The sequence below is a fragment of the Apostichopus japonicus genome, chromosome 12, assembly GCF_037975245.1.
Source record: "Apostichopus japonicus isolate 1M-3 chromosome 12, ASM3797524v1, whole genome shotgun sequence".
Classification (NCBI taxonomy): domain Eukaryota; kingdom Metazoa; phylum Echinodermata; class Holothuroidea; order Aspidochirotida; family Stichopodidae; genus Apostichopus; species Apostichopus japonicus.
The window spans coordinates 33,789,742-33,901,907 of NC_092572.1; the positions used below are offsets into that span (position 1 = coordinate 33,789,742).

Here is a 112,166-nt window from a genome sequence, read left to right on the forward strand (position 1 = left end):
CGTTGCTGCCTCACCCTCGAAATGGATCAGCTAACTTTTTGTGTTACAATTTCTTCTTGTTAAACAATGTTTCCCGCCAACTCACAAAAGAGGGGTACAAATATACTTCACATAGGTCAACATTGTTTTATTTTTGTTTATAGTAAGACATTGAACCGAACGTAGCCCACTACTACAGGTAAATAATGCAACTTATAACCACACCAATACATTCATCCCTCCCCCTTCCATTCCCCTTCCTTCCACTTTACTCTTCCCGTGAATTATATGTGGTGCTACATATCTTAAATTACACACCAATAGTTGATCGTGACGTCATATATGCTAATGATTCCAAATTCCCAACACCCACCCACTTCCCAACCAATCAACTAAATTTCACTTGTGCTTAACTTGAACTTAAGTTCGTGTTTTTCATTTACGTGTTGATTATCAGTGGGTGGTCTTATTAAACACTGACGTAAAAATAAGATCAGCCAGTTTTCCAGTCAAATTTTATCGTTATTCAACCAAAAACTCCTAACGTCGTGCAAATAGACAGAGCCTTTCGTTTTGTCAATCTTGAACTTTGATGTGTGTTCTGTTTTATTTGTTAATTAATTTAATGATCATTATCAGTACTTTGACTAATAAAACACATACAAACTTAACTAGTAACAATCATTACCCTATCACTGAACTTTGTATCAATCTGATACTATCGTTTGCTTATAGAATGGACCGCTGCCATATGTCAGCTTGCGGTATACTATGAACTTCGATGCTAACGAGAAAGATATATACATATATCTCTTGCACTGCAGACCACAAAGTCGCACCATGAAGGATACAATAAGCCAATTACTCAGTCATAGAAATGAAACGATACATACATTAAGTTGTGAGACACTAAATATTCTGCTTGAATTACAGATAAAAACAAGTCTTTGGAGCAGCTAAACAGTTCTAAACAGATTCTAGTTTGGTTTGAATGACATCAAATGATATTCGAACTTACGAAACTGTAGGTTATAGATATAGTTTATACATACTATCTACCGGTTTCACTTAATTTATGTCGAAGGTCATCTGAGGTCAGGCGGGACCAACACATGTTTCTAGACAAGATTGGGATTAACTTGAAGAGAAAGTTTAAATTTAAGGCTCGCAGAACGATAGCGACACTTTTTTCTTAATCTCAACCGCAACTTTACCTGCCTCACCTGTTTTACCGGAGAGTTACTGTATAGCCATAACCTTCTGTGTGACAGGAAAAGAGTCAGAGGTTGACATAACAAGTTAGTACATAGACTACATGTTACACAGAGATAACACTATTGACAATATTTATCTGATTAGTTTTCTTTTATTGCTTCCATTGACATTACAATATCAATAATTTCATTATACGATTCTCCGATATGAACTTATGATATATTAACATATAGATGGGATAAATTGATTGTAAATGTATCACAATGATAGACTAGGATCGCCTCAAAGGGAACAAGTGTGTTTGGTTGCAAAATTTATATATTTGTACAAACATGCAGAATAAGGAAGATACCAAGTACAATAAAAAGGAAAGGAATAATTATTTCTTTGGGAATATCTAATATCATAAACAGATACTGCAACGCAATGATTTCTTCCATATTTATCTGTTAGTCGGTGTTGGTATAGTAAATGTACCTATATTCAGTTATGCGGGACGGGGGTTGAGTAATATTGGTAAACTTTATGGCTTCATAACATCTAATTTCGTTAATGCAAATACGACAAAAAAACTGAATTACAATGAATAGATCATGGATATTCATTAATCATCAACCAGTCCCATTAATAAGAAGAAGCAAAATAATGATACAAGAAGAATGAAAGATATGTATGGAGAGCCGATCATCGCATTTAAGGTTAATGTTAAATATACAGGACATTATCTTCGTTACTATTATGTTAAAGTCTTACTATAATACGTCAAAGTCACATGTTCCTATTGTCTTTAAAGCAACATCATTAGAGAACAAAATAATGGAACAAAAACTGGATTAAAAACAAAACATGTCATTGTTATCAATTAGTGTCGTCTCTAAGACAATGTTTTAATATGATTTTGAGTAACACAATCAATGGTTTAACGGTAGACAGCCAGTCATTGTTATTATGATAACATTTAACAATAAGGGGTTAATCAACGGTCTAGCGTGCGTTACTCACAGGATTTATGCACGATCGGGGAATAATGCAAGCGATGCACGAGGGCGGAGCCCGAGTGCATCCAGCGATAGCATTAACACCCGGAGTTCATTCATACACTACCATTTGTGTGGGGGAAAAATCATAAAACAAAACATTTTTGGTTACATATAACCAAAGATTTATTAAAGTGATGCCCCGTAATTTAACCGTGCGTTACTCACAGGATTAACCACGGTCAGCTGACCTGAATGGACCAATAGGATTTAGGAATCTTTACTAAGTATGAATGAATATTCTTTTAATATTCACTATATTACGCGTGAGTAATATCAAAGATTGAATCATAAAATAGAAATAGGAGTAACGAAAGGAAGCAACTAAATCTTAAAAGAAAGTAAAATTAATAAATGGATGAAGTAGAATGCAATCTTATAATGAATTACTAAATATAACAATAATTAGAGTAAGTATTAGATGCAGTCTTAGAAATGTTATAAATCGAAGGAAAATATTGGCATCAAAAGAAATAAAAAGAACATCTGAAATAAAAGGAAGCCAGTAGAATCATTTATCAATGAAAGAATAACATGAAGAGTATATACAATACAATACAGAGCCGATCTTTGTATTTAAGGATTACTTGATATATACATAATATTATCAGCTTCACTACGACGAAATTATGTAATGCTAAAAGAATAACTTGTTAAAGTTCTGCTCATATACCTTATTAAAGTAGACTGTTAATGAAGCAATTAATGAAGACAAATGTAAAATTTCAAAACTTATTCAAATCTACGAGTTTTGTATCTTTACAAATATGCAAGAAAATCTTCAAACTTAAAATAATTTTTTGTCAAATGCGTACGTGACCTAATGTGACTTGCTCATCGATAGCTTACCTATCACATAATATTCAAATGATCAATAGCTTACCTATCACATAATATTAATATGATTGATAGCTTACCTATCATATCATATTCAAATGATCGATAGTTTACCTATCACATCATATTAAAATGATCGATAGCTTACCTATCATATAATATTAAAATGATCAATAGCTTACCTATCATGTAATATTAAAATGATCAATAGCTTACCTATCACATAATATTAAAATGATCAATAGCTTACCTATCACATAATATCACAATGAGCGATAGTTTACCTATCATGTAATATTAAAATGAGCGATAGTTTACCTATCACATAGTATTAAAATGATCGATATCTTACCTATCACATAATATTAAAATAATCGTTGCTTTGATTCCCCTTTAGTCTCACAAACAAGTTGAAACTTTAAAAGATGCAGTAAACTAAAACACTTTAAGGAAAAATTGAAATGAAAAGTGAAACACAGAGAGCATACCATTGCATATAAGGCTTACTTAATGTACAGAACATTATCAGCATTTATTATCATAATCAATCTTGTTAAATTATGTAAGCTCACGTGATCATATTGTCTTAAAAAGCTGAGGCTTTACTTAGGACTATAATAACAATGTAGGGTAAATGAAGCCGATAAAATATTAACAAGAGCCCAACGGTCATTATGGTTCCTTGGTATGTGAATATTAAAGTGTTTTATGCCATGACTCATATCATAATATTTATGCCTACATGTACCAGCTACTAACCAACAACTGTATTCCAAGTTTGGATACAATCAGATATACTTAAAGGTTGTAGAGTTCTTGCAATAAAAAATGTTGGCCCTTCCCGAAAATTGGGCCCAATAAAAGTTTGCCCTCAAATGGTCCCAAAAATATTGCGCCCACAAATTCGGGCCCAAAGAACTTGTCCCAAAATGCATTTGAGTTGAAAATGAAAGTTAAACCATGCCGGCAAAAAAATGGGCCCGGAATTATTGGGATCCAGATGGCCTACATGTAGCAGATATTAACCAACGTTTACCAAGTTTAGCTTCAACCCGACTGACGGTTGCGGTGTTGTTGCAATGGAGAAAAAAATGTGGGCTCAGATGGTCCCAAAATATTGGGCCCCAAAAATTCAGGCCCAGAGAAGTTGCCTCAAAATGCATTTTAGTTGGAAATAAAATTTGGTTCCACCAGCTCAAAAATGGGTCCGGAATTTTTGGGGGCACAGACATTAACCAGCAACTGTATACCAAGTTTGGCTGCAATCCGACTTCGGGTTGCGGAGTTATTGCAATGTAAAACTTTGTACGTTTGACCCCATAACCTTATTAATATTCATAAGGTCAGCGCTACAAAAATTGGGCACACCTTCTTACTATAATACATCTACATAACAAGTATGACAAATATGCATCACTCCGTTGTTGAGTTATCACGGACTCAAGCAAGTGTCACAGACGCACACTTACACTTACACGCCATCACCATCGTATATTCCTTTGTCTTCGATAAGGAATCAAACTTGGTATGCACTAAACTATGTGTATTTACAATTAATGGGTATTGTCATCATCACATACCCTAAAGCAAAGTTGGGATCCTTTCTAATCCAAAGTCAAACTAAGGAAGTAAAAACATAAGAAAAATGGAACATTTTGCCGTCAGTGTGCAACTAAGACATCACACTTGTTTGCTTCAAGTTCACTTTTGGTACAATCTGTTACAATCTCAGCTATCGATATCTCCAAAACGTAGCAAAATTTAAGAGTAAGCAAAAATGAAAAATAAGGATATGATATCCATTAAAAGCCCTAAAAATAATAGGAACCTCTATCTCATTAATTTCTTGTTATCTTACCTGGAGAGATTAAACTAATTGCGCATGATCAAAGCATCCTTAACTTGACTGTTACTAATGAAATGTTAGTGTTAACAACTAATAGAAACTTTATTATGTTTCTTTGTCTGTGAACTATTTTGAGCGTTCATGTTATATTCTTCGTGCGCTGATGTGACCAGTCAATACATCAAATAGGATATGACGTAAAGTTGATAACAATAAACTTAATTATTAAGATGATGATTTGAAACGGACAGATTATAAATCAATAAAAAAAAATTATAACGCAAAAATTAAAATAATAATTAAAGAATACAATGAAAAGTATTGATCGATTAAGTTAAGTCTCAGTTACTTACCATACAGAATATACATTTGTTATTTCAATCATATGATATGACGTCACAGTCATGTCATCTAATTGTCTTCAAGTTAAGAACGATCATACATTGGAACCGACAAACATGAAGAAATGCTGACTTAGAAAAAAAAAAACATATCACAGATATTAAATTAATATCACCTCTAAGTTCTTGTAGTTCAATTAAATAACACAAAGGTATTGTAGATAACCAGTGAATGTCATTTAGTCTTTGCATTGACACAATTAAGGTGACTCAACTCTTGTTAGACATTACGTAACCGAAACGTCACAGTTTAAATCAAAATGTAGTAAAAGGATGAACAAAGATAACGTGTAATCATTCACTCCTAGTTACCGAGTGTATGTGGATACATACATTATGTACAGATTTAAACCAAAGCATTCCAAACACGCTGCGTCAAAATAGTATAGAAATATTAACAGAATCAGGCTTGTAATTAATTTTCTGAGTAGTAAGGTGTTTGTCGGGGGGGGGGTGTTGGAAGGTGGAGACAGGGGTCTGGAATTGGGATGAATCATAACATTACATAAAATTGGACCAATAAAGGATGTTATACCCTGCATACGAGAAGTGCATGGAACAACCTTTTCTCTTTACTTCCGCAATTAACGAAGACTTTGTAACATATTGGGGTGTAAAATACTGTACATAACCATTTAATTCCCATTCTACAGATTAGCGTTTTGGTGTTGGTGCAAATGAATACAATAACATCTACTTGATCACCAATGTGGTGGATCAGTCATCTAACACTTCCAACACCCCTGCCCCCCCCCCCCCGCCCGCCCGCCCCTCCACATACACACAGAGAGTAAGATAGGAATTGGGCTCTCTTTCTTCCCTTTCTCAATAGTTGACATCCAAGAGATAAATAGTCTCCTATACTGAGTGTATGTGGATACATTATGTACAGATTTAAACCAAAGCATTCCAAACACGCTGCGTCAAAATAGTATAGAAATATTAACAGAATCAGGCTTGTAATTAATTTTCTGAGTAGTAAGGTGTTTGTCGGGGGGGGGGGGTGTTGGAAGGTGGAGACAGGGGTCTGGAATTGGGAGGAATCATAACATTACATAAAATTGGACCAATAAAGGATGTTATACCCTGCACACGAGAAGTGCGTGGAACAACCTTTTCTCTTTACTTCCGCAATTAACGAAGACTTTGTAACATATTGGGGTGTAAAATACTGTACATAACCATTTAATTCCCATTCTACAGATTAGCGTTTTGGTGGTGGTGCAAATGAATACAAGAACATCTACTTGATCACCAATGTGGTGGGTCAGTCATCTAACACCTCTAACACCCCCCCCCCCCCGCCCCTCCACAAACACACAAAGAGTAAGATAGGGAGTGTGCTCTCTTTCTTCCCTTTCTCAATAGTTGACATCCACGAGATAAATAGTTTCCTATACTAATGACGTAGTAGGTGATGGATGACGTCATTAGTCGTTTATTTGGCTCTTAGTAATTTGAATTTGACCTGAAGAGCAAATGAATTGAGAGTTAGAAAAGAAAGTATATTTGGACAGTAATGTGGGTAATAAAACGTAAGATCTACCTGTTGTACACTTTACAATAAAATACTAAGTAGCCTGTATGACCATGTAAAGATATCGAATCTTTGTTTGGAGTTCTTTGTAGTATTTGGAGTTATTTACAGTTTACAACGTTAACTCAGTCTCTTGATAGGATGGAGAAAATGTACTAGACACCCCATCCCCTTCTTCGAAAAAGAAAGAAAATGCTTGCAATAAATTCAAATTTATGCATATTATCTGAGGTTAAACCCGCCTAATAGGTGGGTAATATATCTTAATTAATAGTGGACGAGTCTTTCATAATTACTCATTCTTTCTAACATGTAGGCTACTTCCCTGTCATCGTTTAGTTTTAAACTTCATAAAGCTGAATTCAAGAGAGAAAAATAGTAAATTTGTTAATTGTATCTTAAACTTAGTTATCGGTGTGCACCATACTGTATCAGTTGGTGGTGTAGATGAGTCGCTGCCTCTCAATAGGAGATAGATAGTGGACAGTGTACTCATAACAATCTTTAGCAGCACATACATCAGATTCAGAAATGGTCACAGGGTAACATTTATCTCCCCATTACCCACCCATCTAGTCTCCCGAACGACAGCAATGTGACTAACAAAACCCAACAAATGACATTTTAACACTTTAGCGAACAAAACTGAGTAGTTGAATATATAGCATATTAAAGTATGACTTTAAGCACAACATTAATGTTGTTATGTTGTAGACCACTGGCTTTCAATCTAGGCTGCTTTTACTATAACATTTTGTTTAATTTTGAGACATGTTACTTTAAACAGCTGAGTTCATCAGTAAAGTTAACTGGACTACATAACATAATACGGAGACAGTTATATCAGTTCATCAAATACAACACAACACTCAATGGGATGAGAAGACTTGTATGGCCTCAAATAACATGTTAACATTGAAGTACACATTCGACATGGACAAATGTAGTTGAAAATCATCTAACTATGCTATGGTTTAAGAACGAAGTTACAAAACTTGATTTTGTTGAGCTATTCAAATGTATAAATCACATTTTTAACATGAATAGTTAGGCCTGTACTAAGGGGCTGACGTCATCAGCAATGTAACATGAAAGGAGTATTCCAGACATTTATCTTACCAAACCAGAAAAGTTGAAAAAAATATTAACAACACGCCTTTTTAGATAATAACATTTAAAGACTGAAATTCCGCTTAAAGTAAGCCTTTAAAACGAAATGTAAATTGAACAGTTATCTTTCAAATTTCACTTCTTTATTGGATAAGTGTTTATTAATATTATTGTACAACCTTATCTCTCTACAATGAATGTAAAAGTTACAGTCTTCATCAAGTCACCATTCCATTGTCTTGAGAATATAGGCATTTGATGACGTTACAATCATACTAGACTAGTTGCATGTGTATTATACTGAAGCTTTATCTGGAACTGTTTGTAGTATTTGGGAGATATTAACAGTTTACAACCGAATCTCTTTATTAGATCCTTAATCACTGAAATTACTGCTATCAATTTGATGATTGAGTTAATGACGTCACAGTCCTGCTGATGAACATGCATTTTGCATTGAGCTGTAATATAAAGATAATAAAATGATAAATATTAGGTTATATTGTATCATAATTAACGGGTCGAACAACGTGTACTACTTATTAGTAAAATAATGGGGAAGTGATATCTATAAGCAACCTCCTACTCCGGCAAAAGCGCCAGCAGTACCATGAGCCAACCAGTAATTTAACCAACCAGCTAAACAAAACACCTCGACACGGGACACAAGCCAACGATGTTTCTGTTATTGGAAGGAACTTATCAATCATTTCCATACATTAATCAGGAATTTGCTATGTGAAGGAAAAATATGATAAAACCAATTATAGTTGAAGCAAATGATATTAGTGACCAGATAAAATTAGATAATCACAGATATAGGAATACAAATTCGGGTGTTCGATGGAGATAAATTTTAATATATTAAGATTTTACAACTAAAACTAGCAGACAATCACTGTTAACAAATACAATGTTAAATAATAAGGTAGAGAGTATTCAGCTGTATTGACTTACAGTTAGTTGCGCCTTGCTCAGTTGAAATTCGTCAAGCTCGACTGATAACTCCTCTGATTGAACAAAAGGAAAAATATAAGTAATGAATATGAATAAGATAATACAGAAACAAAGATGATGCAGTTTATAGTTAAATGTTGTAAATATTCATCATATGCATCCATGTTAAAAGTGTTATTTCAGATAAATCGATTCATGTCACATTAAACTTTGCATGTTTTCAAATACCTTGAAAATTGTTGTCCTGTTTATTATTATTAATTCTGTTTTTATTTTAGGACATCTAACGAGTTCGTCCTGCGAATATTTTAGTACTGAACATGATATACACATGAATGCTAAATCCAAGAAACCATGGTCACTAATGATGTGGTCGCTTTGATTCCATGTTTGAAAGAACTGATTTGTAAAAGGTTGAATTCTATAGAAAAGTTTGACTGTTTGCTTGAAATATTTAAAATAAGTATATAAGTAACAAAATTGAAAAGTTTATGCCAACAATTATTGACTCAAGGATCTAATCCTCTTTTAATCTGTAAAAGTGATTGCTGTGTAAAACAGTATTACTGTACAAGAATCAGTTTACTTATCTCCACACCCCATCCTCTTCCCTGCTGGTAACCATCAAATGACATATTCAGGGGATTTCCCCTTGATACCACAATGACTCAATCAATGCAACCCAATGTACTATCACACATTGGATGTTCCGTCCTGTTTATAAGCTGATCCTGTCAAGTTGAGTAACCATTTTCAATTGAGCTACAGGGTTTAACATTCTCATCATTATGAAAGTTCGACAATTCCTTCAAACATTAATTTAATCGTTACAGAAACATATCCAGGTCATTCATCTCTCATTATGTGCTTTTCCAAAGAATTCACAAATGTAGGAGACAAATCAAACTGGACATTGACTCACGTGATTATGCATTACAAAGATCAATAGTTGGTGAAGGGTGCAGCATTCTTAGGGTGTTAAAATGACCAGTATACTTCATTCTGAAGGTAAACTGAGTTTGATTCATAAATGTGGTTTATTTATTTCCAGCTGGACCCACCCCTCTCCCTTCTTCCTCTAGAACTTTGAAACCAATTTGATTAAACTTTGTTTAAAGGTTAAGTACAATGTTGGGTAGGCCGTGTCACTATCTGACGTTTATACTGTTGTTCCTGGAAATTTAATGACGTCACCATTCGTGACATATAACGGGATCGTTATTTTAGTTGGTTCTCTTGACCATTCTAGATCGGGTTGCTCTTATGTTTTGTTATGGCGAAACTTGTGTTATTTGTTAGCAACATTTGTTTTCAGTGGAGGAATATTAACAGTTTAGGCGTTAATTTTATATGCGCATTATAGTGCGCAAGACAGAGTCTTGTTTGCTAGTGTTACCTTGTTCACGAAAACTATATAATTTAATTAACGATAAATCATTCAGATTTTAGGTCTACGGTGATTTATAAACTATTCCCAATAACACAGGTTAGAAATGAACAGGGGGACGGGGGGGGGGTTGGCAGGCGGACTCAGACCATTGTTCAGTGGGTCTGAAGCGTTGCCCTGTGAATGTTCCAACGGTCAAGTGCCCGCTTAATACCCATGGTCAGTGGTCTAGTTGGACCCGGAGGCATAGTGCCTACGAAGTCTAAACAACTCCTGATATCATGTTTTTTTTAATGTATTTTGTATGGCGTCCCGTGACCCCAATGCGAAAATATACACAACTATGGTTGGAAATCACTGTTCCTCTCAAAATTATTCGCGATCATAATACACTGCCATCCCATTCCCACAGCATCCGGGCATCTGTGGTTACCATAGTACCAATGTCTGGGAACTTGTTAGTTTGCAGCTACAAGGCATATAGTAACATCCAAAATAAGAAATTGTGAGCCAGATTACTTTTCTAAAAGTTTCTTTCTAGATTGTTAGTTTCTCTGTACAGTATCAGTATAGCGATTCTAAATTAAAAAACGAAGGCAATGCGGACGTTCAAAGGGAAATATGGCAGCTGTATATGAAAATATTGTTACATTTGTTAGCGGTTTAAAGACGTTTAATATGCGTTCATGGTGGTGGTGGTGGGGATGGGGGGGGGATGATATACATCTTCATCAAAGTTTGGATAACAAATAACGGATGAATCCTTCCTCCATCGGCCTTCAAACAATTGAACTACAAGCCGCTATTTTTCTGCCTTTCAACAGGAATACTTCATCACATCAACTCATCCATCTTCTGCATGGTGACTATACAACCAAATATTCGTTATTACCACTACGCCCAAACAATCATAGCTGTACGTGTAAGCTAACTAAACATTAATAGGGCCTCAGTCATTTAGATATAACATGCCATGAAAACAGCTCTTGTGTTAATTCTAGAAAAGGAAGACATAGTTCGATGCAAAAAAAAAATAAGAACATTGTTTGTTAGCTGGACTAGTCAGGTGTCTTTACATATAATGAAACAAATTTAAATAAAAAGAAAGAAACAATAACCTTCTGATTTGGTGCTTGCGGAAGGAAGATTATTTAGGCCGCATCTAAACTTGGCACGGAGAACAGTGCTATCATCATTACGTGTTATAAACTTGTAACTGGCCTACCTAAATTCCCTGTTCCAGTTCCATACACGACAATTATAAATGATTCCCCCTGATGAGACACAAAGTATAATACTCCTTTGTCTTATTCTTTGTTCAACATTAATTAATACCTCTTTTTGTCTGTTATTAACATTATCGTTACTAATTAACAGGAACATGAATCTATGTTTCTCTTACCTCTTCTCCTGGTAGATTGCCCCTTTTGTCACAGGCCTGAAAGAAAGAAAAATATAATATTCATGAGATTTTGAAAATGACTTTCAGGAAAATATAACATGGCGAAGCAAAAAATGTATAAGATAGAATGATATATCTTCACAAATATCACAATAAACTATTCCTGGCAGGTAAACCATATCTGTATTGAGCACACTAAAGTCAATGTAGGAGACAGACTCTTCACTGTAAGATGCACGGACTAAATAACAAGAATATAAACATTAGTTTTACTGGGAAGACATACTTAGTTTTAAACCCGTCATCAAACACTGAGTGACGTCATCAAACACTGAGTGACGTCATCAAACACTGAGTGACGTCACCAAACACTGAGTGACGTCATCAAACACTGAGTGACGTCATCAAACACTGAGTGACGTCATCAAACACTGAGGACGTCATCAAACACTGAGTGACGTCATCAAACACTGAGTGACGTCAAATGATGAACTTCTCACTGAGATGATCAGAAGGGTACAATGGACGACAAAGAAGATGACGAGAGTAGGGAAAGAGGGCAGTATTCAAAGATAGAAACTCAGAAGATTGTTGTTGGATCGATGTAATGGCAAAAATAAAGCAAATTATTGAGTAGCCCCTCCCCTTCGTCTTAGATGTTTTGTTTCTATGGTATTGATGATCGTGAAGAGATATCCATGAAAGTTTGGGAAATGTAGTTGTATGATGAACACATAAAATAAGAGACAAAAAGGCAGTGGTGTAGCTAGGGGGGGGCGTGGGGGCGCCAGCCCCTCCCCCCAATGAAAGCTTGTCGCCCCCCAGTCGCCCCCCACTGGGATTTTGGGTGTCGATAAAAAATTACATGTGCGAAAAATATATCATTGATCTCAATGGTTTCGAATCTCCATGATGACCACTCATGAACGACCCTTCGACTGCAGACCGGCGGTAGGCTATAGTTGCTGAAAAACCGGACGTGACATAGCGCATAGGCCGGGTTTTCACTTCTTGGACGTACCCTGATGCTCTTAAAACCGCTAAAACCAAATTTTCAAGAAAAGAGACAATACTATCGCTGAGAATCAGTCTATCACCTAATAATGTTTCAGACGCAATCTTTGATCATGTCAGTTTGACATAAAGTTCGGTCATTCAGTATGTTACTTGACTGATAGCCCAGTCAATCTTGCCTTATTTTCCACGCGCAATTTGCAGATTGTCGAAAAATGTCAATGCCGGTGTCAAAACTCACAATTTTGTGGTATGACTCCCAGGACGGCAAGTCGAGAAACTCACCTGCAGTCGCGGCGGATAGCTTCCTTCGCATGTAGTATGTCCGGAGACATTTTGGGGCATCGTTCCTATAGGCCTATATCTGAGGTCCTGGGGTCATTCCTTGACTGACTTGGTGCAATATAATGTGCTCATTTCGACGTTAATGTATTCACAGATTGTTAGTTGCCACGAGTTTGGACAAATGAGGGGTATTCTATCCTGAAACATAGGGCAAAATGGGGCTGGGGTTTCCAGTTCGCCGCATCATTTGTCAACTTGTACTGGGTTCTAATGTTCATGTCAATTGGAATCACTAATAACAGAAATAATCCACCAAAATTAAGGCCGCATGAACTTTATTGCAGATTTCCTGAGAGACGAATTTGTAATATTCTCTCGAAATCACGCAACTAGATGGCTGCTATCCAGCCTGGCAAGTGCCATCTCCAGCGATCTGGCAGATATTGAAATCTGAAATTTTCGTGGTACGCTGCGCGCCAACCGATGTTGGCGCTCCGCTTAGATAGTACTTGCGGCCGGAATACTCGAATCGCATACGCCCACCCCCCCCCCCCGTTTCAAATCGGATTGACGTCCCTGCTTACGAGGCTTGGAAAGTATCATTTCCGACGATCTAGGAGGCCTCTTTAGCTAAAAATTTCGGTACGCTGCGCGCCAACCCATGGTGGCGCTCCGCTTAGATAGTAACAAGACGCCCTCCCATGAAATGGTCAAGCCCCCAGCGCCCCCACCACTGAAAAAATCCTGGCTACGCCACTGCACAAAGGGAGAATAAATTAATAGACTAGTCTGGGTCTTTGATCATTGAAAAACATCATGAAGTATAATCAAACTTGTACAGATTTTGTCTTTCTAAATTTACCCTGTGTGTGTATGTTTAAAGGAAGTGTGTACATGCGCACATAATCAGTTTTCCAATAGTTGACTCTCTCTCCGTTCAACGTTAGGCAAGGTACATTAAGACCAGGAAGACCAGGACTTGGTTTGGGTTGCTCACATACTCTATAGAACGCTGTTCGGACTCGAGAGTACCATACTCCAACCAAGTAGTCTCGGACTCGGCTCGGAATCAGGACGTAAAAAGAGTACTAAAAACAATACGGACCATGTGAAGATCCGAGGCCCGGATGTTGCATTATATAATCGTCAGCAATTGAATATAATTATAAAGATACAATAGTTAATATGCCACATTACCAGATTCTTTACACAACCCCCTCCTCCCACTCGGGCCCAAGCTCCTCCGAGATAATATGTTTAAAATTTTATTCAGCCGTTATTCAAAAGACGAAAGATATAATACGAATATTTTAAACCACTATTAGTTCAGATTCACCGTTGCATTTTTTTTGTATCATAGTGCTTCTGCTTATTCATAGTACTGTACATACAGAGGATGGTACAAAAAGACGTTTCTTGAAAATGACATAAAAACCTTACATTGAATCTTTTAGTTTAACTTTGAAGTAGTCACCTCTCCTTTAAGTTTCCTACTATGTTTGAGTACATAAAGTTTAAGAGACCTACCTAAATATTCATTTGTTTCTTAGTTTCAAGTTAAACTCAGATCCGTTCTTTCATATATAAGCCTGCTTGGACCCACATATTCATATCAGTCATGTATATATATATATACATTTATCTAAATAAATAATAAAATATAATCAATAGGGATCCCTCAAATCCCATTACAACTCAAACTATTAGAACCGAGTAACATTTACTGACAGCTGTATTACTGCGTACAGTGAAGTCACAACGTAAAGATTCTAGAGATGAAAAGTACAGTATGCATCGATATTTTAACCAATAAAACATATTTGACTGAGACGGTGTGAAAGCGAGAGACATTGAAAGCACGATATATTCATTTTGTTTTATAAGGATTTATCTGTCTGGCAAGTACTTCTATAAGGAGAGCACATAGGGATCTACATGCGGAGAAAGAAGGACAAGAATAATTAGGAAATAGGACGAAAGGACTGGAGAACGAGCGTGGAAGGGAGACTTCATTTATTGTTGTTTAATGCAACCCCCCCCCCCCCTTTTTACCTAATCTCATCACAGGGGTTTCTGACGTACGTGTTGTATTGGACTATATACATCCTGGAGAAATACCTCCTCGTCGTTGGACAAATATTTTTTTTTGTAAATATATAATTACTTAGTTACTTCAGTATGGGGACCTAGCCCGCCCCTCCCCCTCCCCAGTAAGAATATATAATAAAGTTGTTTCCATTTTTGACATGTTAACTTAAAAATAAAGAATCAAACCAGAGAAAGTATGCTATACGATAATTAGGCGATACATATATTTTTATAACTTATTGTCTTTAATTGGGTTGACGTTTTTTTTTTCTCCATTTATTCAGCATATTTTCTTTTAGAACAATATAGCATATACATATTGTTATAATCATAATCACCTTTTACAATTCTTGCATAGAACATGTTTTTTTTTTTATGAAATTTCAAGAACGGAACAACTCTGGGCATTCAGAGAATGCATGTTGTAATTGAATATAACTTACTTTATCTTTCTTATACTTACTTGATTTTGAACGGATATAACGTTCAACATCAATTGGGTTGAAGTTTACTGAATTAGTATGTCCTACAGTGCGACATGTGATTACATGTATTAACACTTAATTAATGCGCACACATCTATATATTCATTTATGGTTGTATAAGGTTTCTTTTCATGTTAAATGAATAATATAACACAACAACGGATATGTCTGCTTTAGGAACACATGAATATGGTTCCATGTTAGTTGACAGGGAGTTGAAAGAGAGGAGAAGGGACAGTTAATAGTCAATGATGAAATAGTGATGAAACTTTGTAATATCGTCACAGGGGGTTATCAGGCGCGTATCCAGGGGGGCGTTGGGGCGCGCGCCCCCCGGGTAAGAAAAAGAGGAGAGAAAAAAAGAGAAGAAAAAAGGGAAAAAAGAGGGGGAAATGAAAAGAGAGAGGAATGAAGGGAAAAGAAAAAGAAGAAACAGAGAAAAAAGGAGAAAAGGAGGGAGTAAATGAAAAAAAAAACGTCAAGGGAAGAGAAAGGGGAACAGTGACATAATTACAACGCTGATCCCTATTATATACACATGGCCGGGTAGCCAGTGACGGATCGAGGATTTCGGAGTGCGCCTCACCCTACCCTAACTCCATTTTTGACGTTTCCATTTTTCCTCTCTCACTAATGTATCTATATATGTACATGGTCTATCATAACGCGTGTGCTGTGAAACCAACTGTGGCTGGTCTCGAACTCGACCGAGTCGTCGGGGAACATGACGCATTTTTTATGATATCGCTAGTAATTTCAAAATAGAAAATGCTTAGATGCAACTGAGAAGGCATGGGAAGTGTCATTTCCAGCGATCTGGGAGGCATTTTCGGCCAAAATTTTCTTGTACGCTTCGCGCCAACCCATGGTCCTGGGAAGTGCCATTTCGCGCGGTCTGGGAGGCAGTTTCGGCCAAAATTTTCTTGTACGCTTCACGCCAACTCGTGGTGGCGCTACGCCGAGATAGTTTGCCTACAGGCTTCGCCCGTACCTTGGCAAATTATTCGCTACGCGCCTGTTCGAATTTGTAAAGCAAACAGCAGATATGACATCATATCAGTGAGCATGAAAATGGCGGTTCCAGGTTGAACAGCCTCAAAACTGTCGATGTGTGTAGTCATAGGAACCCAATTTGATTTGGGGGGCTGTAACGACTTGCCCGAAAAATATAACCTAAATTTTTCGCGCGCGTTCAACATGTTAAAGTCAATATCATATAAGCAAGCATCGGTTATTATCGCAAGCCATCGTGTACCGTACGGTCCGTGGAAATTGCGCAGTATACCGCGGGATGCTAATGTAAACAACGAAATGTCTTATGTAGATGTAGTAAAAGCATGGAGGTCCAATTATGTCAAATTCTCTTTTACATTAGTAATGGCGAATAAGTCGGCCAAGCTTATAGAACTTTATTTTAATTATCAAGGAAATTCATTTCCTTTAGCTACATCATTGCAATTGATTTTCTTTCAGTAGCCCCCCCCCCCCACCTCGCATCCTACGCCTATGTGTGTTGTGTTCGGTTTCGGAAATATCTGCTATTTTTTCATTTCCTTCAACCAAGTTTTATAATAGCCGTTATAAGAAGGTTTAATATTTGTACACCAATAAATTATTTTCGAAAATTTCCTGACCAACATTCTTAATCATACTTCCCACTACTGGTGTAATTTTGACCGGTCTGTTAGGGTTGAAGGAGGTTTTTCTATATTGGTTGTCCATAGATGACATTTTTTGCAACATTATGGGTATGTTTTGAAGTGAATTTATTCACGAGAAATGTTAATTTTCAAATTCTGAACAAATAATTGGCTGAAAACCTTAAAAAGTGGGGCTGTCGGGTATTGTGGGCCGCGACGTAGAATCACCTACAAAAGCAATGATCCACAGGACATGCGATGAGGTCGAAAATGATGTGTAACTGGTGACAATCTTCAAAAAGTTTATGGATGGGGGAAAAACTATTGGGAAATACTTGGTTCTCAGGCAAAAGTGTACATCTGGTTGGTCATTTTCAAGCCCGAGAAGTGCCATTTCCGGTGATCTAGGGGGTATCAAAACCAGAAATTTTCTTGTACGCTGCGCGCCAACTGATGGTGGCGCTCCGCTTAGATAGAAATTCGCGCCCCCGGGTTAGAAAATCCTGGATACGCCCCTGGTTATGGCATATCAGGCGCCTATCCAGGGGGGCGTTGGGGCCGCGCGCCCCCCGGGTAAGAAAAAGAGGAGAGAAAAAAGAGAAGAAAAAAGAGAAGAAAAAAAGGGGAAAAAAGGGGGGGGGGAAGAGGAGGACGGAGAGGAAGGGAGGGAAAAGAAAAAGAAGAAAGAGAAAAAAGGAGAAAAGGAGAGAGAACAAGATAAACGCCAAGACACAGGGAAGAGAAAGAGGGACAGTTATAATAACATCGCTAATCACTATTATATACACAGGGTAGCCAGTGACGAATCGAGGATTAAAGAAGGGGTGTGCGCCTCACCCTACACCTTACACAGACAACTCCATTTTTGACGTTTACATTTTTCCTCTCTCACTAATATATATATATATATATATATATATATATATATATATATATATATATATATATATATATATATATATATACTATATATGGTCTATCATAACGCGTGTGTGTGTACGCCTTAAATTGTACAATTGTGCTATGAAACCAACTGTGGCTGGTCTCGAACTCAACCGAGTCGTCGGGGAACATGACGCACCCATCACTTCTTCAGATTGTTCATATATCTGTATGAAAACGCGCTCCCACAACCTTACGCCCCACCCAGCTAATCGCTTCCCGACGAGTTACGAAACTTAAATAATCATGACCTTCGCCCGTAGTACCAAGACCCCGGAAACACACCACTTCATCGATAACAAGTGATCGGGTAGTGTATTAGTGACGTCTAGAGGTCGTGCACTGACCTACATGGAGTGTGACCACTCCCGACTTTGCAATTTCCCAAGATCAGGCCCCGAAAAATCCAAGAAATCCCAAGGGCACTGTACTGTATGGATATCAGGCTTGGGGTAATCGTAATCAGTAATCGTAATCGATTACAATCGATTACATTTTTTGAAGTAATCGTAATCGTAATCGATTACTTTTGTGAAAATTACAAAGTAATCGTAATCGTAATCGATTACAAGGGCAAAGTAATCGTAATCGTATTACATTTATGATTACAGTGAAATTTGAATGAGAAGGGCAAAATTAGTAGAAATGATTAAAACTAATTCTTACTATTGGCTTTAAGTGTGACCAAAGAAGTGTTCCTGCTTCTAGAATTCTCTAGCACAATAAACTTATTCAGAAATTTGCCTACATTCCATTGTCCAATAACCCATCCAACTTTGCACCATTTACACCTCTTTAATTAATGTAATTAACCTTGTTGCTGAAAAAATCACTGCAAATTAAGTATTTTGGTGGATCAGAATTTGCTTTACCAGAGTTGACCACTTTTTGATGAAAATAATTTACTTTTACTTTGGCCTTCCATGTCCCATGTACTGTGGAATGCCCCATTTCAAAGCTGTTTAGTTTTATTTTGGTGTTATAATGTAAAAGAGTTTTTAGTTTTGCTGCTGTGCAGAAATTATTAGTTTACAAAATATAGTGTTGCATGAAAATCTTCATTTGTTTTACTTTAGTATTTGTCTGTTTACTCTTTGTCTGTTTAAATTGTATTTTTTACTGGACTTATGGGTTACACATCTTAAACGTGTTAAGGCATATTTTATGTGTAATGCCTGGTAGGAATTGTAGATATACTTCCACAATTTTGTCCGTATATACTGTAAATGCCCTTCCTTTGCCCTATTTCATTGCCCTATTTCCCGGCAGAGAGTTATATTAAACAGATATGCAGAGGATTGTGCAAGTAACCACAATGTAATCATGATTGTAATCACGATTACATTACAATGTAATCGTAATCGATTACTTCAACTTAAGGCTGTAATCGTAATCGTAATCGTACATTCTCAAGTAATCGTAATCGATTACATTCAGATGTAATCGCCCCAAGCCTGATGGATATTAGCAATATCTAGCGATATGTAGGGATGGAAATCTCAAGATCTTCCCTAAACTGAAGGCAGATAGAGAATCGAAGCCTTCAGTAAACAATGAACTTGAAACTGTGCGTCTTGAAAAGTTAAGAGAATGTGGGGCAAAGTAGCGTAACTCCTATGGGCTCGGACCGTGCTGACCACCTGGCCCGACCAAAAGGGGCGCCCGCTATACGGATGCACAGAAAAAAGGTATACCTCTTTGGGTAGAGAGGGCCCGTTTTACTGGGAAGAAAAACTCGTGCAAAGACTAAACAAGACAATATACATATTTTTATGTGATACGGAATACGGACATCATGATCATGGGCCCATTGGGTATTAATGTCATTATCGAGCTAGTTGTGTTATTTATTATTATATTCGAAAACGAAGTATATAACTTGAAACCCAACTCCAGCCAATGTTGTAATGAGTACAACATCGGGACATATGATATTTCGAAAAATTCTAAAACAATAACCCAACAAACTTGAAACTGCGTTCATTTAAAAAAGAAGGCACGGCTTTCATATAAATATAATCATAAAAGGTAAGAATAAAGATGCCTTCGGTGTATCTGGTAAATAAAAAAACACAGAAAATAAGGCTTAGATGGAGACAAAGTTTCAGCCGAAATTAGGCCTATGCTAAGGTTTGGTTACTGTATTTGTACAGTAGTCCCCATTATACTCCATACAGTAGGGGGGGGGGGACACTTGCCCACTCCCCACTGGAAAATCAAAAACTAAAAAAAAAAGTTAAGCATTTGACATTTCAATGATTTCCCCCAACCAACAGTTCTCTAGTTATGTTTTTTGCATACTGACCCATAATGCATTACTGAAATTATTGAAAGTCAAAATTCTAAGACTTGAGATCTCAAAATAGCCGATGTGTAAATGCAACTTGAACGGGAAGTGTCTTTTCCGACGATCTAGGAGTATTTTGTGGCAAAAAAATCGTCGTACGCTCCGCGCCAACTGATGGTGGCGCTCCGCTTACTGTAGATAGTATCAAGTAGTGTGTTACACCTATATGACCTACTGATCATAACTGATCACTCCCCCTTTGTAAACATTCCACACTGATAGGGGGCCCCTTTGGGCCAGGAGCCTCCAGGCTCATCGTTACGCCACTGGTGGAGCATTCCACACACAGCAGATAGTAGTTACTTATTTCAATCTCATTTCAATTATTCGAATTTTAAAGCAAACAGCAGATATCACATCATATCAGTGAGTATGAAAATGGCGTTCCGGGATGAACAGCCTCCAAACTGTAGATGTATGTAGCGTTCGGTTTCAGAAATATCTGGTATTTTTTTCATTTCCTTCAACAAAGTTTTATAGTAGCCGTTATAAGAGGTTTTAATATTTGTACACCAATAAATTAACTGTGTCTGAATTTTCGAAAATTGCATGACCACCATTCTTCATCATACTTCCCTCTACTTGTGTAATTTTGACCGCTCTGTTAAGGGTTGAAGGAGGTTTTTCTGTATTGGTTGTCCATAGATGAAATTTTGTGCAACATTATGGGTATGTTTTAGTCAATTTTTTTCACGAGAATTGTAAATTTTCAAATTCTGAACAAATAATGGGCTGAAAACCTGGAAAAGTGGGGCTTACGGGTATTGTGGGCCGCGACGTAGAATCACCTACAAAAAGCAATGATCCACAGGAGATGCGATGAGGTCGAACATGATGTGTGACTGGTGACAATCTTCAAAAGGTTATGGATGAAAAGAAAAAAAAAACTATTGGGAAATACTTGGTTCTCAGGCAAAAGTGTACATCTGGTTGGTCATTCCAAGCCCGAGAAGTGCCATTTCCGGTGATCTGGGGGTATCAAAACCAGAATTTTTCTTGTACGCTGCGCGCCAACCGATGGTGGCGCTCCACTTAGACAGTAATTCGCGCCCCCGGGTTAGAAAATCCTGGATACGCCACTGCATATACTGTAAGCCTGACAGGAAGTATAGTCACTTGACAACATGTAACATTGCGCTCATTTCAAGAGAGTCGCCGACGGGTAAAATGAACATCCTACGTTAACGCTCTGTCCTACCGTGACTTGTATCACCTTCTAATGTCCCATAGCCAAGGGCGGCGGAAGCACTTTTAATCTGGGGGGGCACCGACATCAAAGGGCACTTTGCAGAAATTCGATTGGACTGATGCAGACTTATATTTAGTACCCTTTATAACTCTTATTGTATTATCTTATTTGCGTATACACATCACTCCATCAGCGCCCCCCCCCCCCCCCTCAAGGAAAATATGCATACTACTGTAGCACTGCAATATCCAATGTGCAAATTGGGAAACAAGGAACAAGTTTTCTTATGAGACAAAATGAGGTGAAATCATGCTAGTTGCTAATGTAGGAATCTTCCGAATTAGAGTTTATTTCTTGTCAATATCTTACAATTTTTTTCCATTCGAAATAGCTTTGAGTTTGACCCACAGAAATTCATTAAAAGTCATAGGCGTAACCAGGATTTGCAAAGTTGTATGCACGACTATCTGAGCGGAGCGCCACCATCAGTTGGCGCGGAGCGTACAATAAAATTTTTGGTTTTACAAACCCCTCAGATGGCTGGAAACGGCCCTTCCCGAGTGTTCATTCTGGTTCCCTGGCCTCTTGCTAACTTGAGACACCTCAATTTTTATGTAGAAAAAGGGCACATTTTTAACCTGAGGAAAAGTGGGTGGGGCACGTGCCCCCTGTGCCCCGGTTCCGCCGCCCTTGCGTAGTGACGAATGTGCAAAATGTGAGTTTTGAGAAAATGCGCTCTAAAGATTTTCACAGATGACTTAAGTATATGGTAATTAAAAAAGGATCTTTTGTACCGAAAGTTTACTGTCAATATATATTAAATATAAGAAATAGAAATATGAGTTCTCATATTTGTTGCTGATCGAAAAAAAAAAATCTTACAAAGTAGTAAGTTTTGTGTAAACAACGTTGTTATGTTATGTCATTTTCCAGTTAATTTTAGATATTCGTCAATATGCTAGAACTCACCAAGGGCGGTGGAAGCACTTTTATTCTGGGGGGGGGGGGGCACCAACGTCGAATGGCACTTTGCAGAAATTCGATTGGACTGATGCAGCCTGATATTTAGTACCCTTTATAACTGTAGTTGTATTATCTTATTTGCGTATACACATCACTCCATCAACGCCCCCCCCCCCCCCCAATGAAAATATGCATACTAGCACTGTAATATCCAATGTGCAAATTGAGAAAGTTTTCTTTCGAGACAAAATGAGGTGAAATCACTATAAAGTCCAAGTCCCTGCACACGTACGCGATCGATGCATGCATGAAAGCAAATGAAATATGTCAAAAAACGAAAGGATGGGGTAGGTTATGGGATATTAAAACTATACTCATTATTCATAGTAGGCTGTAAATGGTTTCTGCTTATTACAAAGTCACAATGTAATATAGCAATGCATTTTTGGAAATGCATTAGGATTTTTTTGGCAAATTGAATATGCATAATGGCACTCATCAGAATGTTAGAAGCCTTGTAGTAGTAAACATAGGCGTAGGAGGTGGGGGGGGGGGCTGCAGCCCCCAACCCAATTTTTTTGGTGAAAATTCGGGCAATCTGCTGAGAATTTTTTGGGCACCTACTGAAAGAAAAATAATTTGCTATGTGTTTTTCAATGGTTAAACTGATATTATTATGATCATTATTATTGTAACGACTTCCCCAATAATTCTAACCAATATGGAAAGGTAATAACACGGTAAATGATTGTATGTTATTTGCATTCGATGTAATAACCGACGCATGCCCATATGATATGCACATGTAACATGTTGAAGCGCGCGGAGCGGGCGAAAAAATTTAGTAATATTTTTCGGGCAAGTCGTTACAGCCCCCCAAATCAAATTGGGCTCCTACGCCTATGGTAGTAAACATTTAAAACTTCCCGCAATATTTCATTTGACGTGGGTTTCGCTTTGTAAACCCTTTTTTTATTTAGAAATTTTTATGTAGAAAAAGGGCAAATTTTTAACCTGAGGAAAAGTGGGGGGGCACGTGCCCCCTGTGCCCCCCGGTTCCGCCGCCCTTGCCCATAGCTCACTGACTTAGGAAAAATAAAAAATAATATTAATATTTATGTAAATGTCTTAAAGTTAGAATATCAATTAGTTAAGTCTACATAGCTATGCTAACTGTAGCACTTTCATACATGTTACAAAACATGGCTTAGTCCGTAGCGACTGCAATAGAATACCTATAGCAATAAACATACTGTAATATTGTGACGAGCCCGGCTCCTCCGATAGTAAAACTATATCGGGACTCGCGATAGAAAGGTACTGGGATATCTTGATGCCGTATTTATGCTTCTTCAGGAGATGTCTCGAACGGAAGAAAACAATGACTTCACACAAAAAACAATTTGACGAGATAGGATTTGATTTGATGATTCGGTATAATTTCTTCTCTGTCGATTCTCTTTACAAATAAAACTAAATTACAATGATTTGACTTGACTTGACTCCGTCAATTAAACAATTAGAAAGAGTGATGAAATGGTGACGAAGCAACGAACTGATCACGGAGCGCTGACGGAGTGATAAATTTTCTGATCAAGTGATAAACTTTGCTGACGGAGTGATAAATTTCTGACCTCCTTTTTCTTTTATACCTTACTTCCATAAAATCTCACTGCGCACAATCAGAAGGCAGCCAATGAACTGACCATCCTGTATTAACTTAACGATATAAAAATAAGTGCACTGGCACTGATCTGCCCTGATTGGTTGGGAGTTTGGAAGTCCATCCCCTTTCTATGGAAACTTCCATACCACGTGAGAGAACCTTCTCGAATGTTCCACAGACATAATGGAATCTATTTTGGGAAAAGGCCCTGTACCAAGATTCAATAAGATAGTTAAAAACTTCTCGTGGGAAAACTGAATCCATGACCTAGATAAATACATAAGAGGCCTGTAAGGTATCTCGATGGAGCTTTTCGGTAACATCAAAGAGATGGTATCACTATTTCATAACATCCCCCTCAATCTTTTAAAATTTTTGGATACTCCAAAATTTTAACATCATACTGCTTTAACTTATCATTATCTCAAGAATGTAGTGTACTGTAAGCACATTCACCAATATTCATTGACTTCAATAAAAGGTCTTCATGTATCTCAAAGGTTAACATCTTGGTTACGAATTATTAAAAATGATCATATGGTATATACATTGACACTATCTCCATGAAATTTTTGTGTACCTCTTCAAAATTGATGACATCATATGATGTAATCTAAAAAAAAATATCATTAAGATATCTTAAAGTTACATGACAAAGCAAAATATGCAGTATCTCTTACAAAATACATTTATGCATTTCATACATCAATAATACATTTATATCAAAAGTGAAATCATGCCGTGATTTGGGGAGAGATCAGAGAAAACTTGACTTAGTTATCTTTTAACTGAACAGAACACCTTGACGTTCCATGCAAAATTCGTACACAAAAAAAAGAACCTTAAAATATTACAAACTCATTTACAAAGTACCTCCTCTTTAATGAAGGCATAGTTTCAAAACTGCTTTGAAACCTTGTGAATCATATACATCCACTTCAAGAAAATCAAGAAAATGTGACTCGATAGCATGGTGACCCTAGGTATGCACTCCGAAATGATAGTCTAGTAAAGTACCAAAGTACTAGATATTCGATACCATAAAAGAGACTCCATAGACTATGACATCAACAAATCTTTCTTCAAATTTACATAATACTTAACATCTTGTCTTTTAAACTTCATGAAGAAATTTACTTTTGCATGAATAATTGAGGAAAAGAAAATATATACATAACTTCCTCAAAAGATCTATACTTTCATTTGCTTCGATAACTGTTGCTGTAAGCAAAAGTTGCACATCTTCAATGCTGTCTCTAAATAGCCTTCAATATATAACATAAATGATGCAATGTAAATATCCTTAAAATATTTCTCAATATATGAAAACCCATGTTGCTAATATTCCGGATATGTTCTAATTGCCGGGTAAACGTTTGAACGAATCCATAAGGAGAAATAAGGTATACTCATTACACATTTGTTATAAAAGATGAAACTAGGTCACTTAGTGGCGTTTTTAACAATAAAGCTTACAGTATATTGTTACACCATATAGTAAAATGACTTCCACTTAATAGGTATGCAGGTAAATGCCATGACGCATTCCATTCATACAATCGTGGGTAAAACACCTGTTCATCTGAACTTAAAGCACTATGCAGTTACACATACTAACCATATAATGTTTGCAACATCCTGCCTGGACTGCCTGTAATGTTCAATCCCTTTTCATGGAGAAAATTCATTATTTCCCCTGTGTTGGAATATTTTCCTACATTCCACCAAAAATCATGACTCTTAAAGCCTGTTGGAAAACATGGTGTCTGATAGGTGACCAGAACCTGTAATTCACCCAATTTGTATCTAGCACGTTGGACTTTCATGTCTCCTTGTGGAGCATTTGCAAAAACTTTCTTTTGCCTTAATATGCTATCTTTCATGGAAGGATATGGAAGTGCTAATCCTTCATTATGTGCTCTATTCTCTAAAAAGGATGCAACATTCATTGGCTTAGTGGTCACAAGACACATGATGTGATCTGAAGTTACCCCTGGCAAAATGTTACCAAACTCATCATGAAACTCAATATGTGCATCTTGCATGACATTAACATTTTCTGCATTAGAAGTGTTACTACTCAAAACATTTCGCATTCGTGCAACCTTTTCACTTGATGAACCCTTTGTTTTCAAGACATTTCGCAATTTCTGAATGTTAGTGATATTCTTAGTTTCAGAAGATGCTCTTACAAAACATGGTTTAAGCCTGTTATAATTGAATACATCACTAAGAATTTCTCCTTTGAGAGTGGCCAACAAATAATGAGTCCTATCCAAAACTTGATGGATCACTAATGGTCCACACCATTCAGCAGCAATTTTGCGAGAGTTCGCAGTCAAGGAAGAAGACGTTGGCTTATACAGATACACTAATTGACCCGTTGAATAAATTGCACCTTTGTCCAGTTTTGCACTTATCTTAACATTTTGAGCATCTTGTTGCTTCTTTTGTAAGACTAACATTACCCTTGACAAATGATCAAATCGTTTCTTTAACAATGCAGCATATTCTCCATGAGATTGTGATAATCCTGCCATTGGATTGAACGATAAATTTGTAAGATTTGGCGGCTTACGTCCAAATGCAAGTTCAAATGGGCTATAGCTACCTAACTGAGGAGAGGAAAATGTGTTATATGCATAGGCTGATGTTGGGACAAATCGTACCCAATCCGTACCAAACTGATTTAAGTTCACTTTGAGGAAATTTGAAAGAGTCTGAATGTGTCTTTCAACCTGTAAGCTTCCATGATTGCTTACACTGATGAACTTTTGTTCAATGCCTAAAGCTTTACTTAAGAGCTGCACTAATTTTCCTGTAAGAGAAGCTGCCGCATCACTTATAATACAAGACGGTGGACCAAAAGTTGTGACTACCCTCTGCAATAATGCTTCACATATCGTTTCAGCATCAAGAGTCTTAAGAGAAACACATACAACAAATCTAGTGATCTCATCACAAACAACCATCAAATGTTTAAATCCTGTAGCCGTTGTGGGCATAGTCTTGAAATCCAGACTAAGTCTGTCAAAAGGACGATAAGAATCAGGAATGCGAGCATGATATTGTCTCAATTTGTCCGGTTTCTTACGGAATTCTTGACAACGGAGACATGCCTGAATATAATTACTGATGCGTTGAAACATATTGCGCAGATAGAAATGCTGTCTAATGGTCAAATATGTACGCATTACACCCTGATGATTACTTAACAAGTCATCGTGATATCGAGATATTATCTGTTCTACCATAGTCTCAGGTACGACTAACTGAAGAGTCATCTTAGCATCATTAGTCTCATGCAAAAATATCCTGAATAACAAACTATTACATAACAAATAATCCTCTGCTTGAGAACGAACAGTTCTAGCATGCTTAACATTACTTGGAATAATGTCGTGTGCAAGAAAATCATAAATTGGTTTGTAGTAAGGACAAGTTTGTTGTTGAATTTGCAACTCTTTTACATCAAATGGCAGATCATAGTTTTTGATCAGCTTTCCTTGAATTGCCTTCATGACTTTATTCAATTCCTTTTGTTTTGGAATGTGCCCTGTAACCAAATGATCAATGTTTGTTATGACTGGCTTCGGCTGAACAAATAGTTCTGGAGGTGGTTCTCTGATTACCTCTTGCACTCTATGTCTACTCTGATCCACTAATCTTGGCTCTGTAGGTTGAGAAACACTTGTAAAATTTGGCACAACTAATATGTCAGGACTAAATGTATGTCTATTTTCACTCGGCATAGTAATAGTAGGCCTTTGACTATATGTTTCTCTCTTATCAGTAGAAATTACTGGTGTAGTCCTCTTTTGTGACTCAGATTGTGGTCTCTGTGTAACATGATCACTAGAATGTGTTGCCTTAGGACTGAATGTCCTTTCAACTCTATTTGTTGATTCTTTGGCTGGGGAATCCTGCTTGGACTCCTTTGTGACTTTATTCGGAAATAAATCTGGAACTTTGACTCCCATTGACCTTGCCATTGACCTTGTCATGATTGGATTAAATGTCTCCTTAGGTGGAGTTGAAAAATCCTCATAAGAACTGACCTCTTGAGCAACCTGATCTATTTCAGAGTGAAATTCCTGTGGTGCTCTAGACAAATAATCTGCCAAAACCAATTCTGAGCCCTTTTTGTAACCAACCTGAAATGTATATTCTGACAATTTGAACAGAAGTTTACGTAAGCGTGAAGTTGCTGGTTCTTGTTTTGACTTAAACAATTCAACAATGGCTGAGTGATCAACATATGCCTCAAATTCTACATTTTGCAATAAATGTTTGAATGCTGTCACATTAATAAATAGACCCATCATTTCTAATTCAGTTACACTATACCTCTGACATGCTGGTGGTAATATCTTAGAGTAATATGCAATAATATTCTCTTTGCCATTAACTCTTTGTGTCAAGTATGATCCTGTTGCTACTCGTGATGTGTCGCTATATAATACAAAACGACCATATTTCTGTGGCATATGCAATATAGGTGGATTACACAACAACTCTTTAATACTTTGAAATGCACACTGATGTTCCTCTGTCCATTTAAATACCTTTCTCTTACGACTCAAATGATGTAATGGTCTCAATAGTGCTTGAATATTTGGGAAAAACGAAGCCACATAATTAACTGCACCTACAAATCGTCTTACTGACTTAACATTGTGTGGTTTCGGTGTGTTCCTAATCGCTGCACATCTATCATGCAAAGGTTGGATACAAGCCTCACCTTCTGGGGTTATTGAGAGCAAATGTCCCATATATCGGACTGAATTTTGAAAAATGCTACACTTTTTCGGAGAGATTTTCAATCCGTTGTCCATTAAAACCTTAAAAATTGCCTTTAGGTGTTGTTTGTGCGATTGTTTGTCTGCACTGTACACAATTATATCGTCATGATGAGCAATACAGAACTTATTTGAATTTGGGATCGTTGCCAAAATATCATTAATTTGCGACTGAAAGATCGCTGGAGATAAATTCAATCCCTGTGGTAAGCGTTTATAATAATAATGCTTTCCTCCATGAAATGAAGCAATACCTGTATATTGTTGTGCACGAACACTGAGTGGCAGACAGAAGAATGCAGACTTTAAATCAAGAACACCCAAAATTTTGGCTCCAGAGTACCCTATGGTACGGATAGTCTCATTCAGCAATGGAAATGGGTGATTGAGACGTTTTATTCTACTGTTCAAGTAGCGAAAATCTGTGACAACCCTTTTGTCTTTTGTTCCCTTCTTTGGAATGAGGAAAACCGGTGAAGTATAAGACTGATGTCCTACTGCTAAGATGCCTAATCGCACTAATTTGTCAAGCTCACTGGCGACAATGACTTTGTCCTCATCTGAAAGTCTATAGGGACGTATGTAAAATGGCTCATCATTAGTAAGCGTAATATCAGCCTCATAATTTGGACAGTGAGATAATTCACCATAAAGAGAAAATGCATCTCTATGTGAGTCTAGAAATTCATAAATGCTTTCTGTTTCTGAAGCATTTAGAATACTTTGTTCCAAATTAATGTTATCTCTCATGATTTCCTGTTCGGATTTGGAAACCAGGGGATCATCGACTGTCAAATGTGGATATCGATGTAAATTATATCGTGTAATTTCATCACGATTCTCTTTGGAGTCAGAATTGGTTCGAAAAAGAGACGGTTTTTCGATGTCTCTCATGACATTGAGAAAATCTAGAGAATCAGTAGGTATGTCTTCTGTGACCGTAATGATATCTGCTAAATCTAAATGAGCCACTGTGCGAGAAGGATGCAGACAAAATTTCTGATTACCCATGTTCCTTAGTAGAATCTTTGTTCTACCTTTATGCATTTTCACTAGCATTCGTGAAGGACACATACGAGATATCAGAGGGAACGGTTTAATAACCACATCTGCATTTCGTGCATATAGTGGAAGACGTCCCTGTACAGTAATGTATCTTTGCTGACCTGGGTAAATAACAAATCTCTGCACTGGCCTAAGGAAAACTTTGGCTTGTTTAATTCTAAAACAGTTTGTGGTAAAGTCCAAAGAACCATTCAATTCCTTCAGAGTTTGACTACCTAATATTAAGTCAATACCTGTCAGGTTTGCAGCAATTAAAGCAGAAAGCTGAAATTCATGACCTTGAATTTTGACCTGAAATGTTATCGTGCTATACGCATGAATAAACTGACCATTACCCAACTTTAGGTTTACTACATCAACTGAGACTGGTTGTATAGAGGATAAATACTTTGAATTTTGCACTGTAGAAGAAGAAATGATAGAGCGTGTCGCTCCACTATCAAACAACAATGAAATTCCTTTACCATCATGTAAAGTACCTCTTACAAAATTACGTGTGTCCAGTTGAATATCCACATTACGGTCGTTCCCTGTATATTTAGAACTAGGAATATTACTATTCTTCCAAATATTATTTGCTTTACGTTTCGATCTTCCTTTACTTGGTACTTTGTCTGGAGTCACTGTATGATGAGTGCAATCATAAGTGCTCCCTAATGAAAATTCTGTGTTGGTACTTTCTTTACATTAGCCTCCATTTCATGGCTTAGGCGAATTTGGCAATATTGTGCAAAATGACCTCGATTTTGGCAGTAGTAACATGTAATTGAAGGATTAAAATACGGTAACCTTCTCCTGTTATTATTCTGACCTGTCCTAGGACCACGAGAATCACGAGAACTATATCTTTGCCTCATATCTTTTGGAATGTCTTGCGATTCTGACCTACGTGACTGATCAAACTTGGTTTCTAACTCCTGAATTTTAATACACAACTCGTGTATCTCAGAAGATGCAGAAATAGTAGGAGTCTGAACAGAAGACGCTTTGTCGTGCATTGCCATAAATGGTTCGGAAGAAACTGGGGGTTGACTTTGGATTTGCAAATCAAAATAGCATTGTACTTTCATGACCAAATCTGCAATTGTTGCTTCTGGTGATGCAGACATCAACACTGCTGAGCGACATTGCAAAGGCAGGGTCGAGATGAATTTATCTCTAATTTGGTCATCGCCATAACGTAATTGTGCTGCAGCTTTGGAAATTTTGGCCAAATGAGCTTGAGCTGTATCACCTGGTTTATAGCTCAATGCGTGAAATGCCTGTGATTTTGCATAGGAAGAGGTGCCTGGACTGAAACGAGCAAGGAATTGCTTGCGCAGATCAGCAATAGTTGAAAAATTTTTGTTTTCAATCCAGAGTCTGGCTTGGCCTTTAAGTGTTCGCTTAAATATGCGACATATTTCATTAAATTCTTCCGCTACAGCCTCAGGGGTGGTTTGGGACGGCAATTTTTGCACCTCTAAATAATCTTCAAATCCCAAATAATGAGCTTCGGCTAAATCTGCATCAATTACATCGCCCTGAAATTGTGATGGCAAAAAATCAGTGGGCCTATGTTTCTGCATAACATTAACAGAGGTAGAAGTTTCCTGTTCACTGACGGACATTATGCCGCATACAATTAGGCTAGTTACGAGTATACAACATGAGCATATACTTAATTGAACACACTATCGACCGCAATTAAATACAAATAACAAATATGCAATACATGGACACGATTAAAATAACTTATCGTTACACTCTGATCTCAAATAGGGGTTTGGGATACAAACTGGCATGATTTCACTCACCCTTAAGTTTAACTAAGAACTGGTACTGGAACTGCAAACGATGATTGAAGTCCCTCGGTTAGTAGTAGTAGTAGCGGCAGGTAGTAGCAGTAGCAGGTGGGCCTACATCTCGTATGCTGCAGATTCGTTCGCCGTTAACATCGGGTAGAGTCTAGGCTTAGATCGCGAAAATGTTCAGTTCTGATGTTTAGAGCTGTAGTATGACTAACTACGTACTAGTTGCGCGAATGTTCAAACGCGAACTGCATGCTGGGTTGATTAACGTTCGTGTACAGATCAGTGGTTCCGGTGTACAGGCTTAGGCTAGTATAGGCTGACTTCCATCGCAGAGTGTTTCCGTTAGGCTAGGTCGTGAACATGCGCTGTGTTCCTCGTTAGGTCTTCTGGCCAAAAAAATCCTCCTGTTCGTTGTTGATCGTAACGAACGAAAGTGTGAACAGTTCCGTTACCGTTTTGTTCCTGAAGAATGCCCCGCTCCTCCACCATGTAATATTGTGACGAGCCCGGCTCCTCCGATAGTAAAACTATATCGGGACTCGCGATAGAAAGGTACTGGGATATCTTGATGCCGTATTTATGCTTCTTCAGGAGATGTCTCGAACGGAAGAAAACAATGACTTCACACAAAAAACAATTTGACGAGATAGGATTTGATTTGATGATTCGGTATAATTTCTTCTCTGTCGATTCTCTTTACAAATAAAACTAAATTACAATGATTTGACTTGACTTGACTCCGTCAATTAAACAATTAGAAAGAGTGATGAAATGGTGACGAAGCAACGAACTGATCACGGAGCGCTGACGGAGTGATAAATTTTCTGATCAAGTGATAAACTTTGCTGACGGAGTGATAAATTTCTGACCTCCTTTTTCTTTTATACCTTACTTCCATAAAATCTCACTGCGCACAATCAGAAGGCAGCCAATGAACTGACCATCCTGTATTAACTTAACGATATAAAAATAAGTGCACTGGCACTGATCTGCCCTGATTGGTTGGGAGTTTGGAAGTCCATCCCCTTTCTATGGAAACTTCCATACCACGTGAGAGAACCTTCTCGAATGTTCCACAGACATAATGGAATCTATTTTGGGAAAAGGCCCTGTACCAAGATTCAATAAGATAGTTAAAAACTTCTCGTGGGAAAACTGAATCCATGACCTAGATAAATACATAAGAGGCCTGTAAGGTATCTCGATGGAGCTTTTCGGTAACATCAAAGAGATGGTATCACTATTTCATAACAATACGTGTAGGAGCCGAATTTGCTTGGGGGGGGGGGGGGGGTTGTAACGACTTGCCCGAAAAATATAATCAATTTTTTCAATATGTTATTGTACATATCATATAGGCATACATCGGTTCTTACATCGCATGCCAATTACATACAATCATTTGCTGTGTTATATCCTTCATATTAGGTATAATTTTGGGGGAATTCGTTACAATAACAATGATAATAATAATAATAATATAAGTTTAACCATTGAAAAACACATTGCAATTTATTTTTCTTTCAGTGGGTGCCAGAACAATTTCTCAGCGTGTTGCCCGAATTTTCACAAGCATCAAGCAGTAAGGTATATAATCCAGATTCTCTTTATTCTATACTACACTGGCTGCCAGTCAAGTATGGAATCCTTATTTAGATACCTGTATTGGTCCACAGTTGTTTGTCCGGGAACGCCCCGCGTGTACCTGAGTAAATGCACTGTTCGCTATGCCCATACCCGATTTATCGCCTTAACTTGGTGAACTTGCTTTGTATCCCTAGATGTAAAACTGAAATGAGTAGGCGCTTTGAATATTGCTGCCCCTTATATACTCGCTATTCCCTTATATAGACACTCGTGGTATCACAGATCTAGCTAATTTGAAATCTAGCCTAAAAGACTGTCTATTTAACTTAGCTTTTGTTGATTACTTGCGCAGTTGAGTATTTTTTTTTTACTGGCGGTTTATAAGTGGTCTTCTATAATATACTATACTACAGGGCCGGCTAAACGGACTTTTTACGACTGTTGTATGTGCCATGATGAACATTTGCCCCGAAATTAAATGAACATAAACAGGAACGGTGCAACATGATTGACAACATTCTACGGTTTCATATTTAATGTACATCGAGACGATGAAGTTAAAACGGGACATGTTCAGTGCATTCCTTCAGGTGAACACATTTAAGATATTTGATTTCTACTACAGCTAAGTTTTGTTTCAGAATAATAATAGGATGTATAGTGGTATGCTGGGAACGTTAACCAACGTCGGTTATGTTAATTATGTTGTTAATGTTTCAAAGTCATACACGCTACTATAGTGTTCTACTAAATATTGAAATGATATTCTCGGTTGTTAATTATCATACCGATGCTTGTGAATTACTTACAGACTTTATCTCAAACATTTATTTTAAAGATATGTATTTCTGTTCACTTCCAGAATTGTGTAAGTTTGTTTTTACGTTTGGAATAAACTTGATACAAAAGTTAACGTGAGTTGTTCCTCTATTATTTGTCGCCCTCAACCCTCCACCCAATCCTAGACAATAATGATAAGTAATGAATGAGGCTGTAAAGTCCAGGTGTGGCAATATAATTTATCCTTAACAATTGAAGATAATTATCAAGATACAATAAACAATTAGCCGATGATAAGTTATGAATATTAAAATCAGATTTTAGTTACTGACTACACCGTAGTTGGATCAAATCCACTCCACCCCCCCCCCCCCTTCGGATCCTGACAACTTCAAAATCGTCTAATGTATGTATGTCTGTTCAAAACACGCTGGAAATAATACGAATATTTGTCTAATATTCATATTTTATCGGGTGATTGCATACGTTTGGTTACCATGGTATCCGTACAACAGAACAACGAAGCGGGTTAGTAGAGCTACTGTACATATATTACTATACAGAGTTTCTTCCTATTTTCTAATTTATTCTCATTTTACACGAATACAATAATCACCACCATCCCCTACCCCAAACAAGAGAGTATTAGATCAGAACACTTGCAATGTCATTAATGAAAATAGCTTCTCTTCCCTTCATATATACAAATGACCAAGATCATGACAAGCATTACCATTCAGAAGAATATACCAGAGTTTATTAGTTTCAAATAAAAACAGACCCGTCCTTTCATTATATCTAAGCCTGATTGGACCCACACACTTATGCCAGACACGTATACACTAATATGGATCAATTATAATCTAAGCAAGTGATCCTTCAAATGCCCTGAAGAATTTTAAGCTACAAAGTTAATTCATTAGCAAGATTTAATTCCAAAGGAAGTATACCATAATGGATTTCTCTAGTCTCTATACTTTGTGCTGTTTTTGCTACAATCTGCCGTAAGCAAAATTGGTCATAAAATGAAAGATAAGGACCTTGAAAACATAACGTAATACTTTATTTCACCAAACATCTAATATTCTTATATAGAAAGACCTTGTTACCTTTGCTCAAAGTTGATTTAACAGTGGTAGAAGAAACTAAAGAAAATATTCCAATTATTTTAGGCTTTCTTAAAAGATTATATTTCACTTCTTTGAGGGTGAAATGGACACCACGTTACTAACGTTTAAACTGTGCTATTCTTCAGCAATCGAGTTCTATAGTCTGAAAATCATTTCATTATATGCTATCTGATCAATAGATATATAGTACATATACATATACATTCATTATTTTCTGATGAAGAAGATTCCTTTCTTAAATGTTATCAAACAATTGATACAACCCTGATTTAATTAAAACTAAGCATGTGTGTCCCGTTTCTGCAAGCCAGTATTGTGCCTTTATATATATACTTTGGGAGAATATCTTGAATAATAAACACATTTATCTTTGGGTAATAAGAGACACGGGGTGATATTCAGGTAGAAAAGGCAACAATCATAAAAGAAATTTGACCAACGCTTGGGTGCAGGAGCAAGAAGATGTCTGTAAATTTCTGTTGTTTTAAGTTCTTTTCTGTTCATCACAATCTAATTCTAATGCTACCAGCAATTAAGTACACTTGGCCGGTTATGTTATCATTATAATCATTGTATATTTACTGGTAAAGTAAAACAGAGGGCAGCTAAGCTAAAAATTGCTGACCAGATTTTACATTATAAGCAATAGCTGAAAGAAATGTGCACAATATCTTACCTGCCATCGACCGGTCTGTAGATTCAGGCGACAATGTTTTCCATATATACTGTTCCATACTGAAGAATAGAAAGAACGAAATTGATGAAAATTTTAACCGCAAGGTTATTTTTTTTTGGGGGGGGGGAGGAGGGGAGGGGTCTGGAATGAAATCATTAACATTTAATGTACCGGATTTATGTTGGCTCTCGATGATAACTTCACATCAGCTGAGTAATCAATTTAGTTGATTCCTTAATTTTGATCTTATCAGTTTACTATCATGATCATATCAGTAATATAGCTGATCAGTTTACATCATGATATCTCAGTAAGATTAGCGATCAGTTTACTATCATTATCATCTCGGTAGTGTAGCTGATCAGTTTACATCATGATATCTCAGTAAGCTTACCGATCAGTTTACTATCATTATCATCTCGGTAGTGTACCTGATTAGTTTACATCATGATATCTCAGTAAGATTAGCGATCAGTTTACTATCATTATCATCTCGGTAGTGTACCTGATCAGTTTAAAGTTAAAGTTAAAGTTGAAGGTTTACAGTCTTGTATGAGGCTAATGCCTCCTCACACGACTTTACAACTTAACCCCTGGTCATTGGTAACTTGTCACACCCACACACCAAAGTGTGCACAATTCAATCAATCTCTCCTGGGGCACCACAGTACACCACAACCACGTGTCCCCCGGGGGACTTCCCATAGGGTGCAGCCACAACTATATTTACAAGTTACCTCGCAGGTCCCCATTTACACACCTGGGTGAAGAGAGGCAATGGAGATAAAGCGCCTTGCCCATGGACACAACGCAATGATCTGGCCAGGGCTCGAACCTGTAATCCTTAGATCACAAGTCCACTACCTTAACCACTTGACCACAACGCCCTCCGTTTGCATCATGATATGAGTGTACCTGATCAGTTTACATCATGATATCTCAGTAAGATTAGCGATCACTTTACTATCATTATCATCTCGGTAGTGTACCTGATCAGTTTACATCATGATATCTCAGTAAGATTAGCGATCAGTTTACTATCATTATCATCTCGGTAGTGTAGCTGATCAGTTTACATCATGATATCTCAGTAAGATTACCGATCAGTTTACTATCAATAATCCTTCATGAAACATGTGAAACAACTAAAATAGGAACGAATATTGGACTAAATTAAGAAATCAATTCATGATAGTTGAGTATTCGATGCTCAGATCAAGAATAATAATCAATGAGATGATGAACTGATCAGAGAACACCCAACATCAGTGACGTCATCACACATCACGAGAGACATAATAAAACACTGCTTAAAAAAAATGGAAAAAGAAGAAAAAAGGATTTTTGTTTGAATAGCAAATTAAGTTAAATTATATATTTAAAAAAATAAGCAAAACATTTTCATAACCATGAAGCGTCGTAGCCATTCTCCATGTAAGAGGACTGCTGGATCTGGGAGCATTCCAGTTCGGTAAAGGAAGGTTTATTGTTTTACACACAGGGTTCCTTTGTTTAATGTTATTTTAACTCTACTAAGAATAACTCATAGTTGTAGGAACACGGTACAGGTGACAACTGATACCTCGCTTTGCTAAGTAGAGAGTGATGGGGTTGTGGTGAGGGGGTGGGGAGGAGGAATAAGTTATGAGAGTGCCCGAAAATGAAATTATAAATTCAAGTTTTATACACTTAGTTACTCGTCCAAATATCAACGTTTTCGAAAATAAATAATGCACGGCTAATGTGACTTTGACTACTTCTTCTCTGAATCTTTCGCTAAGCTGTTCCTCACGAGATAATTTAGTAAACACACATCTGTCAACAGTAGTCAAATATTTACTGGTTCGGGCAAATGTGTTGTTTACACTAACTACTTATGTCTTTGAGATTGAGCAATGATGACATCATCAGCAGTGACGTCACTCCACCATTAACAATGGGAATCTCGATGTGTCCTTTAAATACAGAACAATGAAAGAGGGTACAATGTGTACGAGTATGAGCAATAATGTGGAGAGGTGGAGGTAGAGAGGTTTGTATATATTTACATTACACTTAATTAATTTAGACAACGAATTTAGGTAGAATATTAGTATATAGATATGTTATTGTACAGGGAAATGAAACATTTGATTGCTCGTGATGTTTGTGAAACTATCCCGGTTATCTAGATATTCAGTTTAACAATATGAATATATAAATCTATGCTTTTTTCGCGTACAAAGAAACGTCTCATGCCGGTAATCTGACCTAGTTTCGAATGAGGTGTAAAAGTAGTGTTATAGACACCACCATCGATCCCAGAAAATACACACACAGCTTGCTACCGTCGTCAATTAGACACTAGTGTACAGTCAATTACATACAGCTACGGTTAATACCCACAACACAGTGTACATAACAGCGTGGACATCTCAGGTCTAGATCAAAGATAACTGTGTATCACGTTTCATTACTGTCTGTATTGGGTAGCGAAAAGAAGAAAACGTCATTTGCAAGCAACGGAAACTTAACTTTTCAGAGCGCGGCACGCGGTTTAGGGCGAGTCTTCAATGCCTTTAAGGTAAATTAAATGATGACGTAGGCTTCTCAGTGCAGTCTTTAATGTTAAATGTTATCCACAGTTTTAAAAATTATTATGACTCAACTTTAATATGAATATTTTTAATAGCTGACATACAATATCTAAATTTGTCAATGACAACTTTTTAATAGTTTGATATGTCATTCGACGTCATAGGTATTGTTTATTTATTATTGTATATTCTGTGGTGCATCTGTAGTAGCTGACCTATTAACCTGTGTGTCAGACTAAGAAGTCCAGTTAGTTTACGAGCCTCCAGTAATTAAATGAGAATTTATTGAATTTAACATTGTATAAAATTTATCGATCTAATAAAATATATCAAAATTAAACTTCTACTTTTATTTACACAAACAATCGAGCTATTTGTGACATGTGTGAAACTACTTGACAACCTATCTTATAGTAAATAATCAGAGATAAAATATGCATGAACAATTAAGTGACGTACTTAGTGAAATATTTTAGGAATCTGATATCAGAAGATAACCCTCAAGAAAGTTTCCACAGATCTCTGTTTAAAGTACATTGATAATAAGGTAGCACTTATATGATGACTCGAAATAATCATACAAAGATTGACATACATCCAAACTGTCCTGAGAATTTGTGTTTTAAAAGGTTTGCAGACTTTCACCTCTGCTGATCTCAAATGACAGTTAACCTTGAAATATTTTTTTAAAGAATATCTTCGGTGCTCAGTTTCCCTACTGATTTATTTCTAGTCAGATGTAAGATTTACCCCAAGTTCCATGAATTAATCTACAACAGCAGTATTACAAACCAATCTGAGAGTTGATGTGGATGTGTCCCTATATAGGCTACCTCAGTATGAATATATATTTACCTTGGTGGTACAGCTTGTTGTGCGCATGTCTGCTCGAGTACTTACTGCGACGCTTATTATGCGTTTATTTCTTCCTGAGGTATTGGTGACGCAAGACATGAACCAATAAAATGTCACTATATCGATTAATTTGAAATTAATGAAAACCTGCGATATATGTAGCTTAATTAGCATATCAGCACATACTTAATTTGTTGTTGAATAATCATGGTAAGACTTCCAACTAGTATTGTACCTTTGATGTAAGCAGACGTACTTTATAGCATTCATATACAAATCATTGCACCAGTTACTTGATCCTATTTTGCTGGTAATACATAAACCACAAACATGGATGCCTTAACTATCCCTAGCATGTTACGTTAATTAAATGCGATATATACAAATGGAATATGCTTAGAATATTTGAAGGTTTTCTTAAATAACTTGTTTAATTCTTCAACACGTGTTATGTATACACTGTCATATACAGTATCTGGAATATTATTATGTTCATTAACTCTTACACACCACATACGGAGTAATTTCCAGTCCTGATTGCTTACATACTTTGTGATATTTTATGATAGCTCTTAATGCATTATTCGGAAATGTAGGACTATAATAATTTGAATAATTTAAAAGAGAGAATATTCCAGATATGCTCCACATAATGTACATCTATTTTATTGATAACAACCTACTCTCAAAGCGTCCATGTATTAATTAATATTATATGACCATACTTTTAACGTACTGACGTCATTTCTTTTACCTTTGACATTTCTTGTTTTCAATGATGACGGGATCGATGTGACCGGAATAGTCTCTGGTAGAATATATCCTCCTACAGCAAAGACAACTGAACCAAACCTGTGAATATTAGTAATGATAAGAATCACATCATGGTAACGATTCTAAGGAGACTGGTGTGTTATTCATCTAATATAATGAAGAATTTAAAATGCCTCATATGTTCAAAATAAGATATGAACGATATTGTGGATCATATTAAGACAGATAAACGAAATTGAAAGTCAAATTTTAGTAAACATAGACACATGGAAACAAACTAACAAATTTAATTTGAAGTGTAACAAAATTGCTGCTTACGAAGCACTGGAATATATCAAATATAACAATTACATTTTCATCGGAACCTCAATCCTTGATCTCCAGGTCTGTAAAAATACAGTTCAGTTCAAACACAGTTACCCTACTTCATGTTATAAGTACATGAAAGGAAAATTTAATTATAATTTGGGAAGAGGGAGTCAAAAGCATTGGACTTTTTACTTAGCTTAACGACAATAGGTAAAGGTAAAATAAAAAAAAAGCGTTAACGCTTGAAGTCAGGTTGATTAACAGTAAAGTGTTTACACTTGCTTAAATTTACAGACCAAACACTCTTCACCTTGGTTATATTTATAAAACTTTTCAACAAGTATCACCGAGTTTGTCGTCCTGTATAACGTGTTTTACGTCATTTGGCTGGGGTGTGAGTGTATATATTGTGCGTGTATATATTTATATATAAAATGGATCAACAAAGTTGAGAGAAGATAGTGACTTTCCTTAATTATGTATGCAAAATTTGGGTCTATCATCAGTTCTTCATCAGTTCAAACCTTAGATCATATCTCACGTAATCGTTGATTCATTGAGAGGAAACAACATAAAGCGTTAAAAACTTGACTGCGCGATATGTAAATGCTGATTTACCTATAGCCCACCCGTCACGAAGTGTACACAACTGAATCTTGCATTCTTATAATGCCTAGCGGTCAATGCGAAGAACATTCGTCTTTCTCTTTATGTGTTCTGAAAGCGTAGATTCGCGATATTTAGGCTCAATTACTTGACATGTTTTCACTCTATTCGCTGCGAATTGACGTAACGAAAACCCCGGATATGCGACCGATGGAATACAATAACCCACAGATCTCTAACTGTATTTCCAGGAACATAACACCTCTCCTTTGGTTTCTTTTCTGTTTTATTTACCTTTACTTTTCTTGTTACTTGACGAACATGTTACCATCACAGTATATATAGTTTCAATCAGCATATATACCACCATGATTCATGTAAAACATCGCAAATCATGACACAATGAGTTAATTTAAACTAGTTAATAACTGTCTTGTTTTTATTTCAGCAACAAATACACCAAAACTCACTGGTTTGGGTATTTACGAACGACGATACTTACCTGTCTCCTACAACACTTACGCACATTTCCTAGTCTACCTAGACGCCACTGGTATAATTTTAGCACTGCGCCCCCGGTGACCTCTCCCATAGGTCACCGCGCACCCTCTCTCCCTTCCGGATTGCCCCATTCCGCTGTGGCCGTGAAACCGCAGCGGGGAGGCCCGAGTCGGGTGGGAGAACCCACCCGAGAGGGATGCGAAAAAACACGCCGAAGCGATCGTAATCTGCTTAAAGGATGAATGATAGTGTGAACCAAAGCAATAATACGATGCACAAGGCACTCACCTGGTGAAGTTTAGGCTGAGAGCGTAGATGTCGTGTTTCGTTCGGCGTCCGGACTGAATGGATATGTCCTCAGTGGATATGTCCGGATGAGTATGTCCGGCTCGATATGTCCGGGTGGATATGTCCGCATGGATATGTCCGGTAGAATATGTCCGGGTGGATATGCCCGGTTGGAGGTGTCCGGTATATCCGGGTCCATCCGGTTGTGATGCAGCACATACTATAGATAACTTATGAGAGAAATATGATCTATATTGAATGACAAGTTTGATTGTTTTACTGTTGGCGTTGTGTCGGGCTCCTGAGTTCCGCACGTGGCGGAGGGAGGTGGGTGAGACAGGTAAGTATCGTCGTTCGTAAATACCCAAACCAGTGAGTTTTGGTGTATTTACTTCACTCCTCTCTTACCTGTCTCCTACAACACTTACGCACAGAGTGGCACTGCTACGATGGAGGGAGGCCCAACGGGCGGGACCTGCCAGCGGGAACGCCCAACACCGTACGGCCAAACGTCGACTCCGAAGCGACCGTGTCCGTTAGGTAGGACGCGACGAAAGTCGAGGGAGTTTTCCACGAGGCCGCCCGGAGGATGTCATCCACCGGGACCCCTTGGAACAGGGTCTTCGATGCCGCCTGGCCTCGAATGTCGTGGGCCCTGACCGGCTGTTCTGTCTCCGCGTGGAGACGAATTGCCTGCACCAGCCATCTGCTGATTGTTTCTTTAGAGGCAGCCGAGTGAGGGCTTGTAGGTAAAATAAATAGGGCCTGTGATGATCTGAGGTCCTTTGTCCTATGTAGGTACCATTTAAGTGCCCTCACCGGGCACCATAGTTTGTCCTCCGCAGTGTCGGAGGTCAGGGACAGTTTCGGGAGGAAGATGTTCCCCGGTATGAAGGTAAGCGTCTGTTTCTTAGCAAGGAACCTGGGGTCCGGAACCAGACGCACGCCTCGGCTGTCAAAACGGATATGTCCTTCTGCTGTGGACAATGCGTGCAGGCAACTCCTCCTCCTGGCGGAGGCAGAGGCCACCAAGAATAGTGTCTTGATGGTGAGGTCCCTGAGTAGGGATGAGCCCATTGGCTCAAAAGGTGGACGGGCTAACTGATATAGCACGCCGTTGATGCTCCAAGCCGGTGGGAGTTTACGACACATGGGCCTGCGGTTGGCCATACCCTTGAGGAGGGCCGATAGCCGCGGGCAGGTGCCTACCAATGACCCATCTGGGAATCTCGAGTGGATTGCTGCGATAGCCGATTTGTAGTTGCGAATGGTGTTCGGTTGTTTACCCTCTTCGAAGAGGAGCATGAAAAAGTCCGCTAGTTGTGCCGGACGGACCTGTCAACGGGAACACCATTCGAAGAATCTTGCCAGTCGGGAATCGTAAGTGTGGACGGTGCTAGGCCGCCTGGCTGACGCTGCCATGGCGGCAGCGTCTGGAGAAAAGCCGCTCGCTCTGAACCGAGCCCGGACAACGGCCACGCAGTCAGGTTCAAGGACCGTAGATGAGGTAGGCTGACTCGGGCCCGGCCCAAGCTCACTAGGTGGGGTGAGTCTGGAAGACTGCGTGGGGTTCCTACTATTAGGTCTAGTAGCATTGGAAACCACGGTCGTCTCGGCCAGTAGGGCGCGATTAGTAGTAGCCGTGTCCGAGATAGCTTCAGTTTGAGTAGCACTTTCTGTATGAGGCAGAGGGGGGGGGGAGGCATACGCCTCCATCCCCTCCAAGCTGATTGAGAACGCGTCCGACGCCCACGCCCTGGGGTGGAAGGTCCGAGTGCAAAATACTGGGAGCTTGGCATTGGTCGCCGACGCAAACAAGTCGATTTTCGGAGTCCCGAACAGGCGGAACAGGTTCCGGCAGGTGATTTCTGTAGGGACCACTCCGTTGGGGTTTGGGCCCCCCTGGACAGGGCGTCCGCTGTTAGGTTTTCTCTCCTTGCAATGTGCGAGGCTCTTAGCGAGATGTTGTTGTCTCCGCACCAGAGCAGGAGGTCCCATGTCGCGGCACACAGTGATAGGGACTTCGTCCCCCCTTGTCTGTTGACGTAGGCCACTACCGTGGTGTTGTCGAAGAAGGCTGTCACGGCGTGGTCCCGAAGGTGGCACTCGAAGTGGTGGAGGGCTCTGGATAGTGCCTCCAACTCAAGTACGTCGATGTGGGCCTGTTGCCAGGTTGGCTCCCATTCCCCTGAAATTGTCAAATCGTCCAGACACGCTCCCCAGCCCTGCAAGGAAGCGTCTGAGGAGATAGATATTAGAGGCTTTTGTTCTCGGAAGGGGCGTCCCTGGGCCCAGTTCTCCTTCGTGAGCCACCACAAAAGGTGGGCCGTGTCGAACCCGTTCAGGGGTACTCGCTTGTCGAGTACGTCCCGCTCCGGGTCGTAGTGTTCTAGCAGGTGTATTTGGAGAGGTCGCATTCTGAGACGGCAGAATGGAACGACGTCCACCAGACTGGTCATGAGGCCGAGGGCTCTCATCCAAAGTCTGGCCGGGGAGGACCGCCTGTTGAGTAGGCGGCGAACTGCTTGTTGGGTGCTGGTGACCCGTTCTGAGGACGGTCTCACCCAACCAGTGTGAAAATCTAGAATTGCGCCCAGAAATTGAATGGTCTGGGTCGGGATGAGATGTGATTTTTCCCTGTTGACTACCCAACCGAGCTGTTCGAGGCGATCTGTTGTGCGATCTAGGTTGAAGAGTGCCTCTTGGTGCGACCTCCCCGTGACGAGCCAGTCGTCGAGGTAAGCATATAAGGCCACTCCGCTTCGGCGTAGGTCTGCGACCACCGCGCCCGCTATTCGCGTGAAGACTCGCGGTGAGGTCGATAGGCCGAAGGGTAGTGCCACGAATTTGTATGTTTTTCCTTTGTATGAAAACGCTAGGAAGTTTTGAGACCTGGTTTCGATGGGAATGTGGAGGTATGCGTCTTTGAGGTCGACGGACGACGCCCACATTCCCTTCGTGAGGTTTGGTACAACTATTGCGAGCGTCTCCATGCGAAAATGAGTCGGCCGGACGAAGCCCTTGTTCAAAGGTTTAAAGTTGAGGATTGGTCGCCATGACCCGTCCTTTTTTGGCGTTAGAAAGAAGGACGATCGGAAGAGTGGTCCCTCCCCTTCCGTCGCCTCCACTATTGCCCTCTTCGTCATTAACGCATGGAGCTCGCTTTCGAGGGCGATTCTTTGGCCCGGGTCGGTGGGTACTGGGGTGTCCTTTCCGCCCCCCCCTCTGGGGGAGTCCGAGAGAACTCGATGGGGTATCCCCTCGTAATCACCCCCAGGACCCACGGACCCTGGTCCATCTCTTTCCAGACGTTCCGGAATAACTGGAGTCTCCCCCCTACCGCCGGGTACGCTGTAACCGTGGTAGGGTGGGCACCCCTAGGGCCTCGGGGCCCCGAACGACGATTTCGGTGGCTGATCGTCTCGACGCGGACGCGGTCTCTCGTCCCGGGAGAGTCGGCTGTATCTATGCCCCCGAGGGGAGCGTCTTGGAGATCTGTCTGGTCTCCCACCCCTGAAGGATTTGGCGGCGTTGCCGCTGCCCCGCTTCCAGTAAGCGGGGCGTTGTGCCCTACCCCTTGGGGGTCTCGACTGATCTGGGCGTCTGTAAGGGCGTGACTGTCTCTCACCCCTACGAGTGTCCGGGCGGGAGAAGCCCGACTTTGACAGAGTCTCTCGCCGTTCTAATTCGTGTTTGACGGTTTCACCGAACTGACCGTCAAAGAGATCCTCTCCCAGGATGGGAAGGTTTGCCAGTTTCTCTTTGGAATCTCCCGCTGGCCAGTTTACCGCTGCCAGTACGTTTCGTCGGCGGGTTTCTACCGAGCGGATTGATATTCTAGCAAATTGGTCATAGACCAGCCTGGCTAGTGGTCCCAGGAGCCACAGTATTTGCGCGGCCACACGGTCTGGGATTTGTTCCGCGTCCTCTGGCAGCTGCTGGTGATGTCGCATAAGGACTTCAGCTGCCAGAAGGAAGGTCGACGCGAATTTCATCCCGACTGGGGACGACTGGTCGAGCTCGAATAGCGTATTCTCGAGTCGCTTACGGTGTGGATCCTTAAAATTTCCACCCGTTAAACCTTGCTCCGCCTGAAGGCGGTCAGTAGCGTCCCGCGGGATCGAAGGCGGGTGGAAGAGGTTCTTCCATGTATCCTCCGGCACACGGAGTGCTTTGTCCTGCTTTGCAGGAAAGGCTGTCCACCTCCGCTGTTTCTGTAGAACTTCGACCCGTTCGAAGCAGAGCGGGTCTACAGGGATGGAGGTGGAATCGTCTTCCGGCGCCTCGTTAGTCGAGCGCAGTTTCGACGATGACTTTGGGGCCGAGGGACCCGCTGGGGAGTCCTCGAACCCCAACCGTTGTTTAAAGATGTTCGCAACTTTCGCGATGAGGTCGGGTGGCAGGGTAGTGCCCAGCGGTTCCACCTCCTCTTCCGATTCTGACTCGGGGTACCGGTCGCCCTCGAAGTCTTCGAGGCGGTCCCCGAGTTCCGAAAATGTTTCGGAGGCTTGAACCTCCAAAGCATCTGGGTCCGGTGCGATAGAGGATAGATTCCTCGGGACCCGTGGAGGCTCGGTGCCTTATTGGGTGGGATATTCCCGAACTGCCGGAGGAATATCGGCTACCGATTCCGCCCGGTCTGGGACCGGTTGTATCGTCGCGGAGGTCAAATGTTGGACTAGCAGCGATAGGACTGAGGTGAGCTGCGAAAGTAGCCACACACAGTCGGCGGAGGGAGGTCCTGTGGGCGGAGGCGGTGCCTCCCTAGACCTACGACGTCTCTTTCTTCTAAAACCCGTGTCCGAGTCCGGTGAAGACTCATCGGGGACTGACGACGGACGACGCACCGGCGAGCGGCTACGTGTCCCCGGCTCCTTAGAAACTGACGCAGACCTGACTGTCTGGTCTTGAGGGTCGAAGGGCACAACAGAGGCTCCCGCAGTGGGAGCGGCCCTACCCTTAGCAACCGAATTAGCTTTCGGTGCCTTCCCCTTGGCTCTGTTATAGGTCTTAGGTTTGACCTTAGCCTTAGGGTTCGAGAGATTCTCTGATCTCGGGGTTGTCTCCGGATCGGTGGTCCGCGGGGTTCGCGGTGTAATCTCCGGAGGTTTATCAAGGACCGTGGACTGCGGAGCAGCCTGGTCGGGAGTCGGAGTTGGTGACGAGGGCGGAAGGTGGTCCAGCTGGAGCTGCAGGCGTTGACACTTAGCTTCCAGCCAGGCTTCCGTCTCTTTCCAGTTCGCCTGCGTGAAGGTCACGCAGATCGAACAGGGGTCCCGCCGAGAGCAAGATCTGCACTGCGGGCATAATGCGTGCTCGTCCCAGGCACGCCCGGGACGAAAAAGTGAGCACATTGCACATTTGATAGAAGTCCTCCCGTCCTTAGACATCCTGAAATCCTACTGTAGGAGGAGAATAAGTCGGGAGAAAAAATAATACGAAAACCGCGAAAAGAGCGGTTTAAAAACGAGACCTAAACACAGAGTTTTTGAAAAAAAACAAGAATGTGAAGGTCGAAACTCCCCAAAGGGAGCTCCCGGGAGGCTGTAAAAAAAAAAAAATACTTTCCGTGGAACTCCAAGAGTAAAGAGAACACAGGAAAAGAGAACCTAGACAAGTAAAAATCAACGAAAGTTACGTGAATAGGACTTAACGGTACCACACGTAAGTGCAGTGTACAGGTGTCTCGCACAACCCGTACACGTGTGAGGTATCGTAATGCAAAAATGAGGCGAGATCCTAATTGTTAAAGAGGCAGAAAAACTGTCGAAAACAAGAGGATACTTAGCAAAACTTGGGGAATCTTGTAGAGAACTTTGTCAGGAACCTTCGTTGTTCAAGAGAAGTCGGATTCCAGCAAGTAAGACTCAGTTTGGCGTTAGAGAAAACGGAGCTCGGAAGACACGCGTTTTCCTTCGGAATGGTAAATTCGGAAGGGAGAGAGGGTGCGCGGTGACCTATGGGAGAGGTCACCGGGGGCGCAGTGCTAAAATTATACCAGTGGCGTCTAGGTAGACTAGGAAATGTGCGTAAGTGTTGTAGGAGACAGGTAAGAGAGGAGTGAAGTAAATAATATATGTACAGGGCGATCATGAACCTTATCATACTTACTTTTGAGGGGGCAGGGATGAGGGGGGGGGAGGATCGACTTCGATATCAAGTAGCTTTGGTAGGTATTCCTGGTTACTTTTATTTGATGGGTCATGCAGTCACCAAGAGCCCGCTTGTTTCCTTATTTATTTTCTTAGTATGGTTGTGAAGAGAAAGTGGGGAGGGGAGGGGATTGACTGTTTTTTATACCTTCTTGTTCTATCATTCTTACGTCAGTAGGTGAACCAGGCTAATCTCGGTTCTGATTTGATACTGACTTGATATAGACTTCTGACCTTAACTTACACTAGCAATATGTACGACCTAGATATAACCCTGGCAGTTGTATTAGTGTTTCTACCGATAGTTAACTTGTTTGGTTCATTCATTGTGCACCGGGGATAGAAGTCTGTACTTCATTTTGTTAGCATATGTTATTACAATAAGGTAAACCAATTGGAAGAAAGTCAGAAGGTTATGATGAAAGCCTTCTAAGCCTCTCTATTTCCGCTAAAAACAGTTAAGTTGCAAATTTGAAATCGATTTCTATTTTTCGTTATTTATGATTCATTTTAATCTTCGAGGGAATAATTTCATCCACTTTCACCTGTTCTGTGCAGCTTAAAACAACTAGTGCAGTGTAAAAATTGATATATAAAGGGATATAAGATCTCATAAAACGAATCTTAAAGTATCTCCTATGCTTTGCTTTCTTGTTCGTGTTGTTGTTTGCTTGTTAATGGTTTATGGCTCAGAAATGTTTCGAAATATATTAACTTGGTAGATTTCTTGGTTATTATGACTATAATTCAGATTTGGCAAGGCGGCATGAACCTTCGAATTACTTATTCTTTGCTAAACACGAACAATATCTCATCTCGCATATTCAGTGCGATTTAACCAAACTATTATTGGTTGTAATGGCAAGCACTATCAATGAATATTTGATTATAAAGATGCCAATTTAAACACCTGCAGGGTGCTTACACTTTTCATCATAAGTGTCGAAGCCGTTTAACAGTCACTTGATATTATTTGATAAGAACAAAACAGTAGGCAAGGCTGGCTAACTTTAAAGAAATCGAAACGTTCGATTTTCATATTAATAAATGGTTTATCAATTAAAAGAGTAACCTCCCCCCTTTTCACAGCTTAAATGAAAGACAAATTATATGGATTATAGTTAATTAATGTTTTTATGTAATTAATGTTAGCTTGATAAGTCGTAATGGGATTATGAACATATCAACTTTACAGAAAAAAAATGGTCTCCATAAAACTCGGCGATTAAGAACCCGCAATGTTCGTAGTCACATATTAGATATATGTGAGTGACATTAAGGCTATTCAATTATGTGTTAAATAGGCAGACTTCCAGAATACCAACGAGAAGTACATACAGAACCAAAACGAAGAAAGGGAAATAAAACATTCCTTCTATCAAATTAGGGAGAGGAGCAAGTGAGGGATGTATTAAATAACCAAGGATATCAAGTTTACTCATTTAAAATATATAAACAGAGAATAATAATGAGAACACGTTGTAATATCATGGCATATGACATACAGTATCAATGGCTGTTTGATATATACCTAACCCGTATTGAATAAAATGATGTAGTATTCCCAGCCACGGCTAGACACGGACTGACCTACTTAGCGTCGGTTTCCATGGTTACGTTGTATGACAGAACTTACAACATTCCTGTGTAGAATAGACACGTGGCTCGTTTATTTTTCTATTCATAGCTTTACCTGGCTCGTGTCATCTATTATTATGCTAATTAGGTATTTACGGGAGTTCCAGGTGTGTCATCTTACTTTAGAAATAAATTGTTTGAATCAATCGTCTTTGCAGAAAACTATTGTATAAGCAGAGTAGGAATACTGTGTGTACTAAAACGTTGATGATGTTATCGGGTAGAAACATGGAATGGATTTAAAGGGCCCTAAAAATCTATTATGTACGACGGGGAGGAGAGGGGTGGCAAAGGGAGAGTGGTGGCGGGTCCAGGTAAGGCGTGTGAAGGGGAGTGGGGCAGTCTAAACTTACTGAAGAGCACACTGGGATTGGGGTAAGGTATTTAGTCTAGATAGGGAATAAACATTCTGTGTTCTTAATTTTTCTTATAGCCAGACCAAATAGTAACAGTGTATTATTTCCAGTGACATTTTTCTCCGCTGTTATACAGTTATTCCCGGAATGGCGGTATTTTACATATAACATAATTAAGCAGCATTTTTTCACATGTATAATATTTATGTAACTACTAAATAGATTTGCTTATTTTCTTTCGATATTTGGGGGAGGCGTGTTTGGGGAGGGGGGAGCGGGTGCCGCTTTCTTATTTTAGTAACACGTCAGCTGTAAGTTGAAGATGTCACTGATTATTTTGTGAATGGTAAGGACGGAAAGGAACATTTTTTACATTTTGATCTGTGGGACCAATGAAGGCTAGATGAGGCGAGAGGTTGGGTTGGGTGGGGGGGGGTGGTCTTGGAAGATTAATTTACACTAAATTGTAAAGGACCAAGCAGTGACGTCATGATCGAATCAAGTATGAAGTAACAATAATACGAGGAATATTAAAATAGTAAACAGTGTTTGTTTAAAGTTATGAATTATACAAAGCTGAAGCTCTCGGTTAAATATTTAATTATTGTTAAAAATTATGTTAAAATATAAGCATAAATATTAATTTAGCCTATTTTGTATAACATCGTATTTAAAACTATAAAGAAGAAATTGATCTAGTTTTAAATGGATTAAATTTGAACCTCTGAAAATACAGATTTGCCTTGAATGATATTTACGGCAATAATCTTATTTTGTGTTAACTTGATAGGTAACTCAATTGCAATTATTTATATCCTTTTTGTTAACTTTTATATTCTTTTAATTTGTTAACCTATATTGAGTAGCTATTTTTGGAATTTCGACAACTAAAACTGTTTAATTGGTTGCTTGTTTGATATTTGCCAGAGTATCATAATCTGATCACAATTTTGGGGACTTTATAACAACAAAGTTATTAGTTTTTGATATTTTTATTGCCATCATTTTACTATTTTAATACTAATAACGATTTTCAATCTCTTTCGTTGAGAAATTCTCAAATTAATTGTTCATAATTGAAAATCAAATATTTTGGAGGTTTCAGTCAAAAATAACAGTTATTCCCTATAAAACAGTACATTAGAATAATTATTGTACTCGCTAGAATTATTCACATCCAACTGCTTTGTGTATATATCTCTTATTTTATCATAATAAAGGTTCCTGACATTCTAAAACCTAATTCTTAGTTAAATTTTACCATTAAACTAAACAAAGAACATTTTTAACAACCCGCACCCACCCTTCCACCCCTCTCTTACCAACACTCTCTTAAAATATTCCCTATTAATCCATGATTATATTTTGTTTTATTTATCAAAACATCCTACAGAATTCTTTCGTCGATGACCTAATTATTAAAATAAATCCAACTAAACTTATTAAATCCAATCCTTGACATTAAAATACAGCAGACTTTACATTCTCTATTGTTAGTTTAATATAGATTACTTTTATTAATTAAATTAATTCCCTGTTTAACTTTTATGATGATTCTAACATCTACACCGGAATACTTACTGCAGCACCTTCAAGCTTGTACACTGTGAGGAGTAAGACAAGATGGCCGCCAACTCTTCATTAGTTAGTCTCCTGTTGTTGTCCCAGATCCACAGCTTCTGGAGAGAACTCAGGATAGAGAGAGAGAGACCAGACTGAAGGATAAGGTTCAGACCAGACTCATCAACTCTAGGAGAGCAGTCCCATAGACGCACACAGGAGATAGGAATCTAGAATGAAAGAATAAAGTTACTGATAATAGAGTAAATAGAGATAAATAGATTGGATTTGGTTAGGATTAGAATAATTATAATGATATTATAAATAAATAAAATAACGAAATAAAAATAAAGGAAAGTAAAGCGATAAACTAGGACATTTAGGTCGTCTTTATTTGTTAAAAGGAATAAATTAATGGAAAGGAAATAAGGGATTGATTTTACGGGGAGACAAATATTAAGAGGAATAATTAGATTAGATAAGAGGAAAATAAAGTGGTAATGTAGGATTAGAGGGTTAGTTTTATTGTTTTACAATTAAATGATTAACTAACGGTTTTATAGCTAGTAAGGCTTAATAAAGCAGAATGTGAGGCTACATATTTTAATTGATTAGGTAATAGAAAACAAATTTCAATGGCGGGTTGAGAATTTGATAAAAGCTTGGTAATCAAGAACTGAGATTATTCTATCTTTTGAAGAAAAATATTGATGAAATTTATTTGGGTTTTAATTTAGAACTTTCAGAAGGAAAATGCAATTTAAATGTAACTATTAGTCACTAGTGTAATAGGAATCATGAAAAGGAAACTTCTACTTCAACTAATACAATATTTTTATAAAGTTTAAGGAGATTTAAAAGAATTATGTTTAATAAATAGATTGTTTCTTATAATTAACATGCAATTTAGAGAAGCAGATTTAGATCAAATTCAAGTTTCAAGAGAGAAAGGTTATGAGGCTTAATCTCAAATTTTAATATTCAAATTATTTAATTATTGATCCAAATCCTACTATTCTGCTTAAATTATAATTATTTCCAATTAATTCGATTTGTTTAAAAGATTATGTTTATCTGTGTTTAGTTATCAAATTAATTCCTAAGTTACGGTTGTGTGTGACGTAACTTCTAGTGGATTTTTTTTTTTGAAATGTTGCATTTTTCTTTCTTTGTGTTTGTAGATATTCCTAAATTGGGTATTGCTTATGATCTTAACTTTCTAAACTTTATCATATCTTCCAATTAAATAGTACCATGCGCTTGTTTTACAAATAATATTGTTATCTGGAAACACTTCATATCCTTAAGGGTTTAATTATACTAATTAAGTATTACTACTTTTCAGTTTAATCAGATCGATAAGGTCTTCGTTGTAATATTTTCTGTTATTATGTAGTTCAGAGGGTGTGAACAGTTAGCGGTCAAATGTAAATTAACAAACACGAGAGATTAATCAGTTAATTATAAGTTAAATGAGAGGATGGCGCCCTTTTAAAACTAACGTTAGAGCTACGGCTCTGCCTAACGTCTGCTGTGGAGTGTTGCAGCGTAAAAGAAATGGCGCCTAGGCCTATTCAATTTCAAAACCATTTTTATTTCTTATATCATGCGCCATAAGTCTGTTGGCCGGCTTGAAAATGACGTGCGTTTTTTTATAATTAAGTGGGCAAAATTAATACAAAAACAGCTGTGAGTGGAACACCACGATCTAGTTGCTGCTAGAAAAACATGGACGAAAGAATTTTTTTTTTTTAATAACTATTTATTGCATTTTATTATTATTATACTTAAATTGGAAAACTGTTTTATAGAGGCTCAAAGCAGTAGGCCCTATACAAACTATATTTCCCATAAGTGTCAGGTATATCGGCAGGAGTTAGGTCATTCAACTAATAATCAGTTATAATAACATTATTTCAGTTAGCCTGCTCGGTAAAAAGCTGCAGGTTTCTTACACAATTTGCTCAAATGTCTGAACTGGTAGATTAATAGTAAGTTAGGTGATTGCAATAATAATTGTGGGATGTCATAGATTGACTTGTATTAATGCCTAGTATAAGGTTTTGTTATGTACGATTAAAATCGAGTTAAAAATTTTTCTGTGATATAAGATTTTTGAAGGGATAACAAAGTTTCTACAGTTTGTCTATGGATACTTTTTCTTAGCTAGAATGGAGTTATTGTTTTCGAAGTAAAGGATAGGCATCAGCTCACCTAGAATGTTAATCGCTGGTTTTATTCTTCGCTTAATTTAAGATCCTTAAAGAAAACTCAGTGGCTCGATTGCATTTTATTCAATTCCTTTATATTTAAGATATGCTTTAAATTGGAATTTTTTGATAATCAGTCAACAACTAGGCAAAGATTTTATTTTTTTATGAGTTAGATTTGCTAAGCATGTCCTCTGGCTAAAAGTAGTAATTCTAACTTTTCGCGGGTGATGTTTGAGATTTCTAACATAACCTAACTGTATTAGGCTACTAGTCTAGCATATAGCCTACCTAAGTTTGGCCTGGCCTTTGTACATATCCTAGCATGCCTTCATATCTTACCGTCAAATTATCTCTCTGATCAATAATTACTGTTTTAACTATATTAACAGCGATTCCTCTCCATTAAACAATCCATCTTAATAACCACTCAACAAGTCAATGGCAACAAACAACGTCCACGATTATACTACGTACTCTGCAACTCCAATAATATAACACTAAACCATACAGTGATACATACTATCAGTATTACTATAGATATGAACAGGTATTCAATAGCATGAGTCACCGATATTCATATACAGGTGTTTTCCAGCTGTTCGCGGGTGATTTTTGAAATTTGTAACAGACATTTTGGCGCCAATAGAAGTAAATGTACGACGGACGTAACGTTATACATACCACTCGGTGCAAACAGACAGTTTGAAACCTGACGTCGATTGGGAATGTAGTAAGGAAGGGGTCGAGGAAGTAAATAATACAACACAACTTATATCAAGTAGATCAAGCAATCACTGACATTTCTCCCTTAGCGGTAGGGTGTTAGTCCCCCACCCCCTCCTCCCCCACCAACGGTTAAAATTTGGGCAAAAAGCATTTGATGTACACATTCCTCCACCCCATTATCTGCTAGTGGATGCATAAACAATCAATAAACACAAAACAAAAGTTTGAATACCGTCTCTTTCAAGTGGTTTAAGGAGTACACGTTTAATGAATATTAAAACCTACATGGAATAACATAAATTGAACATCTTTCGGTTCAGTCATACACATCTTGCAGACACATCGTGCAGACAAAACGTGTCTGTGTCAAGTTACATTTTTTTACAAATAATCACTTGATCATCATGAAATTATTGGAATAAATGTAACTACACAACTTTTTCTTCATCCCCCCCCCCCCACCCAACCACCTTTGTAATTAATTCCACTCCATGTCAGTGTTGGATTATTCAGCTGAATCATTGCACCAGCAAAGAGAGTGTCAAGCAAGCAAACGATGTTTTGTCTTTTCACGTACCTCGTTATTGCTCAAATCAAAATACTATGTCGACATTTCACCAATAATGTTAATAGTCAATTCATGTAGCCCCCCCCCTTTTTTTTTTGTGTCCCTTTTTGCTTAGTACCATCCTCGGCAAGAAAAGTTTTCTATTTGGGATAAATAGTTGAAATTTAAATTAGAAAGAAATCTTGACTTCGAGAAATGCAATGGCAATTTCGAGAGAAACGTACAAGTTTGAGATAAAGCGCCAATATTTTTAGATGATAAGTCGACATTTTAAAAGTTTAAGTTTTAAACAACAAGAAATCGACATTTTACGTGGAGGGAACTAAAGAGGTCGAAATAAATCGAAGAGGTTTAATATTTACAAAAACTAGTTTAATGTTGAGAATTACGGTTAAATTATACATAGCCGTTAGGTGGACATGTTGCCCAACCAGTTATTATTCTTATACACAATAATGTCTGACAAAGAGGTACACATTATAGCATGTTACTTTCATGTAGTCATGTACCACATTTTAATAGCAGATGATTTCAAGGGAGGGGGGATCCCAACTGACTTAGGTAGGGCCTACACTATTATGGAAAGGCCAGAGTGGAAAGAAGAATGTAAAAGCGGAGGAGGTGTGGTCGTTGGCTTGTTAAAGGCAAATCACAGCAGCCCCGTCCCCTGAAATTGTTTTGAAAATTGATGTTACATGGTGCACTCCGAGGCATAATTACACTACCAATTAGGTCTAAAATTGGCTCCATACACCATGCAGTTTTGCCTATGAATACTGTTTTTTTAAAGTCGTGAGGGGGCGGGGAAGGGTGTACACCTGTAGAAGTGGCCTTCTTCTAAGCTGAATGCAACATTGCCCACCCCACCCCCGACTTATATCCAAGTCTATAATTTGGAAATTTTCTGATTAATGTTGAAAAACCAAAATACTTTCATCTCGTCTTCCTTTTTATTAACTCTGAATATAACTATAACTTTGGTTTGCTACTCACACATACTCACGCACGCACGCACAATCGCACAAACACGCACACGCGCAGTAGCACTGCAACTTTACATGACTCACACTTCGTAACAATACACAAACAACACATCGTGTGAGTTCGTTTACTGATAACTTGGGATAATTAAAATGCACAGGCATAAATGCTGATCATAAAGATATACTACGGAGCCCTCTGTTATACGTCTGTAGGCTTCGGGAGATAAACTTAAACTCCCCGATACGTCTTTAGGAGACACTTAAACCCCCGCCGGATTCTACAATAACAAATTACGACGCGATGCACAGGGCACACGCTCTGCCCTTGAACCTGATTGGTCCAAACTTATAGCTAACCCCTCACCCAACTCTTGATTGGTTGAGTACCAAGCTGATATGCAGATGAGCACATGCAAATGGGCACTCAACCAATCTGTACCAGTTTGGGTGTCTTCTACCCCACAAACCGAATCATTTAAAACAAAACATCTGTATACGCTTCTAATAACGCGTTATTCATAGCCCCCACACCACAGAGCAAACCACCAAAACGCGAGCCATGTGTGACGTCATAATAACAATAAGTAAACAATATGTTAACACAAACTATAGAATACGCTTCACATAGTGACGCAATACTATCACGATAGATTTCGCTAGTCGATAGTACGCGATAGTACGAGGTTAATCACTGAGCATGTCGGATAGACGAGACTCAACTTACTACTACTACTACTATAGTACGCGATAGTACGAGGTTAATCACTGAGCATGTCGGATAGACGAGACTCAACTTACTACTACTACTATAGTACGCGATAGTACGAGGTTAATCACTGAGCATGTCGGATAGACGAGACTCAACTTACTACTACTACTACTATAGTACGCGTTTTCATTGGAACTTACATCGCCTCTTATCTTTGCTTTACTCATTGGAAAGTCACGACCATCATATTTGTTTTCATTATTTGCATATTGCGTTTTCATTATATATTTTGTGCCGGACCCCTTTTTATGTTTGGACTTCGGAAGATCTGTTGTGAATAGTTAAAAGGCCGTCTTAATTGTAATTTGATGATTTGCAGTTTAATAACGAAGTATTTTTTTTATATTTTCCACAAGACCTATGTGACCCAAAACACGTAAACACTTTCAAGCTGCTGTAGAGGATTCTATGAACGCATCATTACCGGAAAATTGTCGAGGTGTAAATGATGAATTTACTTTTTGCAGCATATTGTTGAAGTCCTCACTCTTAGATCTAACGAATTTGCCATTTTTGTTGTTGTAAATTGCTATTATTTGAATTGGAAGATTGATCATTTATCTGAAAAGAGGGGAATTTCCCTAGTGGCCAATGGAAACGACTTGAACAAGTCTCATTTTCAAAATCCAAACAAACCATGCACGACACAGTGTAAAGCAGCGTTTGAAGAACATGGTTGTAGTACTTCCCGGTTTGTTTGGTGTGATTTCCCGAAGCAGGCGAAGCTTCTAGAACTGGCTTACTAAATATGAAGATATTGCAGCATATTACAGATGGTGAACATGATACTGAAAGAAACAGAGTATATTGCAATTTTCAAAGACGTATGTCTTGTGTTCCTTTCATAATATTAGGCTATGTACCTACAAAGACAGGGATATCATATGTAACGTTGAAGTTATGGCTTAGGTCGTTTCTAGTCATATAAGAAAAGTGCAGCCTAACTTAGGCCTAGTCCAATGGTTTTAGTTACAATATTCAATACTACCGCAAAATCCAGCATAACCCGTGACCTATAGGCTCAGCACAATGTAGGAATAGCTGAAATTTGGTGATGCTAGCCTGTTATAGTTGGTAACAAGTTGAAGGGGAGGTTTCCTCCTTCAAATACGTTGATCATTATATTAACATGTGAAGTTGATTGCCCACAAAAACAGCTGTGGTGGTCACTTTGCTATCTGAATGCAAAAGCTCCTAAGAACTTTCAGAAAGCTTCAGAAACCAAACACTGTATTCTGTAATACTGTATAATCACTAAATTGAAATGATCAATGATTGGATCAATGTTGAACTGCTACTATTTGTTTTTCTTTGCTGTGAGTATCCTTTTGTTTCTGAAGTCTTCTGAAATTTCTGAATAACTAATTTGATTTCATGATAGTGTTTCACTTTGATTTAGAAGTCACTGAGGCTCGAACGGCTCCATGATGTAATAATTCAACTGTAGGAAGAAACCCTCTAGTGAAGATGATGACAGAGACTGTAGTGGATAGAGGAGATCAGGACCTATAAACCTATCAAGCCTCTTTCAGTATCCTACTGTACACTTCTTGACCCAGAGAATGTTTACTGTAGGAACGGTAAGAATGAAGTACTGTATATACATCTTGTTTGTTGTGACTTGATTCACCAAACTGCTGGCTAGTAAGCATAGTTAAGGAAGTAAAATTCCTCTGCCACTCGTTATCAATATCATATCATGACAACATTTCTTCCTTGCATATATTTGAGAGCTAAATACTGTTTAAAATAAACACATTTAGAGGGCATTCAAAGACATACGTATACAAGCACTGGCATCCATTAGGGTGGTGAGCACTGCCACCCCCCCCCCCCATGGGCTCCACTAGGGCTGCAAAATCACTATCAGAGAACATTAAATATCTGCAAAGTGAAAATGCATCAGCTGAAGTCCCTGGCAGGGACTCCCACCAGGGCTTACATTTATACTTCATAGAAATTACATTTTTCTCTCTAACAAGTATTTACATGCTTTAAACTTAGTAGAAGAGGACACGAAGTTTCAAATATGTTACAGAGCTTCTGAAGCACCTGGCTAGGGCTCAGATATATATTACACAGAGTAAAATCAGATTAAGTATTTCTATTCCTGACATGTCCTCATGTGCTCAAAATTGCTAGCAGATTCCAGAAATTATGTGAAAATACTGAAGATTAGGAGAGCTTTGCTGTACCCTTGTAAGTCCAGCCACTTTAAACAGAGTGTCACGGATTCTTTTCAAGAGAGCAGTCGACAACTGCGTAAAGACAGACTGAGAGAGTATATGAGTTTCAGAGGTTCAATATAATTACTAACAACAACAAGAAAATTAATAGCGGTTACATAGAACAATAAAAAGTCATCATATTCTATATATATCCTTTTAAACGTGTTAACTTCTATTCTTCATATGGCATCCTTTCCTTCTTATGGTCCTAGTTTTGTTCGTTGAGGGTTCTGTCAACGTGTATGGTTATTACAAATGAATATTCCTTAATTCTTTCTATACGAGCGTCGGCCTTTTCCTTTTCTTAGTTTCACGTTCTCTTGCTTTTCCTCCTCGTTCAAGCTTTAATTTAGCTTCTTCCCTGCCTCTTTTGCCATGGTTTTGCTTTCGGTTCAAGACCGAGATTGAAAAGAGAGATCACGTGGCTTTACTGTTCTATTTATACCCGATGCCGACGGAATTCCGATACTCGTTAACAAAGAAATGATTACGTAATGCTTAAGGATGCACAAAACCATGGCTAAATAATTAGCATCCAATTAACTAAACACATAAAGCAATCAATAAAATACTTGAGGGGGTTATCCCAGAACGGGTTGTGACACAGAACACAATTGGAAATACTTCCTACTCATCTGAGTATATACAGCTGTTAATACAGAATTGTCACTTGTGCTTGTTTAATTTTAAACATTGCTCAGCCAGTCACTGCAGTTGGTTTTGCAAAATATGTTCGTCTCAAAATTGATCTAACTTCAACGACTTGAGTAAGGTGGCTTAATAGGGACACAGATAAGAAAAAATAACTTGTGTCACCAAATTTCAAAATTTTGCCTTTTTTATCTCAAGATTTTGACTTAAAAAGTCAAAATTCTGACCTTTTTTAACCTCACAAGTCCAAATTTTACTTTATAATCTCAAAACTTGTTTAACTCAAAATTTGGAGGTTACAAGTGCTTCATTTGCCAAATATGTGGAAAGAAATTACCATATTGGATAGCCATTGACCAGCTGAACAGGGTACTCTATAAATCTTTGGTGATCTAAAATCTGGAAAGAGACCCCCCAGAGTGTGGTGTAACTAGGTCAATGTAAGCAATGCAGTCTCCAGGGGCCTAGTGCCATTAAATGAAGAAAATGAATATAAAAACACCTATCCACGCAAGCTGACACACTAAATTAGATACAATTATCTCCTCACGAGTTGCATTAGTTTCTAAACATTGTTATTATAATTATAATGGAGCAAATTATTTTGAAACTACAGTAGCATACCATATGTTTATAATAGCTGTGTTCTGTGTTTGACAATGTTACATGATAGAATGCTGCTAACTTGCAGACCGGGTGATGACAATTTACATGAATAATAACATTATAACTGATGACCAAATGCATTTTGTTTTTTCTCATCATCAGGTAAACTGGAGTTATTCAGTCCTGAGATCGCCCTTTTAAGGGGTTTACCACTTTCATATCCGGATTACAGCTCTTGGATGAAATGTGTACAGTATACATGAGCAGGGTAATGATTTTATGGTCCACCACCTGATTCTTACTACATCCACCCACCCATCCCCCTCCTACATGAGAATATAAGTGTTTAATTGGATATTTTTACTCCATGACGTATCAGATAATCCTTCAAGGAAAATTTCCACACCAGAATGTCTTCCATCCAGCACCCCTCCCCCCCCCCCAACCCCATCAATTCCAATCACTGCCAACCAAGACATAGCATATAAACAATCTAGTTAGAATACTGCTAAAGGTTGTGTCTTAAACTCAGGGGTTCTGTGAGACCTCTTTGTACCAGTGTTTCTCTAATTGTAGCATTATCTCTACAAATTGTACCATAATTGTAGGTTTCAAGAAGATGAAATTCTGATTCCAAGTACATCTCTAATCTTTCAAATCTGACCAATTTTAATGGTCATTAGACACACATTGTTTCATTATGAAACAGTTTCATTTCTGTGTGAGCATGTAATGCTAATGAAGGCTTTCTATTGTCACTGTCTCCAGGTTGAATGGATATTATGTAATTTAAGAAAAGGTCCACCCATCCCATCATATTAAATAGTTGTCGTGGATAATGCTAGGTTTTGAGTATTGCACTATGACAAGCAACAGTTTATGATTCTATCACAGAAGATCATTCAACACAATATGACAAGTTCTTGTAGGATTTAGCATGTTATGTCATCTGAAATCTTATTCTTTGAATGGTCTTAAAGTTATTGCATAATTCTGTTATAACTTTGTGTTTGGGGAGCGGGGGCATCAGGTTGATTTCTATTGGAAAAGGTGGAAATGAAGTTACTGGGACAGTTGTTAATGCAAAAACAACAACATTTATATACTAGAGCATCCTCTGCTTTACACTGGTATTCCAATTGTTTGACAAAAGCAATCCAGACCAGTAATCAAGCCTACCTTTGCTCGACTTCAAAGTAACAAAATTAGAACTTCATTGGCCTGCTGCACCAAATAATGCTAAAAGTACCAAATTAGAAAGTGTGCTGATCAATTTAGTCTAATCCAAAGGATTGTAAACATGTTACCATGTTTACCCTATTGTCTTGTTTATGGATAAATTTAAAAATATATTCAACTTGAAAATAAAAAGCACCTTACAATAAAATAAATGAATTTGAAACTATTGAGTTGTTTCAGAGACATAAGTCATTTTAGCATTAGCTTGTATATCTGTGAGCAATATAATAAATGTTGAGTAAATAAAAGGTAAACTCAATAACAATGTTTTTTAATGTTTACATTAAGAAATATCAGTTCATATATTGTCAATATAGAATTAGTGACAACTGATTATTCTTATTGTCTTTGTCTTTATCTCCTCATTACTGTAGGTAAATGTGGATTAATCAGTCTTGAGATGATCTTTGGGGGTCACATGATGCGGATCTTGCACATAATGGTTTATAATATGCTGATGGTGATGGTAAGTGTACAATTAGTGTACAGCAGGACTGGTAGGCCGGGTTGTAGTGATAATTAGATTTGAGTCTTGGTAGAAAGTGATTTTGTTACTGCCTAATCCTGGTGGAGCAGAGACTTGCTTGATCAATTAACTCCCTAAGGGCCTAAGGGAAGATTAAGGTCTCAATCTAACATACAAACACCATATATTAGGCACGGTATGCCATACATTGTATTGTATTGCTTATCAATTCCTTTCCTACCCTTCCCCTCTCAGTGCATCCAAAACCCAAGAAAATTGATGTCAAATTTAGATCTGAAGATAATCTAGTCTTTATGCCATTTGCCAATGAGCTATATACTAAGGGATTACAAGTGGAAGTCTTTGGTTGGTTTACTGTGCTGTGTGCATATGTTGTCAGTAATTCAAGATATACATGTAGCATCTCGACCATATGCATATCCTCAGAGTAAAAACCAAAGTAATTCAGAATTCCATTCTTAGCCATTGTCCAATAGTGTTGAAGGATTCTCTTAATGTGCTCTGTCTAAGATGTACATTATTTCATTATCCAGCAATTGTCAAAAGTTGTTTTTTGTTGGGTGTGGTGTGGGGGGTTCAAAATATTATTACCACTACAAGTGTTATAAATAACTAATTGTATTGATTGTCTCAGATGCAAAACATATTCCTAAAAAGCAGCTTTAAGATAGAGGCAAAGGTGCTTTAAATGATAATATTAGTGCTGTGCTGTTAGCTAGGGCAGTCCAACAAACCCAAAGATAAAAACAGAAATAGAATACAATATATATGCTGCCCTGAGAATACAGCTAAAATATTCATATATACTTATTAATATGACACAAGGAAAGAAGTTGATCTCTGTTACAAAATGATCACAGATGTGATGAATTTTCACCTTGATAATTTCTAGTGAATGGAAAGTTGATTTATTTTGTATTTTCTCTTTAACCTCCAGGTGTTACAGTTTTCAACATTTCTTCAGTACATTTCCTTTAAGAAAGTGAAAGAGAAAGTCAAGCGGGAACACATCACTGCTGACATAACTTCCTTTGTGGATGTGAGTCTCATGAGTCTTTACAAAATCATTTATCAACAGTCAGTTAGTGAAATGGTAATGGGTTGTGTTGGATACTTTGATCAAATCTACAGGCTATATGTACGTGAAGACAGCTGGCGTTAGTAGTTCTATAAATAACATCAGATGCCCTTTTTAAGATTCCACTTGTTTAATTGTGTAGAGCTAACAAACTTTACTAAACACAATTACTATATTGTAGTATGCAGTGTTGGATGGAAGATTTCTCTAAAGTGGAGACAGCTACTGATAGGTACCTCAATTAACAGTTAATCAGAAAACTTCAACTTTTGTAGAAAATAATGATTGCCCACATGCCAGGCAAGCTCAGTTTTTCTAGTATGTACCTTGGTCTGATCAATGATGTGTTTGAAAGTATCAAGTCTTTGAAGTTGTGCATTGCCACCTGTAATCTTGGTATTGTTTTGACACAAATTAATACAATAAATCAGATGAGATTGAATGAATTACTGGTAGGAGATGCCGGGAGAATCCCTATCCCTATCTTTAGCCCTTACATCCCCATATAACTAATATTGCCAGTAGTGATAGCTTTAAATAACTTTGAATATGCATGACGCCATGGGGTGCCACCACCCAGTTGGGATAATTTTTTCTATACTTTAGTCCTGCTTCAGAGCACTTGTATTGTCAGTACGAGCAGTATGAATATCATGTTTCTATCAGATCAAGGTTAGGAACTGTTTGTACTGACAATACCAGTGCTTTGAGAGCAGGATATTGGAGTACAGTTTAGAGAGGAAGTAGCATTAGGAAATTGCCACTACAGGCTGGGTGCCATGTTCAGTGCTATCCTAGTTGACATTTTACTCATTTAACTCTTTGCATTGCTTGCAGGAAATTGCTCTAAATTACACTCATGTAATGTTGTATACATTGGCATCTAGACAGAGGGTACAGCAGGGTTGCAACCATGTGTTATGCGTTATTTGTGGGGACTTTAATCCCCAGAATAAATTCAAGGATGAGGGGGGCGGGATGGTGATCCATAGCATGCAGGGAGACTACTTTTACAGAAATTTCTGAAGTACAGTGTATAAAGATATAACATGTATATGCAGTACAACATACACAGCTGATAAAATCTTCAAGATTGTTTCAAGAGTGACAAACATAGCACCTGTTTTGCATCTAAGTACCCTTCGTTTCTTACAAATATCTTAAAGAGTGCAGTGACAGCACTCCCCTTTACCCCTTTATCCCTCCTCTGGACAACATAACATTTTACCCCCTCCCACTACAAAAATAAATTTCTCTTTATACTTCTATCATTAAACCTTGAATATATAATTCATGATAGAAACAGCTGATGTATGTAAAGGAGACTGGGAGACAACACTACCCTTCTTAAGGAGTATTGTGCACTGACCCACAGCCCCTCCCCCCACCCCCAACTTCCCTCTCCTGAAAGTATTAACTGTTGTCACAAAGTCTAACAATAGGTAAATCAATATGAATAATACCATTAATAGCGAGACTGCCTCCATGCAATCTGGTCACCTGTTGACCTCTGAACTATTATAGATCTATAACTGCTGAAATAATTTATACATATTTCATCATTTGTTTGCCTTGCATGTGACCAATATTCACAACACTACATAACAGGATGTACCAGGCTCTACACAACTCAGTAATCATGGAAAGTGAAGGTAAAAGCCAGTTAGACAAGCATCAATGATGTCATGAGTTTCATTACAACATTACTAGAACTCCATCATCCATGGTTATGTTGTTAAATGGAAATGAGTCCTGCGGTGTACCTCTAAAACACATTGTAACTTTAAACTTCACAAGTTTAAGTAATGAATAAAGAATTCCATATTTCTGGCACTAAATGTAATACTCTTGTTGAGATCAATATGAGAATAATTGCAGCCAGCAAGTTTGGGTGGATAGCTTCATCCTTCTTGCTGTGTTACCAACCCTCTTTAATTTTTCATTATTATAGTCTAGTAAGAGACTAGGACTTTGAGTCCAGTTTCTGTTGGTTTGATCTGTGGTAGGTGGAAGGGGGGAGGAGGGTAGGTGGTACTCTTGATAAGCTATTTTGACCATGTTTACTCTTCTTAATATAACCTGGCACCATTTTGCAAGTCATGGTACCATCATGGCTTAAATTCAACATCCTTCACACATTTACAGTAGTTGGAAACACATGAATGTCACATAAATATATACATCTACCCCCCTTCCCCCACCCCCTTACTACTGGCAAGAGCTGTGCACATCTCTTGGTAGTCTGGCATCACCTGGCAACTCTCCTCCTACACCACCCAGTGAAGAATGTTGGATTTTATTAGTAAAAGAACAGCAGTTGGTTTGAATTTAATTATTCTGTCCATTCTATGTTTAAAGTTTTACAGTGTTTCTACTATTTCATACCATTGGTAGCATTATCTTCTTGTATTATTTCATATATTTCACTCAGAAATTATTCTTTTGCCATTTTGTGAGCCTTTTGGAATATTTATTGAATATAAACTCGTTTAGATTCATTTTCTTTTTTTTTACTGATAGATTTCAACTAGATATCAAATAGATTTAAAACAACTGAAATTGTCAGCTGTCAGGATTAAGAAATAAAAAAACAATCGTTAAATTAAAATATATGTTAGAGTTGCTTTTTGAAAGGGAGGGTATTGTTTTGCTCTATAACTGGAGGTTGGTGAGTGTGTGTGTGTGTGTGTGTGGGGGGGGAGGGGGTAGGGTTATTCTAATTTAAGAGGAAAATACACAGAATTAGGGGGTTGATGAGAGGAAGGTTTTTTACAATTGCTTCTGTAATATTATTTGATGACGTTGTTGCAGATCATGTGTTATTGTTTGTAATTTGTCTCATTTATTTCTCATAATGTCTTCAATTTCTTTCTTCAAACTGACAAAGCATGTTTTACATTCATGGAAGGCAAAATGGCGCAATGGGGTGGGTGATGAAATAAGAAATTGAATGTTGTGTTTTCTTGCCCAATGTGGTCTGTTTGCATAACTTACAGTAGTAGTCAGTATATTAGTGGTCAGTACAGTAGTAATCAGTGCTTTAAAACTGTATATTTCTGTGTGTACAAAATTTGCATTTTTTTTTTTTTTAAATAAGCAACAAATCATTCCTACAAACGATGACAAATGACGGCACAAATTGTTTTGATACAACTTCACTTAGTGACAGATTTACCAAAGTAGATGTTATCAGCACCTGAGATGTAGATTTTCCTCTTTGGTTAACAAGATATGACAGATAAAGGTCACTATATTAATTTTCATGTTGTTTGAAATGCACAACATGTTTGTTTTCAATTCTTGGTACATTGGTATGGTGCTCTGTTTCAAGCTACAATTTTTCTATTCACAGTTTGTTGACTGCTGTATTGCTGTGTATGATTTGTGCATTGAATGACCAAAGCCTATTCAGCTCCTTAGCCCTAAACACAGATGTCATATTGATTCCATCAGAATCACTCAGTGGAAACAAATATACCTTGATTTCATCCATAATATGATCAATTGAATAAATATATTACACTAAGCAATTTTTTGTTTTACAACTTTGAGAGCTCAGTCTCCTTATAATTACAAATAATTATATCGTTAATATTGTATAGCACAGTCACATAGTATCGAATCTGCTAGAAAATGTTAGATAATAGTCATGGCAATAGACTTTCTATTAGGGATGCACCGGATATCCGGTCTGGCCGGACTATCCGGCCGGATAGTGAGAAATTATCCGGTTCCGGTTCCGGCCGGATAATTTTCAAAATCCGGCCGGATCTTTTTCAAAATCTGGCCTGAATTATTCCTTAAATAGGTGTTGGTATTAACTTATATAAATGTAAACTATTTCCAAAAATTAATAAAAACATTCAAAGTATGGAAAAATTAGGTTTAACATGTTTAATTTAATTTTCTCGATGGTCTGACCCACTGTTTCTAAAGATCAACCAAAATAATACAACTACTGTAATAATACGAAGCTATATACAACAAATACAGTTTGCAGTGAAATCATTTCTTGCAGCCTTCATCAGTTTAATATTGTGCAGTTAAATTAGACCATATATACTTATCAGTCAAAATACTGTTCCATTGAATCTTTACTTTCCCATTATTGTTGGCATTCTCTTGGATATCTCTTGTTACCATGAAAGTTCCTAAAAGTTCATGAAAAACCTAAATCATTAAGTGCTCTTATGAACATTCAATTCCATTTTAAAGGATAGATAAAAGATAGATAAGAAGTTTCTCCACTTCTGGAAAGATACAATGCTTTTTATTTTTTATTTTACAGATAATATTGCAGTGTAAAAATTTGTTACCAAATAATGAATAATAAAAGACAATTCTAAATCCAGATAGTAGTGTTATTACAACAATTAAATAACCTTTTTATTCAGTATAAAGTATGAGATTTGTGAAATGTAGCTTCCCGTTTTAAAACAAACTTCATAGGTAGTATGCAGTATTTTTCCAGCAAAAAAATTTACATACTGTACTGTATCAAGCTTGTCAACAATTATATTGTAGTTATTTTATTAAAGAATGTAGATTACACCACTTCAAGTCATATTTAATCTCATAAATGGGGTCTTAATTTCACCTTCTTTATAATATGCGTATACCTCACCTAAGATTTGCTCCTTGTTTCATACTTCTACTTCCTATTAATGATTTTCTTTTGTTTAAAAAAATCCGGTTCCGGCCGGATTTTATCCGGCCGGATTTCATGTACTATCCGGCAAAATCCGGTTCCGGCCGGATCCAAAAATTTGGATCCGGTGCATCCCTACTTTCTATGTTTTATAGAGTTTGTTATAGTAATGAACATTGTTTGTAAGATCAGATGTATATCTACTAAAGTCTAAAATTGATGTAATACCTAACACTGACGTTCCAGTAGAGAGGACTTTCCTTGTTTTTGTGAGATCTCTAAGATAATGGTCATAGATGGGTTTGTATCATTTAGTGGTATTATTCTGTTCCACCCTTCCCCTTATGACCATATTTTCAATACTGATTTTTCTTCATTGTTGATTTATAAAGGTAACAGTATTCCATATTTCATTGTCGCAATATGCTATGATGGTTCATTCACTGGCTACTTATGTGCTATATTATTTACTTACAGTACCATAAATTCAATAACTAAGTTTATCCACTCCCTTTTTCTTTGTATTGGGGGGGGGGGCGGGTCAGCATGACATATAAAATGTTTAAGCTTTGTGCTAATGTGAGTTATGTTGTTATGCTGTGTAATGAATTGATTGGCATACATATTGGGTTGATAGATATACTGTACATGGTATGTATAATGGGTTGATAGGCACATATGGTATGTATAATGGGTTGATTGGCATACATGGTATGTATAATGGGTTGATTGGCATACATTGTATGTATAATGGGTTGATTGGTATTCATGGTATTTATAATGAGTTGATTGGCACACATGGTATGTATAATGGGTTGATTGGCATACATGGTGTGTATAATGGGTTGATTGGCATACATGGTATGTATAATGTGTTGATTGGTATACATGGTATGTATAATGGGTTGATTGGTATACGTGGTATGTATAATGAGTTGATTGGTATACATGGTATGTATAATGGGTTGATTGGTATACATGGTGTGTATAATGAGTTGATTGGCATACATGGTATGTATAATGGGTTGATTGGCATACATGGTATGTATAATGGGTTGATTGGTATACATGGTATGTATAATGGGTTGATTGGTATTCATGGTATTTATAATGAGTTGATTGGCACACATGGTATGTATAATGGGTTGATTGGCATACATGGTGTGTATAATGGGTTGATTGGCATACATGGTATGTATAATGTGTTGATTGGTATACATGGTATGTATAATGAGTTGATTGGTATACATGGTATGTATAATGAGTTGATTGGTATACATGGTATGTATAATGGGTTGATTGGTATACATGGTGTGTATGAGTTGATTGGCATACATGGTATGTATAATGGGTTGATTGGCATACATGGTATGTATAATGGGCTGATTGTCATACATGGTATGCATAATGAGTTGATTGTCATACATGGTATTTATAATGAATTGATTGGCATACATGGTATGTATAATGGGTTGATTGGCATACATGGTGTGTATAATGGGTTGATTGGCATACATGGTATGTATAATGGGTTGATTGGCATACAAGGCATGTATAATGGGTTGATTGGCATACATGTTATGTATAATGTCGGGTGGCATTTTGACATACATGGTATGCATAATGGGTTGATTGGCATACATGGTATGTATACTGAGTTGATTGGTATACATGGTATGTATAATGAGTTTATTTGTATACATGGTATGTATAATGAGTTGATTGGTATACATGTTATGTATAATGGGTTGATTGGCATACATGGTATGCATAATGGGTTGATTGGTATACATGGTATGTATGATGAGTTGATTGGTATACATGGTATGTATCATGGGTTGATTGGTATACATGGTGTGTATAATGAGTTGATTGGCATACATGGTATGTATAATGAGTTGATTGGCATACATGGTATTTATACTGAGTTGATTGGCATACATGGTATGTATAATGAGTTGATTTGTATACATGGTATGTATAATGAGTTGATTGGTATACATGGTATGTATAATGGGTTGATTGGCATACATGGTATGCATAATGGGTTGATTGGTATACATGGTATGTGTAATGAGTTGATTGTCATACATGGTATGTATAATGAATTGATTGTCATACATGGTATGTATAATGGGTTGATTGGTATACATGGTATGTATAATGGGTTGATTGGTATACATAGTATGTATAATGGGTTGGTTGGTATTCATGGTATTTATAATGAGTTGATTGGCACACATGGTATGTATAATGGGTTGATTGGCATACATGGTGTGTATAATGGGTTGATTGGCATACATGGTATGTATAATGTGTTGATTGGTATACATGGTATGTATAATGAGTTGATTGGTATGTATAATGAGTTGATTGGTATACATGGTATGTATAATGGGTTGATTGGTATACATGGTGTGTATAATGAGTTGATTGGCATACATGGTATGTATAATGGGTTGATTGGCATACATGGTATGTATATGGGTTGATTGGTATACATGGCATTTATAATGAGTTGATTGTCATACATGGTATTTATAATGAATTGATTGGCATACATGGTATGGTTAATGGGTTGATTGGCATACATGGTATGTATAATGGGTTGATTGGTATACATGGTATGTATAATTGGTTGATTGGTATACATGGTATTTATAATGAGTTGATTGGCATACATGGTATGTATAATGAGTTGATTGGCATACATGGTATGTATAATGGGTTGATTGGCATACATGGTATGTATAATGGGTTGATTGGCATACATGGCATGTATAATGGGTTGATTGGCATACATGGTATGTATGTCGGGTGGCATTTTGACATACATGGTATGTATAATGGGTTGATTGGCATACATGGTATGTATAATGGGTTGATTGGCATACATGGTATGTATAATGGGCTGATTGGCATACATGGCATGTATAATGGGTTGATTGGCATACATGGTATGTATAATGTCGAGTGGCATTTTGACATACATGGTATGCATAATGGGTTGATTGGCATACATGGTATGTATAATGAGTTGATTGGCATACATGGTATGTATAATGAGTTGATTTGTATACATGGTATGTATAATGAGTTGATTGGTATACATGGTATGTATAATGGGTTGATTGGCATACATGGTATGCATAATGGGTTGATTGGTATACATGGTATGTATAATGAGTTGATTGTCATACATGGTATGTATAATGAATTGATTGGCATACATGGTATGTATAATGGGTTTATTGGCATACATGGTATGTATAATGTGTTGATTGTCATACATGGCATGTATAATGTGTTGATTGTCATACATGGTATGTATAATGAGTTGATTGGTATACATAATATGTATAATGAGTTGATTGGTATACATGGTATGTATAATGAGTTGATTGGTATACATGGTATGTAAAATGAGTTGATTGGTATACATGGTATGTAATGTCGAGTGGCATTTTGACATACATGGTATGCATAATGGGTTGATTGGCATACATAGTATGTATAATGAGTTGGTTGGTATACATGGTATGCATAATGAGTTGATTGGAATACATGGTATGTATCATGGGTTGATTGGTATGCAGGGTTGTCACCAGACCATTTTTAGAGCCGGGTAATTTGTGACAGTGGTGATCCGCGTCCTGGGGGAGGGGTATAAAGGGAGGGGGACACCCCCTCCCTTTTGAAAAAAAATCAAATCCTGATGGTGCCTGCATGCAAAATGGTTGCATTTAGAAAGGGTTTTGATCCTCAAAATTCTCCTGAGATACCTTTGTTTTTTCATGTGGATCACTGAATTTTCCTGGGATGTTTTTTGGTATTTTTTGTATTTAGAGCCCCTCATCACTCACCCCAGTGTTATTGTTCCAAATGCACATTGTTCTCATTTAGTATGCATGACCATTAAATCCCCAAAAAAGGAATTCACATTTTACCTGTACGGCAGTGTACGCGGGAAATCATTGGTACAGCAGGCTGTCGTCTGATGATTTGCATGCTACAGTACTGTACAACATTCTTACAATGTGCGTGAAACACTTGTTCTTAGTTAAACTTGGCAGATCGCCAAGAAACGATTGGCAGTGGAACGTCTCTACATGCATAGCTAAACAGCGAACAGTATCCAATGCACCGAGTCTTGTCTCGACATGTTTTTCGAACAGTACTCAGTGCAACGTTTCCTAGCCTAATATGCCTTAATTACACACAAAACGCGAGGCCTAATGTTACTACTAAAGATGATATGTTACCCCGAAAGGATAAGGCACGAAGTTTCCTTCTTGCTTTTTATTACTTCTGGTAACCAGAACATATCGGGGAATAAAATAAACATGTAAAAAAAGGTTTTGCCCTTCAACATGAAACTATTCTCGTTTAAAACTTTCTTTCAGTCAAAGTTCGTGAACTTCATACTCGTACTCGTAGGCCTACTCTGGATGTTTACAATAAACAATTGCATATAACGTGTGTTGGTTACAAGCGATCGGTTTACGCTACCTCCACGCTATGAATAGCGTTGTATCGATCGGTTCACTCCCATTGTGTCGGGGGTGAATAGCAAGCGAGGGGAATTTGCGTTCCTTTATTTGGAGTGCGGGGAAAGTAGCGTTCCTTTATTAGGAGCGGGGTTAATTACAGATAAGCTGCGTTTTGCACTGAATCGCGCTAATCTTTACCAAGTTACTTATTGGCGGTACTGTAGGCTAATTTGTGCCGGGCGGTAAGGCTGAAATTGACCTTAAGTACCGGGCGGAAATTTTGAGAGCTGGGTAGCGCCACCCGGCGTGGTGACAACCCTGATGGTATGTATAATGAGTTGATTGGCATACATGGTATGTATAATGAATTGATTGTTATACATGGTATGTATAATGAGTTGATTGGTATACATGGTATGTATAATGAGTTGATTGTCCTACATGATATGTATAATGAGTTGATTGGTATACATGGTATGTATAATAAGTTGATTGGTATACGTGGTATGTATAATGAGTTGATTGGTATACATGGTATGTATGAGTTGATTGGTATACATGGTATGTATAATGAGTTGATTGGTATACATGGTATGTATAATGGGTTGATTGGTATACATGGTGTGTATAATGAGTTGATTGGTATACATGGTATGTATAATGGGTTGCTTGGTATACATGGTGTGTATAATGAGTTGATTGGCATACATGGTATGTATAATGGGTTGATTAGTATACATGGTATGTATAAAGGGTTGATTGGCATACATGGTATGTAAAATGGGTCGATTGGTATACATGGTATGTATAACGATTTGATTGGTATACATGGTATGCATAATGGGTTGATTGGTATACATGGTATTTATAATGAGTTGATTGGTATACATGGTATGCATAATGGGTTGATTGTCATACATGGCATGTATAATGGGTTGATTGGCATACATGGTATGTATAATGTCGGGTGGCATTTTGACATACATGGTATGTATAATGGGTTGATTGGCATACATGGTATGTATACTGAGTTTATTTGTATACATGGTATGTATAAGGAGTTTATTTGTATACATGGTATGTATAATGAGTTGATTGGTATACATGTTATGTATAATGGGTTGATTGGCATACATGGTATGCATAATGGGTTGATTGGTATACATGGTATGTATAATGAGTTGATTGTCATACATGGTATGTATAATGAATTGATTGGCATACATGGTATGTATAATGGGTTGATTGGTATACATGGTACAGTATGTATAATGGGTTGATTGGTATACATGGTATGTATAATGGGTTGATTGGTATTCATGGTATTTATAATGAGTTGATTGGCACACATGGTATGTATAATGGGTTGATTGGCATACATGGTGTGTATAATGGGTTGATTGGCATACATGGTATGTATCATGTGTTGATTGGTATACATGGTATGTATAATGAGTTGATTGGTATACATGGTGTGTATAATGAGTTGATTGGCATACATGGTATGTATGATGGGTTGATTGGTATACATGGTGTGTATAATGAGTTGATTGGCACACATGGTATGTATAATGGGTTGATTGGCATACATGGTATGTATAATGGGTTGATTGGTATACATGGCATTTATAATGAGTTGATTGTCATACATGGTATTTATAATGAATTGATTGGCATACATGGTATGTATAATGGGTTGATTGGCATACATGGTATGTATAATGGGTTGATTCGTATACATGGTATGTATAATGGGTTGATTGGTATACATGGTATTTAAAATGATTTGATTGGCATACATGGTATGTATAATGGGTTGATTGGCATACATGGTATGTATAAAACTGTTAAATTTCGCCTGGTTAATTCAACGTTTTACACCACGATTTCATGGACTATATTTTTGATTGGTTTATTCAATGCATCAGTGATGCAGTCGTTTTCAAATTTTATCGAGAAAGTTTATTTTACGCTTGTGATATTTTTAACATTTGTTTACGTTTCGTTGGATTGGCCTATCACTATGCCTAATATTAAGCCTAACCTACACAGTTACAGTAGGCAGGAGCTCATCGATCTCCGTACAATACCGCGGTCTTTACCGTTGAGCCATGAGACTATCGACCGAATAATTACAAATGGGATTACTGCTTCAAATCGCTTTAAAAATCGCCGGACAAAGAGAGGAACCAAGAGAGGGGTGAAAAGGCGGCGGATACCGGTAATTATTACTTCACCTAATTATCAGGGCCGTCTTAAGAGATCACCGGGCCCTGGGCCCGGTAATGGAGCGGGGCCCCTCAATCAAGTGAGTTCGAAAAAAAGTCGCGTGAAAAATTGACATCCTTGACAATCGCTCAAGAATACACATGCCTGCATCTACCACCCCTCCCCATAGACGTAGGAGCCTCATTTGATTGGGGGGGGGGGCTGTAACGACTTGCCCGAAAAATATAACCAAAAGTTTTCACGCGCTCCGCGCGCGTTCCACGTGTCAATGTGCATATCATCACATGCCAATAACATAAAATCATTTTCCGTGTTCCATATTGGTTAGAATTATTGGGAAGTCGTTACAACAATAATGATAATAATTATATAAGTTAAACCATTGGAAACACATTGCAAATTCTTCTTCTTTCAGTAGGTGCCAGTGGCGGAGCTAGTGGTATTGGTCAGGGGGAGAGAATGGTCTGTAGGGGCGCTTTCGACACTATCTAAGCGGAGCGCCACTACAGGTTGGCGCGGAGCGTACAGAAATTTTTTAAGTAAAGATACTCCCTAGATCGCCGGAATTGACCCTTTCCATGCCTTGCTAATTTGCAGATAAACAAAAAATAAATATGTGTCATCGCCATTTGTCAGAAAATTGCACCAACAAAATGTGACAAAGGTATTTGAGAGCGCAATAAAAAGGTCAATAATCGCGAATGAGTAAAAAGTGGTAAAAAGCTGAAAAGGGCGCCAGCAGTCCATTTGAGTCCGTCAGGGGGGGGGGCATCCCCCTGACTGTATGGAGGCTCCGCCACTGGTAGGTGTCCGAAAAATTCTCAGCATATTGCCCAAATTTACACCAAAAAAATTGAAAAACACACTGCAAATTATTCTTCTTTCAGTAGGTGCTCGAAAAAATCTCAGCATATTGCCCGAATGTTCACCAAAAAATATGAAAAACATATTGCAAATTATTCTTCTTTCAGTAGATGCCCGAAAAATTCTCAGCATATTGCCGAATTTTCACCCCAAAAAAATGAAAAACACACTGCAAATTATTCTTCTTCCAGTAGGTGCCCGAAAAATTCTCAGCATATTGCCCGAATTTTCACAGAAAAAAAAATTGCTTGGGGGCTGCAGCCCCCCCCCCCGCCCCATACGCCTATGCCCCTCCCTATGTTGCGCATAAAGCATAAAAATTTAGCTGAATAACATACGTGATATATCTAAAAGCTGAAATACATTATAGAAGAGTAATCTTCCAGTTGCCCTCCATCCCTTCCCTAACAATACTGGACTCACCATTTGTAACACCCTTGTGTTGAGTCTTTTAACTGGGGGAACTAACGGAACTTGCGGCATTTCTTGATCGTAGGCTGAAAGTCAATCTTTTTGAGGTGTTGTAAGCCTTCGGGCATTGTATATTCCAGGGTGTCCAACTCAGATTCGAATATTTAATGTCAAACTCTCAAGTGTTTCGTCAACTCTCGTCACAAGTTGTCAAGTATCGAATTCAATCAGGCATAATGGCCTATTCAATAAGTTTTCCTCCCAGATTAAGACATGGGGTTACTACGATTGCGGGGCCCCTGACATCGCGGGGCCCTGGGCCAGGGCCCAGTGGGCCCATGCCTTAAGACGGCCCTGCTAATTATGAGCTTTCCTGTGGACCTGGATCAAACACTGACAATCTGATTGCTATTGATTGTACAAAAGCCCCTAAACCCATCCAAACTGTTGTGGGAAACCGTGACCATACTAGGTCATATCAACAACAACAACAACAAAACCGCGGTATCGAAAATCAAAATCTATTGACAGTAAAGCGAATTTCCTCTTTTCACCGCAATCGCAAACTCTCCTTCAGCCTATGGAATGCCCGCTCCATCAACAACAAAATTGCGGCCTTGTGTAGTAGCATTGTTGAGAATGATACAGACATTTTCGCTGTAACAGAAACCTGGATTGGGGAACACCGTCGGACAATGTGCTGTGAGCGAATTTAAAGCGTCATTGAGCGGTTATAATGTTTATCAACGGCCCCGCGCAAACCGTAAAGGAGGTGGAGTAGCGCTCATTATTCGCTCCGATTATAAGGTGAAGAAGATGAACTCTGGATTGTTCAAATCCTTCGAACATGTTGATCTGACTGTCACAGTTAATGACGTCACCACACGAATCGTACTTATCTACCGGCCCCCACCATCAAGAACCAATGGTTGCAAAACTGCAGACTTTCTGGTTGAATTTGCATCATTTTTGGAGGTTTTAGTAATTGCACCAGGTCGCCTCATTATTTTTGGAGATTTCAACATCCATGTCGACAACGCTACAAATGGTGACGCCTTGAAATTCCATGATTTACTCTGTAGTATGAATCTTGTACAACTTGTTCGTGGATCGACCCATGCTAGCGGTCATACTTTGGACTTGGTAATCACCCGCTCGATCGAATCACCAATCTGCACCATCAGTGATGTCACCAATGACAACAGTCTACCTTCTGATCATAGCTTGATAAAATTCATCACGGACATTTCACGACCCCACGCGACAAAAACTACACGTGTTATACGGAACATTCGATCTATCCGAAGTGACCAGCTGGTAGAGGCGATTAAAAAATACAAGCCTGTTGACAGTGATGATGAGTACGGCATTTCAGTTGACACGTTATCAGTCAACTTCGGTAAGAAACTGTCTGACGTTATGGATATGCTTGCTCCTGCGAAAAAGAAGGTAATTGTGAACAAAGCTCGAGCTCCGTGGTACATAGATGAACTCCGACTTCTGAGGAATAATGTTCGCCGTTTAGAACGAGCTTGGCTCAGCTCACCGCTGGAGATTAACAAGCAAATATTCCATGGTGCCCGAATATCTTACCATGACGAATGCGAGAGAGCTAAAACTCAGTACCACCGTTCTCGCATACAGTCCGCCAACACCAGGAAACTGTTTGCCGTGGTTGATGAGATCACAGGAGACAAGAAGTCAACTGGTGCCATCCTACCTAAGCACAACGATCCCCAGCAAATGGCGCAAGATTTCTCAGACTTTTTCTGTGGGAAGATCAGTAAATTACGCGATACATTCCATGATGTTACAAAGCCAAGTTTACCACCGTGCCCACCTAGTCATAGCTTTTCGAACTTCAAGCCAATTACCCGTGACGACGCGACCAAATGTATTTCAGCTATGAACTCGAAATCTTCAGCGCTCGATCCGATGCCAACTCAGCTCGTTAAACTTTGCCTACCAGAACTAGTGGATGATCTCGTTAACATTGCCAACACTTCCTTCGAAGCAGGGACTGTTCCGCGACGTTTTAAACGCGCTCTTGTCAGACCATTATTGAAAAAGCCCGGACTGGATCCTGATGTTTTATCAAATTATCGTCCCGTTTCCAACCTTTTATTTGAACATAAATTTTTAGAGAACATGTGTTTTAATCAAATTGATGAATATTTTAACCAATTCTCTCTTTATTCGAAATTTCAATCTGCATACCGAAGAAACCATAGCACAGAAACCGCGTTGCTTCGTGTAAGAAATGACATTCTAGTTTCAATGGACAATTATAAAGAGTGCATTTTAGTCCTACTCGATCTTACCGCCGCATTCGATACAATTGACCACGATATTTTACTGCAGCGTTTGGAGCATCGGTTTGGCATAAATGGTATTGCTTTAAAGTGGTTCGATTCATATCTTCGAGAACGTACTCAACGTGTCTGTATTGACAATTGTTATTCGGACGATGAACCATTATTTTGCGGTGTACCACAGGGAAGCGGTCTTGGGCCGATTCTTTTTACCTTGTATACATCCCCACTCGAAGACATTATTTTAGCCAATGATATTGACTTTATGCTTTTTGCCGATGATACACAACTGTATTTTTCGTGTAAAAATCTATCTGACTGGAAATTCATACCTGAAAAATGCATAGATGATATTCGTGAGTGGATGGCAGCAAATCGACTTGTACTCAATGATAGCAAAACAGAAGTAATTCATTTTCACAGTAAGTTCCGAAAAGTTCAAGCAGACATATCTAGTTTCAGAGTTGGTGTTACTCATGTTAAACCCATTTCCGTTGTCAGAAATTTAGGAGTGCAATTTGATGAATTTAGTTCTATGTCAAGTCATGTTTCAAAAATTTGTCAGTCAGCATCATACTCATTGTATCGTATTGGGAAAATTCGTAAGCTCTTAGATCGCACAAGCACAGAAAGATTAATTCATGCATTTGTTACATCGCACCTTGATTATTGTAATAGTTTATTATATGGAATTGAGCAACAGCAACTGGCACGTCTTCAATTGATTCAAAACTCGGCAGCACGCATGGTTACACGGAGCAGGAGGCACGAACACATCACACCCATATTGATTGACCTTCATTGGTTACCTGTCTCCGCAAGGATCGAATTTAAGTCTCTAGTTATAACTTACAATATTATAAATGGCACTGCCCCTCACTATCTTGGCTCTCTGATCAGTCGTCAGGCTCTTCCAGAGCCCATGCAGATTGCAAATCGCACACGACAGAGGAACAGACATTCTATGGAGATACGACTAGAGCCTGGCAGATTCGCCCAAAAAAGCTTTGGCGCACGATCCTTTGCCTATTTTGCACCTGATCTATGGAATGCACTCCCCAATGACATCAGGGCAGCTCCATCATTAAATGTTTTTAAGGCACACCTTAAAACTCACCTTTTTCGAAAGTATTATTCTTTTTAAGCCTCCAGTCATATTGATTGTGTTACCATCTTGCCATGTTTTGATTGTTTTATATTGAAATTTATTTTCTATTTTTGTTTTGATAGTCTTATTGTTGCTATTTCTTCGGCTGTAATAGTTTAGTATTTTAGTTTTAATGTATGTTGTCATATTTTATTGCTTTTGTCTTTAATTTCTGAATTTTACTGTTTTTTATTAATTATTGTTAGTTATTTATTTCTGTAATTCTTAGGATGCAATATTTTTAGATTGTATTATTTTTAAGCTGTAATACTTTTTACGTTGTATTTTTTTTATGCGTTTCTGTGAAGCTGCTTTGAGATCATTCTTTTGATGTAAAGCGCTATATAAGAATAAATTATTATTATTATTATTATTATAATGGGTTGATTGGCATACATGGTATGTATAATGGGTTGATTGGCATACATGGCATGTATAATGGGTTGATTGGCATACATGGTATGTATAATGAGTTGATTGTCATACATGGTATTTAAAATGATTTGATTGGCATACATGGTATGTATAATGGGTTGATTGGCATACATGGTATGTATAATGGGTTGATTGGCATACATGGTATGCATAATGGGTTGATTGGCATACATGGCATGTATAATGGGTTGATTGGCATACATGGTATGTATAATGTCGGGTGGCATTTTGACATACATGGTATGCATAATGGGTTGATTGGCATACATGGTATGTATACTGAGTTGATTGGTATACATGGTATGTATAATGAGTTGATTTGTATACATGGTATGTATAATGAGTTGATTGGTATACATGTTATGTATAATGGGTTGATTGGCATACATAGTATGCATAATGGGTTGATTGGTATACATGGTATGTATAATGAGTTGATTGTCATACATGGTATGTATAATGAATTGATTGACATACATGGTATGTATAATGTGTTGATTGTCATACATGGTATGTATATTGAGTTGATTGGTATACATAATATGTATAATGGGTTGATTGGTATACATGGTATGTATAATGAGTTGATTGGCATACATGGTATGTATAATGAGTTGATCGTCATACATGATATGTATAATGAGTTGATTGGCATACACGGTATGTATAATGAGTTGATTGTCATACATGGTATGTATGAGTTGATTGTCATACATGGTATGTATAATGAGTTGATTGGCATATATGGTATGTATAAGTTTAGGTCAGGTGACCATACATCTGATTTCACATGATTAGTTATATCAACTTGACTGTTTAAAGTAAGCTGTGGTCAGTCAACAATTTTGTTCTGTCATATTTTTACTTTAATTGATGTCATGTTTTCAGTACCGACAGAAGGAGGTAACAGAACCTGTTCAGCTGCTCTCCAATCCACAAGATCACTCTTGTAAAAATGTCCTTATATTATTGTAACTTGAAGCTCTCAGATGCTTGCCATACACCGGACCTTCGTAATAAATTTAAAAAAATGGTGGTTTTTTTTATGAACAATGCTTCCTCAAGCGGCTGAGTGACCAATATATTAATGAATCGTGAATTGTGTTTAGGGCCAGATCATACAGAACATTAATTTGAAAGGTAATGTCAAACCTTATAACTGAAATGCATTGAATTCCAGTGACGGTTAGTTAAGGCTAATCACGTTTTAAATTAAAACGTATCTATGTTTCGTTAACATAAACTTACTATATTAATATGAACATATTTTTTTCACATCTAACCTACCTTTCTAATCAGGAACTTGCTTGCCTATTGTTATCGCTATTTACTTAGCCTGTACCACAAACTAAATTAATAACGTACTTTACTACCGTTGTATGACAGTCACTGTTTACACAACAAACAAATATAAAGATCATAAGAAGTACACCCCGTGGTATCGTATAATTGTTTCGTAGTTAGTTGATATGATCATTTTTACGTTATATGACTAGATATCTTTATAGATTGAGATAAAATGTTTCAGTTACATTACGTTTTAAATCATCTGGTTTAAAAAGATGGATAACGAAGATGTAATTTTTTTCTCACTGGGAAAAAAAGAGCCATACACAAAGAGATGCGTCACGATGAAATTTTTAGGACAGCTTTAAAGGGCCATCAAGATAAAAAATTACTTTTTCCTAACAAATTGGCCTTTTCTAAAACAGTATAACAGTATAAATTATATTCCGGAGCTAACGGCATCGATTAGTTTCATTCTGGTCATATGAACGGCATATGATACAGAATTGATTCATCCAAGCAGCAAAAGCCACACACACGGATGTCGTGTAAGGAAGGTAAATGATGACAGTAAAACTGATGATCAACTGAACACCACTTCTATGGCCCCGTTCAAACCTCGCAACCCCTTATACAAAATTCGCTGTTTCGCGGCCAGTTTTACAGTGATGCAGTTTAACAAGTATTTATTTTTATGTAAAATTAAATGAATTTGTTTGTAAATCAAAAACAAAGTCGAACAAATTAAGTAATACGACTATTGTAAATCAAGAGGCTAAATTAAAGAATGACTTTAGGCACTTGAAATGTAATATCGAAATGTTGTTGAAAATTAAAACACACTGCTGACAGTGCAGGTTGGATGTTTATAACACTTTTAATTTTTGAGAATGAGTAAAAGTAAACAAGTGAATTCCATGAATTAAAGTGACTGTACAATGTACCTTAATTATGTAGACTGTTGTTCCTCAGAAACTCATTGAAGAACAACACTTTATGGCGATAAGGGAAATATCTACCCTATATTACAAGAAGAGATATGTCATCCTTATATTACAATAAGAGATATGTCCAGCCTAGATTACACTAAGGGAAATGTTTCCACTAGATTTCAAAAGGGGATATGTTTACACTAGATTACGATAAGGGATACGCATACCTTAGATAACAATAGGGGATATGGTGTTTACACCAGAATACAATAAGAGATATGATATTACACCAGTCTTAAATAAGGGATTTATCTACCCTATATTACAATTTGTGATATGTTTACACTAGATTACAATAAGGGATATGATGCTAACACCAGGTTGCAATAAAAGATACGTCTACACCAGATGACAAAAAGGGGATATGATGTTTACACCAGATAACACAAAGGGATATGTTTAAACCAGATTACAATAAGGGTATGTCTACCTTAGATAAAATAAGGGTATGTATATGATACATTACAATAAGTGGTATGTTTAACCTAGATAACAATGAGGCGATTTCTCTCCCCTAAATTAAAATGAGGGATATGTCTATTTATAAAATGAGGGATATGTCCATCCTAGATTAAAATGAGGGATATGTCTACTCTAGATTACAATGAGGGATTTGTCTACCCTAGATAACATTAAGGGATATGATGTCTACACTATGTTACAATTAGATACATAATGTGTACACTATAGATAACGATATGGGATATGATGTTTACACTAGATAACAATATGGGATATGATGTTTACACACTATATTATAAGGAGGGATATGAAGTTAACACTTGCTTACAATAAGGGATATGAAGTTTACCCTAGCTTACAATAAGGGATATGAAGTTTACCCTAACTTACAATAAGGGATATGAAGTTTACCCTAGCTTACAATAAGGGCTATGATGTTTACACTAGATAACAATGTGGGATATGTCTACCCTTGATAACAATGTGGGATATGTCTACACTATATTAGTTATATATAACATTAGTTATATAATATATAAATCAATGAATTAATTTCCACATGCATTCCTGTAACAGACGGGGTGAATCGTCATCTCTGAAGACTTTAAGGAGAATTCCAGCGTATTAATATAGTTTTTTTTTTGGTGAATATCTTGAATTTCTCAATAGCAATAAGTAGGTATATTTCTAGCACTCATATATATATTTTTTGTTAAAGTACCGTCATGCAGTGTCCAATACGATGATAGGAACACCCTACGTCAAGTAAACACTAATTTCGAAATGTATAAAGCTTTATACTCTATATTTTTTCCTGCAATTACAACATAGCAATTTGAAAATTCAAATATATCGTGGAATCAATCTACACATTTTCTGACTTTGGTCTTTGTTAATTTTGTAAAAAATTTCAGATTAAACCTTTCTTTTCACATCTTCTACAAGGTTTCACATAACTACCGAGTGGTACGTCATTGAATCTTAAAGACCAACTATGGAGACTTTTCAATGAACATAAAATCCAACCATTTTGCATGTATGTAATCCCTAACTCACTCCAATTACATAGCTGTCATCAACTTTACCAATTTCCGACGTTAAATACGTGAAAAATGGGAAGTAACGTCAGCTTTTTAGGAAACCTATTTCAGACATTCCTGAAACATTCCTAAGACATCAGGTGACCATGTGACGTCACTGTTGGTATAACGCACTCACAACAATACTTTTAGTGTGTAAAGTTGTATACCTGAGCTGCCAAAAAAACATCAGCGATATTACTCCTTTTTCCCCCGAAATGCCAGAATTCTGTGTTGTTGGAGGTTGTAGTTATACCTCGGCCAAAAAAAGCATCAGCTTTTTTAGCTTTCTGAGTAGAAGAACCGACGTAAAACGCCGTAGACTTTGGATCAATTTTGTGAGACTCACGAGGAAAGATTTTTCAGCACCAGGAGTATCTCATGCCCATGAGTCCACATGCATAACCCTGCCTCTGTGTATGCTGCAAATGTCTCATTCTGAGAAACTTATATACTTTCGACAGCTGTGGCGGAGTACATAGCTAATGTGAAATTGACCCTTTCAAGTCTCCTCGTAAACACGCCCTGGCCGTTCTTACATGTAACATATCACGCATATGCAGACGGTGTATATAGACCGTGCCTATAGGGTAGCATTGTTAGTACATGTAGTGAGTTACAACTCCCACCGGGTATGTAAATATTCATGTTAGGATTTCTTCGCATTTATCCATGTCATTTGTAGTATTCCAGTATCGTGAGTTCGTGATACATGTGTTATATTGTCCGTTATGTTTGTTCCGGCATCTGCATGGTCCAAGGAGTGGAATAAAAACGGTACTATGTAGCGATCGGACGTTTTATTTCGTTAGTGACTGTCTTGTGATTGTGGGATGTTACTGGTCAAGGCCTGTTTCAACTAGACCTAACTCTATGCAACTACAAAAAGTCACGGTAGTATTTCGCCCAGGATTGAACGAGAAGCGTGGATTTGGATAGTCACTGCTAAATTTGGTTTATTGACAGGATACTTTTTCTGTGTTTGTACTTTTGTATATTAAAGCGAGTAAGTACTATGTTCAGCTTAAGCTTAGTCATGTATATGCTACCCTGATCGATTCGGGCCATCGTCGTCTCGTAGTTGTTCGATTATGTTTAGTGTTTTGGGGGGTAATTCGGTGACAGTAACGTAAACTATTTCCCCGTCACATATCAGGCATGAGGCATCTTTTAGGTCTATTCTTCTGTTCAGTTTACGGTATCTTGCGATCAAATTGTATTACGGAATCGGCAAGCTGCTTGCATGTTCTACAGTATATTGTACCGTACGTACCTATTGACGCTCCGCTATGTAAACGATGCTTCCATATGAGTGGAAATTTTGCTAATAAAATAACCCATTTTACTAAATTTTCTGCTTAAAATTTAACTAGTTGTTTACTTTCATATGTTCTTGTTTTAAGCTAACAGCTTTTTCAAACACTCGAAATTGGAAGTCAAATACAGTACAATTTTTCGCTATCATGTGTATAAACAGTGCCTATATCAGCGTTTGATTTTCGAGGTATATACATTATGACGTCACACGATGACCAGAGGCTACTTTGGGTCAATCTCTGTTTCAGACATTCCAGAGGTTCATGTCACGTGACTACCCAAAATGTCCATTTTCGTGGTCGTTTTTTGATGGGTTATAGTAGGTTTTCGAAGATTATTTTGTACACATGTTGATTATGGGTATGTAATCTCCTAAATTAATGGAAAATTCCCCCTCCCCCCCCCCCCCCAAAAAAAAACGTCTCCATACTTGGTCTTTAAGTTCCTTTCCACGATTTGGAGAAGGTCATGTTGAGAAAAGAATAAAGCAAATTGTTGTACGGGCCTGTGTAGATTCGATCAGTAATCTCTCAGTTGTGGCGTGTAATTGATAATTTGTGACATCCTCTTGGTGGGCTGTGTAGTTTAATGAATATACATTTATTTAGATTTGTCTGTCACTGAACCTAACGTAAACATTCATGAAGTGGAGTTTGTTTTAAATTATGTTGTTGTTGATATTGATTTTTGTGTATGTTTAGTTAATCGATCAGCATCACGTTGTTTTGGTATAGTTGACAGGAAGTAATATATATGATCAACATACTTACATCCAATCTAGATGCAATCTCCAAGAGCTGGATGGTGGATCTCTGAAGAAGTTTGCTGTCCTTGTTCCAGATCTGAACTTCCTTTGAACACAGATCCCTGACGGTGTCCTTGATTCCATCTACCTCACCAGTTTGCTCCAGGATGCAGAGGATGGCAAACTTATCACCGTCTTCCCTGCTCTTCAAGTATTCTATTATTCTCTTCCCAACGGCTGGGCTAATCCCACAGGTGAATCGATAGAGGTACTGAAGATTAAATGGATCCACTTTATCAAGAACATTCTTCAGCTCAGATGCATTTCTTGTGGCAACTACAATTTCTACCAGTCTAAAAGACGCAAACCATTCACAGAATAGTTGATGATAGAACCTTACGTCAGTCCTTGTCTGTATGTCTGCAGTAGAAGTCTGTTCGTTTGTCACATTATACACTTCTTCCTCTACCAAGATACCGACTGCATTATAATGTCTATAAAACCCTTGACCCAGCCGTGTACAGAGACCATCCTTACGCCATGATAACTGTTGGTTTTCACCGCAGAGACCTTCAAATGCCACTTTACTAAGTTCAGTGAATTTCAGCTCATATGTAACATTGTGTGGTCTCGTGTTCCTATCCATTGATTTATTGCTCTTGTGACTATGGAAACACTTCATCATGTAGCGGAAAAACTCTGTGACTGAATTAAATCTCATAAAAAGTACTTTCTCGTGAGTCATGTGAGAAAACATAACAAACAAAAGAGGCACCTGACATAGGGCATCAAGGATCGGGTTGGACTTTAAAGCGCGCTTAATTTTAGCAACGCTTTCTTCGTCTTCCCCAGTAACAGCCTTGCGAATGTACTGGTCACGTGCCTTTTCGTCAAAGCCAACTAACCTCACTAGCTTTGTGTTTTCTTTGTCATAATCTTTCGGAAGATATCTGGTTGTCAGGGTAACATCAATATTCCCAAACAGATTGCTGGTAATGATACGTCCTACGTCACTTCCGGTAGCTCCGTCCCTATCTGGAAACTCATCATACCCGTCCAGGAGTACCTCAACAGAAGAACAACTTTCAATGATATCTTTAATATCAGTAGATTTGATACGAGGATCTTTTGGTCCTAAGAACAGTTTAATTGCTTGATAGATTGATATCTTGCTGTTCAGCTGCCTCAACCGGAGAAGAATTAGAATCTCTACGTCTTTAAAAGGTGAATCCTTTACACCATTGCACCAATCATAGGCGAGCTGTAGGGTCACTGTTGACTTACCATACCCGGCTTCTGCTTCTATGATGCGCCGTTTGGCTTTCACTCGAGGGTCTGTGAAGATATCTTTGTACGATTCCACACGTAACCATGATCCTTCTTTCTCCTTCGTCGCTCCTTCAAAAACATTTATCTCTGTACCGCCCTCAACAAATACCTTGTCAACACAATAAAGTCTGTCCTTTATGTACGGTATGGGCTGGATTGCGTCATATTGTAGTTTATACCTTCTCTTCAGAGAATTGATGAGTATGGACTTTTTGTCTAAAAAGAGAACAAAATGTTGATTTGTAAACATTATTTTTGGGACAATAGACTGCCCTGGAAACAATTATAGTGGGCAAACTGTTTCATGTCAATGTGAGCAACAAAAGTATATACCAGTTAAATCGGAGTAATGTGCAAATTTATATCTCCTTATATGCGTTCATATCTACATATCATACTTCAAATCAGTTAGGTCAAATTTATAAGGTAGATGTCGATTTCAACTGGTATAATTCACTTCGAATTCAGTAAATGTTGACTTAATTGGCCCTTTGTGAATTAAGTTATAATAACATAAATATTTATTACTTTGCTCTCGATCTGATACAAGTAGATTACCATTTCATTCCCCTTTTTTGGAACAAACGTGAACATTTTATATCTGAACTCAGTCCTGCCTAGCAGTTTAGGAGTCAAAAGTACGACATGGTTTGGTGCATTTGATTGCATGTACATAAGGTAATTTTAGTACAGTGTGTTATAATATCTCACCATGTCACATAAGTCACTCAATCAGTTTGATAACACCAAATTGAATCTAGCTTTTTATTTAAAACAAATATATATATATATATATATATATATATATATATATATATATATATATATATATATATATATATATATATATATATATATATATATATATATACCGGTACTTTTAAAAATCATGTTGAACACTCAATCATTCACTGTAAGAGTAATAACAATGTTGAGGCTTAAATCCCTATCAATTTTTATTTTAACATCAGCCTTCCCATGCTAAGTAACTAATACAAACATATGTAATTACAACAAACCTTGTACTGTAAGGCGCTCCATCGATTATCACATCACAACAACTTTCGTGGGATAAACTTGGGTCTTCACTTTTCTTTTCCTTTGAGTGATATTATCCATGATTATCTTTCAAAGCGATGATCTGTTGAATATATAGATACAGTATGCATGGATAAAACTAACTTAACAAAATTATCATAAATCAAAGTATAATTTTATAAGTCAACAGAACCAGCCACCCTCCCAACAGGTCTCTGGCTCGACAAAGATTACATCAAAGGGAATCCCTCCTTATCTCTTATTGACTGTTTATTGTTTACACAAAACATCGACCTTTGAAGTAATCTAATATTAACCCGCCCTGATAAAATCAACTTTCTGTTTTGTTATCAATATTCATGATATCCTTTTAGAATGTCACCTACAGCTCATCATTTTAGACGGCGGGCTTCACAATTAGTGCGAGGTTCTCTTAATTGTAGATACAGCGGTTATTCATTTCCTTGTTAAAGAAGCTGTTTGAGTTGATTTTTATTATTCTATCAATGCTTATCGATAGTGACATCAGATAAAAATGTACGTCACTAGTTGACTATAGTGTAGGTTCATTGCAAAAAGTGAGGTAAAAATCTGTATTTCTTTCTAAACATTTTCCACATTGGTCATTAATGTATATAATACAGCAATACAAACCGTGCACGTGCCGAAATGTGAACGTTGAAGATCAAATCAATTCAATTATCATCTCAATTATTCCCTCAGTAATCTTTAGTTTATGAAATTAAACAGAAAGATGACCCACTGTTATCAATACACACTCGTTAGTATAGCATTAGCCTACCAGGTTAAAATTGTTAGCCTAAGTTAAACTGCTGATTTAAGCGGCACGACTGAGACTCGGGCAGAGGAAAATAATAGTAACGGTTCCTTTATAAGCTACATAAGTTTGAATCTCAAATGATTTATATTTTTCTGATAATATCAGTAAAATAACATTTACCATGCATCGTTCTGGTCACCCTGATAAAGCAAAAATATCAGTCACGTGATAGCTACCATACAAAACAAAAATCGTAAAAATCAGTTAAACTTTTAAACTTAATCTGTTTATTCTATTGCTTTAATATTCTTCCTAATTATTATTAGTTTGTAGAGTTTAAGAGTACTGTAATGTTTTGACGTGGTTTTACTGACAGGAACCACATTCCCACGGGTAAGCCTATTTTAACTTATTTACTGTTCTCTTTACTTCCCACATGTACATAGGCGTACGGGACCATTTCAGTTTGGGGGGGCAGAACTTTTTGTGCCCGAAAGTTCCCGTGACACTATCTAAGCGGAGCGCCACCATCGGTTGGCGCGTAGCGTACAAGAAAATTTTTGGCACACAATGCCTCTCAGATTGCCGGAAACGGCACTTCTGAGGCCTTGCAAGTTGCATCTAAACATTCTTTATTTTATAATCTCACGTTTTAGAAATTTACACTTCCCCCAAAATTTGGTAAGTTAGAAGAAGAAAAAATGGTAACATCACTTTGAAGGGGAAAAATGGGACAGTATACTTTTTAAGCTCCTATTTAGTTACCTTATTTATTATTTTAACACAGTACTCAGCTACCTCCAGAAAAACATACATTGTTCAACGACACGTAGGCGGGATAATGTCGCTGTGTCGGGTGAGACTGCAATTTGTCTCACAAACAAGTATAAAATATAACAAAGAATATGATAAACCTGTACTTCTAGGCTTGTAGGCACCCCCCCCCCCCCACCGTCCATGAACAAGACTACGTTTCTTATATACACTCATGTTGGGGATGTCCAGGTCAAGGCGGAGGAAGCACTTTTAATCTTGGGGGGGGGGGCACCGACATCAAAGGTCACTTTGCAGATATTCGATTGGACTGATGCAGCCTTATATTTAGTACCCCTTATAACTCTTATTGTATTATCTTATTCGTGTAAACACATCACTCCATCAACGCCCCCCCCCCCCCCCAAAGGAAAATATGCATACTAGCACTGCAATATCCAATGCGCAAATTGGGAAACGAAGAACAAGTTTTCTTTTGAGACAAAATGAGGTGAAATCATGCTAGTTGCTAATGTAGGAATCTTCCGAATTAGAGTTTTTTTCTTGTTAATATCTAAACAAATCTTTTCCATTCGAAATAGCTTTGAGTTTGACCCACAGAAATTCATTAAAAGTCACGGGCTTAGCCAGGATTTGCAAAGTTGTATGCACGATTATCTGAGCGGAGCGCCACAATTGGTTGGCGCGGAGTGTACTAGAAAGTTTTTGGTTTTACAAAGCCCTCAGATGGCCGGAAACGGCCCTTCCCGAGTGTTCATTCTGGTTCCCTGGCCTCTTGCTAACTTGAGTCACCTCAATTTTTATGTAGAAAAAAGGCACATTTTTAACCTGAGGAAAAGTGGGGGGCACGTGCCCCCTGTGCCCCCCCGGTTCCGCCGCCCTTGGTCCAGGTATACAATTGACTAGTTAGAAAAAAAATTGATTTCAAAAAGCGTGGTAGCCCAGATGAACTGCGCTTATGGTGGTGTTACACGGAAATATTCGGGCATCATGATGCTAAATAAAGAAAATCATGGAATTGTCGGGCAAAAATTTGAAAAAAAATTCGGGCAAGCTACTGCATATTTATATATATATATATATTTCCAGAGGACAAGAAATTCGGGCAAAAGTCCTGAACAATTCGGGCAGCCTAAGAGGAGAAAAAAAATATATATATATTTTTTTTTCTCCTCTTAGGCTGCCCGAATTGTTCAGGACTTTTGCCCGAATTTCTTGTCCTCTGGAAATTTGGGGGGGCAGTCTGCCCCCCCCCTGCCCCCCCCCCCCCCCCCGCCTCGTACGCCTATGCACATGTAGGCCTAACTATGTCATGTTCCATGAACTTCTCACTAGATTTATCTTAGGAAAACTAATCCAATGGCTCATATTCTTCCCACATGATTTACTCCATGTTCTATACGGATAGAAAGTAAGACAAATGCATCTCTCTCATGCATATAATTGCAAGCTGAAAATAATCCTATATCTTGAGGAATATATAAAATGACTTCCGTCCAGATTCATTCATTTAAGTTGGACCTAAGCCTAACGGCAGTAAGGCCTGCTATGAAAGTATTGTAAGTCTAAATGTCTGTTTCGACAGGACTCACTGTTAGTATATTTATGATCTGGTCTGACAGCAATAACGTGAAAGGATAGCACATGTTCTGATTGGAAGAGATATGTTGTAGTTGCATGGATGAACTATTAAATAACCAGGATTTACATGATAAGAGTTTGACTAACATGAGCTTAACATTATTCCCTTCAAATGAATGAAATATTACAATCGACACTGAAATATGATCATACAGACATGGATTATAAATCTTATAAATTGAAACTGCCTTGAAGACGCCATGTTTATATAGTAATCTGTTGTCATAAATTTAACATATAGCCTGTGTTATTTATGACGTGTTTAGTATATCAGTACATATATAGCTTTACACCATTACTGTCTCCTGTGCGTTACTTACCAGTACGATCATCGCTTTGTAGATTTATCATCCAGAGTAGAATTTAAGTCTAGAATCATTTAATCCTTAAATAACTGATGAAAATCACAAAGAAAGAACAATCGGAAACAGGAATGAAGAACATCCAATTGGCAAGATGGCGTCTTGTAGGTCATGTGACGTTCTAATATACGATCCTGGACGCTAAATAGATATCGATAGGAATCAGTCTATAGTTTAACTGGTTTCAAAGTTCATGTTTTAAAGTTTACACAATCAAAGACTTTATTTGATAACACAATTCATATCTGATAGTTATGCCTTGCTGTGTTTATTCTGTCATATCAGCCGTTCAAAGGTACCTGCTGTACGTTGATGCATTGCTACGTCTATTAATACGCAAACATTGTAAGTTTCCGATGTATTTTGCCTGTAAAGTACACAAACTGTGTAGACGAAACTACAAGCGGCGATGGCCAACTCCGAATATGTCTTGACAAGAAATCTACATATTGGTTTACGAAAATGAAAACAACGAAAGACCACTGTTTATTAAAAAATATGAAAACAAGTAAAGAAATTATACACAATTTGACAAAAGAGAGTGTAGATATGATGAGCTATAGAGCGGGATTCTAACAAGTATATAAGGATTGTAGGGTATTTCAATTTTCAGAATTCAATATTTTGTCATTTTGACGACTTGTTGCATCTCGGCAAAACGTCAATTTTCAAATTTTTGTCATTTTGACGACTTGTTGTATCTCGGCAAAAACGTCAATTTTCAGAATTTTTGTTATTTTGACGACTTGTTGTATCTCGGCAAAAACGTCAATTTTCAGAATTTTGCCATTTTGACGACTTGTTGTATCTCGGCAAAACGTCAATTTTCAGAATTTTGTCAAGTTGCATCTCGGCAAATTTAATAATTTTGTCGTTTTGACGAGTTGTTAAACTCGGCAAAACGTCATTTTTCTGAATTTTGTCATTTTGACGAGTTTGTTACTCTTTCATCACCATGTACCTTCTACGCTTCCGTAATATACGATAGCATAACTCGTGAAAACAGAATGAGGTGTGGGTCAACAATACCCTAGTGTTAGGATTGTATAGTACATTCTATGCTAAGCCTTGTATCTGTTACGCGAGTAGCTATAGACAGTAGACTGGAGTAACGCTATTTATCTCTACTGAATCGGTGTAACAGTGTCGGTACATTTAATTAGAGCTGTGTACGTGTAAATGAGGAAACAGGTGGTGTAAGTCACTGACGGACATTGATGACAATGGGTGTAACTTGTATAAAAATGATGAATAAATCACTAAAATTTTAATTGTGACCGCGAAGACTACAATACCTAGACCAAGGTTAATTAATTTAAGCCATTCTTAGAGTTAGCCTAACCATACCTAAGGATTAAAGGGAAGGAATCCCAAACCATCATAATGAACTTATATCACCAAGATCCTTGTGATGAACTTATCCCTAAAATATCTAAGTCCATTTTCTTGCACGGTACTGGAGTAAATTGGTTTTAAAAAGTTGTGGCATGGAGCTATTTTTGCCAATGTGTAATGTCACAGTGCCACTTTAGATGGTGGGGGTGGGGGGGGGGGGCGATATAATGTAATCTTTTGGTGTCCTGTCTCCTTTTCAATGTGAATGTAAACAGTTCAATAAACAAATACCAGTTTTATGACAAATTAAAACATGCAAACGCCAGCTCATTTCCACTTAAGACTTCCTCCAGTTTTCAATTTCATGTATAAATAAACGTTAAAAATGTAACATCTCCCTAAAGAAGTACGGTTTCTCTTAGCTGTTGGCGGCTTTGCTCATCGCGAGCATTACTCTAGCCTAACTTAAAACTACCTTTTTCTAGCTAAGTAATACCTAGTTATATATTTGAAGGTCACATACTTTTACATGAAACTTTGGAAGGTACAAGCATAGTTTATACTTAAGTAGTTACTTTGCTACAAAGGACGAGGAGGGGGGGGGGGGGCGTTTAGACCGAATTACTAGAAAATCTGTATAGCAACCTTTAAACTCGATATGAGCTTCGGCGTATCCAGAGGGCTGAATTAAGACAGAAACCCCCCTCCCCTCACGCAAACATTTTAGGAAACGCAACCGGGATTTGCAAAATGAAAATCGGCAACGAAAATAAATATCCGTGATATGTATGATACTGGATAGGCTGCTTGTGTTTATAGTATACAGCGTGATCTACCTCAAGTTTTTCATCATTAGTCATGCTTAGCATAGAACGAGATTTCATCGAACAAGTTAACTTTGATTCAGTAATTGACTCTTCTAGACAAAGTTACCTGCGTCACGTGATACCGGCTTGTCGTCTCTATTATAAACAACATCTCTATTTGAGTCACTGATATATAGATACCTGCGTATGCCTGTCTATATACGTACTATTGTGTACAGTAAATATATATATAGTACCGTAGCCACTGGGAGATTGGGAACACGTGCCTCCTTCCTTCCCCTACCCTCCCTTGCTACTCCCCTCCCCTTCCACTCCCCTCTTCTCTTTCCCCTTTTCTCCCTTCCCCTCCTCTAAATGATGTTGAAAGTTGCTGAGTTTTATAACACACTCAAGCATAGTCGCATACACAGGAGTTGACGTGATGTAATGATAGCATAATTTTGCAATCTGGTGGCCTCGTAATCATATTGCGCGCCTGGAAGAAGTATAGATGGGCTATACAAAAATATGGGATATGTGACCAGTGAAAAGAGGGGGCCCGGTTTTGTCCTCGGGACCGGATCTGGCACTCGACGCTCCTACAATGGAGTGCGCAAGGGGGTGGAGTAGGGCACGTAGGCCGTGGCACCACCTCGATTCGTCAGTCTAGGTGCTAGGGGGTGGGGAGTGCATGTGGGTCATGGTCACATCTCGGATCGTCAGTCGATCGTCAGTCGTCAGTCGGGAAATGGTTTAGTCGGTGGATTGTAGCAATTATCCTGATGAGAATTGGACGCTTGATACGGTTGTATAATCACTCTTACTATTATGTTATCATTTATTAATTAACATTGCGTTGAGTGTTACTTATATGGACCTGCTTTATAGTCTAAATATGCACAGTGCACAATTTTATGTCTAAATTTATATTTATCTTTCCGGGCAGGATCTCCAGACTCCCATCTCATATAGCAGCCGGTTTCAATAATCCAGCTCAGGCCCCCAAATCTATAAAGTCCTTCATCCGCCTCTGGACCTATCACAGAAGTTCAGGCTCCAATAGTAGGGAGTCATTTATACCCAGCCCCCCTCCCCCCCCCCCACACACACATTTGATATTATGTGCATGCCATTGCGCTACTGCACCATATTGTCGCCTAACTGAAGCATATAAAGTTCTTTAAATGAAAAAAAAAATATATGATATCCTCAGTTTTTTAACATGATTCAATATTTGAAAACATCTAACCCGTTCATATATCGTCCCCGTTCTGGCGTAGTGACGAATGTTCAAAATGTGAATTTTGAGAAAACGCGCTCTAAAGATTTTCATATTTTGACTTTAGTATAGCGTAACTAAAAGAGGATCTTTTTTACCGAAAGTTGTCAATATTTTAAATATAACATGTTATGTAATATGTTTGTTGCTGATCGAAAAATTTCTTACATAGTAGTAATTTTAGTGTAAACATATTCGTCGTTATGTCATGTCATTTTCAGTTAATTTTAGACATTCTCCACACATTCGTCACTATGCTACAACTAAATTTTGAAGTTTCGTCCTGTCACAGACTTGTATTCGTCACTTTTGTGTGTAGTAGTCATAGGGTACATCGTGAATGTTCACTGTCATATGGGGAGAGGAAGGGGGGGGGGTTAGGTGGAATAACCTTACGATAGAAGAAAATAATCGAAGGGGTGGTACATTGGTCTTATTAATTTTAAAAAGAATGTCCACGGTTTACTTTAATGTATAAAATAGACAAGGAATGGGTTATACGCAGGTATCAACATACGTGTTTTAGTATGTTTTTCTTGAGTGGCATGGATGTAGTCGGATATGACGAGGGGAGGTAGTATATAGGGCAAGGAGAGCCGGCTGTTGAAATGGTGGTATATTGGTCTTATTAATTTAAAAGAACGCCCACGTTTTGTTGCAATGTATAAAATAGACAAGGAATTTGTATGGGTTATGGGCGGATGTAAGTGTTTTAGTATGTGTTTCTTGGGTGAAATGTAGGGTGTCGGATAGAGAGATGTTGAGGTAGGGAGGGCAAGGAGAGCCGGCTGCTGAAAGGGTTATATATTAGTCCTATTTATTTTAAAGAACCCCCACCATTTTCTATAATGTATAAAATAGACAAGGTATATGATGAAATGTGAACACATGCAGTTGCAAAAATAATAGTTCTGTTAAGTCGGAACTCTTATAAAGCACACAGACTACGGAAAATAGTGTGCAATTCTTCATTTTCAAGTTAGTGTATTACGTGAAATGTCTCTGACGATAGTTTCTAAGTATCCTTCAAACGCTTTGGGAAGCTATTCCACTATACTATCCCCTTAAACGGAATGTGAAATTTTATTACGCTCACAGGCACATTCATAATATCCAACCCAACAACTGTGCCATTGTTCAAGTGTTTCCAAGTTGTACTATAGTATGTTGTTCCTTCTTTTTATTTCCTTCCAGTATACATATAAAAAAAATCTTACGCTCACAGGCACATTCATAATATCCAACCCAACCTCGTGTGAATCCTCAGATTTAAAGAAGGAAATAACTGTGCCATTGGTCAAGTGTTTCCAAGTTGTACTGTAGTATGTTGTTCCTTCTTTTTATTTCCTTCCAGTATACGTATAAAATTTATAGAGAGGAGTCAGTCATATAACACCTCAACAAGAAGAATAACTCATATAAAAGTTTTTCTTTTTTTAAGATGATAGGATACCAAACAGTCCAAGAATAACTAATATAAAAAGGGAGAAAATGTCAAGATGATAGGATATCATATAAAATACATCTACTAATACAAAAGTTATTACATAAAACGATATAACAAACAGACTATAACAAACATTCTAAGTGCTCGAATGGAATGTATAAAGCAGCACGGTAAATAAATGAGTTGCTGTAAACTTACGTTCGGTATTTTGTGTGGATTTCTTAGATTTCTGCTCGATTTGTGCAAGAGAGTTTTTAGTACAGTATACAAAGGGTTAAAGCAAAAACAAAAAACAGGTCAGAGAGAGGAATCAAATTTCTCCAGAATGTATTCTAAGCCCTAGTGAGACTCATTGGGACTTTACTAAGCTGCACCAGTTTCACTTTTCATATATCTATTGTTACCCGATATTCATTATACAGCTAAAAAATACATTTAAGAGAGAAATTCCATTTACTGAAATGTATTTGAAAGCCCCAGTAGGGTGCAGGGGTGAAGCCCGCAAGCCTTAGCATTTTGAGATATTCCTTACTTTGCTACTTCTTTGTCCCCCCCCCCCTTACCCTTATTGCAAACGTCCAATATGCAAATGTCTATAATATGGTAAATCGAGTGACTGAGATATTGTTATCGTATTATAATCTTGGACATAATCTTAGCGATATTTTGATATATGTCACACTGCATTCGATGTCTGCCACCTCCCCCCCCCCCCCCCCACCTCCACCTCCTGGATTGAACCCTTTTCCGGAGCCCCTCTATAAGGACACAATGAAGAGGAATCGGTCACGTGGTTCACCAATAAACATTCCACAACAGGCAGGTTTTGATCGTTCGGTTTTATTAGAAAAGTATAAAACAGAAATAAATTCCGTTATCATATCATTTATCCACGTGTTCTCATTGGCTCATTCAGATTTTCTCTTAACTATCGATCCTTAATGATACTCATTTCTCATCCAAAAATATAGTTTATTAGCATTATATTTATTGGGTTTATCACCCTTTCTTGCTAACCCGGTTCGCCCTCGAAAATGCTTTTGGGATACATCACCCTGCCTCCACCCCTCTTCCCCCACCCCTCTGGCTACTCCACTGCTTGTAGTGCTTGAGTTTAAAGCACGAAAACACATGTCAGAGGAAGGAATTAAAATACTCCGGGATGTATTCTAAGCCCTGCTGGGAAGCCTGAGACCTGAGCTGATACATTTTCACGTTTCAGATATTAAATGTTCTCTGATATTCATTTTTTATCGGAAAAAGATTCTTTTTCCGAAAGGAATTCAGTCTCATTGGCGGTGTAGGGGCTTATGATGTTGAGTTATTTCTTGCTGTTTTGTATAATGCTCTGATTTTCTAGGGGTACAAGGGGGACCCGTATGTACGCCCATGTCTGATTGAGTGTATCAAGTCACATATGATCCGATACAGTTGACAATCACGGGTATCAAGACTTAGTGGCTTAGAATAGGCTCAGATACAAAATGAGTCAAAGAGGGAAATGTTTAGAATGGAATAGTTGAATGTAATTATAAATAATGTACATAAATGACCATTATATGAGTTTTATAGCAAATTCATAGACAATAACACCTTAATGATAATTACCAATGACTAATATGTGTAAGATACAGCTTTGAAATGTTCAGTTCTTAATGTCTTAATGTTAGGTTAACCCTAACCCTAACTTACTTTAAGTGGTTTATATATATGTGGATATAAACATACTCTATTCTAATACTCTTTCTTTTGAATTAAGGTGTTCACTTATTCATGTCTTGGTTATAGGTTAACCCTAAGCTTTACTTAGTTGTTTATATATGTGGATCAAAACATACTCTGTTATAATACTCTTTCTATTGAGTTAAGGTGATTGTTTGATATTTCATTATATACATGTATATATATTCAGATACGTATTCTACTCTGCTTGCCTCTGATTGGCTATCCGTTCCTGCTAATTAGTTATATTACAGAGCATAGCTCTGTTGCACATTGACCTTACTGAAGATTCTGTACACTACATAGTGACAGCAACAAGTGTCACTGTGAACTTTGTTCTGCCATTTATTCACCTGCAGCTCTTCTGTACAACCATACAGTAATATTGAACTAATTCAGTGCACTTACATGAAGCTTGCAGTGATGTGTCTGGTGTGGGATGGTGAAGGGGGGGGGGGGTATTAACGATATTATTTTATAAAACTTGAAGTACCCCGTAAAGTGCCCCTCTTTGTAATACGAAATGATCTTTACTTATACAAATGACCCCTTATAAATGTAACTTTGTAAAAATGCCCTTTTTGTATTTTGATGTACTATATTGTTGAATACATTAATGCAATTACAATTAGAATATTCTCTTTTGTCAAAACAGTACATTCAACATTGCTGTATTTTGTGGTACGGCATGCATAAAAAACAGTTTTGCCGGAAATTTTATATATAACTTGGTGGTCTTTAGCCCCACTGCCCATTGGAGTGTTTCCCCCACCCCCACCCCCACACTCCTCAGGATTTAAAGCTCTTCCGCCGTCCCTGGTAGAACGAGATATGGACAGACGAAAATTGTATATATTACTTGGTGGTCTTTAGCCCCACTGCCCATTGGAGTGTGTCCCCCCCCACCCCACCCCCACACTCCCCAGGATTTGAAACTCTTCCGCCGTCCCTGGTAGAACGAGATATGGACAGACGAAAACCATTCCCAACTAGACAGAGATTGTTCAGTTTTATTAAAGAAGAACAAAAAAGAATTGAATCCAGTTATATCATTCAAATAAATTCGAAAAGCACCATATTTATCAGATTAGTCAATATTTATCAGATTATTCAATACTCTCACAACCAAGTTTGCTGTTTGATCTGATTAGTTTCAATTTTCACTCTTTCTTCTGAATGAGATGGTCGAGCGCCCTCGAAAGCAAAAGTTATTTGTCCGCGCTCTGGTGGTCACGTACACCGAAGATGTCATACGCCCTCAATTAAGCACACGATTATATTGGTTACGGTAAAGTGATGGTTATTGTTAGAATAAATATAGCATTCCAAATATCAAGTTGATAAAACATTGTTAGATTAGATAGACATGTTGATTATTATTGTCTCGCAAGGAATGATGAACTGAAGTTCTACACGCCATGTAGTGAACTCACAGAATAAAGTCGTTCGATATTTGATCGAGTCATTTTGATTTCAATGGGGCTCCCCAGCGTCATATCCGAGGGTGCTGTCATATAGGTCCTAACAGAGTTCAGACTGTAGGTCCTAACGTGCTTTATCTGTACAGTTTACAAAACTATGCTCTAAAATAACACGATGTCGTAAATGCACAACACTCACAAGCATACGAACACGCACGGGGAATTTGTATGCAGAGGCGTAATAAAAAATTAATGATTTTGAATTTTTTTTGCTCCTGTAAAAACCTTGCAAATATAACATCATTTTACAACTTAGCACCCGTAATGATGTAGTTTTAAATGCGAGGGGAGTACCTCCTCCCCGTAAGGCCCCTCTTCAAAGCCGACACATTCACCAAAATAATTCAAGTGAAAACGTGTCACCGAGCAAAATAATTGGAAAGGAAATGAAAACCAGGGCCATAAGACGTGTTTACTGTTGCTCTGTATGCGTGAGTTGACTATCAGAACTCTTGAATCAAATAATGATAACTGTTATTGATGTTCAGGAATTGTGTATTTTCTTATATCTTTAAAAAAATCTTTACACAATGGCTTTGCCTTTTTACCATTTAATCCCGTTTTTCCTTTTACATATGTCATTAACATTTAACAAAAATCAAGGCGGTTTCATTATCACACAGGGACGGATCCAGGATTTTCGAAAAGCGGAGGGGAGAGGAAGAGGGCGGTGAGGTTTTTCCGAGGTACAGGAATTGTCATGATTAATACCTAAGCTGAGCGCCACCATCAGTTGGCGTGTAGCAGAACAAACACATTCTTGACAAAATTGCCTCCCGAGGATTGCCGGAAATATCTCTTCCCGAGCCTTGTTAGTTGCATTTAAAGAAAAAAAAATTGAGCTCTTACGTGTTGGAAATTTAAACTTCCCAAAATAAGTAAATTTCGAAAACAAAATCGGTAAAGTCACTTTGTAGGGGAAGAAAATGACTTTACTCTATATTTGATGTTCTACACAGGTAATTGAAGGTAATCATATTTAGTAAATCACGTGACATAAATATAATTCCATGACAGTTGGTCTAAGAAAGGTTCAAATTCGTGTTGATTGCAACTAGTGGATGTACTTGTAGGTATACAATAATTGCTATACGTAAATAACCAGATATTAAAATACGCAGAGCATTCTGATAGTAGCCGTAGCCTTTATAAACTCTGTAATTTCGGTGTAAATTGTTAGGTTTGTGTTATTATTATTATTATTATTATTATTATTATTATTATTATTATTATTATTATTATTATTTGTTTTACATGCCAAACAGGGACTTAGTGTGGGCACCTAATGAGCTGAAAAGATGAGTCGTGTGGGGGACTGGGGGCCACTGCCCCTCGTTAGTAGGCTAAAAAGGCCTTGATATATGGTTGATGAAGTTAGTAGAATGACGATACCAGAGAGGCATGCGCCGAAGATGCGAGCTATCTAGGGGGTCCGAGGTAATTCCCCGGAAAACAGCACTTTTGGACGTCAAATGATGCAATGTGATGCACATGTAATTCCTATACATAGATAGGATCAAGTGAGTCATTGGACATTTTTCCCCTACACAAGGAATTACGATTATTTTCAAAATATTTATGAGTGGGGGGGTGGGAGGGGGACGAAGACATTACGTCCCCAACCAAATAATTGGGATGGGGGAAACATCTTTGCAAGAAATTTTCAAGAATTGACAAAGCGATAAGTATTAAAACAAATTGGCAGTGGTTTGCAAATAATATAACTCTTATGCTGTGTAACCAGCTTTGGGAATGCATTATCTTCTAAATTTGCTAAATTGGACAACAAAATTCCACAACTTGCAAAGTACCGAAGAAAACCAGTATTTACGCTTATTTGAAATAATAGAATCAAATTCACCAGTTTAGGGAATAGTTGTAGAATAGCCTTTGGCGGTTTATTTCTGACAGTATTCCTCATTCACGAGTATGGCACTTTAGACCCACCATATACGGTCATAGACACACGGTTAGATAGATTGAGAGTATTATAACAGGAGTGAACATTACATGCTTTAGTCAGATAACTATGGACACAAAATGTTACTTAAATTGTTAGTAAAATCTTCCTCTTTATAATCCATTGAAAGAGCAAAGAGAACACAGATTTGTTTTTCTATTTTGGGACACGAGTTTTCAACAAATTTGAAAAATTTGCCCACACTTCAAACTTCGCGGCTCGAGGACAGGGAAAGGTTTTGGTGTGATTATCTGATAATATATCGTCCTTGCCGTGACCAACTCAATTATACATTGGGGATAGCATTCAATAATATATACACAATTACAAGGCTCTAATTTAATACTGTCGTTGTCATCTCATGAGGAATATAAGCTAATATCTAGAGAAATGTCTTGGTAATGAGTTATTGGTGTAAATCAACTTAACTGTTACCAATATTTGTCAACACGAGACGTTCATGTTATTGGCCTTTTCACACAAGTCGAATTCTCCAAATCGTGGAGTCTAACTCCATGAAATTAATTTCCACAACGATTGTCCGACAGGTGATAAATACACAAAAGAACATCACTCACCAGCGGTCTATTCTCATACCAAGTCTGTTCTCCCGGACAATCCCCAGTAACTGTACCTTTCAAATTCCCGGCTGATAGGTATATGTGTAGGCCTATAGTAGTACTGTTACATACTGGTAAAGGAAGGAATCTAACAACCGTGTTTGCTCCTATACTGACCATTCCTTTCTACGATCCCGTCAGCTACCATGTGGCTTTATGAAGGGGAACAAGGCAAACAGGGGAAGAGGGGTGGGTACCTAACACTGGGATACTCCTACGACTGAATAAACAGGGTTATGATGTTTTAGTGTAAAAGAATCTTTAACTTTTCTTATGCAAATTAAACACAAGTTATCTGTGGCATGCGTTGCTGGTTATTATGATTACGTAACTATGTGCTTCTTTGTTACGCTAGACAATCTGTTTTGCTTCATATAAAAGCAATAAGCCATTATGTTCGTAGAGTTATTATTCTTTCTTTATATATCTTAAATCTCGTTGATATTTCGCTGATGACTCGTTACCTGTTTTCAATATTTCGCATAATATATTTCAATATGTCAGTGTTCAACCTTTGCGTTTTCGTGATCCCTTTGATACTATTTATTTCAATACTTTATCTTCAGCTTACTGAGTTGGCTTCATCAATTCCAATCTATCTGGAGTAAGAGATCAATAGATATTCTAAAAATAATTATAATTATCGTCATCGTCGTCGTCGTCGTCATCGTCATCGTCATCGATCCCCAGCAAACACAAAAACGTTTTTAAAACGTTATTAAAACGTTTCGTCTTTTGTTTTTATAACGTTAATTGTGGAGTAATAAATAGGCCTATGTCACGAAAACGTTTTCAGGCTATTATTTCAAACATTTTTTCGTTAAAAAATTAACATAACATTAATATTTCATAAAAATGTTATGCCGACGTTTTTATAACACCACATTTAACGTTATTAAAACATATTTTAGAGGCTCTTTTAAAAATGTTATGATAACGTTTTGTGTTTGCGTCATCGCATCATCATCGTCATCGTCATCGTCATCGTCATCGTCATCGTCATCGCCATCGCCATCGCCATCGCCATCGCCATCGCCATCGTCATCGTCATCGTCATCGTCATCGTCATCGTCATCGTCATCGCCATCGCCATCGCCATCGCCATCGCCATCGCCATCGTCGTCGTCGTCGTCATCGTCATCGTCATCGTCATCGTCATCGTCATCGTCATCGTCATCGTCATCGTCATCGTCATCGTCATCATCATCGTCATCATCATCATCATCATCATCATCATCATCATCATCATCATCATCATCATCATCATCATCATCATCATCATCATCATCATCATCATCATCATCATCATCATCATCATCATCATCATCATCATCATCATCATCTTCATCATCATTATTATTATTCCTAACCTTTAATATATTTGACAAAATGTTTACAACAAAATAACTGCACTAATTTCTGCTAACTTGATATGCCCAAAAAATAGAGTATTCATCTAATAAAACATCACTGTTTTTCGGAATTTTGGACAAGTTTCATTTGAATTTTCTAGCTGATTATAGCGGATTTCGTTGTGATGCAGACACAATCTAGTCTCAACATAAATTCTCATTACATATCGCAGCGATGATCATGCCCAACTTATCGTCACTAAAGTTTAAAGATTGATCGCATGTTTTTAACTTAAATAAATACCTCGAGTAAATTACAGAACATTTATTTTTAAACCTTTGCATAGAAATGATCGGTTAAGTTAATATGAAAACGCTATAGTGCATGTTAGATGATGTGATTGTAAGAAACTGCCCTGTCTGTCTAGTTGTCTGCCGAGTATTCAAACAATAATTGATCTATGGAGCACGCCCTCTATTAATCAATAATTATCGTTGCTGGTCAGAATTAGAGCGTCCTGCTACATCCATGTGTATAGTTTAGAGACAACAATTACAGGATATTTAAATATATGCAAATCAAACGTGACTCTTTAATACAGATAATAAACTACATTTTTATAGGATTTCAGTATTGGACAGAATAGAAAAACAACTCAACAAGATGTTTTGAATGTACAGAGTTTATAACATTAATGTATATACCAAGACAAACGGGTTACCGACGGATACATTTATTTGTACTTGAATCAGCTTTTCTAGTTGATTTTGATAATTGTTGGTTGATACTAAACGTCCATTGCAATGTATAAGATATAAGCTTGAATAGACAAATTACCATTTAGACAGTAAGTTACAGATGCCGAAAATGAAAACAAAATCCCATTATTGTTTAACAAAAGGTTAGTGTGACACGGCTCCGCGCGACGAAATGTTAAGACTTGAACATTAAGAATTACGCACCTTCACTTAGTGACGTCACTCTAGGGTTATATTTTCATAAGAACATGACAATGATATATTACTTTGACTTTGCAGCAAACTATGAAGGTTTGTGAAAATGTCGAGGGAACGCTAGCCTAAATATCATAATAATATTAACGGTGACAAGAATCATTAGCGGTTAATTGATCGATTAAAAACATGTAACCCCGGGAATATTGATCGCTCATTTGTTATAAAAGTAAATAAAACAATTCCCCTAAATTTAAAGTCAAATCAAGAAATTGAAAACATAGGAATAAACAGAACATTTGCTATCAGTGTGTTGGGTTATATTTTACAATGATATATTATCTTATTTGCAGCAATTCTTGGAAGGTTTGTGAAAATGTCAACTGAACGCAAAGCCTGAATAAATGTCATAACACTATCAATGTTGCCAAGAAGAATGATCGGTTTATTGATCAATTATCAACAAACTCATATTGTCTTACTCCCCCAAATAAAATAGACATATTCCAGTGACTTATATTTGACAATCATGAATACGATTTTAGAGTCAACTGCAAAGTATGTTCCAAGATTAACTATAGCCAATAAATGGAGCCAATAAAGGGAGGGTAAAGCACAGTGACATACTACCCCCTCCCCATCTCCAATAGTCAGTATAGGGGTTTGTATTCTGCCGTGGAAGAATGAGACACACTGTACACTCCTCACAGTGCACTCCTCCCCCCCCCCCCCCCTCATGTCATTTTATTGTCTCAACCTCACAGAAAGTATTTATTAGCAAAACCTTGCGTTAGTCTAAATTTTAAAAACAATTCTAGGGTGACGGCTTCAATAACCCGGAAATAAAATATGTTCGTTCATTCAAATTGCTCGTAATTTCCAAGTTAGTTTACCGTTGATTTATTTTACCAAGCCATGATTTCTATGAACGGAGGAACGCCGGTATAGTAAAGACATCAGTGATGCCCTCCAATTTATTAATGGGTTTAGATGTTTTCAAATTAGATTTTAAATCATTTGAAATCGCTGAGAATAATATAATATAGGCAATAGGTGCATGAGCGTCCAGAGACAACACGGTTAGGACCCGGAGTCAATTACATTACCCGGCACCATCTGTGCACAGTTCATTATTCGATATTTCCCAGCCCCTCCGTATTTTCCCCGACCAGCAAAGTGAGTGCGTTACCCGAGACTGTGGAGGGGGGTCTTAACTATAATTTGATAACTGTTAGTAAACACTCAATATTGCCCCTCTATACGTAAAAGAAATGCTCATTTTAATGACATGTACCCTTCTCAAATGTCATAAGTTTGTTGAAAAGCCCTATTAGTTTTATTAACCATTATTAATAACGACGATAATTTTTAATTACCATGTGCAATTTTGTTGAAAATTTTCATACAAGTGAAATGAATAAGTTCTCTTTTGTTAGACAAATTTCAAAACTGGAATTTGTGCTATACGGAATGGACGGAGAATATTTTGTCTCGGAAGTTTGGAGGTAACTTCGTGGTTTTCCACTCAAATAAATGTCGCAAATCCCACTTTCCCTCGATGTATGCGCCCCCCCCCCCTCTCCTCCACAGGATTGAATCCACTTCCGCCACCCCTGGGAGAACGAGACAATGGACAGAACAAAGGTCACGTGGTTCCACAAGATATATTCCACATAGTAAGATTATCGTTCATCATTCATCCTAGTGTTCTCAATTGCTTCAATGAGATTGGGAGAGACTGCCAGAAGCCAATCTAAATCACTCTTGTAGATTTCAGGACTTATGACACGCTGGTCGCCCCGTGTTCGTGTAATAGCATACATTGCATTACTGCATAATATGTATGAGATAATGCAATAGACTAATACCATTTTTGCGTTCTTGATCTGACTAGTTTCAAGTTTTACTCTCCTTTTTTCGAGAAAATAAGTAAAAGTTGTTATTCCGCGAGACAGCGGCCACTTAGACCGAAGAAGTCGTACGTCCTCAATTTAGGTCGACAGACGCACACGATTAAGCAATTTATGTTAAATTAAACTATCACGATGGCGTAAAAGCACAACACTCGCAAGCATACGAACACGCAGGGTGAATTTTATGCCGACGCATAGGCGTAGCAATGGAAGGATCAGGCAGTCCATTGAACAGGGACAGCAATATCCAGGGACCCCCAATATCGAGGAACCTCCAATATCCAGGGTCATTAAATGTTCGTTCCAACAATTTGAGCCAATAACAACAGTCAGTCGTGTTTATGCAAGAAATATTGATATTTGCAACCGTGCCTATGCCTCAGTCTGTTTTATCTCAAAGAGTTGACAACAAATGAAGCGTACACTGCCCTCACTCACGTACGGAACATACGACCTGCTTTATCACAGTTATGTACTACATTGAACCGTATTGAACTGGTAGTTCTTGAATTTAAAGCAAGCTTTGTCGGAAATGCAAAGCAATTAACAAACTAAAATGTCTATACACAGCTTTTCGTTTACTTTCATGCTCCGTGAAGAAATATTATTGCAGACTGTAAAACAATACAGACCTTCAGTTCATGTTTACACTATGATTGTTAGATATATCACATCCTGTAACTTAGAATATATGTGATATCACACGTCATTTCCCCTAATAACCGGGTATTGAAACTTGACACTTTTTATGGTTGTAAATGTTTGGTAGGTTCACCCAAAATTGAGAGAAAAAGAAATATCGGCGATGAATGTAGTGCAAAATGAATGATCTTGAACATCAACTTTTCCTGTAAAAAACTAAGCACCCGTAATGATGTAAAAGTATTTAATGCTAGGGGGATACTCCTACCCGTACGTCTCCTTTCCAATGCCGCAATATTCACCAAGATAATTAGAGTTAACATTGGTACCACCAAGCAAAACAATTAAAATTAAATGGAAAACCAGGGCCATACGACGTGATTACTGATAACTATGAGCCTCTTAACCGTGCATGCGTGAGCTGACTATCTGGACTCTGGAATCAAATAATGATGATATTTTTCTCTCCTTAAAGCTATTTCGTGTATATATGACACTATCAGATTATATTTACCAATAACAGCAGGTTTAAAGCTAGTTTGTGTATATATGACACTATAAGATTATATTTACCAATAACAGCAGGTTTAAAGCTATTTCGTGTATATATATGACACTATCAGATTATATTTACCAATAACAGCAGTTTAAAAGCTAGTTCGTGTATATATGACACTATCAGATTATATTTAACAATAACAGCAGGTTTAAAGCTAGTTTGTGTATATATGACACTATCAGATTATATTTACCAATAACAGCAGGTTTAAAGCTAGTTCGTGTATATATGACACTATCAGATTATATTTACCAATAACAGCAGGTTTAAAGCTAGTTTGTGTATATATGACACTATAAGATTATATTTACCAATAACAGCAGGTTTAAAGCTATTTCGTGTATATATATGACACTATCAGATTATATTTACCAATAACAGCAGTTTAAAAGCTAGTTCGTGTATATATGACACTATCAGATTATATTTAACAATAACAGCAGGTTTAAAGCTAGTTTGTGTATATATGACACTATCAGATTATATTTACCAATAACAGCAGGTTTAAAGCTAGTTCGTGTATATATGACACTATCAGATTATATTTACCAATAACAGCAGGTTTAAAGCTAGTTCGTGTATATATGACACTATCGGATTATATTGATCAACAACAGCAGTTTAAATGCTCGTAACCGCACTTGTTAGTTTTAATCTCGGCGGAAGAAAAAAACAAAAAAAGGGCAAACATGAAAAAGAAATGCTAATGTTAAGATACTACGGAAGTATTTCCAAAATAACTTCCGCGCAGAGACTGATCTAGGGAAAATGTCGAGCGCCCTCTAAAATAAAGATTTACAACAGATCTAGAAACTTGAAACCATTCGGATTAGTCACAACGTACTTCCAATATTAAATTATTACTTCATGTATCATATTCTTCTTTTTATTCCACTTCTATTCGTCCAGAACTTGTATTCATGCTGTGATAAACTATTTACTGTGTCGTTGGAACACAGTTTCTTGTAAATTCGTTTAAGTTTCATTTAAACGTAGTTTACAAACAACACATTGTCACCTATCTTTAACTAAATCGTTTAGTATTTAACGTAGAGGGAATTATAATATTTAACTCCTACTTGCATGATACTTACTTACCGTTACTAACTAACAGGAACATGAATCTATGTCTCTCTTACCTCTTCTCCCGGTAGATTACCCCATCTGTCACAGGCCTGAAAGGAAGGGAAGGTTATTATCATGAGATGTTTAAATGTGTTTCAGGGGGAAAAAAAGGCGAAGTAAAAAATGTATAAGTTAGAATGATATATCTTCACAAATATCACAGTAAACTATTCTTTGCAGGTAAACGCACATCTGTATTGAACACCCTAAAGTCAATATAGGAGACAGACTCATCACTGTAAGATGCACGGACCAAATAACAAGAATATAAACATCATCTTAATAGGGAAGGCAATGATAGTCTTAAACCAGTCATCAACCACCGAATGACGTCATCGAAAACTGAGTGACGTCACAATGACCAACTTTTCACTGAGATAATCAGATGGTTACCCTAAACGACAGAGAAGACGACTAGAAGTGAAAGACAGGTGTACGGAATGCCATATGTATCAAAAATGTCCAAAACTATATAGGCATGTTCAAAATAATATAAGCATGTTCAAAATAATATAAGCATGTCCAAAATAATATAAGCATGTCCAAAAAATTATAAGCATGTCCAAATTTATATAAACATATCGAAACTTATATAAGTATGTCCAAAAATAATATGAGCATGCCCAAAATTATATGAGAGTGTTGAAAACTTATATGAACATGTCGAATGTAACTGCTAACTTCATCTTTATAGTGAACATTTTGGCATTTGAATTCACGCCATATGTTGCAAAATATCCCCAAAAATATAAGTATGTCCAAAATAATATAAGCATGTCCAAATTTATATAGACATATCGAAACTTATATAGGTATGTCCAAAAATAATATGAGCATGCCCAAAATAATATAAGAGTGTCGAAAAATAATACAAAAGTCTCGAGCGTAACTGCTAGTTTCAACTTTGTAATAAACAGTAAGGCGTTTGAATTTACGCCATATGTTCCAAATATCAAACTTTTTATTTTGGTATGCTGAAAACAAATACACCATATCCAGCGTAACGTAAGACGATGTACAGTTCATCCATTACCGTATTAGTGTGTGTGTTTATATTTTAATGATATTTCGATCGAGAACGATTTTATTTTCGAGGAAATATTAGTTGAGTTGTTTCGTAGCGCGAGTGGTCAACCGGGCCCCAAGGTGCTGTAACTATCAGTGAGTTTAACACGAAGAACCACTGCAGTGCCCAACACTCCACGCTATTTAATCACTAATCTGTAGTTGACGAGTTCTTTCCACGTTTCCATCTTGAAATTTAGTTTAAAGGTGAGAGTGAAGATTAAACGTTGCATACCCCTAACCTAGGCTTACTTTTTTTTTAATCCTGGCCTAGCGTCCTACTTCGTTCATGTAGGCTAGCCCATAATTCGCCACCATTACGCATGTGTGATAACTACTGGACTTGTTAGAAAGTTGTTAACGCATGCATGTTGTACGTACTTTCGCACGTGAACTTCTTTGCCTTCGCATCAATATATGAATAATTTCAGCACCTCTAGGCAGGGCGAAACCACTCACATTACGAAGGGATGTGAAAAGGAAAAATGTTAGGTGATCGTCTTGTTTTTACATATTTTTACTTCAAACGCCTATATATTCACAACAAAGTTGAAGTTAGCAATTACACTCGCGAGACTTTTCTGTTATTTTTCGACAACCTCATATTATTTTGGGCGTGCTCATATTATATTTGGACATACTTGTATGTGTTTGGACATGCGCATATTATTTTGGACATGCTCATAATAGTTTCGACATGTCTATATAAATTTGGACATGCTCATATTAGTTTGGACATGCTTATATTATTTTGGATATTTTGCAACATATGGCGTAACTTTAAAACGCCAAAATGTTCAATACAAAATTGAATTAAGCAGTTACATTTGACCCTCTTGTATTATTTTTCGACACTTTTTTAAATATTTTGGACATGCTCATATAGTCTTTCGACACTCTCATATTATTTTGGACATGCTCTTATTATTTTATATAAATTTGGATAGCTAATATTTTTTTGGACATGCTTATATTATTTTGGACGTTTTTGATACATGTGGCATTCCGTACAGGAGTATTTAAAGATAGAACTCAGACCATCGTAGTTGGGTCGATTTAATGTCAGAAAAAGCAAAATCTTGCTTAGCCCACAAAGCAGCATATTGGTCCCCACACCCCAACCCCGTAGTCTTACATGGTCTGTTCATATGTAAAGATATCCATGACATTTTGGGAAATGCAGTTGTCTGATCAACACATACTATAACAGACACAATGGGAGAATTAAAAAGAATAGCGTAGATCTGTAAACATTGAAAAAAAATCATGAAATAATAAACCTGCATAGATTTTCTTCTTTCTAAATTAGTCCGTGTGTGTATGTTTACTGGGAGTTTGAACATGAGCAAATATTCAGTTTCGCAATAGTTGACTCTGTCCAACGTTAGGCAGGGGAAATTTAGACCAGGAAACGACGGCCTGTTTATTTATAAAAGATTAGGGAGGGTTTATGCAACCGATACGCCCTGTGTGTCTATTAGACTAGTATAGGTAGAAACCGTGTGAGCTCGTCATTGCTTTGTCTCTATGTATTAGCTGGACTCGGACTTGGTTTGGGTTGCTCATATACTCTATAGAACTCTGTTCGAACTCGAGAGTACCATACTCGGACCAAATAGTCTCGGACTCGGCTCGGAATCAGGAGTAATTGGACTCAGCTACATCAGAGTGTTTCTTATACTATAACATACAGACATATTTAATGGTTGTGATGGAAAGAGTACTAATAACAATAGGAACCATGTGAGGATACAAGGCCCGAATGTAACATGTTATTGTCAGCGCTTGAATATAATTATTAATTTGCCGGGTGGTAATTGATTAAAAAGCAACCACATTACCAGTTACTTTGAACACCACGTCCCTCCCCCTTATCTGGCCCAGGCTCCTTCAAGAACCTGTTTTATACACAGTAGTAATTATTCAAAAGACGAAAGAAATAATGCAAATATTTTAAACCATTATTAATTCACATTCACCCGCGTTGCCATTTTTGTATCATAATGCTGCTGCTTATTCATAGTACTGTACATACAGAGGGTGGTACAAAACAAACTTTTCTTGAAAGTTAAATAAAAACCTTAAATTTAACACCTTTAAGTTGACCTATAATGTAGTCATCTCTACTTTAATTTTCAAAGTAAGTTAAAACCTAGTTTATGAAATCTACCTTAAAAAAGTACACTTGTTTCTTTGTTTCAAGTTAAAACCAGATCTGCCCTTTCATATATAAGCCTGCTTGG

General features: G+C 37.6%; 1 protein-coding gene and 1 long non-coding RNA gene across 6 annotated transcripts; one reads left to right on the forward strand and one right to left on the reverse strand.

Annotated features, from left to right (window-relative positions):
- Positions 1-1,867: 1,867 nt before the first annotated feature.
- LOC139977749 (uncharacterized) lies at positions 1,868-92,237 on the reverse strand. Its single transcript, XM_071987339.1, has 9 exons — positions 91,622-92,237; positions 88,087-88,208; positions 85,764-87,283; positions 51,794-52,002; positions 40,343-40,440; positions 36,158-36,216; positions 11,709-11,744; positions 8,920-8,972; positions 1,868-8,423 (listed from the first exon to the last, which is right to left on the reverse strand). The coding sequence occupies exons 2-8, from the start codon at positions 88,106-88,108 to the stop codon at positions 8,937-8,939; spliced, it is 1,980 nt and encodes a 659-aa protein (XP_071843440.1). The 5' UTR covers positions 88,109-88,208; positions 91,622-92,237; the 3' UTR covers positions 1,868-8,423; positions 8,920-8,936.
- LOC139977845 (uncharacterized) lies at positions 56,239-65,999 on the forward strand. 5 transcript variants are annotated; one of them, XR_011796718.1, is made up of 5 exons: positions 56,239-57,855; positions 58,434-58,611; positions 60,679-60,784; positions 62,130-62,221; positions 63,180-65,999. It is a non-coding gene; the product is annotated as an uncharacterized lncRNA (long non-coding RNA). The 5 variants fall into 5 exon arrangements; XR_011796716.1 differs by having other exon boundaries at positions 56,241-57,855; positions 58,431-58,611; XR_011796717.1 differs by lacking the exon at positions 56,239-57,855 and having other exon boundaries at positions 58,304-58,611; positions 63,180-63,281; positions 64,929-65,999.
- Positions 92,238-112,166: the final 19,929 nt, after the last annotated feature.

What these genes read in the sequence shown, in the direction of transcription:
- LOC139977749 (XM_071987339.1), bottom strand. Translation starts at nt 88,108, where the DNA reads ATGGAGCGCCTTACAGTACAAG. An exon ending in GAAAACAAGAAATGTCAAAG is followed by an intron (nt 36,217 to 40,342) that starts GTAAAAGAAATG and finishes TCTATTCTTCAG; the next exon opens with TATGGAACAGTATATATGGA. An exon ending in GCAATCTACCAGGAGAAGAG is followed by an intron (nt 8,973 to 11,708) that starts GTAAGAGAAACA and finishes TTGTTCAATCAG; the next exon opens with AGGAGTTATCAGTCGAGCTT.